Source organism: Idiotropiscis lumnitzeri, chromosome 8 (assembly GCF_059441095.1).
Source record: "Idiotropiscis lumnitzeri isolate Australia: NSW breed Sydney's pygmy pipehorse chromosome 8, RoL_Ilum_1.0, whole genome shotgun sequence".
In the NCBI taxonomy this organism is placed as follows: Eukaryota; Metazoa; Chordata; class Actinopteri; order Syngnathiformes; family Syngnathidae; genus Idiotropiscis; species Idiotropiscis lumnitzeri.
Window position 1 is genome coordinate 11455746 of NC_142398.1, and position 144179 is coordinate 11599924.

A 144179-nucleotide genomic window follows, 5' to 3' on the forward strand; every position below is an offset into this window, starting at 1 on the left:
AAAAGACAAGAAAACAAGTGGAGAACCTGCCAACTCATCACAGAAAGGCCAAGACTCGAAACTCCAACCTCAAAACTGTGAGGCAGATGTACAAACCCCGAGTCTGACATAGTTTGAGTACCGTTTTTTAACTGCACTGTTAGTTTTTTTGTTTAAAAAAAAACAAACTTATGTAACCTTAGTTTTGTTTTTGTTCAAAATACAACTTATATAAAGTGAATGCTGATGTCTAACTATTTTAGTTTGAGGAGAAAAAAAAATCACACTCAAAAATAATGTAAATGTTTCATGATCATGGCTTCATCAGACATTTTTAATCTGTTACAAATCGGATCCATTATCGGCCGGTTGATTTATGAACAGGAAAAGGCATTTCTAGCCAACGGCCTTGTGGATCTGCCTTCAATCAGATGTAAGAAAATAAATGGCAAGTTGCACACACACATAAGTTGAAACCCACATGAAATGTACTTAAAAATACATAATTCACTCATCTTTTCCAAGTAAATTGCAAGTCTGTACATTGAAAAATGTATGAGTAGGGTTAATTGTGAGTGGTACGTTGCGGAAAAGTCTGTCTTTTCAACAGTTTTGCACCAAAGGGCGGGGCTGGGGACATGGCGTGAGAGGCGTCACGGCGCCGTAATTACTGGCGTCTCTCGAGACACTACATACAATATGACATGTTTTTCCTCTGCGATTGCCTCCGAGGCTCGAGCCGATGTTGGTGCAGTTTGCTGCCTGGTATGCATACTTGTTATTTGCATTGTGAACATTTCATAAAAATAGAAAAAATGGACACGTGTGTTTGGGTGTCTGTGCACATTATTTTGCCCATCTGGCATTTCAGACCCACAGCTGCAGGGTTCAGGGTTTGGCTCATATCCGGTGCTGAGCTGGCAGTGGAGGGAGGGCTGTTAAAGGGTCTGAGGGTGTGTGAAGAGTGGCCACGCCGCTCCCTTCCTGCTGTACTATTCCACGACTTCACTTCCACTCCAGAGCTTTATGTCTCCTGGCTTCAGAAAAGGGGTTTGTGTGTCACTACTACGCTGTGTGCTGTTCTTAACCCTTTGCAGTCAGTGGAAAACTTGAAACTTCAGCTCTAGAAATTTGTTTTTTTCAAATAATTTACACAAATTTCTCAAATGGTTCACTGTAGTAATTGCAAGGCTTCACAGCAATCAATTTCACAAAGTAAATTTTAAATATAAGGTCAGATACAGTTAGCAGCATTAGCCATTTTACAGCAGTCAAATTACCCATTCAATTTTGGTGAATATGTGGGAAAAGGGGCAGATATTTAAAACTAAAAAAAAAGTAAAAAAGAAAAGAAAAGAAAAAAATCAATCTATCCTTCATCCTCTATGATAGTAAACAAATATACCACTCAACATGATGTATGCTTTTCTTTAATTCTGTAAAAGGTCAGCCTTGGCGTAGGGTTGCGCTCTACTGAGTGACATTCTAGATACTGTATATAGCATTACTGTAACAACAATTTAAAATTCAAATTGTAGCTTTTGCACTGTACTGTATATTTATCTGACGATAATTCATTATAAAGATATTTTTCCAAAGCCACTGCTCATAGCTTTTGTCCGCAAGAACCCAAGATCACATTCAAATTGTATGTTTTTATAACATCACTGGAGAGCTCAACATAAGCAAAATATCTTTCGGTTTTAACGTATTTATTATCAGTAAATATCCGTAGCTACCCCTTTAGGTAGAGCATCTGTTTTTCATCTACTTGTGGACTGAAAAACACAAGACAAATATTCATCTGATGTCCTTTAGGATAGAGTGGAAAAAAAGTATTGTATTGTCTGTTTTTATTTCATGTAGCAGGTGTCAGCGTGGTGCCCGCTAGAACCAGGTAGCCCCCAAGAATCACTCCAAGAGCCCACGGGTCTGTTCTAAGACTAGTCCACAAGTGATATGCATCATGTGTTACTATTTTAGATATCAATAAATAAAATAAAAAATACTCAACTCCACTCCACTTCCAAGTGAGTTGTATCAAATGTTTGTTGTTGCTATTGCTTTTTAAATCATTTGAGTCAACCACACGTCTGTGATATATCTGGACATGTTTAGATGTTAGTTCAGTACTATTAAGAAACACGTTTATGAAATTGCCTATATATCCTACTTTGGATATCGGTCGATTGTTATAGTGTTCTTATATTGAACCAAAATACACATCAGAAATGTTAAAAGATAAAGATAAAGATGTCCGTTATTAGTCCCACAATGGGGAAATTTGAGGTGTTTCAATACTTACATGGAAGCTGCCTCCCACTATGCTAACTGCTATGTAGCTTTTAAGCTAATTTTAAGAACTGTCAATTCTGTTTTAGCTGCAAATGTAAACTATTACAGGTCATTTTGTTTGTTCCTCCACTGTCAAAACGATACCTCTGATATTACCACATTTTAGAAGATTAACTGTTACATAGAAAAAACACAAACAACAAAAAACATCTCAAACTGGAAAGAATGGAGGACAAGTAATACTATCATGTTATCTGAAACAACAGTATAGAGGGATAGTGTGCAGTTACTGTTGCTCCAAGGTGCTCCTGCCTGCAAAAATACACTCACAAAAAAAAAAAAAGGCCCCAGACAGGTGGCGTCCCCCGGGCCCCACATCAGGTAATTAGCCCCAGGTCCTATGTACACGTGAGTGAATACACACGTGTGTTTATAACAAGCAGTGCTGCCAGCGAGGGGTAATCCAGACATGTTAGAATCAGTGTCACCTTCAGAACTTGACTTCAAACACTTTGCTGGTGCACAACAAGCATTGTCCACAGCAGCAGGAGAGATCCACGTTCTTGACAAATGTTTTCACAGCGAAAAGCAATAGACAAAACTACGCTTATGGTACGCATGCCTCGTAAAGATAAGCGGATAAGATAATGGATGGATGGCTTTAGTTTTTTTTCTACCGTTGTGAAAATGAAAGAAGAATCATCCTTGTTATTACGAACATGTGCATGTTGAACCCATTTGTGGCACACATTGGAGCGGAAAGACTTCATGCCAGGGGAGCAGTTCAGGATCACAATGTTTTGCTCGACAACTACACAAAAAGATAGATGGAAAACATTGTTGTATGGGTTGTGCATTTGGGAGCTGGGTCTTCAAAAGGAATTACCGACTTAAACTATCTCCTAATACCATGCTTGAATTATAGAAAACATCAATACTATACAAAAATGCAATATATGTGCGCACTAGTGTCATGTACATAATCTGGAGCAGTTCAAAATCAATATTTATTTAATAGCCTGCCCAACACATCCATAAATTCATCCTTTATGTAAGCGCTTTACCCTGACGAGGGTCACAGGCAGGCTGGAGCCTATCCCAGCTATCTTCGGGCAGTAGGCGGAGTACGCCCTGAACTGGTTGCCAGACAATCGCAGAGGACACGTAGACGAACAACCATCCATGCTCACATTCACACCTAGGGATAGTTGGGAGTGTTCAATCAACCGACCATGCATGTTTTTGGAATGTGGGAGCACCGGAGACAACTTTCACAGGCACGGAGTGAACTTGTAAACTCCACACAGGTAGGCCGGAATCAAACCCTTAACCTCTGCACTCTGAGGCGGATGTGCTAACTAGTCGACCAGCACATATAGGATGAAATCTGATTGGACAAAAAAAACAACAACAAATCTTTTGGGTCTTAAATCATCTGCCGCTGTTGAAATGGATGGAAATACCATGAATCCATTCAAAAAACTTACAGCAATGACATAATTGGAGGCTCAGGTCCTCTCTCACATTCATGAGTAATGTTGGCTATTCTTTGCAGAGGATAAATAATCTACACCCATGACTATTATATTCTCATCTATATCTGTTGCTAGTAGGGTATCAACTCCGCCATATAGATGCTAATTCTTAGCCCGTGTGCCTATCACGGTTCTCATTGTACGTTAGCATCATGTGATTGTTTTGAATAATAATAATAATAATAATACATTTTATTTGTGGGCGGCTTTCTAATCACTCAAGGACACCTTATAACATTCTGTTAAAAAAAAAACATGTATTCTAGCTGTTTTATGTTCAGTTTGAGTGTAACCCTGCAGCCTCTATTGTGACTTTATTCATTATATCTGCCGAACTGCTGCTTGTTGTGACGTGAGTTCAGTCACCTGCTACCATCTCGAATTTGCGCTGGCAAGTCAAAACCCCCAAAAATCTGCCAACATATGTCTCGTTTCTTGAAAAAACTTCTAAATCTGGTTACTCCTACTGTTGTATTAAAATTTAGGTTGTAAATGTAGGTCAGCACGTTGTTAGTGTTTACGCCAGCGCGAAAGGCCTCGCTGGCCCTGACGGTTCACCACTGGATGATGCACAATACGATTTTATTAGCGCGGGAGTGCTGTGCATGACTCATGAGATTTGTTTGCACACAGAACTGAAGTGGTAACACCCGCCTCCACCATATTCCACCGATTCAACACATGAGTGTGGTGAAGTTGCTCCATTCTGCCCACAGATGCTTGCCGGCCTTACACACACAGCTGTTTCTAATCGGTAACTCAGCACTGATGGTTGACCTACATTCTGGTGGTGCGTGCGCGTCTTTGAACCCATGGCCCTGCTACATGCAGCCATGGGGGAAGGTAGAGGGGACCAGGAAGAAAAACAAGAGGGAGGATTGGTGATGAAAAGGATGCCAAAGTCAAGTATGGAGTAAACAGAAGAAAAATCTCATAAAAAACATCCTGACCATCAATTTTTTGTCCTTGTTACACTTGGAAAGCCCCCCCTTTATTTTCTTCCAAAATTGCTTTTTTTTTTTGGTCAACACCCGTCCCTGGCATCCATCAAAATTTCATAAAGTTGTGTGCTGTCTGTATTAAAATGAGCCTCCCTTTTTCAGTAATGCTCAAAGTGCGTGTCAGCAGCATTCCTGGCATGCAGGGGACGGGTACTGCCAAGTACTTGGGGTCTCCCAAGTAATGACTTGTGGCAAAGATCCTTATCCTTTTCCCACTCTCAAATAACTTGCCTGGGTCATGGACGGTAGAAAGACAAATGGATGGGGTGGAGTGCGTGTATGTGTTGGGGGACGGGGGTTTGTGTCCTTTTTGAAAATCCTGAAAAACAAGCGGTGTTAGTTGTTTGCATTGACATTCGCTCACCCTGCTTTGCAGAGTGGGCTGAACACAAAGTGGGTCACTCACTGCGGGGTATAAAAGAAGAGTGAAACATACAGGAAACGGCGGAGAGAGGAGTTCAACTTGGCACCAGATTATTAGACATATTTTATTGAAGCGGAATAATTGCAAAATGCGAGAGACCCCTGCTCATACAGTGTGCAGTGTTATGCAACGACTAACATAGCACATCTGCTGCTCAGTCAGAAAATCACTCCAGATATACATTCAATAACTATGCCAATGCAGCCTCCTATCAAAAATGGGGACAATTCTCCAATTTTTCCGAATTGTTTGTGTGGTACTGCTTTATATGCCTTTTCCACTGGATTTTATCAACTCAGCATTTTACGGCTCAACTCGCTATTGACACAGTTCTGTTGCACTTACTGCCAGGCACGAGTGGACCTAAATCAAATACCTGGTCAGTTGCCAAGTATGTTGAGCTGGTTATCGAAAACTAACAAAATTAAAAAAAAAAATACAATTGAAAAAATAAACATGTTAATGAAATGAAATAAATGCGAGTGCTTAAAAAAACTGAACATTCACTGCTGGCCCCAACAGTAAGCATGGACATTTGAGTGTGAACGATATAACTCTAAGCTTGTTTTCGTACTCACTGACCCGCGCATCTGTACGGTGTTTCCTTTTTGCTTTTGAGGAATGCCAAAAACGTATTAGCGATTCGTAACTTCAGGCCTGAAATGTCTTTACAGGCGAGTAAAGTCCACATGTCTACTAGCTGAATATCTGGGCCAACACAAGGACAATATTGGCCTTGTCTGTTCCTGTACTTTAGCTCTCGACACTGAAATATTAAACTTCACGGACTCCACTTGGCTGCAGCCGTCTGTATATCTGATAACCTGACCTTGGATTCAAATCATGCAAAGAAGTAAATACAGGAGAGCCTTGTTCTCCTTTGTGGTTGATTGTGAGCGTTTCTCAATGGGTCTGATGTGTTCAATTTTATGTTTTTTTTCGCTGTTACTTTCTCCTGTATGCTGATCTGAAATACTTTTGATTGTGAGATGCTATATTTGTATTGTTTTGGGCCAGCTCACGTTCATTGCCCCAAAACACTGCACAACATTATTAGTGCTTAAGTCGAGTTCAGTTGTATTTAACTTTTTTTAAAACATTAATTTTAGGATAAATTTAAATTTCATTTTTAGGTGCAATGCATTTTGATTGAATGATTTTTTTTAGGCCACAGGTCTCAAACTCAAGGAACGGGGGGCCATATCCGGTACCCCACAACATCATATTTCTTGCCAAAATACCAAAATTGCAAATTCATTTCATTTTTAAGAGCCTTATTTCACAAGCATTTTTTTGTTACCAATTATGCTTTTAGAATAAATTGAATAGCATAAAATGTTCTGGATTGTGCTTTTAAAAACGAGTTATCAACCAATTTGTTGTGTATATTTAACAATATGAGGTAATTATATGTCCGTATGGGTTCACAGTCACGACGCTTCTCGGAGGGAAACCAAAACCACATTGTGGCCCGCGAGAAAAAATGACTTGGGGACCTCTGATCTAGGGAGTTTCAGTTTTACTGTATTTAAGCGCTGTGTTATATGAAAAAAAATGTCAGCCTTGTTTTGATGAACAATGCTACTGTATTTCAATGTTGGTCACGGGTTTTACTTTGTCAACTCAGTTGTTTTTTAGTAAAGGCTTTTTTTTTGGTAAAAGTTTGAGAACCACTGCCCTCAAGCATGCATGACATGCATAAGTGCAAGTATGGAGAATGTTTCCGTTTTTTCCCATTGTTCTCTTTTCACGCGGTGACAGATTTCTCTGCCCTATCTCTCTTCATTTTATTAGGAAACAAAACATATGTTTGCATTGTCATGTGTTTTGCATAGGGTGGCTTTACATAAACAACGAGAGAGAGCCAGCCACAACTTATGAGGCTTTGAATCCAAGCATTCACTTTTAAAAGCGAGTCACTAAACTCAAACAAGAAAGCAATGAGGAAATGGATCGCAGACACGATGGTCAGCTTTTTTCTGCTAGTGCCTGAATGTCTTCAGTAATGGGGAACTCACAAAAGAAGCATTGCGCATCCTTGCTAGGACTGCGCTCCATCTCCTGGTTTACTTTTTTATTTTTTATTTTTTTTTACAACCACATGTCGCTACAGTAATGTCTGAAAAAGACACGGCCTTTGTGCATCATGTTGCATGTTGTGCCTTTGTGACGCCTTCACAGATGTGCACACAGGCATGAGCGGGTCCAAACACCCCCTCCAGACGACCACAAGTGCTGACTCCCAGGTTGCCTTTGACCTGATATCAGCCAGAATGACTTCAGGAAACCACAACGCCAGTTATAGCATTTAAAACTTTTATAGTAGGCGAGTGAGTCAAAGTTCCAAGAGTGGCATTTTGGTTTACTGCTTTATCATATGACTTGCATGTAACGCAGAATAAAACCGTTTTTTATGAGGTTGAATATGAATCAAACAATCCTTGACGTGACCCTGTTTGACTTCGGAGTTGATTTGATTTCAAAACCATCTCCGCATTAGGGCTATAAAGTAATTCAGCTCGAACCGTCCCTATCGTTAAAACGTCATTAACTGCGCTGCTCAGTTGAAGCAACTCCTTATAATTCCACCAAACAAAACATAAATTAAAATAAAAATATAAATGACGGCTCTCCGTTCCAGTCTGTAATGTATGACGTTGAGAAACTCATGCGGGGGTTGCGCAGTCACAATCAATGGTGAGAAGACATTGTTTTCGTTTTCATTTATAGAGTAACAGAATGATGGAACAAAATTTTATATGAAACAGCTGTGAAAAGAAGTGTGGGGAGCGGGCTGGGGCCATTTAGGCATGGTGGGTGCAAGAAGTATTATTATACGCTATTATATAATCTTTATCAGCAGTGGCACCCTTCTGCCCTGCCATCATAATTCTATCTAACGTAAAATCCCGTGAATGACACTCGCCCGTGTTTGAGCACAACGTCACCTTTAAAAAGCAGATTTTCTCTGTTCTTGCAAATACAACTGCATGCATGAGGAGAACTTGCAAACTCCATGCAGGAAGGCCTGAGCCAAAATCGAACGCTGCACCTCAGCACTGCGAGGCCATCGTGCTAACCAGTCGTCCACTGTGCCGCAACTTGAAATATAGTACTTAAAAAATCATTTCAACCAGTTATCCCAAACACCAACCTGCCACAGAAAACTATTCATTTCCGCTTAGTTGGTCCCGAAATTAGATACTACGAATATCTCATTTATGATAGTGACACACAGTGCATATAAAAAGTTTACACACCCCTGGTCAAATGCCAGGTTTTTGTGATATTAAAAAAGTTAGCCCAAGATCACTTCATCACTTCATCAATCACCTCAAACATGTTCCACCATTACAGTGACCTATAACTTATACATCTCAATATTTTTTTTAGAATCTTTTTGAGAGGGAAAGTGTCCAAAACTGAGATAATAATAAGATAATAATAAACTCTTAAAACTGCAATGTGGTTGTGGTCAGAATGAACCAATTACTTTCTGATTCATGTTAAATGGGAAATAGCTAAATAAAATCAAATAATACACGACTACGAAAAAAATTCCCGAGTGAAATAGAAAACCACAAATTTGATAAACTCACATAAGCAATAATGTCGAGCACAGTCTCCATATATTCAGTTCTTTTAATCACTAGACAAGCAGCAGAAATGTGGACACAGCTGCCAACATTCAAGCGATTAACCAAACTGTAAAGAAAGTTCAGATGTTTCCTGGCAATTTTTACTTTTTAACAGAATTTTTTGAACAAACGATGCCTGTTCACAATTCCATCCACTCAGTTCCAACTGAAGAAACTATAGCATGATGCTGCCTCGACCATTCTTCACTCCTTCCTGACACATGTAAATCGGCAACGTGGTAGTAAATGACACCTTCTCAGCATTGGACAATGACTCACCTTCTGCTCGGCATTTGGAAATTTTAGGGAAGTTCGGTCGCACTTTCCAGATGACGTCACTTATTGAGGCGTGTGACTGTAATTTTGACAGGCAGGTTTCAAAATACATGCAGACATTCCTTGTGTTTTGACAGCGCCGTCAAAGTACGAGCTCTTTCCCGTCTAATCTTTCAGCAAACTACCAGTGTTTCGTCATGCCACACGCGGTCCTAAGAGCACTTCATCAGCTATGAATATGGATGGACGGATGATCGAATGAGCTGTATTTTGCAAGCTGTGCATCTCCTGTTATACCAACAACGCTGCACAATTAAAAGTCCATTACGGGTTCCAAAAACCTTCTATTTAGCCCATAAAACAAAAGTTAGCGTTTGTATCAAGAACCTCATCACGTAACTGTTTCCTTTTTTTTTTTTTTGCTCAATTTAAAAACAGTTCTCACTATTAGATTTAATATTATCTAATTATCAAGTGCCCTGAAAAATGTATTCATTCAGCTGCCGTCCCCCATACATAATTGTTTTTTTCACTGATTCACACTACTCATATGTTGCATTGAGGGTCAGATTGACACATGTTAAAGCATTTAATTTGTGGAATAATATTTTTAAAATGTGAAAGAAAGAATGAGAGAAAAGCACATACCTTTACAGAGAGCTTCTACAGTGACAGACAGATTTAATTGTTGGGACAAAACCAATTTTCAGTATATTAAATGTAAGATGCACGGCAGTGAAGACAGCCATTATGAAGTGGAGGAAATGTGTCCCATTAACATTATCGAGAACTGGGCGAAAGTGGATGAAAATATGAGAAGAAAATTGGTCACGGAGGCTGCCAAGAGGCCAACAGCAACATTGGAGGAGATGCAGGAATTTATGGCAAGTAATGGCAGTTGAATACATCAATCTCCCATCTTCTTCATTTGTCTGGGCTATTGGATAGCTTACAAAGGAAATTGGTACCAGAATTGGCCATAAGATGTAGAGGTAACGACATTCTGGGGTGTTCTTGCCAGTATGAGTCGTAGTGGCACCCCCCAGGACCCCCCTCCCCACTTGGGGTGAAACAGCAGCACATTTTTAAAACCACGCGTGCGGGTGCGCAAGAGTGTGAAGGCAAACTGCTTGCAACACTAACGCGTGACGTGCGCGCGGGCGTCGCCCTTCGGAGTACAAAGAGGCATTTAGAGTTAGCACAAAACCTTAAGGCAAAATAATCAGTAAAAAAATATATTTAGAGCTGTATTGATTTGTGTCAGTTTTGAAAACAAATAGTGCCCAAATATTTGGCCACCCCTCCAGGCGGCAACAGCATGTTTCTTTATTTGACTGAGCATATTTTGTTCTTATGAAACAACTCCAAACATCAAAATGACTTTACTATGAGCACTATTTTTGTATCGTATGCTTTGTGTGAAGACACACACGTTTGAGTGTGTTGCGTCGATGAGTCAGAGGAAGTTTTGACATATTGTGTCATTTAGGAGAGTGAGCAAACAAGCTTTTGGGGAAATTTACAGAAAATCTGATCATGGCATCACTGGGGGCACGCCTTAAATGGAAATTTTTGAGCCACATATGAACGTTAAGGCTTTTACCAATTCCTGTATAGTGGGCTGGCCCGAGACTCTACACAATTATTCCATAGTGCACCCTTATAGGGCGGGAAACCACATTTGGTAACGTAAACTTAAGTTGAAATAGACGCTGTATGTGTATTTCGATAAGCCTACAGTAATTTCTTCCAACCAATCAACATGGAAAGGTATTAATAAAGATGGGCAAAGTATATGGATGCATCATCTTTATTAAATTTTTTAATAAGTGATTAAAGTTATTTCAGTTAGTGTTAAATATCAATAAGAACTGAAAGTTTCAGGCCAAACATTTATAAATAAACGGCATTATAGTCGGAAAAAAATAAATATATAAAAATTTATATAGGATGTGTAAATATACAAAAGTGCACACAACACACTTGACAAACATGAAAGGTGATGGGGACAGGCAAGAATGCCGTGCAGAAAACATGCTTTTTCATGCAAGCATCCCAGGAGATAGGAATAAGATTAATCAGAAATGGACAAATCTAACACTAAATGAAGGTCTCCATCACAATTACGTTGAATGCATGATAACTTGATCGTAATCAACTATATGGCGTATTCTCTGCTGTGTCGGGACAAGCGGCTTCATCCAAGGCCTGTATTGTGCTGCCCTCTTGTGAACACGGCCACAATATTATGTACACCCAGAAGCAAATGCTATCCATCCTTACACGATGCTTTGAAAACTCGCAGGGCGCTCGCATGCACACATTGACATATTCGTCGCTTATTCGCCTGCGGACATTCTTTTCAGTCAGGCTCTTATATAGTGATTAGGCTGAGGTCAGACCTGATGTAAGTTGTTAAGTCACCTGCATTAAAAAGCCGACTCCAAGCAAGCTGACGTGCGTTCATATATTCATTAATATCTCAAGATATGACCGCGGCCGTGATTGGCTGTTGCAGATAAGACTGGACGGCAATCAATACAAAATGGCATCATTGTTTCTTTATATTTTGAATATTTTTAGTGATAAGCAACTCAACATAAGTATTTCACAACACAAAAATAGTTACATTGATCAAATTAAATAATAATGAAGGGTCGCTAGAAGGTTCTCCCAGCATGCTTTGCGCCCTTGAGGATGTAAATAGCATTTAAAATGGTGTCAATTATATTCCTTTGTTTCTAATTTCTTTTTTAGTTGTTGCATTATTATATAGTATGCTATTCAGTTTGCTGTTATGTGATCATTTTAGCTTTGATGTGACACCGCGATCGTACATGACGTGATAACTAAACAAATCGGTCCTCTCACGTGCGCAGAAGAAAGGAGGCTTGATTGGCGCTGGTAATTCTTCGCACCTGATAGTTGTCAGACTACAAATTATACATGTTCTCTGCCTACGCGCAGTAAAATATACAAATATTTAATTGCGCGATTTTAACCCCAGGTCTCATCGTAACCCAGCTACAGTTAAGTGTCAGTATGACCCAGAGAAAGATATTGATGTTATTCACACCAATTTTAGTTTTTGAAAGAACTTGAATGGAACTTGAGATCAGCGCAGAAGCAATTAGGTATGTCAACTGAGTAACTCTTTAAAACTATACTAAATACACTTCGGCCCTATTTTGATTATTTTAAGCGTCATGTAAAATGCGCATGCGCAATTTGGCCTAGGAAAAAAACTTCTCCACACTCGTTGTAGAAAAAAAAACATTCTGGTTTTGATGACCACTTTTACATACTATGCTAGAATGGTGGTCATGTTGGTGCATGGTACTTAAAGACCTAAGTATGTTTTTACTTGATCTAAAAAGGAAAGCCCCGCCACTTTTGCCCAGATAAAGTTGGTTTAGAAGTTGTCATGTGGTCATTTTTCAACAGGTGATGTTACCACATGTCCAAGTACATATACCTGAAAATTCCAGTTGCTTCCCACCTCTACGCTTGGAATTTTAAGGTGAACGATACAAGGATCAAGTGTGTTGGACTGTTGCTGGGAGCTCAGGCCAATCAAGTCGATCGTGGGGATGGAAAGGAGGAGGGGTAGCTGGATGCATTCGCTCTGTGGAGGGGTTGCGAGAAGCATGACGTCACCCGCAGCATCCGCGACCCTCTCTACCAAAACAAAGGGGGACCAAAACACACACATTTGCATCGCCACATGAAACGTCAGGCGACGACAGCCTCGTCTTGCGCACCGATTAAATCGAGGTCACACAACCCTGTTTTGCTTGGCGTGGGGTGGTGATGGGAGTGGGGCTATTTCAATACCCTCTGTGTTTGGAGAGACACTGAGAGAGAAGAGGTCCGGGAGGGGCGTCCTTCCGTCTGTCTGTCCGTGTGAATGGCGGATGGGGAAGCCGCGGTGTCTGTGGCGAGGGGGGCGGCCGCTGTGATGGAGCGCTAAGCCCGAAGGAAGAGATCACACCTCGGCCTACGTTTTGTGCACGTTGTCACTCCGATCGGACGTCCGCTTCTTCTTAACATGGATCCCGAGAAGACGTTGACGTTCTGTCTCGGGCTCAAGGCTGAGGAGGTACACACACACACACACGCACACGCGACCACACACTCGCTCGCGCACACGCAAAAACACGCACGCACGCACGCACACACTGCTGTCAAAGCGCAGGCATGGATTGCTGCAGAGCATCATGCTTCCATGTTGACAAACACTGCAGCTTCTACTCCTATGCACTCGCCTTTCTCTCCTGGCTTCTTAATTATTTCCAAATTCTGAATCAGATATTAATTTGTGTGTCCCCTAATTATCATTCAGGTGAATGCTTTTTAGCGGATAAGCAGCAAACAGTCAAGATTTAAGAGTGTAATGTAAAAATATGGATGCTGTGTTCTTTTAGCTGTTACCTTTCACCTGTGTAAAGTGTAGTGTACGTATACATTGATTTGTTTCCAGCGATGCTTTATGCATGACGAATAGTTGTAGAAGTGACTAAATTGCTGATTCAGGATGCTGACAGCTCCACATTGTGGATGACCTTTCATGTTTGTATGCTGATTAAAGCTTCTCACCACTAATCAAGTTGTTCTGTGTTGCACAAGCATTTGGATGATGACATAAAAAAAAGAAACATTTTTGCCTTTGCATGCCACCGCTAGAAATTTGAAGTTGTAAAACAATCAACTTGTGATTGATGAGTCACATTATAAAATTGAAAGCCAAAGGTCCCAATCACGTTGATCATTTCATCATTTCCCAAATACGTCTGCTCGATGGGTGACTTCTTTGCACTGATTTTCCCTTTTGCTCACGCAACATTTTTGTGTTCTAGTCTACTTTTATGACACATAAAAAGCACAAAACAAATTCTTCAGACAAACCGTCTCAAAGAGACAGTCCAGCATCATCAACAGACCTTTTCGACTTCAGTGTCTGTCTTAACATCCTGAACAAGAAATGATTTCATTTTTTTTAGCCAAATTTGAAATTAAGCATAACATTCTATTAGTCTTCTTTATTTTTGCACAAGATATCTTCAAGTGTTACCAAAGTTGACAATATTGAATATTTCAGCTTTATTTGTGTTGTCATTGACCTGTTGTTATAGTTGTCACAACATACACATCAAACCTACAAACCAGCTTTCCCGGTTTGGGCATGTGATATTCTGCAAATAGTGGATTATATTTTAGAATCAAAATCGTAATTTGGGATAAATTGCTTTGACATATTGATGCATTAACCATTTAAGAAATGTAAAAAAAAGAATATTTCAGGAACTAACCATACTGTTCACCATTCGTCGATGAGGATTTTCTTGTTTTGAATATCATTAGATGGTGTCTGTGTACAATGTTGCTGTGACATTTGGGGCTCTTTGCTCGTTGGATTTTGTCTTATCATCATTTCGTGGGTGGTCGAGGTCTTTGTGTGCGTTGCTTTGTACACACACTGCAGTCGAGTGCATACATTGTTCCCCCATACGGACAACATATCCATCAGGCGGTTCACAAAAGAGTACCAAATCCAACCACAGTTGTTTGTGCATCGTGGCCTCTCACTTTCACTCGCAATTTGACACTTTCCTCACTGCGCTCCTCCTTGACATTTATACGGGCAGAACTGATTTTTTTTATTTTGTGCACACGCTGACAAGACAACATTCGGATGAAAGTATCATACACTGACTGCGGACATTTGGGGACTGTTCTGTATTATTTATTCAGCATTCATTACCTGTATTATTCTGTATGACATGCCCAGTGGCTGCTACGGCATTATAACATGAAAGTTATTGAGCAGTGAAGTGGAAATATGAGTCTACACAGTATAAACATGTAAGTAAATTCATGTGATGGAGAAGTACATAGAAAGTAGGAAGGAGCTGCATTGTTTCTTTTTGTATCACATCTAGAGAAATCCAACCAGGAACTGCGGTGCTCTATGAGAAAGTCCGGAGTGGCAGCATGTTAGCATAATACAGGACATTTCTGAGAACAGTACAACAGTAGTGAGGTGTACTGGAGGTCTAAGAGTGAAGATTAAGTGGAGGTAGGACTGCATCAGGGATCCATTCTGAGCCCCTTTCTTTTTGCAATCGGGATGTATAGGCTGATAAATGACAATGACGTAACTAGAAGAAATTGTAATTTGCAGTGAAAGCAGCGAGCTAATAATGGAGGACCATTTAGAATGGTGGAAGCATGCATTGGAAAGGAAATGAGCGATGTTTAGCCAAAGTAAGACAGAATATGTGTGTATGACTGATGATGGAGGTAGTGAGAGTGGATGAATTGTAATACTTATGCTCAGGATTCCAGAGAAATGGAAGAAAGTATCAGGTGAGTTATGGGATCAAACAATCTCTGCTAGGATGAAAAGGAAGATCATTAAGACAAAGGTGAGGCCAGCGATGATGTGACGAATGGCTCAAAGACAGTGGCGCTAAAGGAGGTGGAAGAAATGAAGATATTGAGTTTCTCGTTAGAAGTGACCAGGTTGGGAAGAATTAAAATGAGCTCATCAGTGAGACAGTGAAGGTTAGATGTTTTGGAGACTGCAAATGTATAATGGCATGAATCCCATGTGAGATTATTGAACGTTCACAATGAGGTGTTTCCTGTAATCGTCTGTTTTTCTTTAACCAGATGACGATGTCCTTGAGATACTTGGATGGGACCACCGAGGCTTCCACGGTGAGCAGTTCGACCTTCACTATTCATTTCAGAGCACTATGAAAATCAAGCCCCCGAGCATAACCAGAGTGGTCGCCATGGCGACGCACTTTGTCGGTACCGCTCGTGCGGTTACCATGTGCGCGGCAGATATCATTGCAGCTCACTTCGGGCTTTCCTGCTCTGATGTGGTCACAGTGAAATAATTCCACATTTTCTCTAGATTTTTAAAATGTTGTTTATTTCACAGACTTCAACATTTTTTTTTTTTTTTTTAATTGCAGGTGGCTGTTACCCAGAAGCAATCGGACCAACCTGCGATCAACAAGGTGTCTATATGTCTGGCTCTCTATCGCTCTATTAGGAATGGGCACAATAACCGATTCATTGCTTGTTAAGAATTTGATTGATTGTGTGAAATTGATTGTTCATGAATCACATCTTGAACTAAGCAGCCATCCATCTGTTCATTTTCTACACCGCTTATCCTCACTAGGGTTGCAGGTGAGCTTGAGCCAATTGACTTTGGGTGAGAGGAGGGGGTTACACCCTGAACTGGTTGCCAATCGCAAACGCGCGAGAGTTGTTAATCAGTTGACCCCAAATGAAGTCCACTTGGCTGCAGAAGTTCTTTTGATTCACTCTGAACTAGTTTGCTGGGTAATGAAGGAAATCAAGATTCCATAAAATATACTCAAGTCATCCTGGTGATTTGAAAGATTCTAAACACAATTTAGTTTTTCTAATGCAATATAACTAAAGCGGCATGGTGTTTGACCGGTCAGCACGTCCACCTCACAGTTCAGAGGTGCAGGGTTCGATTCCCGCTCCGAACTTTCTGAGAGGGGAATTTGTATGTTCTCCCTGTACCTGCGTGGGTTTTCTCTGGGTACTCAGATTTCCTCCCACATTCCAAGACATGCATGGTACAATAATATACAATACAACTTTATTTATTTCACAACAGCTGGAGCAGAATCAAAGCACTTTCCACATGGTTTAATACAAATTAGCAGGAAATTAGAACACAAATTAAAACACATAAATGGCACACTCTAAATTGCCCGTAGGTGTGATTGCGATTGTGATTGTGACTGGTTGTTTGTCTGTGTAACCAGTTCAGGGTGTACCCCGCCTACTGCCCGAAGACAACTGGGATAGGCTCCAGCACCCCCGTGACCCTCGTGAGAATAACCGGCTTAGATAATGGAGATATAAATAAGTTGAGTCTTTGATTAATGAGATGAAAGTTGCATGAATATCTACCCTACATTCTTTTCATAGACAAAAACTGCTTGTTTCTGAAACAACTTGTAACCAGCACGCCTGGAATTTGCCAAAGGCATGCAGGCAAGCCGCAAGCATCTGGGAGAAAGTCCATAGTGGAGCAAAACTGGAGATATTTGGTCACAAGCCACATCGTGGAAACTAAACAGATACAAAAATGACACAAAAGAAAATAACACAAGTGGTCGTGTTACTGTATGTTCTGCAATAAACCTGCGGGAGCAGGAGAAGCCAAAATATCTGCTGACACGTGCAGACGTGCAAATGTAGAGTTCAATTGGCGACCATTGTTAATTTGTTTCTTAATAGTAAGGCTACACGCGTTTATTCAAATAGTTTTGCTTGGCAAGGAATACTAATATGAAATGATTCTCGAGTCCAGCCTTGTGACATTTGCATTTTCCACTATCACTTTTCTCAGAGCACCATGGCTTCCTCCTGCATTCCCAAAACATACAGCTTAGGTTCCCTGACGACTCTAAATATCTCGTTGGTGTCAATGTGACTGTGAATGGTTACTGTATTTGTCAAGATGTGCCTTCAGACCTGGTCAAAGTCAGCGAGGCGAGGCTCCAGCCCGCCAGCCCGCCTGCGTCCCTAATGGTGACAAGCTATAAAAAAATGGAGGGATGGATGGAGATGGCGTCCATATGGACTTAAATGGTTTATCAGTGAAGTGCGCTATGAAAATAAAGTTGTATTGTATTCAATTGTTTTGTGTTTGTCAGTCAGGCTTTGAAATTCATTGGCAATTCAACGGTCCATACAAAGTTTACAACTCGGACTTGTTGCTCTTATTGGAGTTGTTATTTCCGCATAAACATAAAATCATCTATCAAAGGAAACAAAACCCAAATGCCACAGCAAAGCAATGTCCCGGAATAACTGGCATTGTGGCAATAACACGGTGTGTTGTTTTGTCCACCAGGTGGTGAATCAACATGAGGGTTCTGGTAGCCAGCCTGTAGTCAGTCCCAAGTACTGTCCTGGTATAAACAACAATCCAGGTTACCTCTGTGAGACAGGACACTGCTGCGGCGAGACGGGCTGCTGTACCTACTATTACGAACTCTGGTGTGAGTCACCAAGCCGACCTTTGACAGTTTGCATTATTCTAGACATTTGAATGCAAAGATCTCAAGGTTGGATGTTAAACTCAGTTAATATTTGCCAGCAATGACAATTTTCTATGTATAAGAGGGCATTTGTTAGTATTTCTCTATCAACGACTTCTTCCATTTTGTTAAAGTCGTGTTGTCTTTTTGGGTTAAAGATTGGGCTTTGTTCTTTCTTTCTGGCAGGGTTCTGGCTGTTGTGGACTGTGCTGATCCTCTTCAGCTGTTTCTGTGCTTACCGCCATCGCCGTGCCAAGATGAGGATCCAGCAGCAACAAAGGCAGAGGGAGATAAATCTTATTGCCTATAACGGAGCCTGCAACTACCCGTCCTCCATGCTGGATCTAAGTATGTTTATTTAAGGATATTTCTTTGTTGTGAAGTAGCAGTTCCACTTTTTAAAGAGAAAGATGTTTGTATGTTTGTTAAACCTCCTTCAGATTGTTCGACCGAATGGGCAAACTTATGTGATTTTCATTGACTGATTACATGAAAATACAAGTTAAATTGTACACTTTTATTCTAATGTTTGCAGTCAGTTGGAAATTTAAAATGAAGATATGCGAAAAGATTATTAATTGGATCAATGAGGATAGTAAACAGAAACTACAGTCTAGACCCCCCTCACCCTCCAAAAAAATATTATTATCGCTTTAAATTAGCTAAAAAAGCGGTGACAACATATAATCACTGATCAGATTTAGATTTTTACATGCTATTTATAATTTAATAAACCAATCATTGAATGATAATTTAAAAAAATATATATATTGTTAATATCACCCGTATATTTATTAGTGGTTTAGACAGCCATGTCTAACTGGCTGCAAAAGTGAGTAAGCCCCTCAATGAAAATGTCCAAATTCGTCCCAATTAGCCGTTTTCCCACTCGAGTGTCATGTGACTTGTTTAGTGTGATAACCTCTCAGGTGTTAATGGCAAGCAGGCGTGTGAAATTTGGTGTTATTTTCACACCCTCTCAAACTCATCACTGCAAGTGGAGTAATGCACCGAAGATAAATTGATTAGTTTCATAATAAAATATGTCATTCGTTTTCAAATTTGAATAATTTAAAAAAATGTGAACTGTTTATGTCATTTTTTTATAATTTTACTCATTTTCAGAGGTTATTATTTGTATCGAGCCACATTTGCATTGTGGAATGTTGCGGCCACTATATGGTGAGCTAAAGTTAAAGATTGCCGTTGATTGAGCATCGGCGAGCCTGAAAATATGCGTGCGTTCTTCTTTCAGGTTTTCTGGCCACCTTCAAGTTACCCACTTACGATGAGGTGGCAGCGCACCCCGCCACACCGCCTCCACCTTACAGCTCCGTCTTTGCCCTGCAGGGTGGCGCCATGCTCGAGCCAAGCTCCTCCTACCCCCATCACCACCTTCACAGTCACCCCTGCCCCTCTTACCTGGGCCCGGGTCCCAGCGGCTTCACCTCGTCCCAGAGCTCTGACAACTACACCAGCTGCTCCTGTGAGTCCTGCTCCCTCACCTCGCCCTGCAGCACTTCCTTCTCCGTCCAGGTGACGGACGAGACGTACGAAAGCAGTCGCATGTCCACGCCGAGTGAGACGGCGGGCGACGGTGCCCTCTTGACGAAGGTGGGGGGCAGCCGCTTCTCATCCCCATCTACGTCGCCACCGTCGTCGCAGGTTCCACCGGATGTTATACCGGTGCTCGCTCCGGATGTCGTTCCCAGTCATTCCTATCATGGCAATGAGGGGATCTCACACCCGGCTGCCCCGCTTTCACTTCCCCTTCACCCCTTTAATAGCTATCGCCCCTCACCCCACCCTCACTTGCCGCTATCACCCCTGATTCTACTACCTTCCCTGACCTCCGGGCAAGTCCAGCATCTCGTCTACTCAGACCCCCTGCACGGCACTCTCAACGAAAGAGCAGAAGACGGCTTACCTCGCTCCACCCCGTCCCCTTCTCAACGGGCTGTCCTCGCCGCCATGCGCCCCGAAGACGAGGACGAGGATGAAGAGGAGGACGAGGAGGATCACTTCCGCCACCGGCGCCTGACGGGTGATTCCGGCATCGAGGTGTGTCGCTGCCAGGTGAAACGCAGAGACCGAGAAGAGGAAGTGGGCCTCAAGGAGAGGGAGCGGCACGACAACGTGGACTGCTCCTTCCGAGCCATGCAGGGGGTCCTCTCGCCCCTGCTGGACGACCAACAGCATGGCGATGCCGTTGTCATCGTGGGGGCCTCGCTGGTCTAATGAGCAGACAAGGAAGGAAAAAGTGAGGTGTTTATGGTTAGCGTCATCCTCGTTGAGCAAGACGAGTAAGTGATGTAAATTGTGTCACTGAAGTTAAAAGTCTTGGAGGTGAGTGGGAGGACAGGAGGCGTTCACCTCAGAGAGAGGTGTTACTTGCGCCTTGATGATTGTTACCTCTGCAAAGTCAAAAGGTGCAAAAGTGTGAGGTATCATTTTAATTGATGTCGATTGCTTTATTGGTTTGGATTACATACACACACACAAAAACAACACACTTACAACAAACCATCGTTGTGGTGCACTTAATGAAGAGTCTATGAAAGGTGAATTTTAGTATTTTTTGAGTCACCCCTGCTACATCGTGAGTAAGTGGTATGATGGCACCATCCTATGCTTAGCAGCAGCGACATGATGCCTCAAGAGTGCGACGAGTTGTTTAAATTGACATCAATCGGTTTGTTGGTTTGTAGGCTTACGCAGAAACTGCTCATCTGATTCCCAAAAAACATTGTTGTGGCACACTTCCCAAAACGTGCTACATTTGGCTGGGAATCTAGAAAAGTGCATTTACAGGAATTTATTTGGGTGTTTTGCTTTTTGAGTAACCTCCTACTCCACAGTTAAAGGTGGTGAAGTCCCCTCCATTGTGCAAAAATGGGGATAAGAAAGTACACATAGGAATCCACTTTTATAGTTTGAGCCACGATGGCAGCTATAACTGCCAAGAAAAATAACACCATCGTACTCCTGTAAGTAACCTGCTATTACAGTTGAATAAACAACCACAAGAAAATCTATGGAAGAAAAAAAACAGTTTGCCCTTGTTGGCCATTCTACTTTGACCTCTTCCTCCGCATTGATGAAAACAATAATAACCCACCGTATTCACATATATAAATCTGTATGCATCATTTAACACGTCATATCATTTAATGCTAACCTATGCTATACAATCAAGTTTAGTGGACATCACATTTTGCCTTGACCACCACTAAACATCCAAATCAGTTGGATGAAAATCCTGGAATGAATCAATTATAAAGGGCATAGAAAATAATCACGTTAAGCAGGAAGAAATTATCACCAATTGTGTTTTTTATTGCTATTTTTTAATTGGAAATGAGAAGCTCACTGAATGTTCTGAACCCCTGTTTTCACCCCAGTACTTTGTTGTTCTTGTTGCAAAGTAGTTGAGAGTCACTCATCAGTGCTCCTACTGGTTGCAGGCCAGTAGTGCACTCAGTTTTGACTCCATTGCTTCAAGATGTAATTGATCCATTCCATTGTAATATAATAATTACAGGATGACCATCCCTAATGTAAAGAAAATTCATTGAGTTGATTTTTTTGTTTTTGTAATATTTTCTTTCAAAGAGCAGCTCCTCTGTAGAAGTGACTCATACACTAAACCAGCGGTGGGCAAACCTTTTGATTGGCAGGTCTCAATGGGTTCTAAAATTTGACAGAGGGCCCTGACCAGAAGCAGATGGATGGGGTATTTTGGTAACCTCACATCATCGGAGAAAAAAAAAATACATTTAATTTGAAATGAAAGTGAAAGTGAACAAAAGCACTACAACAATATATATGTCCACAGTATTTATTCATTTAATTTTTCTCAGGTTCGGCGGGCCGGATTTAAACGTTTAACGGGCCCCCGGGCCGTAATTTGCCCACGCCTGCACGAAGGTGTCCTCTCACCAGCTTCATGTTATATCCATGGTGTTCAAAGCTTTATATGGTTAGTATGGTGCAACTCTGTTGTATAATTGGAAACCATACGTTACTGTTAAATACACTAGCTCTTAAGTGTGTATCATGGCTGTTACTGTTCAAAGGCAAAGTGATCACCTGACTCTCACACACTGATAATGAATGTAAAAAGCACTGTAATGAGCTGGAGTGCTTCTACAAGTCATCTGGACATTTTTAAAGTGGGAAGAAAAAAAAAACACAGGGAAATGTATGCAGCAAGGCAATACGATCTTTGATGAGACGTGTTTTGCTTTTCAGCGTTCACAAATATTTGTAGTCAGTTTAAATGTAAGGTTTAGTCAGACTGTTGTTTTGTACTTCAAAGTCATTAGTTGTACAGTAGAGTGCCCGCCTCGGTGGGTGGGTGACTAAGGAGCTCTTGACTGAAGTATCACCTGGGATTGAGGGAGGTTACCTAGTCCTGGTCGAATCTCCATTTTATGGAAATAGCACACACACACGCACACACACATACACAAACTGTGTTTGAGCATAAAACTAATGCGCATTCTTGTGCCCCTGTTGTTACCATGAGGGACACGGTTGATCGACAAGTGACCACGTTTTGATTTTATTGCGGCAGATTTGATCCTTTTATGTGTGAAAGTGATGCTGACTGTTGGCTAAGATACAGGAAAACATTAATACAAATGTGACTTTGCAATTGCTTGATTTTGAAAGGCCAATATGACAGGCTGTGTGTTTCACAAGGAGTGAGTGTTTTGACGGATACACTAAGATAATTTGGACACTTAAACAGTTTGCATGGTTTTTCCTTTATACATCACCGCTGTAAATTGGACAAAAAATCATCAACATATGATTGAAGTTTAGATTTTGATATGGCATTTTCCATTTTGGGAATCCAAGCCATTTTATGCCACCGTGTTTAACACATGATGGTGGTGTGCTTTGAGGTTTACCTTAAAATTTCACCAAAAAGCCAAACACCGTGACTGCTGTGGTGCCTTGAAATATAAGTGACCAGACTTGTGTGTTTTTTTAAGATACAAGCTGTCATGTATTTTGTGAATTTTATTTAATTTGATATATTTTTGCTTTGCAAGTATAATCTTCAGATATGAGTGCCGTACGGTGGCAGTAAACTCAACTCCACAGGAAGCGGCACTATGGCAAATAGTGAAAGATTCTTCAAAAAGATGCTTTAAGGTATTTAATGGCGCTCCCTGTTTTTCTTTCAAAGTAAACATGAAATTAGACAAAAACAGCCAAACTGCATTGCTAAATGCTAACTAAAATGGAAAATAGCATTGGCATGTTGTTGCATTTCCATTCATTTCAATGAGATAAGATGATTTGAGATTCTAATGTGTGATGTTGCTAGCATGGTCATGGAATTAATTAAACTTGTATCTCAAGGTGCCACTATGTTTGTAAGTCGACTAGCGACCAGTCCGGAGTGTAGACTCCCTCTCACACAAAGTCAGCTGGCATTGTTTCCTGGTCACTGATGACCCTTATGATAGCAAACACGATTGAAAATTGAGCTGAAAGTTGACACTTCAAAACCATTACGGTGGTGTGTAAAGGCGAAGTCATACAAACTGTAAAACCTTGTATCAAGACGTATCGTACATTTCCACCTTCCTTTAAATAATGTTGTTGATTACCACTATCGGATGTGTGATTTAAAACAGCCTGTGGTGCCTCGACTCTCTTTAGGCATCATATATTTTCTTGCTGCTACATGAGCGAGTGCGTGCGAGCGAGCGTGTTTTTGTATGTTGTGTGTCGTACATGAAATGGGTTTTAGCTGTGCTTTTAAGTGGTCTCTTTCTAAAAAGACAACGCACACGCGAGACTCGCGAAAGTAGTATTTAGCAATAGTGTTCACACTGTGTTTCCTGACTCTGGTGAAGGCTGGTTGATGGGAAACACATTGTTGTGAAAAAAAAAAAAAAAGACTTTTACCTCTTTCGTACTGAGCCGTGAGCTGTGCTGGGCTGAGGCCCTCGATTGTACATATGCAGTATATATATACTGTAAGCATTTGAATTGCCTTTGGCTTAAATGCTTCTCCCAAGTGCAAAACAAGAAAGTGGCTTCATTTAGGCTCACTTCGTGGCCTTCGTGTGTTACCAATACTCATGAAATATCTTAAATGATAAGGTTCCTAAATTTTCTTCTGAAGGTCCAGTTAGGTGTTCCCAAGATTTTTTTTTTGTTCATTTTAATGTTTCCTTCAAGACTCTCCTATCCATTATCTCTCTGATATTTTTTAAAGACATAAATCTATGAAGTCAAAATAATTTGACAAAATTATTAGGCCACCAGAAATAATCATATCATGACTGACGAAAAACAGCCAAAATATTTGCCCACCGAACACTCTCCTCCAAATGTATTGGGACAGTGAGGCCAATTCCTTTTATTTTTTCCGTCGACTGAAAACAATTGGGAATACAAGAGTTGAACATTTCAGGTTTTATTTACATCTCTGATGCACAGCTTTGACATAAAATCGACCAGCCCCTTTTCATAGAAGCAAAGTAGATTGTTAGCCCAAACCCTGCCACGAATAGTGTAAATCTGTGAGCAGCTGATACCCTTCCCAACAGCTTTAGCAATGTCTATAAGTCCCACAAAATGTTGTCAAAGCTCTTTATTGATTCATTGATTTATTGGTTTGTTGATTTATTGATTTGTTGATTTATTGATTTATTGATTTATTGATTTATTGATAAAAAGGCTATGGCCTAGCTACTTTTAGCTTCGCTCCTTAAAGCAACAAAATTCTCGGCAACAAGATAGCACCAAAGCAATATTTTTAGACGAGGCCTGGCTAAATTAAGCTTCTTCATTCACTCACTCTGTTCCTTGGCAACAAGCTAGGACAAGATGGTGACAAAGTAATATTTTCATATTGCACATGACTTTGGCCTGAGCACCAAAACAGTAAATAGGTGTGCACAATATGAATTTTACCAGGTGTTGTAATTCTTAGCTACGGCATTTTAGAAAAAAAATCCTACTGTTACTGAGTGTAACCCTTAGTTCGTATATATTACTAAATATATTACTATATTACATATTATATTATTATTATGAAAAAAAAAACAAGGACAGATTCTGAATTCGCCCCCCAAAAAATTATTCAGAAAAATTTACTTTCATCTCTGATTCAAAAAAATTAAGTATAAACACTTTTGACCAGTGAATCTTCAAAGTTGTTTGAATGCAACTTTATGGCAGACAATATTTGATGATGACTGATAATTGCTTTTACATTTTTTAAATTTTGATTGAAAAATAAGTATCTTAAATTGTGGCTCCAAGCAATACTAGTGACTGGTTGAATAAATGAATACGGAAGCAATGACTGATGCCATTTTAAATGTCTTTTTTAATCCTGTAATTTCCAATGTATATTTTTTACATTATGATTATCAAGATGTGGGACATAATGAAACGTTCTCAGCCCCACAAAATGCTGAAAAAAATAAAGCTGACAGACTATGTCCACGCTGAATGGAATTCCAGGTATTTTTGGACTACAGTTTGCCCCTTGACTCAACATAATGGTAATTGGTAACACATGAGCACCACCGAGCGTTGATTTCACACTGAAGCCGAGCTGTTGTGTGTTCCTTCACTGTACATAGAGAACACGCTTTTTATTTTGCCTTCTGAGCAACTGTTTTAGATTAAACAGGGCCACACTCTGGCCTCAATGAAGGCCACGGGCCACTTTAAGACTGTTACTGAGTTTTGACTGCAAAGGACTGTTCATTGTCTCCTTATCAAGAGAGCATTTCCTCTATATTTTTTACTCGAGTGAAGCAGGGAATTGATAGGGCAACATGCCAGGAATACAAAAACACATGACTGGTCACCCACGACTGTTGATCCTTTGAGAAACATTTATTCTTGCGTATAGAAACAAACAGGATTTATAGAAGTACACGTGACTCTATGTGAACTAGTTCAGATGAATATTACTACAAGTTGTGGTGTTCTTTTAAAGCTATCTACTATCTGTGCTGCTCTTCCGTGTTGTAAGCATGTGTGAGAGACTTAACTGTTGTCGTGCAGCTGAAAAAACAAAACACTGTCGCTTATCATGAGGCCAAAGTTGATTGTCATGATATTGGTCTATATGAACATCCAGGCATGTTTATTATGTCTGGCAATGATTCAAAATCTCAGTGTGTATAGCATAGACACCTGTGGTGCATACTCTGATGTGAAATGAGATTCTCTTAACATTTTCATATATTTGTATATTTATTGAGTGCTGTTTTCCAGGAGGTTGGTTTGGATATTGTCCTCTCCTGATGTTTTTTTTCTTCATTGCTGCTTCTGGAAGTCTATCATGTTGGATACAGTCACCTACGCTACTTTAAATCAAAGACAACTGTGGATTTGGTGACAAAATAAAGTGAATTAAAAAAGCAAAAGTGTGTATTCTCTTGTTTAAGTTGTTTTTGGACATCATTCTGTTATAAAATAAAACAATTTTAAGAAAACAAGAAACTAAAGCGAAGTCAAAATGGATTTGGCTGAACCCAGAAGGTGTGTCCTATAATTGTTCCTTGTCGAAAAGACCAACACATTTACCTTATATTCACCATGCTCTGGTTATTTGTCTTGTGTCATCCACGTAAAGAAATGCTGCATAAATATGATATTTGTATTTTAATAAATAATTTACGGTATTTCATTTAGGCAGCATGGTGGTGTTGTAATTAAGCCAATTTGCCTCATAGCTTAAAGGTCCTCGGTATGAATCTACGTTCAGGCTTTCTAAATCAAGTCTGTATGCTTGTTTATGGGTTTCCTCAGAGTACCGCGTATCCCGACTACTGCCCGAAGACAGCTGGGATAGGCTCCAGCATGCCCGTGACCCTGGTGAGGGGAATCAGTTCAAAAAATGGAAATTTTTTTATTTGAAATAAATCAACAACCAATTGTTTCCTGAGATAAATGTATTCATACATTTTAATATACAGATTTTAGTGCGAAACAGCCACATTTGTTAATATATCCAAATGCTCTTTGGACCGTATAAAAGAACGGGAATGTGGGCCACGAGCCATACTTTGACCCCCGGCACAATCTCCAACAACACGACGTAAATTGGTTTCACGCTGCCACCTGCTGGTGAGAAGTCGAACCACAACAACACGTCACGGACGTGCTTTACCGTCATCTCGCACGTGTTAAAGGCCACTTTAAATTGCCACCCTTTTGTGTGTGTGTGTGCGCGCGCGCGTGCGTGTGTGAATTTAAATAGCGTATTTCCAAATCGCCAGATCTGCTATCGTGCAATAGTGTTACACGTACAGTACTCAAAACGAAACAGGTAGTAAAAGTGATACATAGTGCGTTCTTTTCGACAGAGCACCCCCCCCCTCCCGCTTGTGATTGGTCGGAAAGGCCCAGCCCCCACCCTCCGCGCGCCTACGTGACCGCGCTCGCTGCTCTCCAAGTTAAAAACAGACTTTGTTTATCTTGCTGCACAAACGTGCTCGGCTGCAAGAGTCCACCTGCTCGTCTTTTCGTACCGTTCTCGCCACAGCCACTGCTAAACTCTAAGCTAGTTCCGCCTCCCCGATTTTGAGTTATTTTTCTTTCTCTCCTGGCGGAACTAAGGAAGAAAGATAGACTACAGAACCCGCGTGGGGGGATTGTTATCCCGCTAATCAAGCCGAGTCTCGCCATGGCGACCGAAGTGGACGCTCGGTCTTCGGCTCAACAAGCAGACGGTGAGTCTGTGCTTGTGTCGGGGGTTCGACCTCCACTTCTTGGGGAATGCTGGTATGCTCTGGGCGCCCCCCACTATTGTCCATGCACGGGATGGGCTGCACGGCTAGCATGCTGCACCATGTGCTCCATAGACACCCACCACCACAAGCACTTTTCCACTCATCGCTGTAGGATGACGTAATATTAAACGTTTTACATGCCAAAATAAGTTTGCAATCCTACTGACTCGCTTCACGCACATTGTTTGGCTATTTTCCCAGTATTTAATACTCCTCGCCTCCTGATTGGCTAATTTCGGAGCACTCACTTCCGCCTTGACAAACATGTCCGCCTGCGTTCGCGCAACGGTGTTCCAAAATCCAAAACAAGAGTTAATGTACATTTTACGTTATGCAAGGACCCGTCCGAGCTTCGTTACGTGCTCTTGACGTCAGACGTGTAGCCTTACGATAGTATCCAAAGGGAATGCTTATATAATTTGCGCGTTTCAGTGCGTTGAAATGTTATGTAAACTGCAGGAATGTGTTATTAGCAGCATAACCAGCAGGTTGTTCGGTTAATCAGACACGGATTAATCATGTTCCGAGGCACACGTCCAGCCTTTTATCCTCTCCTGGGCTAAAGGGGGACTTGACTGACACGTTGGCGTTGCGAAAATGATGTTAAAAATATATTTTAGGATGGATGAACATCAAATGAAATTGCTGGATGGTCTGAATTGTGGCTACACCGATTTTTGGGACTGTAGCGCTTCCTTACCTGTGTAATACCATCCGTGCATGTTCCAATGAATATCCTGACCAATATCGAATTTAGGGGCACACAATATGCAGCAGTGAGTCAAACTGATGTACAAGATGAACAAAAACATCCTCTTGCTCACTAAGGGAGAAAGGGGCAAAAAATAATTCAATTGGTCAAATTAAACTTTAAAATGTCAACCCCAGTAACATGACTTGGTTGCTGTCTTATATTGAAATATTTTATTGGATGCTGTATTTGATCACTGGGTGCAGTTGTCTACTTGAACAAAAAACACAGCATCTCAGAGAAGAACATATTGTAATAGTGCCACAAGGGTCAGTTGTAATTAAATGCCAGACCTAAAATAGACACTTAAAGGATCAAGAATCTAAACATAAATAACAGTTGATGCCAGTAGGAGTTGATGGAAAATGACATTTTAATATTATTCTAATCATGGAGAAATCAGATATCAAAATTGTTTAGCCTTAATACATGCATGCATTAAAACACCTTTCTAGTAATCCTCCCACATATAACAGTTTGATTGTGGTCAGTCAATAGTGACCACTTTTCCTTCTGCATGATAAAGGCCTTTGCATCCGGGCCACGTCGTGTGTGTGCTGAAGGTGTCGAGTTTGCATACCAGTTGTGTCATTAGCTCACTTGACTGTACAAATCCAAACTGTAGGGCAAATGTCACGTTTAAAGCAGCTCCACAAAAATGTGTGACGTACAGTCGAGTCGATTTGTAGTATGTTATTTGAAAGGGGAGCTGTGTGTACCTTCTGCTCCTTTCCCTAGCGCGGCTCCTGTAAACGCTGTATAAAAGCAAATCCGTAAACGGTGCCGCTCTATCTCCCTGGCTGCCATGCAGCAAGTGAATGTGACGTGGTCACGTCTGTTACAAATTGCAATCGTGTTGTGTGCATGTGTAGCGGTACGTAAAGTAACATTTTTCTCAATCAATTCATTGTAGATCTGAACTGGCATCATTTCAGTCAGTCGCTAGGCTTTATTTGTAATATTTATGGTTTATGTCTAGATAAGTTCAGTGCTAAAGAAATGAAGTCCACATTTACATATCATTGTTTGATAAAACATGAAAAGTTAAAGCGATAAAGCGCTGAATTTTTTTTTACATTATTTTTCTAATCTAATTTATGATTTGTTGCGAGTCAAGGTGTACCAACTCTTAACTGAAGTCGATAAACTCTTTCTTATTTATTCTTGCTTCATTTGGCGTTTTATTTTAGTGAACACCTAACCTAACAACTCATAACATTTTAGATAATAAATCTGATATTGTTTATTGTCATGCAGAGTAATTTATTGGGTGATTGTTAAAAAGTACGTGTGAGGCAGACCTTGTAAAAAAAAAAATCGCATATTTAATCGCCATATTGAAGAAAATTTCCATATATTAATAAAGAAAACTTACACCATTTAAATTTGAACCCACAGATTCTAGTTTTCCACATTTCATTGACTTAATTCCACAGCCCTTCCATTCATGCTTCCACTTGTAATTTCGACAAAGTTGCTTTTGTTTTAGTATTGTGTGACCTAATCAAACGTTCTTGGTCCACGTGCTGCCGGTTGCCTACTCCCGTTTTAGGCTCTTTATGTTTAAGTGCAACAGCAACGTTTTCAACAGCTGCAGAAGTTGTCTGACTTGAACACTTGTTGCGCAGCTCTCATTTCGGCAAAACTTTTTCTTCTTCCTCCCCCGCAGCTCTCCACTGAACCCTGATTGTGGTTGGCCATGTGTTTTGGGACAGGGCCGTTGGTCGAGTCCTAATTTACAGCCAGTGACAGGCCGCGTGACCTACATATGGGAGGGAAGGAACAAGCGAAGGGGAATGTGCTTGTTTATGCTCTTCGGAGACATTGGGTGTGGCTGTAAAGAGTTAAACGTGCTATGTCGTCGGTTCGGCAATGTTGCTTTCTTTTGCATTTGTTCTTTGGACTACAATTCAGTGAAATCCACCGTTGGCCTTCTATGAAATTTCATTTGGGAAGAGTTAAGAGTCTGGATTTATTTTTATTGTGCTTTGGACTTCTTCCCAGCCTCCAGTAATATATAGCGCAGTGAAGGCTCACACTATCATTTGGGGCTCTGCAGAAGTATTCATTACCCCCTCTAGGCGCGCCCGAGTCAGTCACGTGACCCACTATCATGCCAAATGTAGTCAGGTCGGCCGCTACGAGCCGACGGTGCAAGGACGAGAGCGACATAAGAGAAAAACAGGCGTCAGCATTTCTTGACCATGTGTTCTCCCTTTGCTCTGCCCCTCCTCCCACGCCTGCAGGAACACACCAGTCCTGCCTGTTGTTGTAACTCACTTATAGAATAGAATAGAATAGAAATCCCTTTATTGTCATTGTACTCAAGTGTGCAACGAGATTAGAGGGCTCCCCTCTCCAGTGCAATACAACAATATTGCACTGGAGAGGGGAGCCCTCTATAGAGTCTTTCCTCAAAATTTTGAAGTCCCTGATAAGTGAAAACAAAACAATACTGTTAAAATTTGATGCACCACAGACAACAGTGACTTTCTTTTCTTGCACTCAAAAAATGCTCCACGTATACAGTAGGTTAAAAAATTGAAAACAGATAAAAACTTAACTAAAACGAAGAATTTTTAAAATGCAATGAAAATAATGTATAAAAACTGTTACAACCTTGATACAAGAGCCATATGTTGACAGTAAATTCATATCAACTCACGTCACCATGAGCAGCAGTTTGGAAAATAATCAACATTTCATCACGAAAAAAAGGTTTAACAACTCTAAGAACTAGGACCTGGTCGATTACTGGGTTGACTGATATAATCGGCCCATAGTAGCCCTTTTAAAATTGGCACATATCAGCCTAATTATATTTTTTATTTTAACACAACAAATAGCATAAGTTAAATACATTCACCCCCTCAAAAAATGGCAGTTTTTTTCCTTACTCTTTTTTTGAAAATGTTCTCTTAGTTGTGACCTTTAAACTGTTGTAAAACAGTCAACAAATGTTTTGCCTGTATTATTGTAAACACGTATTTTTAAATGATTTGGGCAGTTAATAGGTTGTCTTAATTTCATCCTACCATATTGGAATCTGAATCAAAACATCCACATTGGCTTGTTATTACTCTGTTTTCATATTATAAAGTACAACATTATTGAGTACTATTTTTTTCCTTATTAAAAATGAAAATGTTATTTTTTAAAAAAAATTTTTGGGATAGGGGGGCTCATTAATTGGGTGTAAATGACTTTTTTTTCTGTCCCGTGAGATTTTCTCACGTAAAATACATGCCCCAGCTAAATAAAAGTTTGAGAAATGTGCTTTGAACGTCTACTGCAACACATGATGTAATCAAACATTGCAGAGGTGTTTATGCAAACTTGTTTTTTTTTTTTTTTGTGGAGGGTGGGGCAGTATTTTGATTGAAGGAGCTGTCAATTTGAGCTGAAGTGATTATTGGCGTGGCTCCCAGTGGTTAAATGAGCAACAGCCTCAATTGGAGCAGTGGTTATTTGAGGCAGTGCAGTATGAAGCTGGACAAGCGAGAATCATTATCGGTAGCATCTGCACGCTCCATAGTTTAACTGAAATGTGGCAGTTGGACTCCTCCCTGCCGCCATACATGCAACTTCATTAACATTCTCACTGACTTGACAACTTGTAGGGACGTTTCCTCGCGACAAGCCAGAAGAGGCGGAGCGTCACTACATCGTCGACGATGAAGATGAGTTGAACGAGGCGGAGGTGAACGGCAACTGGACGCCTCAGGAGAAGGCCCTGCACGAGGCCAGGCTCAAGGCCAAGGCCAAGCGGCGGCTGCGCAAATCGTCATCCCGCAATTCCACCAGCGAATCCCTCTCGGAGTCGGGGGACACCGTCGCCGCGGACCCCAACAGTCCAAAAGGCAAAGTCGCCACCAATGACCGCAAATCCAGAACGGGCAAAGGCAGAGGCCTGCCGAAAAAAGGTACTTTTCAGAGCCGCTAAGTTGGTTGCAGTATGACAGTTTCTTTCTTTCTTTTTTAAGTAAGTAAGTTTATGCCCCAAAAATTCATCATCTATGCCTAATGTGATGCTATACGGTTCATACAAAAATTCTACACACCCCAGTTTAAGTGACTTTTTTTCATCATTTAAAAAAAAAAAGATAAATCTTATGCCCCAAAAATTCATCATCTATGCCTAATGTGATGCTATACGGTTCATACAAAAATTCTACACACCCCAGTTTAAGTGACTTTTTTTCATGATTTAAAAAAAAAAAAAGATAAATCCTTTCAAAACTTTTTTTTTTTTGCCATTAATGTAACCCAATATCTGTAAAATTGGAAAAAATCTATTATCAATGAAGTCAAAATGAACTACTGAAATAAAACATTATTAATAAACACAAGCGGCACTGTGGCCGACTGGTTAGCGCGATGGCATCCCAGTGTGTGACAGCATCGGGCGTGGGTTCAATCCTGGCTCCGGGCATCCTGTGTGGAGTTTGCATGTTCTCCATGTTCCTCCGTGGGTTTCCTCCGGGTACTCCGGTTTCCTCCCACATTCCAAAAACATGCATGGCAGGTTGATTGGACACTCTAAATTGTCCCTTGGTATGAATGTGAGCGAGGATGGTTGTTCGTCTCTATGTGCCCTGCGATTGGCTGGCATCCAGTTCAGGGTGTCTCCCGCCTACTGCCCGAAGATAGCTGGGATAGGCTCCAGCGCCCCCCGTGACTCTAGTGAGGAGAAGCGGTATAGATCATGGATGGATGGATAATAAACACAAACTAATAAATTAGTACCTAAGTTTTATTATAGTATAAAATTAGTTGTTTGTCAAATTATGCAGAAAATCTATGAGAACGTAGATTCCTCTCGTAAATTACAGTCCGAGGTGAATAGCATAGTCAAAATTGTACTTAAGATCACTTTGCTTTAGATTCATCAAGTGAAACTAAAAATGAGTCCTACAGATAATGAAATGAGGAAGTAAGAAGCCTTGAGTGGAGAAAAAAAAAAGAAATAATGAACTAGTCATTAACTTCGTATTTATTTATTTATTTTTTTTAATTAGAACACAAACGTCAAACACCCAACAATATTACTTAAGCTACAACGTATTCAATTAAAATAACATAAATTGAGGTAAAGTCAGGCAGAAATGGTCGTTAATTAACTTTGTGCTCACTTGCGAAACTCTAGTGTGCACAATTAGCTCTCTCGGCAGCGATTGCTCAGAAAAACAGGAACAAGGCATCTCAATGTGTCCGTAAAGTGTGTTCATGTGTGTGGGCGTGTTCGCATGTTGTTTTAAGTAATCATAGACTGAATGTGAAGCCAGGTGTTGTTGTGCCTCTTCTGGCTGCAAACCACACACTGTTCCTCTGTTCTTTCTGCCACACTCCCCACAAATGAGTCACTTTGAAAATTTGGCTTCTGTGTGGGGCGGCCAAGACTGCGTGCGGTGATGTGACTGTTTGATTGGTGAAATAAAGTCAAATATCGCCAGTGGTTATGTTGGATTGGTAAAACAGGCAGAAATTTGAGACTGGTCAATCATTAAATCTGAACAACAAAACCAGTAAATAACAAATAAATGAATAAAAAAAACCGAAAAGATGACAATAATGCACAATGAAGAAATAAACCACATTTCCATATGTTGAACGTAAGACATTAGATCCTGCAAATAACCTTGATCCGGACAATCACTTCTATCAGAATAACTCTGTTTGCAAACATTATAACAATGAGCAATTTAACGTCATTATAAAAACGGAAGATCAATTATCAATCATACACTTTAACAGCAGAAGTCTCCATGGATAAATGAAATTAAATTTCTTGGCGTTGTTGGCTCTAAAAATGTCTAAAACTATAGGTATCCTTTATAAAACCAAAGATCTCCTAAAAAAAAACACATAAAATAAAAATCATCATACACATTATATTGTTCATCACATCCTAACCTGACCTATTGCGTGGAGATATGGATTAATGCATATAAAACAAATCCACAGCCTATCTATAAACTTCATAAAAGGACTATACGATTTATTAATCAATTATTTATCAAGTTAAAGATTTTTAAATTTCAAGACTTAGATCAATTTAAAACGTCTCAAATATTGTACAAAGCAGATAATAACCAACTTTGCCTCAGTATTCAGAAATGGTTTGAAACTAAAGACGGTGCATAATTATTTGTGGATAAATAATCAACCAGTGTAATCATTTGATATGTGAGAAAAGGGTTAGCACTAGATAAGTATTGGACTTAATCAATCATGTGACCCCTGAGACACAAGTCTTCGCGAGGAACCGAAACAAATCGATTGCACAAAGCAATACAACAGAGATGTCAATAAAATGCCACTCTCTGCTAAATTTACTGTCAAACTAAACATAAAACTAGGAGAATTACATGTTGGGTATTTCCAACAAATACGTGGGTCAGCTTTTTGTCTGCTAGCTTCATACTAATGTTAACACATAATGGAAAACACCCATGTTACCCTTAATGCAACCGATATTTAAAAACAAACAGTGCGAGACAAGATGTACTGTAATTATACTCAAATCACGTATTCTTTATCCTCTGCACTGAGAAAAGGTGCGACTCTATATTATACTGCCGTCAATGTTTTGTTTATCTTATACTGCCCCCTGGTGGCCAAAACAGGCAGAAACACAATGGCCATTCTATTGACGCAAAGTGAGACAACATTTATTTGTTGTATTTATTTTAATTGCATCATTACTGTATGTTTTATGAAGTGCATTATGATAGAGTGCTATTTTTTCTCATTTTCTTAGAGGCTGAAATAGATTAATGGCATTTTTATTCATTTCGACAGGTAAAAATGATTTGCGATATGAGTGATTTAGTTAGGATTGTGGCCACGGAATGTATCTCAAGGCACCGTTGTGCAATTTATCCAAAAGCTTACTAATTGTGGTGCATTACCACCCACCTCTGCCTGCAATGTTCCAAACACTCAATTCTATTCCTGTAGATGACCACCGTTTGTTGGTTGTTTTTGTTTTTTCTCAGGTGGAGCAGGCGGTAAAGGTGTCTGGGGTGCTGCTGGGATGGTTTATGAGGACGAGGAACCTGATGTGCAGGACCCCAACTACGATGAATCTGCTCAGGTTAGCATAAATGAATGCATTTAGGCTACAGCATATCTGCAGAAGTCTTGGGATTCTTACACCCCAGTTGCAAAAGGAGAACTTGGGATTCTAATGACTAGGTGTCCCAATATTTTCGTCTATGTAGTATAAATCTGTTGGTCAAATGAATGGAATTAAGATAATGAACGACTGTCACTCTGGATTGTTAGATCAAAGTATGCCACGAGAATTGCTCCAAGCTAGGGTCGTTGAGTTCTCTTAAAAAAAAAAATAGTCACTTCAAGCTTTATATTGCCATCCCTAGTTGAAGTTTACAGTAAATGTAACACAAAATGAAGAGAATTACACCCACACGTTGCAACAAACCGGAAGCATTGTGGTTTTTTTTATCTGTGGGGAGAATCTTGCTAACAGTTGCATGAAGCCAGTGCATCTGCAGGGCCATCTTGAGATGAAACATGGATATTACGTTGGTAACAAGAGGAAACAATCGAGATCAAGTTAAAATATGATGCCGAAGCCTCTTATGTGGTGTCGTTGCTCGTACCTAAAGCCAAAAAGCAATTTACTAACGCTGAAGACCTGATAACAGATCTCTTTTATGATCCACAAAGGACACTTTGTTGATTATTTTTTTGTGGACCAATACAAATTAAGTTTGAACGGTAATAAAGTTTAAAAAATCAGTCACTGATTGCATCTTTAGTTTTTTTTTTTTTTTTTTTTTTTTTTTTAACCCAAAAATGCTTTGCGCTGGTTCAGGAGTACTTGGCTGAAAAAATATATTTCACAGGGGGTACATCACTGAAAAAAGGTTGAGAACCACTGACATAGACCATATTGTTCTGAACATTTTTTTTTACTTGAATTCTCCTCTACATAACAAATATTATTCCCCAAACGACATGGAAACATACACAGCAATAGTTATGTTTATATTTACTCATGATTGGCTGAGAATAAAATGCATTATACACACTAAATACGTACAAAATTGCTGGATAGAATGGCATTATCAAGTATCAGTTTCTTGTATTGGCAAATACTGAAAGCTAAGTACTTGTACTCGCACTTGGTCTGAAAAAAATGGTGTAAATATATCCTTAGTCCCCGCCATTACGTCACATGATCTGTAATCCAGGTGGCTTTGTCACATGTCAATCAGCAGAACCTTTCAATCTTTAACCTCCTTATCAAGCAAGGGGTCAATTTGGTGGTAAAAGAATGTAGAGTGGGAATGGGGCGTCTGCATCAAAGTAAAAAAAAAATGTTGATAACAGTGTAATTTCGGCCTTGATGTTGGAACATAGTGGAACCGGAGCAGTGTCAATAGGGAATTGGGACACACTGGTACTGACAAATAAATGGCCTGGGTGTTGATCAAGGGGATTGCCTGAAACACAAGGTCACTGTGTCCTTGGGAGGATTCCAAGTTGTAAAGATAAACGTCAGGGTTAAATTTGGAAGAGTTCAGACAGTTCAGCACAAAGTATGAAGGTTAGGCAGTTCTAATAAGCTTATATCGTAATCACTTTATTTATTATTTATCTTTTTATTTATTCTTTTTTTTTTGAAGAAAACGACTCCCTCTATATTATTGTACTTTATCAAAACATGGGGTAATAGGAGACATAGATTGAATTTGAAGTATTAAACAATTAGTGCATCATGATTTAATGCTGCAATCCATGTCATTGTGCTGCTCCTTCGTGTGTACCAGCCTTGTACTGGTGCAGCCAGTACTGTATAATAGACTTTGTCCAATCCAGAATTGAAACTGGCGGGCATACAGTAGAGGTTGACGTTCGGAGTGGTGATGTCGAACATGACACGAACTGGACGACACCTCCGTTCTGATGATGTTGCTATAGCAACCTGTCAGATGGGTTAATAATGATTGACTCAGCAATTTGCTGTAATGTTAGTCATTGTTCACAGAGGATAAAGAATACTTGCTTTTGAGTACATGATCCACCATCTGCTGCTTAAAAAGGGTTTTAAAACCGTAACTCTCAATGCTAACCATTTGCATGTCGATGGGATTTTCAATTATATGTTAGCATCAAGCTAGCAGACGCAGTTCTTAAGCCAATACATGTTGGTTATTTTCAATATATGTGTAAGTCTCTTTCTTTAGTTTTACAGTACATTTAAACTGGGAATGGCATTCAACTGCTTAAAGGCTCAATTTAGATGAATTGTTCAGATAATGGAAAAACTGCTGCTTCTCATAAACTGAGTTGAATTGGTTTTAGTAACGCCATAAATCGCTTGCATCTTAAGTTAGTGTTTGCAAGTCAAAACAAAAAAATCAATCGAATGATGGCTCATATGTAAGTCGGATCACTCTGTTCTCAAAGCACCACTGTATACCATTTTATTGTTCAAGTACTTGCATTTAAAAACATTAGATTACAGCTGCAGATTCATTTATTTATTTATTTTTAAATGTGAAGTGTCTCTAAAAATGTCAAATACTTAGAAATGTTTGTTTTATTCATTTTTATTTATTCCGGTTTTCTGATTTCTTACGTGTTCAAGAAATATAGGATTGATTTTTTTGGGGTCTCTTTTCTTCATCGCCGTAAAAGTCACCTCTGCTTTTGCCAGTCCCAAACAAGTTTTTTTCTTTCACTCCAAACTTTCTCTCTGCTGCTCCAGATGGTTTTCAGCTGCAAATTTCACTACTTGCAGCTGTAGTCTCCAGAATATGATTATCTTGAGAGACATTTGTGTTCAATCGTTCACAGTTGTCTTTGTGAGGACTAGGAGATATCGGTGCACTTGTTTAGAGTGCCCTCTCGTGGCTGTCTGTGAAATTACATTTGATGTAGAAATCGCTCCAGAGTGTAAGTTGCAGGACCAGCCACCCCATGAAGAAAACGTGTGACTTATAGTCTGGAAAATACAGTATTTTTTTGTTTGACTTTTCTTTTGACTTAATCATATTATTCTTTATACATCTTTCCCTTTTAAATTTGCCCTTAACGCTTCCCGCTGAAGCCTGCATTGAAAAACGAAGATGACCATGTGATTGAGTTTTGTTGCGTGTAGTTGTCTTTTAGATTTGTATCAAAACATTCACCCCTTTGTTGTTTAAAGGGAGACACAGTCTATGCAAAAGTTGTTCCAGAGGTGGACGAGAGGGACTTGGGGAAAATGGTCAACCCCATCGTCCAGGAATACTTTGAACATGGTGACACAAAAGAGGTAGAGGTTAGTGAAAACATAATTTGAGTGATCATTTGAACCTTTTATGCATGTTGCTGGTATAAATAAATAAGCAAATATATTTGTAATGAACAAATAATTGGAATAATGATAATATATTGTATTTTATTAAGTTGCTGTAAACATACTCCACTACCTGTGTTTGTGTACGGATTTAAAAAAAAAAAAAAAATCATTTGGTAGATTTATACTGCATACAATACAATAATTGATTAAAACGTTATCTTGTGGGTCTTGGGGGGGGGGGGAAACAATAAAAATGATCTAAACTGGCTGGCAGTGAACGATAAGAATACCTCTCAGATCTATTATGTTTGTATCGGCCCAATTCTTGACGCAGTGCCTCCAGGTGTACCTAATGTTGCGTCCAAGTGTATCGCTAACACAGTGATGCTTGTTCACTAAGATGCTGCTGAAGGAACTCAACTTGGGCCCCCACAAGTACGAGTTCTCCTCGGTGGCCGTCTCGCTGTCCCTGGAAGGCAAAGCCAGCCACCGAGAGCTCACCTCCCGCCTGCTGTCCGACCTGTCCGTCAAGGTGCTGACACAAAGCGACATGGCACGGGCCTTCGATAAAATGCTCAAAGAGCTGCCCGACCTCATACTGGACACGCCTGACGCTCCGCAGGTACATGCTGCATCCATAAATTGAGCCTTGAGTTGGTTGTGTTTTATTGTATTGTATTGTGTGTGTGTGTGTGTGTGTGTGTGTGTGTGTGTGTGAAAAACACAACTACTGGTGTAGTACTAGACTGTACTGACCTGTGAAAGGCAGTGTGGTCCCACAAGGGCATCAAGACTGTCGGAAAATACTAAGAAGACAGAGTAGTTGTTGTTGTTGTTGTTGCAGGTTTTTTTCTAGTATTCAGAGTTCACATTTGAACCACATGAAGGCACAATTTCCTTACTCACGCCACAAGAGACATATTTTGGATTTATTGTATTTAATAATATAAATTACAATTTAAATATGCATTTTTAAAAACTGATTTTAATCTTGCAGAAATATGCTGGAGCTTGTCTCAAATTATTTGTTTTCTTAATTCCACATAATTTACAAATTATGTTGCATTTCATATAAATGTGAGGAGGAAGTGCATTAAAAGGTTTCATAAGTTTAATTGTGCGATATCCCCCCCAAACAAATTATTGTATTTCAAAATTGTATTTGACTGCCTGTGCATTTGCTTTAATGTCATTTGACTTATTTTATTTTTTTCTCTTGCGTATGCCAGATGTTGGGCCAGTTTATAGCCAGAGCCATAGCGGATCATGTCCTTCCCATGTCATTTCTGGACTGCTACAAAGGCAAAGTGGACTGTGACCATGCCAGGTGAACATTCTGCTCTTTAAATTATTATTAGTTGATATGAAGAACGTGTGTGTGTTTTTTTTTTTTTTTTTTGCAGCTGCTACAGTGGGGTTTTCTATTAAAAAAAAAAAAAAGCACGTGTTTTTTTTTTTTATGTTGTTGGTGCTATTTTTCTGCTCTAATTCTATTTTTGGTTGTGGTCAGAGTGGCTTTGGACCGCGCCGCCGTGCTGCTGTCCCTGAAGAGCGCCATGGTGCGTCTGGACAATGTGTGGGGTGTCGGCGGCGGCCTCAGACCTGTCAAACATCTCATTAAAGAGGTACGATTGTCCCACTGACCTGTTGCCATGCCGCTGCATCCTCGGTGACACTCGAGTGTGTGTACGAACTGCCACGGTCTGATGTGGACATTTTGCAACACAAACAGAAGTCGTTTTGGCCTCTGCTTTGTTGCTTTGTCAGCAGCAGAGTGCCTCCCCCCGCAGGGATGTGTGCCTTTTAAATGCAGGGGCGCGCACACACACCTGCACATCAGAGCCATTTTTTCAGCGATTACTGCTTGAGCTGTCTTATTTGAATTGAATTTCCGGTGCTGCGAATTTGGGTGTCGCCGCGTGAAGTCGGTGGTAAGTTACGCAAGAGTGAGTGATGTTTGTGAAACGGAAAGCACTGCATTCAATCATTGCAGCATTGCACAAACCTCTCCGGTTTCTGGCATCCTTGCCTCTTGCTTTAACTTCCATATAATTATTCAATCATTGGCATGTCTTGGAATTCTCTGGACTGTCTTTTGTTTTTTTTTTCTTTTCTTGTTGTATCATTCCCCACATTGGTCATAGGGCTCCATTTAGATTTTTTTTCTTCATTTGATACGTCTTTATTGTTACCTCTAAATAAGAAAATAATGTTATTGGTTTATTAGATTTTGGTAGGTAAAAAATAAAACAAATTAGGTGCAATACGCCACATGAAGTTATACCTGATTGATGGCCCAGTTGAGGATTTTCCAGAGCTGTAATTAATAAAACACTTGATATAGAAGGTCATTGTGTAACAAAACTCAAGTCTTGTCATATTAAAGCTCCTGATGTCGGTTTTCACGATCTATTCATATTTCTATCACTATGCCCACATATTAAAACACAATGACCAGAAAACATGTTTTGGGGGACTTGAAAATGTCACCAAATTAAATGATTTGCTCAGTGGATTCATTGCAGCTTTTTGCCGGTCAAAGCATGGTGGACATGTATTAGCGCTTTGTTACAGCTGCAGCTGTTGTGAAATGCACTATATAAATTGTATTTTATTGTATTGTACTGTATAACAGCTCACTTAATTTTTTTTGAATGGCGATCTGGCCTGTAGAGGGAAGTCAGGGGTTCAAGTTTACTCGTGACAAAAAAAGCCACTTAAAAGAAAATCAATGCGCAACAATTCATATCAAGTCATACCTCATATAAAACCTTGTGGGTTGCCAGATCTCTAATTTGTTTGTCAGTATATCCCCATATTGAGACAGTGACCCAAAATAATGTTTTTTTCTTATTTGCATGAAAATATCGCCAAACCAATTGAACATAAAACCACTTGATACTCGCTGTTTGGGTTATTTGAAATCGTTTTTTTTACAGGTCAAAGTCAGGTGGACATTGACTTTGACCTGTTTCGGTTGCAATGAGGGCATAACTCACTCTCAAGTTCAAAAAGTACATTTTGCAAAAAACCTCAAATGACACATTAACGCCCCAGGTGAGGCGTGTCCTCAGTTGTAATTATCTTGTCTTGTGATGATCCAATGGCCAAAAATACATTTTTGCTTGAAAATGTCAGCGATAAACATACTTCTGGCACCAGGGTTGACATATTTAATTTGCTCTCAGCAAATATGTGTCCACTTTCCTGTATCTTGAACAGCATTTGACCAAAGACATGCTGCCCTTTGTGAGATTTTAATTTTGAAGTATTCAAAGGAGAATGCCAAAGGAAATTGCTGCAAATTCCTCTCGAAAGATCACACAGACTTAGAAGTTCTTCAACTCTGACCAAGGATGTCTTTTTGTTCCAGATGAACCTTCTTCTGAAGGAGTACCTGACCTCAGGCGACGTGTCGGAGGCTGAGCGCTGCCTGCGAGAACTGGAGGTCCCCCATTTCCACCATGAGCTCGTCTATGAGGTATCAAATATACGACCTCCGTTTGACAAAATACACTTGTACATAGTGTGTGGAAGCCTGTATTTGCTAGCTGAAAAAAATGCGGCCGATATTGGATCTGATTAGTTCATACAGGGGCACCTGGAAATATCCCCTTGCATTCTGCCAAGTGCATAAGAAAAATTGGAATAAAATATCCTTTGATTTTGTTCTATGCCAAGGACTGTTTGTTGTTTTTGGCAGGGACTACACTCTCATTTGTCAAGTATGAGTCCTAACTGATCAATCCAAATAGAACATTGGGTGGCAGAGCGTCTATAGAAATAAATGTCCCTGCCTCCTCCGGTCTTGGAACAGTCCGTTTGTGGCTGGCCGTTCCTGAATATTAATTTGTAAAATGTTGAAGTGAAATGTTTCACAATGCACAAGCTACTCTTGCAAAGTTAATTATTGTCTTGTTTAAAAACAACCAGAAAATATTTTAAATATCAAAACTGGATAAAATGTGTTTAATTAATGCAAGTGATTCACAACCCGAGTGGGACATTATTTCACTGAGAGATTACATGTGCCATGGGGAAGTAATCAATTTGGCGTAGTTTGTCAGAAAATTTCAAATTATTACAAATAAAGTATTTAATTCATCTGTCTATGCCAGCATAACAATGAAATGCTTTTCCATGAGATGGCGGAATGTACATAATGGGTTAGTTATGTGTGTTCATTATTTATTTATTTTTTGGACATTTTTAGTTTGGTAAGGTGCGTTAGGTTATTTTCTCAGCGGAAAAAAAAAAACTTTGCATCTCAGATTAAAAAAGAAAAAATTTGCAAAAATGGGTTAACTTCTGTAATCGATTTAATCGAGTAGTGTCTAATATGTTTCCTGATAATCAATATATTCGCTGATATAATCAAAGAAAGTTGATTTCCAGTTTGCTGTCTTTGAGTACAAATTCAAATACCCTCTATATGATTGATTCAAAGCAAAGAAGCAGAGCACTACTGAACTGAACTTTTTTTTATCTGAATAATTACAATATCTCATCGACTACAAATGTCCTGGCCTCTCTGTCGATTTCAAGAATCAAATGTGACCATAGATCATGCACGTTTGTGTTGTATTTTTCAGGCTGTTGTAATGGTGCTTGAATCCAAAGGGGACACAGCCAGCCCCATGATCATCAAGCTGCTGCAATCCCTATTGAAAACTGGCCACCTCACTGTGGATCAGATGAACAGGGTCAGCCTCTTTGTCTTCTCTGAAGATGATCAGAACGATCATTGACCACTACCCATTAGCTAAGACATGTCTGTTAACCTTTTCCTCTGCAGGGCTTCCAGCGGGTCTACGACGAGCTCCCCGAAATAAATCTCGACGTGCCGCACGCCCACACCATCATGGAGACGTTTGTGGACCTCTGCTACCAGGAATCGGTCATCAACAAGCAGCTAAGAGATGCATGTCCCTCCAGGTTGGTTTAGTAGATATATAAACCCTACCTTCAATTTTAAGTTGCGCGATGGACCTCCTGAACTTGAGCGGCAGGAGAACGAGTCAGAATAAGCGCTAAAATTTCTAGGCGATATGGTTTTTTATTTATCTATATATATATATATATATATATATATATATATATATATATATATATTTATTTATTTATTTATTTATTTATTTTTTATTTATTTTTTTTTTATTTTATTTTATTTTTTTTATTTCAGTATAGGTAAAATTGAGGATCCATCGTCTATGGTGGCTCTGTCATTTTATTTTCATTCAACCAACATGTCTTTATTTTTCCTCCGTTAGAGGGCGCAAGCGTATGGTAAGTGAAGGCGATGGTGGCACGATTAAAAACTAAATATGACCGATGAAGAGGATCTACAGGAGGAGGCAGCTGCTCTTGTTGTGTGTCCACGTTTCATCAGGACATGTTGGCAGTTTTCAGTTCCTCTCCCTGGTTACATCATCACATCAGCATCTTCACACACAGCAGCCTTCGTGAAAGTGAAGCCAGTTCCCTTCATCTTGGTCACCGCTGTTGATGTTTTTGTAAGAATGTTCATTGTTTCTCCGGTTGACACCTCTTGTCTCAGCTTTTGTATTTTTTTTCACACCAAAAAAATAACTCATTGCTGCAAAAATAAGGGAAGTGGACCTGCTATTTGGGTGTTTAGCCTCTTGTCGTTTCAGTTTATGGACATTTCTATTCAGTTGTTCCTGAGATGGTTTCGTACAACATTGACACTTCACTGCTTTTCCATCTGTTTTACATGTTGACCAAAGTTTGAATATGTATAAAAAAATATTTCGTTCATTAAAAAAGGCAACATGATATTTGTTGGTGTTTTTCTGGTTGTTTTTTTCTTACCAGCAGTATATAATTAGAAGCTGTGCACCAAAACATTTACCATACATTAATAACATTTGTTGCATATTTCTCATCACCAGCCTCCTCTGTTAGTCTAATAAATGGTCTAAGGGGGTGGGAAAGATAAGGTGTTTTCCCTTGAATGTCTTTTCTTTTTTTTTTAATGTTGGGGCAATTCAGTTTCTTGTAAAGTCTTCCGAGTGCCACATTAAATCTAAAAGCAAAATGTAAAAATTTTTTCTCTGAAGTCAAATGGTTTTACATTATGACTATTATGACCCAACCTTGAAATGGATGTATTTTCTGTTGCCCAAATTAAGTTAATAGCAATTAAATCAGTTAAGCACGTATTAAATTTTTTTTCAATGCGATAAACAGTTTATGTACTTAATCTCATGAAAACTGTGTTTTTATTCAAATAAAGAAATAAAGGGACAAAAGGCGTGAACGCTGTAAACGTCATATTCAAGCGCGTAAAACGTCATCGAACGAGGACGTGAACGCGGAAGTAGCGAGCCGAGCGGGCGTTGTATCATGAATAGCTGAGACTGAGCATTATTTGAACAGGTGCGTAACTGTCTTTTCAATGAACATTTTCTCACGCGATCTTTATATTGTCTTTGAATAATTCAACAACATAGTTTTATGGTTGCTAACCGTACGATACATGTTACCTTCGTCAGGACTAGCGGGAGGCGTGGATGCAATGTTGCATTAGCGGAATGACGTGTGCGACGAGATTAGAGTAGTTCAAGTGCGAGTTATTTTTAATCGAGGCACTTTTCTCCTAGCGAATACAAATTTGATTATCGTCTTTAAAACGCCAAGAAGCCACATCTGGTCGAGAACTAAGTATTTGCAACTTGAAGCAGTAAAACGTGTCAACTGTTCAATACGTGAAATGTGTGAAATAGTGAAGTATATTTCTTTTGGTGTTTAATAGTTTCATTGTATTAGTGCATCGCTGCATAGTGTGCAGTTTTGGTTCCATTTTAAAATGCACTAAACAATTACAGCCAAAAATTTCAATTTAAGATGCACCATAAATTATAAACAATCAGAACTGCTGGTACAAGCTGCAAAGTTGAATTAAAGTTAAAGAAAATAAATATAAATATAGTATCATCTTATTAATGTCTACATAAAGAAATGAAGCTGTAAACTAATTATAGTTATAAAAGAGCAGCTGCTTGCTGTTGCGACATGCCGCAATTTACATATGATCTGATTAGGCGACTACTGTCTGTGATTAGTCGACTACCAAAATAATTGTTTGTGGCAGCCCTAATAAAAATGCACTTTTGGTAACTACATAGATAGTAGATTACCCTGTTTGATCCATGCCATTGAGCTCCAGACTTTCTACTCGTGCACAGGTTGACAAGGGCAGGATGGGCAGGCAGAGAAAGAGGGTGGTGACCGGAGATGCCGTCCCCCTTCTTCCAAGAAAAGATGAGAAGCTCCCTGCATTTCACCGCAAGGGGAAAAAGAAAGTGGACATTGGCAAACTCTTCATCAACATCTCCATTGGGCTCTGCGTGATCAGCCTCATCTGGTTCTTCTATGCCCTATACATGCGCTCCAGTCTGGCCAAGCGTGTGGTGACATTGCACCCGTCACCTCACGTCCTGGATGCCAATTCCAGCAGCGCCCAGGTCTCTCCGGACAGGTTCTGGGGTTCCTACAGGCCTCAGGTCTACTTTGGCATGAAAACAAGGAGTCCGAGGTCAATTGTGACAGGTAGGCAGACGTGCGCCAGTAGATAATGGTTTATGAAATAGACAACATTTTAGGTTCATATGGGCTGCTGTTTGGCTGTGACAGTGGCAATATTTGTCATCATTAATTGAAATACACATGTAAACAGGTTGATGTAAACTAAAGGAAACTACTGAACTCTAAACAACTGAAAAAAAAAATCAAAACTCACTTGGAGTGAGTTAAACAATAAGTTCTGTGGGTGGGCAAATGTTTGCATTCTCAGTTGTTTAGAGATAAGGTAATTTTATTTAAATTTTATTGTAAATGTATTTTTCTTTAATATGCATGTAAAATAATGTTGCCGTTGGGCTGAAACTTCATACATCCAAATTGGATTAATTTATGTATTGCTTTAATGGTTGAACAAGCATCCCTCCTGTTTTTGGGTTCCCTGTGACGGTTGTCTGTCAAATAATTTGAAAAATGATTATAAAATTGTTTTAAAATTTATATTGTTTCACATTGTTAGAATAATATTTGGAGGTTATTATACATTTGCCATGACGCAACTTTATTTCAATACATGGTGCACATATCATGTTGAAAAGAAGGGCGGTGGCACTTCTTCAGAAGTGAGTCTGAAGCAAGCAACATCGTGCTAGGTCCTGATAAGAGATGCTGACGTCAAAGTCAGCTGCGACCCACGACGACACACCAATGATGAACCGGACCAAACCAGCTTTTGAGAAGACGAACTGTACCACCCTTGAGTGTAATCTGATTCCCCGATGTTATAAAAGGGAATGTGTGAAAAGCATCGAGGAACAGAAGGAAGATGAAGTTGCCAAATAAACTTTGTTAACCTTTCTGTCTCCACTCAAGCTGTCTGTCTCTCCTTTTAGCTTTCGAACACGATATGTCAAATTGGCGAACCTGACATAAAATTGGTCCTTCAGAGCCGTGAACCCAACATACTGGAGGCGTCCAGGAGCGAAGCCGACGACCGGGGACAATCGTGGCCACGACAAGATGAGGATTCTTTCTTTTTTTGGACCTGGTCCTCGACTTTGCTACTGGATGCTGAAAGTTGAAGGGAGGCTGCGGAGAGAGACGTTCAGCTCATCTTGGGTGAGTGTGTGAAGTCCGAATGTGATGAATGAGTGTGATAAATGTGGGCATTTGAAGGGGTACGTAGTTAAATTCTGCGTTAACAGGAGGGCGGACTCCTCTGCAAGTAAGTAGTTAAATTCCGTGGGGATATTGTGGGGACTAGACAGAGTAAGTCTTTAAAACTGTGTAAAACCGTAAGAATACTAGTCAATGTTACGTGAAGAGACAGAGATAGTCTATAACACTGATAGGGGATAACAGGGGTATATCCTCCACGCGCGTTTGAAAGGGGAAAAAAGAGAAATAAGGGGAAAAAAGACGAGGGGAAAAAAAAAATAAATAAAAAGGGAAAAATAGTGTGAATGTAAAAGTGTGTATGGAGGCTTGCAACCTCATTTTGGAACAGGAAATTTAACCGACAACTGTCTGGGAAGCAGAAGCTTGGGAATTACCTAAAACAAAGTAATTGTCAGCCTGTTCAGGGATTGGAGAACAGTTTAGGAAAACATGGGGAAATCAAACAGTAAAAAAGCTAGCAAAAAGGATCCGAAACAACAATTGACGTGTAAGGACTAGAAATTTATAGAAAGCCAATGTCCGGAAAAAGTAAAACATTTAAACTCATGGATAACAAAATATGAATTCACTGGTCAGCTTAGTACACAAAAATACTTACAAAATAAAACGAAGAGAAGAGAGAGAAAAAAAAAAAAAAAAAAAAAGGTGGAGAAGCAGCTACCAAGCCATTCATAGGTGTGGCTGTGTGTGCGCTGATAGATAACGTTCTGCGAGGCAACATCATTGCAGACATACAACAACAAAGTCTTATGCAAGAGAAAATCTATGGCTAGAAAAAGGAGCTACTTTGACTAATGGCATATATGTCAGTTCAGAGGAAAAAAAAAAAAAAAAAAAAAAAACAATTCTTCCAAAAAATATTTTTCGCAATATTGACACATGTTGACACACATGTCAAACAGGAGGGATGGTATGGTAAGACAAACCAAACAAATTTTATACAACATATGGGTTTTAATTTTTTCTCAAAAGATTTTTTGAAGAGCCTGTATGATCTGTGCTCGACACAATTGTCAGGGAAACATAAGCCCAAAACGAGGACAGTTTCCCCAAGCAACATACACCTTGTGCATTGTAAAAAGTCATCTCAACCCTACCCTATTAGGGGTCTCTCGGTTGACATGATTTTCGCGTGGATAAAGAATTGAGATTTTGTGTTGTGTAGTTTTGGTTGCACTAAAAGCTGTGTTTCATGCATGTGTCCGAGACCATTACTATGAGTAATTCCAACAGCTCTTCCATCAACATGCCTTTTAGAAGTAATGATGAAATTAACACCTAATGCGGACTGCATTGCTTGGAATGATGTGTACGCTGCGATTAAGGCAACGAAAGATAAGCCTATCTTTTCTACCGATGTGGCAGTGGCTAACTTTACTTGTGTTAATCTCACAGGAACACAAGTGGTGTAAGACAACTGTACTCCAAGCAGGTACACTACTGCCACGCAGCGATGTGTGGTGGTGGTGCGGGGTACTAAATTATTTGATTCATTAAAGGACGCAGTTGGAACTTGTGCATTGGTGTCACTTCTCTTACCAGTGTCTATTTTTCCATCCACAGCAAGGGATATTCAAAGGGCAGTTGAAGCCGACGAATACCCCTATTATTACGCCAGGAAAAGACGAAGTGCTTCCTGGAGGGATGGTGATATGACTTATTTGGATGCAATTGGCCAACCAAGGGGCGTACCAGATGAGTATAAATTGGTAAATCAAATCGCAGCGGGGTTCGAGTCCATTCTTCTTTGGATTACACCGAATAAGAATGTGGACCGAATAAATTACATACACTATAACGTGCAAAGATTGGGGAACTTCATTGAAGAAGGATTTATAGCTATTAAAGAACAATTGGTCCTACGTCGTCCTTCCATCTGGGGTGACGTAAAATTGGTCCAAAAGAACAATTGGCAGCAACATCACTCATGGCATTTCAAAACCGCATCGCGGTGGACATGCTGTTGGCAGAGAGAGGAGGGGTTTGCGCCATGATTGGGGATCAATGGTTGTACTTTCATTCCTAACAACACTTCTCCGGAAGGGTCCCTCACAAGAGCCATTGCAGGCTTGCGCACCCTGAAGCATAAGCTGAAGGAACACTCAGGTGTGACTACCTCTGCATGGGATGAGTGGTGGAACAAAACGTTTGGTAAATATAAAAATATGGTATTTTCTGTAATGATTTCTATAACAATGTTCACCTCAATCCTTGTACTGTATGGATGTTGTTGTATTCCCTGCATTCGCGTTTTGCTTTTCCGACTTATCTCAACAGCTCTCGCTCCAACAAATTCCAAACGACAGGAAATATATCCTTTGATTAATTACAGAAGTGCTGGTGATGGAGGAGACAGTGATGACCAAGTTGATGACGACGACTGAATTTACCTGGGAGATCCTATTCGTTAATCCAAAACGCTCAAATACATTAAAGTTAAACAAAGAAAAATAGAGGGGTTTACATTTGCTATCAAGCTAATGATTTGATGGAATTAAATCTTTGGAAATTCCATTGATGATAATATTTGGGGCAAATGTAGAATAAACAGGGGGGAATGTTAGAATAATATTTGGAGGTTATTATACATTTGCCATGACGCAACTTTATTTCAATACATGGTGCACATATCATGTTGAAAAGAAGGGCGGTGGCACTTCTTCAGAAGTGAGTCTGAAGCAAGCAACATCGTGCTAGGTCCTGATAAGAGATGCTGACGTCAAAGTCAGCTGCGACCCACGACGACACACCAATGATGAACCGGACCAAACCAGCTTTTGAGAAGACGAACTGTACCACCCTTGAGTGTAATCTGATTCCCCGATGTTATAAAAGGGAATGTGTGAAAAGCATCGAGGAACAGAAGGAAGATGAAGTTGCCAAATAAACTTTGTTAACCTTTCTGTCTCCACTTGAGCTGTCTGTCTCTCCTTTTAGCTTTCGAACACGATATGTCAAATTGGCGAACCTGACACACATTCATTAAATCAACGTAACTGTTAATTTTGATATGAAGCAGCGTAGTTCACGCCTTTGATAAGATAAGAAATAACAGCAAGGGTTTTTATTTACGCGGTGTGTTCATTTTCTGTCTGCGCCGTCAGGAATGATGTGGATGAGTCAATTTTCCAACATGGACGTGAACCTGAGGCACACCTGCGAGCAGGGTGATCGCTTGCAAGGTTACGGCTGGCTTATGCACGATGGGCTCACCTTCGGTGTCCAGGAGATCCGAGACAACAATTTCACACTGACCACCGAGTTTGTCAAGAGGGTGGGAGGCGATCACGGTGGAGACTGGACCTGGAGGGTCACTGCTAAGCAACACGTGAATAGAAAACCTTCTTTGTGTGACAGTGTTTCCATAGCAACTGCTACGAATGAACTGATCATTGTCTTTTTGTTTTTTACCCATCAGAGCTCTTCCCCCAAGGCGCCAGTCATCTCCCTGATGTTCTATGCTGCGGCAGATACCCAAGGCTCACTGGAGCCTCACGTGGAGGAGAAAAAACGCCTCGCCTCCATCACGGGTGTCTCCGAAGAGCTTGGCAATTTCAAGATCTCGTTCCGAAAACCTGTTACCGGGGATTTGACGACTCCTAAATATGCCAGGTAAGTGCATGAATTGACAAAGTAGCGTCAGTGGTAATTACAAAGAATTCATCGCATGAATAGCACAAAATACGTGTTTATCTGTCTGTCTGTCTGTCAGATGCCCTGCAACCTATTGATTGGTTGCCAAGAGACTGATCACTTGTGTGTTACAATGGCAGTGGAATGGGAGTGTATGCGCAAGCTCCAAGTACAATATGATGAGCTGTTAAAACAGAGCCCTCCCATGATACTGCATGAAGTAACGTTTCATAGTTCCAACCACTTGATGGCAGTACACAGCAGGTATTTCAGCATTTGTTTGTGTAAGTACTCAGACTTGTTTCATATAGCCAACAGTATATACTAGGCCCAAGAAACTGACCCTGAATGGTGCAAGTGGTACCAGATGGATGGAAAAGACCTATTTTTAAAAAGAGTCTTTGTACGCCGCAAGCATCTTTGACAAATAGCGACATCTGTTCACTATTTAATGAAGTCCACAAAGGAGCATCATAGCATAATCTAAAGCAGGGATGGGCAATTTAAATGATGGAGGGGAGCGCAATTTTTCATCAGTCCTAGTGGTGAGCCCATATTGGAACATGTACTTCCCATACAGATGTCTGACAAAAATGTCATTTTAAACGGACAAAATATACACTGTGACTCTTTTTTTTTCCAGTGTAGAGGGTTCTCATATGTTAAAATATCCATTCAAGAATGGAACATTAAGTGCAAGCACTCGTTTTGTGCAAGAACTATTTTTTTTTTTTCACAAAAATCACCTAACTCAAAATGTGAATATTCCTCAAGTACGAAATTGGTCCTGTATGTCATTAAAAATCCCCAAATGATTAGGGCTGTTCATGTTGTAGTGTACGGCAGTTTCATACTCGGGAAAGTGTGCAAGTGTAACTACGTGATATCTGCCATCTAGTGATGAATGGTGATATTACAACTTAAGTCACCAAGCATTTCCCCCCCCTTTTTTTTCTTATGTGGAGTGATGGACAACTGTGGCTAAAATCATGTCGTTACGAACAACTCGTTCATTAGATCCGTTACACATTGAACAGTTGCACAGAAAAAAGTCAACTGTCATTTAGTCTTATTTCAAATGTTTTCCACCTTTAAAAAAAGATCAGCAGTAATGGGAAAGTGATGTTACGAACACATGCACACTCATCTGTGATAGAGCACCACACAAAGTCAGCATAATAGCCAGCTACCTAACATTGTGAGCAAACTTATCTTCAAAATTGCAGAGGTATGATCATATGTGGAACTTGAAATGAACAAATGGCAATTCCAGCACACACTGCGATGCAATGCAATTTTACGTATATAGCGCATTTCACAGTGAGTGAACTTTGTAGCTCATGACTCAACCGGAGATTGACATGCCACAAGGAACGTCAAAGTGGTGAGTGGATAGAGCCTAAGCTGCATTATTGACGAGCAGACACAATTTTTTTACGTACTGATTAAATGTAACTATAATTAATGGTGGCAGGTGGTATTTATTCCGACTATTGCTGAATTCTCTTGAGCCATCGTTTGATCAGTGACTACACTAAGCACTGGGCCACGACAAATCATCAGGTTTGTCACAGGAGCTCTAATTTCACTCAATTTATTTATTTTCTTCAAAATGTCTTTGTTCAGCTATCTTTGTTAGCAACGTATAGTGAGAAGCAGAACAAAATAAATGTTCCTCCACTAGATGGCAGAATTAACAATGAATGCACTGTATTCAACTAAGAACGATTAAGATTTTACATTGTTAATTATTGAGCAAATTGGGGCAAGATCATTTATATATCAGCGTGTAATATATTATGTGTGTTCTATTTTGGTTTTCTTCCGAAATGAATTGTGTGCCTTGGCTCAATCAAGGTTGGAAAACACTATTGTACGCAGAGTAAACTCAAGGATCTAATCAATAGTTTCCTGCCGTTTCAGTTACAACTACCTTCAGACTCGTGCTCCGGGCTTGGAGAAGCTGACTGACATTGTGAAGCACAGTCTGAACCACAGGTTTGTCTTCAGCCCGCCATCCGGGGAGAAGAGGCATTACATTGCGGTGGATGCCTACAAACCCCCATATCACCCTAACCAACAGAAGAACCCCCCCGACACTAGGAAAGAGGGTGACTTTGTGGTGCACCAGGTCACTGTTCAGACGCCCTTTCAAATGGAAGTGCTCTTCGAGTCAGCGAGCGTTCGCGGCCGCCACGACCAACTGGTGGGTCCGATTATGACTCAGGAGCTGGAGAAGAGGAAGGCCGAGTTCGATGCCAAGTTTGAGAAGACGTTTGGGCTCGAGAGTAAAGGTTACAGTCGGGCGTACGTCAAATTTGGCAAGGCTGCGCTCAGCAACATGTTGGGCGGAATGGGCTACTTCTCCGGCCAGTCGGTGGTTCAGTCCGTCTACAACGAATACCCGCTCCTGTACCCCGAGGGGGCATTATTTACTGCCGTCCCATCGCGCTCTTTCTTTCCCCGAGGCTTTCTTTGGGATGAGGGCTTCCATCAGCTGCTGCTGAGTAAGTGGGACCCCCAGGTGACGAGAGAAGCTGTCTCCTACTGGATAGACTTGATGAACATAGAGGGCTGGATCCCCCGTGAGCAGATCCTCGGAGATGAGGCTCACAGTAAGGTCCCTGCTGAGTTTGTAGTTCAGCGAAATGAGAACGCAAACCCACCCACTCTCTTTTTAGCTCTTCAGGAACTAATTGAGCAGTTGTCATCAAATCCTGACAGCATGGCGTCGCAGCCAACTCTGCCTTTCCTCAGACGACTGTACCCCAGACTCAAGACGTGGTTTGAGTGGTACAACACCACTCAGTCGGGATCGCTGCCCAACTCATACCGCTGGCGTGGGCGTGACAAGGACTCCAATCTGTTCCTCAATCCCAAGACGCTGACCTCTGGTCTGGATGACTACCCGCGGGCCTCCCACCCGTCGCTGCAAGAGCGCCACGTGGACCTCCACTGCTGGATGGCCCTGTCCTCGGGTATCATGTCCCGGATTGCTCAGCTTTTAGGTGAACCTCACCAGGACTACGAATTCACTCACCGAGTGCTGACAGACAATAATCTGCTGAGCGAGCTCCACTGGTCCGAGCAACTTCACGCTTTCAGTGACTACGGCAACCACACTCAGGACGTATCCTTGCAGCAGGAGAAGGTGTACATCCCCCCTGGACAGCATCGCCACCAGTTCCCTGTCACGCGACTTGTTCGCTCTGTTCGTAAGGCTCCCAAGCTCCAGTATGTCAACGCTCTGGGTTATGTCAGCTTGTTCCCCTTCTTACTGCACATTCTTCAGCCAGACTCGCCCAAAATGGAGCACATCCTCAGAGACATTAAAGATCCCAATAAGCTGTGGACACCTTACGGCCTGCGCTCTCTGTCCAAAGCCGATCCGTTGTACATGAAGCGAAACACGGAACACGACGCTCCCTACTGGAGAGGACCGGTGTGGATCAATATCAACTACCTGGCGGTGAGAGCCCTCCACCACTATAGCAACACGCATGGACCATATCAAGAACAAGCAGCTGCTCTCTATGAGCAACTCAGAACTAATATTATCAGTAATGTATACAGGCAGTATACTGAAACGGGTTACATCTGGGAACAGTACAATGACGCCACTGGTAGAGGTCAAGGAAGCCATCCCTTCACTGGCTGGTCAGCCTTAACTTTATTAATGATGGCTGAACAGTACTAATATCATCTCGTCAGAAAATTACGGCCACCCAGACTTGGCATTGAAAAAAAAAAATCAGCATTCAATTCATTTGATGTAATAGTATTTTCAGTGGTGGGCCGTGCATTTCACACATAGGCCTTCAGTGAAGTCGTACTTAGTCCAACTTGAATGAATCCCCTTCATAGTGCCATCAAAATTAATGACACCATAGCTGGAGAAATAATATACAGAAAAACACTTACGCACTACTTAGTGTTGGACGACCTAGCTTCTCTTGAAAAGTCCGTCTTGAAAACGGCCTTGCAAGTGTATCTGCAATCAAATCCACACTTTTCCCTCCTTCGGCCATTGTGGTTTAAAAAAGCAAGAATATACCGTTTTTTTACGGCCAAAAGGCTCGCTGTATTAATGGGCGCAGCAGTGGGTTGAGGGTGCTATTTCTGTATTCAATAGTTATACTGGGCGCGCCACACTACGAGGCGCATGCTAGCTCGCGCATGCTAGCACTCATGTGAATAAGGGATCGCTGTCAGTAGCGGCACCTCAGACCAATGAGCGATGTCATGGCAACACATCTAATCAACAACGTCAGGGGTGGGATTTCACTGGTCACCACACTCCTTAGAGTCATGGTTTCAAATCAAAACCACAAATATCTCAGCATACAAGCAAACAATGAAACAAAGAAATAAAATCAACACAAAACATGCATAGTGCTGCCCCCTCACGAGTGAGTATCCAATCACAAGCCCTGTTCATCACCTTCAGCGTAAGGCCAGCGAGAAGGCTCACCGTGACCAATTCGTGATCTGATTGGCTATCGCTAGGGATGTAAAGATTCATCTAAAATCAATTTAATATCGATATAAACTGCTCAAAATATGCATCGATATAAAAAAATAAAAGAATCGATTCGCCACGCCATGTTAACCAGAGCCTATCTCTCATGTCTCTGCTGGGAAAAAACTGCATCACTACGCACAACTACTTAATACGTTGTAAACTTCCCTTACATGGCAACACAGCAGCGACAAACAAGCATTTATAAAGGAAAGACGTCGCGGCTGACGCCCGATTTTATTTACGACAAGGACTGTCGTGTCTGAAAGCTAACTTTAGTTAGCACGCACAGGCTACCGTGTGCGTCTGATGGAACTTCGCACGCGATGTCCTGTTTTGGTACGCTAACATAATGTAGCGTCTACTGTGGATTGTGGCGGCGTTAGTCAGCGAACTCGCATGTTTTAAAAACCAAACATAGTTTTTATATCCGCGTGATTGACACAAGTGCTAACTTGCGACTACGCGCCACTTGTTTCGTTTTTGAAGTTGGAAATTTAAGCACCCAAAGTACAACATGACACATTTGCCTTTAATGGCGACACCCAACAATAAAACATAACATACCTAGGTCGTGAAAATACAACACTAGATATATGACATCAAGAAGAAAATGATCATGATTTCTTGATTATGTTCGGCCAGCAGAGAAGGCCTTGACGGCCCACCACTGAGTATTTTGTATGTACAACCTGTGTTTTTGATGTTTTGACTGGTGGGAATCACAAGAAACTTTGGTAATTGATCATGTCATGTTTCAAAATAAATGATTTGACTGTTTTTAACAAATGCTGGTATAGGTCGTGTGAACCTGGGACATGTATTTGACCCTTTTTGGGAGGCTTGAAAGTCCAGCAATACTGTGTACGTATGTGTTGATTTTAGATTTGAACTTGAGAGAAACTCCATCATACTCGGTTGTTTTGAGTTGTAAAAGAAAAGCACACACAGGGTAGGGCAGGGGTGACTTATCAATGTTTGACTCGATACGATCACCATTCCAGTTTCTCACACCTCCCAAGGGAATATTTCATTTTAATAATATAAATAATTAGAACATTATAAATGTGTTTTTATTGACCTTGTCTGCAAACTCCTCACCTGCTATATGCCAACTTATCTTCTATTGGAGCCCACGGCCACCTGATCATCTCTCTTGTCATTTTAATTCATTCCAAGGCCTCTGGCGGATATCAGTGTTTTTCCCAAGTGATTTTAGTCCCTTATTTTTTTTTGCATGGATGGTTTCCATGGAGCCTGGGTGTTGAGAGGGTTCACCTCTTAATTAGCTGACATCAAAAGACATCAAAATTGACTTGTGTGCATTCCTTGCCACATCATGACATACATTCACACTGGGGCAAATCCAGTGGCAACGTTCTTATTAATACTTTGACCCCACATACAAAAGCCAGGTAAGTCATCGCGGCGATGCTGGCCGTCGACGTGTGCGTGACTCCAACCTCATGACTTGTATGAATCCGTTGAATGGGCTGAATGCGGTTGTTAAGTTGGAGGCTTGGAGCGGTGCAGCGAGGTTGCATGCCTATAAATAGTGGCTTCTATCGAGGAGCACAACAGCGTGCAGACTGTGAAAAGTGCAGATCTGCAGTTTCAACACGTTTTGCAAAAAGATGACGCTTTTTATGGCAGTCTTAACAATTTTTGAATCCCCCAGCAGTCATACTATTTGGAATTCAACCACAATTTCCAGGGAAAATATGCCTTAGAAGTATGCATGCCAAGAATTAACTCATTGACGGCTAAAGACGTCAAAATTTTTTTTTTTTTTTCAATTGGCTGGAAGTGAATGAGTTAAGGAGCATTTTGTGTGTTAATCACTGTTGGAACTCCGAATTGAACTTCCTCTGCCACGCAATTGTGATATACGGCCTCAGCTCTATTGACTATTTCTGTTCCGACTTATTTTCAAGCAAAATGAACGCGTACTTTGCACAAATTGAGTGTGAGCTCGTGAGATATTCATAATGACGTGATAATTTCAGTGTGTAGTTGTGGTAAATTGTCACACGGATCACATTCAGCTTCACTGAAAGCGCAATGCTAGCAATAACAAGTTAGCATTGGCGCAGCAAACAAGCCAATTAACATTTAACTGTGGCGTCGTTGCTGCATGAGTAACTTATCCCGAATGAAATTTTACAATTAAACTCAATGTTTCTGGTTTGAAGTTTTTTTTTATTATTTAAAAATGTACAATTTATGATAAATGTACCCAGTCAAGTAGAAATGTTGGGTATTTGGCATCTCTTCAGAATCTACAGCTGCCTTTGCCCCATCCACCACTTTAGGTAACACATTTTCACCGTCGCAGATCCTTCTTTTTATGCCTCTATTTGCTTATTTTAGGAGTAGTTGTTGGAAAACGAGGCATATGATTGGCACCTCAGTCAAACCTTTCTTTTCAAATTGGTTGTTTTTCCTCATGTGCTGTGATTCCTTGAATGTCAAATTACAGATACAACATGGGCCAGAGAAGGCCTCCTTTTTTTTTTTTAAATTTTTTTTTTCTCATGTTCTACTGTGAGGTTTATATCGACAGTTAACAGAGGATGTTTAGTTTTAATCGCAAATTCTCCCTTTAAGTTTTTTTTTTTTTATTGAACCAATCAGACATCAACCTGTGTCCCTGAAAGGCATCTGTTCCAATTTATTCAACTATAATAAATTCTTTTGAATATTTCCAATACACTCAGCAGATTTCATTGTGAGACTTGTCAAATGACTTTGTCGATGTCCGATATTTGTCAGTGGGACCAATCGCGCTGGCTATCATTTGACCTTTGAGCGATGAAGGCAAAACATGGAAGTAAAGCATTTAACACAGATGAGCCATATCCTGTGCCTTTTGCAGTGCGTCTCTCAGAGGAAATGGATTCCACGTTCCCTTTTATGCGGCTCCAAAATGCATGTATTTCTTTGAGGGTGTAGACAATGTGTGTGACTAAGGCACTCAGTGTGCCATCCATCCCCCTCACCCAAGACCCTTTTTTCTCAGTGCGATGATGGGATAATAGGCAAACGGCATCAGAGCTAACTAATGTGACTGCATAATAAACGGATGAGTCAGAATGTAGTCATTTGAATTTAATTCCAACATTATCATTGTCTATAGGCAATATTAATAACGATTGATGATCATTCACTACTCATCAACAAGTGTAGTGCATGTAGTTATGTCATTGGAGAATACGGTGGCCTAATTGGTTGATGTCAATAATGAACATCAATTTTTGTTTATTTACAATTGTAAATATGCCTCATTATTGGAAATTAACTTATGGTAATTATTACTAGCAAATGAATGATTTTAATGTTGAAAGTTATTTTTTTTATGTTCCATTTGTGCATTTATCCATTTTATTATTTTTCATTTAATTTAACTTCAGATTCAAATGATTACTATTTGGTTTACTATTCCTTTTGAAGTTGGTTAATTGATTTCCGTTTTTACATTTTAAATTGGAGGACGGCAGTACTAAATAAAAAAAATATTTAAAATAACTTGTATTTCAAATTTTATTCAAACAAATGAATAGTAGGCGGCACGGTGAACAACTGGTTAGCACGATGGCCTCACAGTTAAGAGGTCCGGAGTTCAATTCCGGCTTCGGCCTTCCTGTGAGGAGTTTGCATGTTCTCCCCGTGCCTGTGTGGGTTTTCTCCGGGTACTCCGGTTTCCTCCCACATTCCATAAATTTTACATGGCTAGGTTAACTGAACACTAAATTGTCCTTTGGTGTGATTGTGAGCGTGTAAGGTTGTTCACATTTGTGTGCGCTGCGATTGGCTGGCAATCAGTTCAGGGTGTACCTCGCCTACTGCCCGAAGACAGCCGTCATAGGCTCCAGCCTGTGACCCTTGTGAGGAGAAGCGGCTTAGACGATGGATCCATGGAAATTAATAGTAGTCATGCTAGTAACATTGTACATTTTTGTTTTTGGTAACATACTTGCAGTAACAAATACAAATGATTTGATATCAATGTATGGTAATTATTTTTGTCAATTGCTTCATTTAAAAAATTTTTTTGAATGAAGTTATTTGATTTTTGATTTCAATCTTATTTAATTTTGAATAACACAGGATGTTTACACAATGATTTTCAATATACACTGCTGATGTACATTAAATATATTTATGAAATAAACAATTGGAGCAAAGTGATGATAATTTTGAATGTATTTACTCAAACCATTTGCTAGAGGGAGCTACTGTAATTAGAGGCTTTTTCTGATTCTCCTATAAGCTTCCCATATTTTGTATTATTTTGTGCTTGTAAAGTGCAAATTACAACAATTTTCATGACATTGTAGAAATTGAACAATTTTCCTTTTCAGTTATGGTTTACTGTGCTATACTTTGATTCATGCAGCACTGTGCAAATGTCTGACTGCATGCTAGAGGGAGACAATTAATAAGGCATTCACCAGAAGAGGCTTTTTGAATACAGTACAGCCTGGCTATCGTTTTACTTTACAATGGAGAGCTACTTAGAATTAAAACAGTGTAAGTGGATAATTATGCTAATGATCAATTTACATTGAAGACCTGGTGACAGGCTGTAATTTTCAGGGGGGGGGCGTTTTTTGCGGGATGGGGACGTCTCTCATGGGCTTTTCAGGCCTATGTGTTGATACGATGTGAAGCTGCAGCCACCCAATGTTCTGCAGGCAAACAAACACGAGGCTTCTTGTATTTTATGCAATTTTTATCTGCGCTTAATGGTTGGAGCTGGCGGCCATGAGCGCTTTCTGAATCAGACAACATAACAGTGCATGTTCCTTGGCATCAAAAATGAGCAAGCCTTCCTGCCTCCATTTGTTGCATTAGCCATCGTCGTGCATGCCGCTCCATGTCTTTCGATTTTTATTTTTTTTATTTTTTTCTGCTTTCTATGAAATCTTTGCCCCACAGAGGTTTTGCTGTTGAGCGGCAAACTTGCCTGAGCCAACATAGGTCTATGTATGTTATGTAAGCTCCACTATAAATAGGTTCACCCGGGATCTTTTGTCTTTACCTGATTCGCTCTTGGCCCAACAGTTTTTTATTTCTGGAGAGAGCTGTGGATGCTAGTGCCATGTAGAGCTGCCCGTTTCCATAGTTACTTTTGTTAGCTGCGAGCTCTTAACATTCTTCATCTGTTTCCTCGCGTGTCTGCCGCGTCGGGCTATTTGTTTGGACCTGTTTGCATTGCACCGTCCCCGCTAATGACTGTGTCGACAGTGGCGCGGTTGATGAAGATGAAGGCGTTCTCTAATTATCGGCAGTCATGTTTTCGCATACTCGTCGCTGCATGGGAGAAAGAGCAACAAATAGAAATCAGTGTGGGTGCGGATGAGTCAGAGACCACAACACGGAGACCTATTAACTTATGCCGGTCAACAGCACATGCAATTAGCCCCACATTGCACGATAATGATTGCGTGCGGTTATTGATCCTTTTGTCCAGGGGAACTTTTGGAGCATCTGGAGAAAACAGAGCATGCCCTGGGGCTGTCTAGACTTTTGCCACCAATGACTGCTTACAGGTTTAGGGGACAGATGCAGAGACCACTTTGAGGCGTTCCAGTCTCGAGCAGTGTTTCTCAAGTTTTATAGGGCCAAAGGACACATTTTACCGACAAAAAAAGTAAAAGTCACGTGACGAGAAGTTTGACCCATACTTACTAAAGTTGTGAAACATTCGGCCTTAGGATAAAACTAAACTCCATCATAATCCTGATAGATTTAATTTAAGCAACATTAGATTTTTTTAATTCATGTGTGATGCACGAATGCAGTACTTTTTTGGCCGCCATTTTAGTTGTAGTGTTAGTTTTAATTTTATTGTCATTTCTATATTTGATTTTTTTTCGATAAACTCATTAAGGTTTTTGTCTTGTTTTAGTAAAGTAAATAAAAGTATTAGTCTTTCAAAAAATGCACATCATCATGTAGGTCAAGTTCAACATGTCTTTTCGGAAAAAAAAAATTAGAATGGCCTCAACTGTCAAACATGCAAAACGAAAATATGCATTGATGGGCGGCACGGTGGACGACTTGTCTCACAGTGCAGAGGTCGTGGGATTAATCCGGCCTTCCTGTGTGGAGTTTGCGTGTTCTCCTCGTGCCTGCGTGGGTTACCTGCTCATTTTTACGGCGTAAGGTGATCAAACATTTATATGGGTTCACAGTCGTAACGGCCCTCTGCGGGAAACCGTAACTACGATGTGGCCCATCCACAAAAATGAGTTTCACACACTTGTTCTAAATCGTCCCTCGGTGCGACTGTGAGACCGGATGATTGTTCGTCTCTGTGTGCCCTGCAATTGGCTGGCATCCAGTTCAGGGTGTCCCCCGCCTACTGCCCGAAGACACCTGGGATCGGCTCCCACGACCATTTGTAAGGAGAAGCGGCTCAGATAATGGTTGGATCTAAGCTTTGATATCTTATCAACAACATAACTGACAACCACCTCATTATTTATGAGCAATGGCCCGAATAATAATGCATCTGTATAAAGAACAACGGCTGGTCTAAAATGTTTAACTTCTCGCCATATTTCCGAGAGTGGCTCAATATGCTTGCTGCCATAACTGTAATATTCACGTACGCTAATTTATTTTTATTTAACCGTTATTTAACCAGGAAAGTCCCGATGGGATTAAAAAGCTCTTTTCCAAGGGGGTCCTGGCTAATGAAGTACCATTAGCACAAAAATGTTAACTCTCGTCTGAAGCTATCTTGCACCTCATTCGCAGCAGGTGTTATGTGGAAAACTGTAGGCTTGGTATGAAATACAGCAGATTGTCGACTAACTTTACATAACATGTATAAGATATGTTCAGAGGAATAGAATGAACATGGGCCTGCATTTTAAACATCTAACGGACCAGCCACTTGCAATTTCAGTCCGTCTTGTCAACGAAAACGCACACGCGTGCGGTTTTGTTTTAGTCAAGTCTCATATGTCTTTATGTGACTCTTTCATTCTTCTTTTGTCTTTGTGGAAACTCTCTGAGGACACTGTGTGACCCCGTTCATCAGCATGATGCAGATTGGTTGTTTAAAGACCAATTTTAATTGAACTAGGAAATCAAAAGGTCATTTCATGGATTAAACACCTGTTGTCAATTTGCCAAACGCAAACACCAAATTTAGTGGGGTTGTCTAATGGTTCCCGAAATGGTGGTATTATGAACTTTTTTGACTGAGTCTAAAAGTGTTACTTTAAAGGAGATGTATCATGTTGTTTTAAGATTCCTAGGCATATACATGATGGTATATTCCCTTTCACACAATGGTAATCAAATTCATGATGAAATGTGAGTAATTAAGGCACCTGGTTCACCAAAACCACATCTCACCCCAGGGTGGCTGCAGCGCCTCTTTCATGACGGCATCCCAGAGCCCACCAAAAACAAACTGATGGCTTCTGGAGAAAGTGGGCGTGTGTGCGGTACGGGGGTCATACTTGAGCTAACTCCTCCAAGGGAAGTCAGCAAAATGAGCTCAGGGATACTAATGCTGATAATGATAATGCCTTGATTAATTATGAAGGACAAAAAAAAAACATTGGCACAAAAGTCAGTAGATATGCCATTAGGACAGGGCACACGAACAATTCTCAAGGACCTATGCCTGAAATTATTTTTTTAAGGTAATTCGAGGGAATCTCCTACGAAGGAAATTTGCCCCAAGGAGCCCCAATTGCAAGCAGTTATCCAAGATAATTGAGCCACACTATATTATCAAGTTTTTTAATAAGCTGTTTTGATAATCAGCAGCAATTTTTCAATTAAGGGTCTTGCATTAATTTCATTCCAGGGGAATTAGCCTTTGACACCAGTTTCCAATGATCAACACGAGTTCCAATGGACATGCCCATCAGGACAGGACATACAATTAAGTGATGAGGAATTGTACAAAAAGTTGCTTATTTTGGTTCGATGCAACCATTTTTTTATGGATTTATGGGGTTGCGCTTTGATCAACTCCAACTCAGGACTTAACTGAGACCAAATCTGAAGCAAGTTTCAAAGATAATCGGTTCGTAAGCTTTTTCAGTTTCGCCATCGAATGTGAGCAGAGCATGACGTCAAAGTTTAATTGTCATCATCGGCACTTCAGCCTCTTGATTGACCACTTGGGATTTTACTTTTGTTTAAGATCTAATTCTGCGGCCCACAGACCCAAGGTTACGCACCCCTTTTGTTTTTTTTTCTACTCCAGCACAAAGTGAGCTATATTGTGCTGCCATTAACCGAATTAAGACAAGCAGCGAGTTGTGTGTCATGGAATTGCAGCCTCGCAGTTAGGTAACAGCAGGTGCAGGCTCTGGATCAGGTCCAAAAGAGCTGCTGCTGCTGCTGCTGCTGCTAGGAAAATGGATCCAGTAAAGAAGAGGGCAAGGTGCGAGCCATGCGTGGAGGAGTCTGGGGGCATGTTTAAAGAAACACCAGGGGCATTCCGTAATCATGATCGGAGCGCTCAGTGTGTCCTATCATCACCCATCCCCGTTGCAGAAACCACAGAGAACAGGCAGCTGGGGACCGTAGTGGGCGAGCGGGAAAGTATTTTTGGAAGCAGCGGGAAACCTGCCGCACTGACTGTAGCACCAACAGCAGCATTGGGGCCCGGTACCGGGCTTCCCTAACCCACTCCCACTCTCCGAGGAAATGCAGGATGTGAGAATACTTTCAAAAGAAGCACCACGCTTCCGTTGCTGTTATTTTTCTTATTTCTGCCCAACATTTGAATGATGATGTAGTATATGTAACTGTGCGGAGCCCGTCACACACATCGGAGAGAGAGCGGGAGTATGTATATGTGTGAGAGAGAAGATCTGGCAGCTGAGGCGAATAGCATGTATTTATAGAAAGTCGTGTTTCCGGCAAAGGTTTCTGTGGTTTTTAAACTCTCCCAATCCATTTTGTGCGGTGTCTTACAGGCCCCATTGTATCCAGGTTTAGACTGAAGATGTTCCCTCAGCTAACGCCTCAGGGGTGAGATTTCTATGTGAGACATGTCACAATGTGGTTCAGAGGAGGCGGATGAAATTCACCGGCTCTTGTGCAATCCTAGCGAGATGCGTGTATGCGTGTGTGTTTTTATTTTATTTCATTTGTAGGATTGATCCCAAAAATATCAGCTTTGCATCCATAAACCTAAAAAGGGTTTCCTCAAAAACACTTAAGGCTGAATGTTAATGTGTTTGTCGGCTGATATGGAGGTATTTGACTGATCTTTGGATCCAGGCAATGTTGTTCCTGAAAAGAATTTCCTGAAACCTTCCCAAATGATTTTTAGAAAGGGATTTTTTAAAATAATTATTTTAAGTGGTATAAGGTCAGAATTTGGGGATTTATTTTATTTTGTGATGGTTGTCAGAAATGCATTGGTGTATGAGTGAAAATATACAAAGATGACTTGAAGTATATATATATATTGATATATATATATATATATATATATATATTTTTTTTTTTACTGCCTGGATTTTCTCCAGGCAATTGATGAACCACTATTCTAAGAACTACAATACTGGTGTAGTCGTTATACTACGTGTTGAAATTGCCCCAAAAAAATTAATGGTTAAGCAGTCATGTTTGGAAGTATGTATCGGCTTTTAGCCTAATGGCTGAAAAATAAAAATCTTCCATGTGTACAGAATTCACTTATGACATCTTCCCCTCTGAATTAATGGACACTCCTGATTATGCTAAGAGCGTTGCTTGACTTTATTCTGATTAGAGAAGAGTCAGATTTCACAAAGCACACGTCCACCAAAAAATAGAAGTCAGAGCAGCGAGTTGGTGTGGAACCAAAAATAGATGAGTTATGATTCATTATTATGCCTCGTGTCAGTATAGTTTGGTCGCTGCCCACCGTCGTACAACACCATCAACATATCACCGCTCGGGCACTTCGTCTTTTAATTTTTGGGACTTTCATGTCAGCCCGAAGGTTGAACTCTGCTCAATGCCAAGCTGTCTTTCTCATGTTGCTTCAAGTCTCAAACATCAACGATTCTTTTTTCTATTGGAAGCCAAAACAACAACAAAAAAGCTAATATTGCAAGGCTGTATTCCCATCTAATGTACTTCATCTCACAGGCAGAGATCCCTGAGGGAAGTCACTCCTCACTGCCTCTTCAAGTGTAAAGCAGGCACCCACCTGCAAGCGCAACTCCCACACCCTGTCCAGGAGAGAGCCTTAAAATAACATGGGTCTACATTTACAGTGCACAGAATAAAAAAAAATATATTTACCTTCCTCTGTCGCACAAAGCAAACCACTCCAAGTTCTGAAAATATTATGGAACATCGTGCCAATCATCTACAAAACAATGGTTGCGTAATCAGAAATCATGACAAAGGTGTGTTTAATATGCGATTTGCAGAATTGTATTCAAGATGCGCCAGAGAAATTCCATGGCTGGTGTCAAAAAACATACTCGAGGACCCCCCTCCAATGTCGGCGGGTCACATTCCAGACCATCACCGTAATAAGCAAAATCTGCAATATAGAAATACCCAATTTAAATAATCGGCACTTAATCTTTTCAATGTCTGTTACATGCATTTAGAATCATACAATTTTTTTATTGACAGCAAACAAGAGCAATGGATAACATAAAAATATTGTAAAAACAGTAGCGAGCCTTCTATGCGTTTAGAGCAAACAAGTCTGTTTTTTCCAAACTAACAAACATCATCTCACACTTTACACCAATAATCATGCCAAATGAAGCACATTGTAATATGAACCTGCACCTATTGCTTTCCGTAGCATTTCAAATCAGGATTAAAGCTCATGATGTTAAATAATTTTCAGCCAAAACTACTTTGTGCTGAAATACAGTACAGTAGTTCCTGTGTCATTTTTCTTCTTTGAAATGTACAGCCTCAAATTTTAGTGTGTTGCCATCGAGTGGTCCAAAGTGGAATTACACCCTATTTATTGGCGAGTTACACCGAAATGGAATTATTGACTGTACCCCCAGAAAAATCTGTGAATCAGCACGACCGCGAACATGGAAGCCATGATCAAGTTGGGGTCATTCTATTTCAAATCCAAATTCCAAATGTACCACATTAAAATAATCCCCTTGGTGTCTAACACACCATCTCTGCCAATTTCTGCCATGCTATTATGCACTCCTGGCCGGGTTCTTCCGGGATCTTCTGCACCTCGTCATCATAGTTATCTTGATGTCGTCATAACAAGTTCTCTTGATGAACCCTTTGAGCTTTGGAAAGAGAAAATATAACATGGAGTCAAATCAAGTGAGATAGGAGGGTTGCTCAGCACATTGATGTTCCTCTTGGCCAGGAAGTGTCAGATGCTCACAGCATTGTCAGCAGTCACTTTGCCATCTTAAAACAGCCTTGACTCGTACCACCGCAACTCTCACGGCTTAAATTTCTCATAAAGATTTATTTGGCACACTTTTACCTCTCTAGATTCATTTATTGTTATTATTATTATTGTTATTATTTGTTTATTTGTTTATTTATTTTGATCTTATGTTGTTTAGTCCATTTAGTTTGACACAAAAAAGTAATACATCTATTTCAGAGGTGTGGAGAGTAGCCTAAAGTTGTCCTCAAGTCAGAGCACCATCACTTTTAAACAATATGACTCTCATGAAAGCAAAAAGTAGTCCTTTAAATATTTCTCAGGTCAGACTCACAGTTTTAAGTAAATGTAATGGAGTAAATATATTTTACTTTAACTACCAATCTCTGGCCTATTTGGACAAAGTAAGGCATAGCAAATACAGATACCAGTTAGTAAATCAGAAAATATAATACGCAATTAAAGTACAGACACCTGAAAGTCTGTTTCTTTCCACCAGAGCAGATGTGAGTTTTTAAGTTTTTTTTTTTCCTCAGCTCATCAGTTTGCTGTTTTATTTTGGGAACCCTCCTCATACAAGACAATTTACACCGAGACTTTGCTTTCTGAGATGTCCCCTTTTAGTCAAAGTGCCATGAGTCGCTTTCATTAAATAAGTGTTTCATCCTGGCTTGTACATTTTGAACTTTTTTTTTTCTTCTCCTTGTCCTTCTTGTTAAAACGCAAAAGCAGCCTTAAGGAAAGTGAACATTTGGTTGAACAGATGCCAGCGGATTAATAAACAAAAGGCTTCCATTTATCATTAATGCACAGGTATGGAGTCAAGCCTGGCGCTTTATTGTAATGTCAGTAAGTGCGAACATTACATAAATCCATTACTCCGTCCCTCCGCCGCGGCATTTTGATGCAGTTGAGCGAGGTTAGCCACACTGCAGTTCTGGTGGCAGCCCTCGTGTGATCTGAACTCTTGAGTGATCAGATTGGTTTTAATAGACTTGGGATGACTTGGAACCTCTCGCTCCAAGCCAGACATCTTGCAGGCCTCTGGAATGAGAGTGCACATCCGAGGGTGAAAGCCATTTGTTCCGGAGAATGTCAGTGCTGCAGCGAAAGAGCTTATAGCCTATTATCATACGCCACCTTCAAAAAAGATGACAGCATTGTGCCACTCGTACACTTTGATACCTCGTCCACCTCTCAGCGTTAAGGGAAATGACACAATTTGAGTGAATGTCTATTATTGTGTGTATTGTGTTTGATTCCGCGTGACTCACGCGCTTCATTTTTTCCTTCTGTCAATCCGTTTCGACAAAGACATTGCATTGCTGATTACATCTTTCTGTGGTTTTTTCCCCCCCTCAAAAGCAGTAGTTTAAGGCCATTTAGCTTTTGTTCTGATTCAGCACCTCTATGTGAATTATTCTCATTGAAATGATTCATAATTTAATATATTTCAGCCCGAGAGGAATACAACATTTTTTTCCCAGTAAATTTCGCTAGGAAGCATAGTCGAGAAGTTACGGGTTTGAATATATAGTGGGATTAAAAAACAAATATTTTTAATTTTGTTTTTTTCTTGTCAGGTCGCCCCCTCCACACTTTCAATGTACTGAATATTTATCAGTGGTTTGGGGAGAATTTTCAAGGTTTAATAGTTGTTCTTCAAAAATTAATTTGCATATCTTGCAAAGCCAAATTCAAACACTGTACCATATTAGCTGTACAAGAAAAGACCCCGCTTAAGTTGCGACTTGGCCTTGCAAACTAACACCGCTGGAGTGTGTTGTATTGTGTAAGTTTTGAGAATTGATTCTGAGAAAAATTCCTGCAAAGATGACTCCATTTAGATCGTATTCAAAGATCAAAGAAAGCTATTAGAGAAGTCTTTGATTTAAAATACACATCACATTTGATGATGATTTTCACAGTAATTATAAGATATTATTGAAGTAAATACCTGTTAAAGCTTCACAAAAAATCGTAGTAGAAAAAATTGTCATTAATTACAGAATTTCTTGCGATTAATTATTGAGAAAAAATTTAATCGATTGACAGCACTAATATATATATATATATATATATATTTATATATATATGTATAAATAACTGGGTCATTTTGTTACATTATGCTCTGTGTGTGGTGATTACTACTCAACATCGTCCTCTGAGGTGTAATTGAATTGATTTCCTTACTAGAGAGCGTTCCGTTCCTATCAATACAGACTTTAATTAAACATTTTCTTCTGCGTGGAGTAAAGAGTAAACGACCGTTCTATGTGTTTGTATCTGCACGGCCGCTCTCCGCCATCCTGATGCGGCAATCTGAGCGAGAGGTCCGCTGCACACCGCGGCGCCCTATCAAAGAGTATCGACTTTGTGTAGTAGGAAGCGTGACCGCCGAGTTCAGCTGGCAACAGATGCCGAAAGAGAGAAGGAAATAAAATAAAAATAAAAACGCTTTGGGGGTTGAAATGTCACGTGAACGGTTGGGTTCAACCACTGAACACATCAGGGGTGTTATCGACTCCCTCCGATGCTTTCAAAGGCCAAGGGTTCGTTTTCGGATGAGGCCTCGCCGCTATGGTGTGAGCGACCCGCAATTTACTGCAAACGCACTAGAGGGAAGAAGGATTTGCCAGGGAGAGTCGATCACTGTAGCTGCTGAAAATGTGCAGTCTGGCCTCAGCTATGAAACGATCAAAACACATTCTTCAAAATAGATTAGATGGTTTGAATAGGCAACAGACTTCTGGCAGAATACTGTCTTCTCTATCTGGACTTTGGTCACCTTTGTAGAATATAGGCACTGATCATCATACTTCATTAAAGACCAAATGTGAAGTAAGCCTGACCCACCGTATTTTGAGTAATAAATCTATTTTAAGAATACTCACGTTAGTTTTTTTAGCGCAAACATCCTAGATTCATAGTTAGATCCGTAGCAACGCCTTAACAATGATAATGCTTTTGTTCTGCAATCTTCTGTATTTTACGGGAAATGTCATTCGCAGGATGACAAGCTGCCAGTCGCCATTGCTCTGTTTATCGTATGGCGAGCTGCTCAACTGATGTTGTTGCATTATTCTGCGAAGTGCCTCGGCTCTGTGTGGCGATGCATTGTTTGCTTTCTGGGAAGCATCTTTTTGAGTGGCCAAAACAAAAAAAAAATAGAGCATGTTAATGGACCAATTTCGTTCCGGCAAAGAGAGGGAATTTCAAGACAGTGTCGACGAGTTCAGGCACAATATTTTTGTTCTCCTGAGCCAGGTATTTTTGAGATTTCGCTTTCTGAGTCAATTTCTGACTAGCTTGTTACACGTTCTATGTTGAGCTCTGCCATAAATCCCTTGAAATGACGTCACACTTCCGGGTTTGTCGCTTGGCAGAATCTAACTTCGGGAAAACTATTATTTTGCAAAATATACCAAATAAAAAAAAAGTCGCGTTGTTATTTGTATTACGTGTAATTAATTTGCTTGTGACACGCACAAAAAAAATTATTTAACATTTTCTGAACTTACTTCACACTAGGTCTTTAAGTACACCCACCACATCCAATCGGACCGATCCATCTATCCAATCGTGATCCAAGATGTGCTGTGAATGTTTTCATTTCATTGTTTTATGCAACATGACATGTTGAAGTAATAAACATAGGGATTTGTTTGCAATGTTTGACACACTTCTTTGCTCAAATTTTGAAAAGTTGTCATAGTGGAAGCTTAAAAGAATGAAAGACAAAATGTTTTGTAAATTAACAACTTTAATAGATAAAAATTAACAAACAGTTTTTCATCTTAATCCATGCTTCATCAGAATCTGAATCATCTTTATTGGCCAAGTATGTTAATAAATTTAGTAATTTATCTCCAGTAGTTTTAACCAATCTAGTATTACAGCAACGAGTAGCTATTACAAAATAAGCGTTTAGGACGTTTATTTTATTAAGCCTAACCTATAAATCCAAATATTTTTTGTGCAATACCCTAAATATAATATTGCCACAGATTAATTTGTTGTTAAAAATGCATGGGAAGGGGACCATGAAAAATAATCACTCTGGCAATTGCAAGGAAAATTGCACTTTGATTATTTTTAAAAATGGTTTCAGCCTATTAAAAGTGTTTTTGTTGTTTGAAAAAAATGCAGGCCTACATTTAAACGTGTGTGGGTAAAACATGGCGGGTCCGTCTCGCGATAACCCGGGGTTCATTGTCCTATTTTTATTTATTTTATTTTTTCAATTATTATTATTATCGGCTATAGGTGGCATCATCTCTCGCTTTTCCTGGAGGAATTCCCATCGCCGCTTTTCAGCATGTCAGCCATATGTTAGGGATGATAAACGCAAGGCTGCTCCCCTCCCAGGCTGCACGGGTGGCCACTTGTTGCAACGTCAGTCTCCATCCTTGCTCGTACAGGCGAAGAAGGGGAGGGCCAGGATGGGAGGAGAGGACGAGGACAGCCTCGTCACATCCTCTGTCCATATATGGGCATGAAGTTTACACGCAGCGGGGAATCCTCTCACTGGAGCTGATGAATGGGGAGGAGGGCTGTGGAGCCGCCAAAGTGTATATAAGGGGAGCGACGTGAGAGCCACAGCAAGCAAATGACCGCGGAGCAGCAGACGAGAAGGAATATATTGAATTTCTTTCTTTTTTATTATTATTATTATTTAAATCAAGTACATTTGGGGATCATTTGTCGAACACCATCCAAATAAAAAAAAAGAGCAAGGGGGTTGAAGGAAAACAAGACACCCCGATTTCCCTACATATATCTATTCTCGAGGCGGACCTTTTAATTGCACCATTATGTTGAACAACATGGATTTGAACGCGAAAGATTCTTTTTACCCTCAGTTTGACAACTGCAGTGGCTCTTCTCTGGGCATGGACGCCGGAGCGAGGAAGGACAACCGAGATGCGTTCGGCGGCGCGGAGCGCTCGGTGCCCGCGCAGTTTGGCCACGGTGAGTGAGTCCCGCTGCACGGGGAGGAAATTTTGCATGCAAGGGAATGTCGAAAGCGAACGATAGTGTGCGGAAAAAACGGCGACACTTGCCGCGCAGTGTCGACGAGGCTGCGCGCCGGACGTGCATCCATGTTTATGTAACGTCGCGTTTTCCCCCTTGAAAAGCAAAACAGTCGGGTTTGACAAAGTTTTCTCCGTTTCTAATTCAACAGAAGGCGCCCCCGCGACCCTCAAAACCGAAGCTTCCAACTCGGAATACGCGTTTAGCCCTTGCGAGGGCCCCAAAGACGCCTACACCCCCTCCTCGCTCGCCTACTCCGGCAGCTTTTACGTGGAAGCTTCTCAGGGGGCTGCGTGCACCACCGAGACCCTCCTCAACATGATCACCGAGATCGTGGGCATATCCACGATGCAGCTCTCCGAGGCCCAGCAGCAGAGCGCCAACAGCCGGGGGGCTTCATACACCCCCCCTGTGGACAGCGCACATTTTGGAGACGTGAAGAGGCAACCCTTCACCCCGTCAGCGTACCCCTCTTCCTCTTCAGAGCACCAGACGGGGTTCACCCAGGACCAAGCCGACCCCCCTGCGCCGGAGCCGTCCACCTCCCAGCTGGGCTTCGCCAAAACTGAGCCCAAGTCCGAGGCGGCTTCCTTCCCCGTGGTGGTCAAGAATGAGTTTGAGAGCTACGAATGGGGGTCGTTCTGCAAATCGGATTGCTTGGAGAGTAGCTTCCACACGGAGACGTTCCCCATGTCTAACGACTTCCCACCCGAGCAGCAAATGGACGTGAAGGAACTTTTGGACACCTTCCCTGCCATGTGCCCCAACCCGGACGTGGAGTTCAAAGTGGAGGGGGGCATCAAGCAGGAGCAGTGTTTCTCCGACACGTGCTCCCAGGGCTACACGTACAACGGTTACCTCCCCCCGCCGATGGGCCTCAAGCCATATCCCGAAGCCCCCCCTGCATCCAATCAGTGCGACTCAATTTACGCTTCCCCTGCTTTGCCCAGCACGATAGACTCAATCCTTTACTCATCCTTGCTGCCCGACTCCTTCGCCCAAAGTTACACCACGCGTGCCGCCGCCACTTCCACCTCCAGTGCCACCCCATCTAAGCCCCCCAGGGTCCGGAAGAGCACAGCCGCCTCGTCCTCGCACGGCCCGCCCAAGGAGAAACCTTTCACCTGCCCCATGGAGAGCTGCGACCGGCGCTTCTCACGCTCGGACGAGCTCAACCGCCACATACGCATCCACACGGGCCACAAGCCCTTCCAGTGCCGCATCTGCCTGCGCAGCTTCAGCCGGAGCGACCACCTGACGACGCACACCCGGACTCACACGGGCGAGAAGCCGTTCTCATGCGACGTGTGCGGCAAGCGCTTCGCCCGCAGCGACGAGCGCAAGCGGCACGGGCGCGTGCACCAGAAGCAGAAGGAGAAAATGGAGTTGAAGCCCCAAGTGACTCCCAACGCGTGGCCCTTCACTCTGCCCGAGGGCATTTGAAGGCGAGGCCCTCCCGCATATCGCACGCACACACGCACACGCACGACATTTTAGGATCTTTCCGTCTCGGAAGACACGACTCCAAGTCAGTTTGAATTGGAGGGCGTAACAGGCTGAACAAATGGAGGACGAGGGTCCTGCTGCGCCGATTTGACCCACGGGTCGATAAGACGTCAGGTGAACATTGACGTTTCGCCGTCACTCGTGGAGGCAAGCCTGACTGTTCGGTGCATGACTGCTGTTCAGCACCTCTGCACCCGGACAGCTCCTCACTCCCATCCCACCTCTCATCGCCCACGGGTGGATTGCACTTGCAGATTTCTATCGAGATTTTCAACTCAGAATGTTCTATTTTTTCCTCTTTTTCCAGTTATTGGACTATGTTGCTCAATGCATGTTTGATTCCCCCCCCCCTCTTTGAATACCTGAAATAGCACCCCCTCCTCCAATCACGCTACAGTGGAGGGGGGTTATTCAAATGAATGTAAGCTAATATATTTATGGTTTCTGCCATAAAGTTGTCCATTTGGATCAAACTTCGTGTTTGTTTATACTTCCTATCATTTAGCCGTCAGTGTTTTTGTCATTGGACTTTGTGTTGTTCAAATTGTGAAAGATATATAATTAATGGCAAATAAATATATTTGTATGACTGTACTTCCTTGTATTTTTATAGCTGAGTGTATATTTTACATTTATGACATTTGAGCCTCATTTTTGGGGGTATTCTGAAATCCTTAATAATGTATTGGTTTTCGAGGGCTATATTGTTCAGTAACTCAGTAATTGAAATGTCACAGTTTGATATCTGAAACTTTTTTCGCACTTCATCCGACGAGCGTTGTTACACTGAATGAGTTTGCAAACGGGGGCTGGATGTGCACTTATTGAAAAAGAAAATGGTTTTACATGTACAGAAGTGTGTTGAATCAAGCCAGGACAGACTAACACAACTTTTGAGTAATCAGGTAGCACACATTGCTGCAAGGTTGGGATCAGCGATGAAGGACTTTTGACGTGATGTGTCTTTTGCTTCGAAGATGCTGAAACTTGAGAAAAAAAAAAGACAGTTTGGTGAAATTGTCGCCAACAGGGTATTGCAAAAAAAAAAAAAAGTAATTTAACTCGCCTTAAGTTATATTAACTGTTCAAATTTGTACATACAATTTCTACAATTTATGAACTTGATATTGATGTTGTTATTTTTATGAAGATGATGAACAAAATAAACTTTTTCTGCCAGATACCATTTTTTTTCACTCGTGCATCTTTTGAAATAACCACAATGTGGCCCTCATATTCTGCAACATTGAATCCCTTACTGCGGGGGGATGAATATGTTCCTTCAGTTGAATATACTATACACACTCCCAAAGAGGATTTTTTTATTTATTCTTTTTAAGCTGATGCTGATTCCGATATTTGACAGAATAAAATTCTGATAACCGATTAATCTGCTGATGAATACAAAAAAATCTAAATGAATAAAATGCGTTCCTTTGCTCACTTAATACCCATAACAATAAAGATATGAATTACAGGCAGAACTTTTGACTGTTGTCCTTTAGTATTTATCTATACCCATGAGGAAAATATGCAAAAAATGGCTGATGTAATTTTTTGCCCTTTTTTAATGGGGGTGTTTTAATGTCAAAATGTATACATGCGCAAAAAAACAAACAAACAACAAAAACAAATGAAAAAAATCGTCAAAAATCTTGAAAAAAATTGGCTGACTTTAGTCATTTTCAAAATTGGCATATAAACCACACACACACACACACACACACACGTAGACACCTGTGGCGCCACACTTTAACCCCAAATGCACCCCGTGTGACAGCACAAGGCCTCTGACTCAAACACAATAAAGCGAACTTCAGTTAGTGCTGCCATTCCAACTGTCCTCAATTTCAGCCATGACATTTCTTCTCTCCTCAGGAAAATCAAAATCTGGAGTACATTTTCTTTCCTTTTTTTTTTTTTTATGTGAAACGCCAATGCAATAATTTGATCCTCTCTTGCTATTCTTTGCTTTGCACTTCCAGTCAAACAGAAAAGGATATTCATTTCCACTTAACTACAGGCTGCGGTGATTATTGGTCTGTTATCTTTTTTTTTTTTTTTTTTTTTGTACGAAGAATTATTACAGATGTCATGCTTCCTCGGAAATGGCGGTAATGCGCCGTGTGGAAGATAACATGGAAGACACAGTGATGGAAATGTAATATTAAAATCATTTAATCTAAGAATTTATTCCCCAAATACATGCAAAAGAATTCAATTTCACATTTGCATGCAACCTTTTTTCTATCAGCAGTCATGTCCATACTAAATTGAGATCAAAAATATGATTTTTACTATGATACAATACAATTACAATACAACTGGTTATCATGAATGCCTCGCAGTTCAGAGGTCTCAAGTTCGAATGCTGGCTTCGGCCTTCCCGCGTGAAGGCTTATTTTTTCTGTCCTGTATGCCTACGCGTCAATCTATGCTTGGGGTAGGGGGGGTGCTTGGGGCACCTACAACGTTCCACTCCACCCTGGTTGATAAATCAGTTAATCATTTTTTCCCCGATAGGTTAAGTATCCGTCAGCATTCCCCAAGCCAAACCTTCGTTCCCTTTGACCAGGGTCGCAGGGGGCCCTCCCAGTCTAGTATACCTAAAATTGGGCGTGGAGACCATACGGCTGGTGGGCCATGAAACCACAAATGTGTAATGTGTCATCTTCAACACCGCTTATCCTGTACAGAGTCACAGGAGGGTGCTGGAGCCTATCCCAGCTGACCTTAGGCAAAAGGTGGACTACACCCAGAATTGGTCGCCAGCCAGTTGCAGGGTACACACAGACACCATCACTGAGGAGTAACCGATCCCATGCTACCCGCACACAAGTCAGACGAATGTACCACTCCTCCAACAGCAACCCGAAACCACGAAAAGTAGGGTCGCTATTGTGTTGGAGCCGATCCCAGCTCGATTTGGGGCCAATCAATCACCGGGCAAATATAGAAAACAACACAACGTAAGTGTCAAACATACTGTAGCTGTGTTAAAATGCAGCCTGCCAGTTGGACAGAGGTGAAAAAAGAGAGTTTGGTAAAAGTGCTGATTCTGCTCTAGTAAAAATAAAGGAACTTGCCAACCAAGATGGGCCATTTTTCACTCACAAGCTCATTTTTTGATCAGGAAACTGAAATGAGTTGTCATAATTTTTTTTTTTTATCCATTCATTCAACCTTCCAGGATGCTGGCTGCCTGCTGCCCGCCGCGCCTCCTGAGAGTTGACACAACTTTAGCGTAGCTAAATGTCCGAAATATAACCAGCCGTAGTTGGTGTGCGCATTCATGCTGTTGTCCACTTCAGCATGTGTAAATGGAGATCGGCACGGTATTTCGGATTTTGTGGAGGTGATCACGTGATCGCACGTTTGATGTCAATAAATGCAAACTATTGTGCAGAACGCTTTTATACTTTCACAGGGTGAAGCGGATAAGAGTAGTCACGTGCATTTGCATTAAATATAACCAGCCGTAGTTGGTGTGCGCATTCATGCTGTTGTCCACTTCAGCATGTGTAAATGGAGATCGGCACGGTATTTCGGATTTTGTGGAGGTGATCACATGATCGCACGTTTGATGTCAATAAATGCAAACTATTGTGCAGAACGCTTTTATACTTTCACAGGGTGAAGCGGATAAGAGTAGTCACGTGCATTTGCATTTTGCTGATGATCGGCTTTAGACAACAGGACTGGCAATTTGAGCAATATTACCTCGCTTGCCTCCCTGGTGTGACGTAGACGCTGAAACGGGAAAAAAAATAACAAACTAAGCTCCAAAAGGGGTTGTGCCATTTTGTCGTAAATCTCATCACAAAAAAAAAAAAAAAACTCACTACAGAGTCTTTTAGGTGGGTGAATTTTAGAACTAATGTCATCTTTACAAACCTATCATATAACTACCAATGTTAAGATCATCCATGTGTCTCTTTAATTCAGAGATTTGTGCCCAAATACACTGAGGGTTCTAAAATTTGACAGAGGGGCCGGACCAGGAGCAGATGGATGGAATGATTTGGTAATTTCACCTCATCGGAGAAAAAAAATAAATTTAATTTTAAAAGAAAAGGAACAAAAGCATTACAACAATATTTATGTCTTTGAAAAAACACAGTCTTTAGAAAATAAAACATTAACAAGGTTCATTCATTTCATTTTTTTCAAGTTCGGCGGGCCGGATTAAAACGTTTAACGGTCCGCATGTGGCCCCCGGGCCGTAGTTTGCCCACGCCTGCTCTAAAAGAACCCCCTGTCACATCCTCTATCAAGCAGCATATGCTGACAGTTTTAACATGACAAAAAAGTGATGTTTTCTAAAGCCGCTTTAAATACACACTAACAGGGTATTTATACTTGGTTTCTTCCCACCGCGGCAAATGAAGCACCATGAATTGAACGTTCCATCGTCTGCTGTCTATCAACACTTAGAGCAACACACACACACACACACATCACACAATAGCACACACACGCACACTCATTTATGCGTGTTGTTTTAGTGGCAAAAGCTGTCCAGCGATGGATAGTGGAGGTTTTTGAATTGCAGCAATGTGCAGTCACTGTGACCATTATCCCAACACTTGAAGACTGAAGAGTTGTTGAACTCTTGCCACGGATGAAATTTCTGCATTTGGGCGCTCACATTCCCATTTGCATATTGTAAATGGTGCTCAATATAGCCCCGTGGCGTGTATCGCCAATGTCGTCTTTATCGAATGGCGTGTCCCAGCTTAGAAGGGGGAAAAAAAAAGGAAAAAGACATAAATCAGTTCTTTCCTTGCCACTGACATTTATGTTGCCAGCTCCCGTAGACATGCATAATTGCAGAGGCCATTAAGTAATCGTGCAAGAAGGGCATATGTCTGCCGCTGAGATTTCTCACGACGCGGACCTCCACTGTGAATGGTAGCACATCAAGTCCATTAAATCTTTGCCAGGTGTTACAAATGCAAACATGTTAACATTAGGCCCGGAGGAGGAGGGAGAAGGCAAGGAGGGTTATTCAAGGTTGTACGTCTTGTGCTGCTAATGTATTCCGAATGTAAGCATGTACAGATGTGTTCTGACTTCTTCATTGTCTCATCCAATTAATCGCTTGATGCAGGATTGCTCCTGGATAAATCAATATAGAGCATTTATCTGCCGCACCAAATGAGCACTTTGGCTCCAGATTAAGAAAAGCCTTCGAATTGACAGTGAGGGATTAGATTGGCTCAGATTCCAAAGGATATGTGTCACTGCACAATGCTTTGTACTTAATCAGTGTTCTCGCTACACCGTGTGGACAAATGTATTGGGACACCTTGGCCATGACACCTTCAGGGAATTTTGGAGGTGGTAGAATATTGAGAGCTGACTAAAACTATAGGAGTCTTTAACAAAGCACTACATGACACTACGTTGTCTCTGAGTTCAGCAAAAAAAAATAAAATAAAATAAAAATTAAAAAAAAAAAAAAAATATATATATATATATATATATATATATATATATATATATGTTTTGCAACAGACTTCCCTAAAGCAAAGCTATGTTTGTTTTAAATACATATTTTCTTTTTAGTTTGATCGTAAACCTCAACTGAGCGTGGCAATAAACAGTTTAAAGCCTCTTTGTTGAAGAATTGTTCACTATCAACTGAGTTGAGTTGCGTTCACTGCCACGAGGAACAAGTAAATAATTATTAGTATCTACAAAATATTTTTAAAAAATTGGTTCGCTACTGTCTTTTTTAAAAGCAATCCACTTAATGCCATTGACGGCTAAAGACGTCCAAGATTCATTTTATTTACTCGGCTGGTAGGGAATGAGTTAAACCTGTCACCTGAAGTCTATGCACACCAAAAAAATCTCTGCGACGAACAAAAGACCATGAATTCCTAGTATCCCCCAATGACACAATTATTGATTAAGATGTCAGTGTATTCTTTTTCTAACATTAACAATCAGTCAAGTGTGAACAGGCCTTCTCAGCCAAAGGTAGTTGAGTGGCCCATCTTCAAGTCAAAGCCTTTCTCATCCTCGGGACCATTCAGCATCTTAAGCCCACTTTGAGAGCCGCCTGTCATCCCTCAAGAGCCCAACATTCCGGTTATCCATGCTTGAACTCCAAACAAATCTCCCTCTACAATAATAATCCAATAATGACTTTGAATGAGACTGAATTCATTTGCCTGTGCGATCGGATCGGAGGAACTTGCTGTGTTTGGAGCTCCGGATATCAGGTCAGCTCAAGTGCCAATTAATAATCACAGTCCTACTTGAGACAGTGTATACGGTCTCAGGGCGCTTCTGGATGGATCTGTTGCGGGGCAATCACATAATGTTATGCGCACCTTTTCGAAATGTGCACCGGGGGCCCCGTCATGGTCCTCGGGCTGGGCACAGTAATCAAGGTGTATAATCGCACCCGCTAATGGCAATCAGGCTCGGCGAATTAATTTGCCTCGGATCGCGCATCAGGCCGCCGGTCCCGCTTCGGACCATGAAGAAGGATGTAGGTGGTCTGGAGAGCGCAGGTGATTAAAACCCAGAGAAGGCGCTGCATGGCAAAGGAGCTCGTTATGCAAACAGTTTCAAAGTGCTTAAATCCTCATCTCTCGTTGTTCTGCTTTTGTGTTTGTGATGAGGCCGAGCTCAACAAAGAGGAATACTACTTTTTCTACTTTGCTTTCCTTCCAAGTCAACCCTGGGGTCAAGGAGTCCATCGCTATGGCAACCACGTCAAAGGATTCACGGTATATGCCGCATCCCAACTGAATGCGAAGCTGTGTACCTCTTGCTCGCTGAATGACTTCTTTGGCATCTAATTACTCCGGACAATTTACAGCTGCCCTTGAAACATCCACATTCAGCCTTAAAATGGGGATGAAGTTGTGTATGGACATCTTCTTTCTTTTTTAAGTGATGCGTACAAGAGCCAGCCAGCAATGTAACATGTGCTTCTGCCGAAAGTGACTAATCAAACTGTAATGAAACACAAAGTCATCGAATGTTCCGTTCCATGTAGCGTTAGCATCTTCTTCCCTTGCTTCAGCTCGAGAAAAACATCAGAACTTGAAAATCAGGCACGCGCACTGACATTGTGCTCAAGCCAAAAAAAGGGGCACTTGTTGCCAACACTATGCACACAATTTGAAAATAACATTAGTAGATATTAAGGATAGGTGATTTTAGGCAAAATAATAATTCCGACTATTTTAATTAATATTGACATCCTGATTAGCAAACGATTTATTGATTTCAAAATGTTGGATTTATTCAACTACCACAACTCTGCTAAATAACTGAAGAGTATATTGAAATAGCTGTTACAGCCAAACAGACATTATAATAATATTCACAGTCATTTATTTTTTTATCCATCAAGCAAAAACTCCCAATATTACTGCAGCTTACTGAGTCACTTACAGTAGTTGTGAAAGTCTTCAATTGTCTCGGCATGACAGCATTATATTGCCTCTCGGTGGATCATACACACCATAACGAGGTGTGTATTCATTCATAATAACGCACAAGCTCTTAAATTCATTACGATCTCTTTATGTCATTAATTTAAATTGGGAATATTACTTTTTTCCCCGCAGATAACAATGTATAACTTGACACTGGCAGAATATTTTCATAGCTGAAGTCTGCTGTGTCCAAAAATTCATGTCAATTGGTTGTTTAGAGTCGAAATATAAGCCATTTCAATGAAGTTTCCCCCCACAGCTTTAACATATAATGAGGGGAACTACTTTGGGTGCATACGTCACACAGCACACTCGGTGACACGCGGCTAAAAGCGTCCTGGATTGACAGTAATGACTCTGAAGGAAGTTGGCTCCAAAAACCTGTTGCCTGCTGTCACACGAGCACGCGGCCATCCCGCACGCTGCCTTTACACCAAAGACGACTGAAAGGGCCGCCTTTCTCCGCGCACCGTTGTTAACCCTCTCCCTGTAAAAACACGTGGCGGCGTGACCGCGTGTCCGGCCTAGCGGTGAGTGATTACTTTAGTGCTTTGACATTTGCGGCGGCGGTAATGAGGCGCACGTCTGTGACAGCCGTGTCACTGGCAGCAGCAGCCGCCGCCTGTGTCTCACTGCTTGCTCACTCCGGCATCGGGAAGGGAGGCTTGCTGTGGCCAAACACAGCCACACTCTTTCTCACTCTCGCGCTCTCTCGCTCTCTCCGTAATGACGGCTCACCTGTAGCAAGGCAGCCAAGTCTGAGGGAAATGTGCATCTCTGTTTTAGTGCTCGGAAAGGAGTGAGGTTGCTTTTTTTTTTTTTTTTTTTTTATTATTTATTAGTTATTTTGTACTGTAAACGTCCATATTGTATACAAAAAGTCTGCACACCCCTCTTCAAATGCTAGCTCTTTGTCATAATGGATGCTACGAAGTCTAGCATCTTTTTTATGTCCTCACTTTATACACTGAAAGCTTCTGTTTGCTTCAATATACACGACCAGATCATTGCGGGGCTTTTTCAACAACAACGAGGCGCTCCAAGCGGCCACGTCGGTGCAAAGTCCCGCTCCATGTCAGACTGTTTACCTCTCTTTTATGCTTCTCTTTCTCTCCGTTATCTGCGTGCACTCATGGCTGACAATGTGGCGCTCTAAAGAAGCCACACCAAAGAAGGCTAGTAACATTTTTTTCCCCCTCCCTCACTCTTCCGCCTTTTGCCCCATGAAAAGCACCCACTGCCGGCAAGGCTGCTGAAAAGCGGTAATGTACACACGCTTCAAACATAGGTCAATGCGTTCTATAAATTCACCACTAGATGGCACTAAATTCTAGACACTGTCCCTTTAAGTACTTCATATTGCTAAGATGTAGCAGACAACTATTTAGTTGATGATAAACATTCATATTCATTCAAATTTTGCATGCATAAATCTTTGCCATACATTGGAGTTAGCCCCCCCCCCCACCCCCTACATACCTGTGGATTCACATATACTCAGATTAAAAATAATAATAATAATTGCAGTAAAAAAGAAACACGCAATTTAAAGTATCTTTGACCAGCTTTTGGAATAATAATAGTCATTACATTTTTTTTTTTTTTTTAGAAATCTCAAAATCCTAAAGAGTTGGACCTGCGGGGCGTTTGACTTTAGAGGTTCCGTTATCGTACCGAAGTGAGTGGGCTTGCACACATCCAGCTCACAGAGTGCGCCAGGCCAGCCATTTGCATGCGCTCAACCAGCTTCATGCAAATGGCGAATCTAAATTAAGCATCGAAATCAAGTACAGCCGCGCCATGAAATGTATGCAAAATGAGGCCACTTGAATATTAGCGCCTCGCATGAATTCTCATTTGAAAAAGCGACGGAATGCTAACAGTTGTGTCTGTAACAGGTTAATGGACACACACAGTCGCCTCAAAAATGGCTACTCTTATGTACTGCATGCATGTTCTGTGTTGCTCTATTGCTCTTTTCTTGGTTTGCCTGGGGGGGTGGAGAAACATTTTTCACTTCTTCGGTGGTGAAAGGAACATTTTAAAAGAGACGGGCTTCATAAATGCGCCACTATAATTAAAGCGCATTCGTATTAAGGGCAAAAAAAATGTATATGGGGTGACCAGCTTTAACCCTGACATTCTGCTGAATGGCCCTTGTTAGACGTTTGGCGCGTCAAGAGTGCGCTGTTACATCTTGACATTTTGTTGGGTCTTCTGATAAGTTCGTCACAGCAAAATCAGATGAAAATGAAAGAAACAAAATAAAAACTCAAACTGGTTCCAAACGTATGACTTAAATGGTCAAATGTTTTTTATTGTGGATTTACTTGTAAGTGAGACTATTGCTTGTAGTTGAGATAAAAATGGAGATTTGTTTTCTTATAGCAGTGGCCAGAGATGAGTAGTAACGTGCTACATTTACTACTCAAGTAACTTTTGGGATAAATTGGACTAGAGTAGTTTTAATGCAGCATCATTTTTACTTTTATTTGAGTACAGTATACATCAAATTTTATTGCTCACGTGATTAATTAATTTTTAAGTGTGTTTGTTTGGAGAGTGGGCTGCGAGACCTCCTGCTCAGGCGCTGTTCACCAATCAAACGTAATCACTTGTGACATTAAACTCAGTTTCACCAATCAAACTGAGCCAAGTAGCCATATGTTTGGAGTCCTACTATTCTGAAATGAGAACATACAGCACAAGAACAACATTTCGGGGTGATTTTCTGCATTTCAAAGCATTTATACTTGGGGCTGACTGGTGACAACTTATTCCAATTGCATGCAGCATAACGGCTAAATGCTGCTTCACCATGTTTGCTTTGAACTCAAGCCTTACTACTGGGTTTTTATTCAATTTGTATTTCTTTAATGTAATCAAAACCCAAACCATTTGGTTATTTTACAGATCATATTGAAAACGATTCGACAGCTGACCATGTGCCAGTGAAAAACCTATAGGAATGGAGGAATGTCTTCTGATCTCTTGTTCTGGCTAAAACCCAAACGGCAGTCCTCGGAATGAGCTGCAGCTGTTTGTCGCTCCTTTTAAGGATGAGTGTAAAGCTATATTTTTCAACCCAAAAAGTCGGATTACGAGATCAATATACCCTTTTTTATGTGATTTTCATAAAAAGTGGTTTTCCACAGATGTTGAGATATTTCTTTTCGTTTCCGTGTGAGCCTAATACTTCCCAGTCACTGCACCCTCACACTCAGCTAAAAGTATTTCTAAGATTGGATAATTGATTCATACATCTACACATACAAAAAAAAAAGATAGTTATATTCTCTCGAGCTCTTTTGGCGGACCAACATGTCCTCCTGTCACTGTCACCGTGGGGACCGCGCCGAAAGAGACGCCCCCCCCCCCCCCCTTGTCGAGTGTATGGAAGCCATGCTGTGGTCAGGCTAGGATGTTTAGCAGCAAATCCGCTCCGCAGGTCTAAAAGCTCAGCTCGTCGATCAGACGAGGCCTGCCTCTGATCTCAAACCTGTAGAGTGTTGGAAACCTAAAGAGATCTGTCTCAAACCCCCCACCGGCCCCCTTTTTAAATGGGCCTTTCATATGCATGAGTCACATCAGCAGCACACATTTAAAAATCAAAACACTTTCTCTAGGCGGCCTAAATCCCTTGTCTTGGCAGCGCTGTATGAAATAACATTTAAACGTGTTTTTTTTTTTTTTTTGCGTGTGTGTGCGCATGTATTTGTGCGTGTGGTGTTTTTTGTCACTTTTTGGGAAGTTAAATCAAAAAGTGTTGTTAGGACCTAGCTCCAGGCAATACAAATTTCCTCTTGTAATCACTGCTGTTTATCATTATTATTATGTGACGATGACGATGACGATGACGATGATGATGATGATAATTGCCTTTCAGGGGGAATCACCATGAAAACTCATCGGTCTATGCAAGCCTGTATATGTTTCATCCTTGGTTTCAGTGGACCATGCGAAAATGTATTTTACGAATTTTGCCTCAAAAACGTTATATTTGGTGCAAACCAAACACAACACTGCTCATCATAAGAATACCATACCTGTAGAGAAACATGCTGTTTTTTTATAACTGGAACTGCAACTTTACACGAGGTGGAAGGTCTTATGAACGGTGCAGAAATAACTCTGAGGGTTAGCTCAAAAGCCCCAGGCTTTGGCTAGAAAAAAAATAATGTCATGGAAAGCCTACTAGAACATCTGAAATAGACTTGAGGTCAAAATTGAGAGAGGGGTGTGCTGACTTATGTTTAACATGAGTTTAAATGTGATTGGCTAATTCTGAGCACAAAACCATCACAGTCGTTAGGGGGTGTGCACACTTGTGCTACATGAACAAAACTCACCAACGTTTGCACACACATCAGGCCTGGCGAAAAATTTGATGTTTTAAAGTTGTCATACACAAACAAGTATAAAATATGGAAGCCTTCCCTACAGATTGAAATAATATTCTCATTTTTACTCTTTATGAATTCATGCTAAATTGTAGTTAATTGGAATAAATCCTGGGAAAGAATTTTTTTTGGTTTACTGGTTATGCTATCTGAAATCTGATTGAAATTGAAAGCGTGTGCATTAAAGCACAACACGATGCCGAATGCTCACTGAGACAAATAGGAACAGGTGGTCTTGCAAAATGTGTTAAGCACTGTGTGTATTTCAGCTTGGAAGAGAGAGCAGTACACTTGCTTATTCAGGGGTGCGAAAAAAAAGACAATTTAGTGCCGATTTAGAGAGACGCTTGGGCTTGTCAGTCAAGGCGGCGGCGACGGCGGTGGCATAGGGTCCGCTTCCTGTTAACAAGACATGTTTACAGCATCAGCGTTGGCCTCCCGCCGTTTGCGTATTTGTGCATTGGTGCTCCCTGTCGCCCCTCGGGATGGATGGCGACAGCGTTCGGACACTGAGGCAAGGCCTTCCTTTGTCAGCTAGCCAAAATGGCATCTGAGTGGCAGGATGCTGCGTGTAACCATTAACGACTAGAGCCGTGCCACTGGTGGCTCACTAGCGGAAACCCTGCCTTCCATGGTTTCAGGCTGGGGAAATATTAACCCCATCCCAGCTGGGGCTCTTCCTCTTATCGTCCCACGGATAAATGAAGAGCTGCTGATCCTTCCATCACTGGGCGCTCATCCTTCCTCCTACTCATCCATCCGCTCTGTTTGTGTCTCTCTTGGCACCGCTGACGCTGGCGACTTGTAAAAAGGAGGAGAGAGATTGATATGATGAGTGGAAGATGCGATGCTTCCTGCCCCTGGCCGGAAAAAAAAAGAGAATTTATGGACTCGTTGATTTGTCGTGTATGGTCACAGTTGAGATTGTCAATACAAAAGAAGATGAAGAGTCACTAAAAGAGTAGGAGACCTGCGACAGAGACCTGCAGAAGAATCTAAGGTGGAATACAGTTTTTAGGCATCATGTTGTAGTTTTGAGTCTTTTTTTTTTAAAGCACGCTAATTTTAATTCGATGTCAGTAATAAAAACATTTTTTTTTCAATTTCAGTAGTGCTGTCAAGTGATTGAATTTTAAACTAATTAATCACCAAAAAAACTCCATGATTAATTGCGATTAATCACATTTTTTAACTTTTTTTTTCTATGATTTTTTTTGGGAAGCTTGCAACAGATATTTACTTGAATATCTTGGAATTAATGCAAAATCACCCAATACGAAGTATATTTAATTCAAAGACTGTTCTAATAGCTTTCTTTGATCCTTGAATATGATCTAAGAGATCTTTATAGGCATTTTTCTTTTTCTTAACGTCCCACAAGAACCACACTCCAGCAATGTAGGCCCAGTGGTAACTTGAGCAAGGTGTTTTGTTCTGAGATGATATGCTAAAGATGTATAGCTAATATGGTCCAATATTTGCAAAGGATGCACTTTTTTTTTTTTTAGTTTACAGAGTTAAACTATTTAACTGAGTTGAATATTTTTAGATTAATCTAGAGTTAATGCGTTCATTTTGAGAGCCCAAAATTTCTGATTTAGTTATTTCATTTGTTCTCCTCAACTATAATAACCTTGGCTAGCACTGAGAAAAAAAATATATATATTTGGGATACATATATATATATATATACACATACACACATTTGTTTCCGGGTTCATGTAGCAATAGCGAGAAAGCACAGTCGGGAGCGTCTCTTCCACTGAAATGTGTTAGTGAGGTCAGTAAAAGCAGCTATCAGTCATTGCCAACAGCCTGAAAAGTCATCCACACTCTTTCCTTTATCATCGCCTGTTTAATATTTTTGTGTCAATCAGATTACTTCTTGGCAATCGCACCATGTTTTTATGGTTCAATAAAAAATAGCATAGTTCAGTGTATTCAATGCTGAGCCGCAAAAGTCTTGGGGGGCATTTTTCATGGGATTATGAACTGCGATTAATTGTCAGCCAGTCCGGGGCGTACTCGGCCTCAAGTTCACCCGCAACCCTAATGAAGGGATAGAAAATAAATGGATGTATGGTTGCAGTATTTATCTGTTGCTTCCTTCATTAAATGGCCTGCGCAGCCCCCCCACGGCGTCCAGGCCCAAATGCGCTGAAGAGCTTTCATGTGTCCTGGATGGTCTACTCCTCTCGTTTGGGCACACGGTGGCCTCACATCAAACGGCGTCATTAATTCCAACAAGAGCGTACGAGCAAGCCAGTCAGCGAGCACATAAACAAGTCGCAGCCACAAAGTGATGACCAAGTTGAAATAAAATCCTGCACTTTGCTGATAGCTCATTCTAACGAAACGTTGCATTTGCAGAATGATCTGCATCTTTCCTCTAATAGGTGCTAATTATCTCCAGGTGTGTCAGCCGCGTTTTAGTGAAGCCACACTTCAAATAGATGCCCCCCATCTAAAAAAACTGTGTGATTTGACTTTTACCATGACTGATAGCACCACGTGTTGCTGTAGATGCATTTAAATAAAGTTAGAAAGGAGTTGAACATTTATAATAATTAAAAAAATAAATAAAAATTAAATAATAATAACAACAATAATAATAATAATACTAATAATAATAATAATAATAATAATAATAATAATAATAATAATAATAATAATAATAATATCAGCTTTCTGCAAATATTTTATTCTTTTATATTTTATTTTGTAAATATTTTGTATAAAGGATAAATATTTGTATAACAAAATGGGCTTTAGAAAAAGTGAAATGAGGGCAATGCATGGTGCACTCATGATGGCACCCACTGAAACACATCATGTATATTTTTTTAAATTTATTCCGAACATATAAAATAAAAGTAAAATGAAAAAAAAAATGTTCAAAGTACAAGAAAAGCAACAACAACAAAAAATTCCGAAAAACACACAAACAGAACTACGTAATCATCAAATGAGAGCTACAAGCGAAAGAGACATTGGTTGACCCATTGGGAGTATTTTTGACATACATTCATTACATGTTTGAAAGGGAGTAGGAAGAAGTATAAACTTCTAAACTTCTAAAGTATAAACGGTTAACATCTGCTTGTACATTAAATATAGTTATACCGCAAACAAACGACTATCATGGAAAACATTATTTCTATTGTTTGTAATTCTGAAAGTGAAATTCTGGTTACAGTGGGACCTTGAGAGAAAGAAAATATGCGTGGGAGTATTGACATATTGTCTGTCTACATTTGCTCCACCGTTTGTATTCAAATTTCCGTTGGTTGAAAAGGGTACCTTTCAGTTAACGAAAATGCAAAATATGTAATCCCGACAAATTATAATATTACTTTTAAATATCAATATTAAATTGATATTGGCCTTCAGAGCATTTTTTTCCCATGTGATTAATTAATCTGCCGTCAACTTTTATCCAATATTCAAATGAATTGCATGCACCAGGATACAAAACAAAATCCATATAATTGCCTATAATGATGTTTTTCTCATTCAGCATCAAATTGTCTGTATGCTCCATGATACAAAGTATATGGCTTCATCATCATATAAACGCTCATCTTCAAGGCTATTTATAGATTATAGAAAGCCAGGGCTTCCAGGCTAATTTAACATGAGCTAATAGCGGCGTGACGGGGTGGGTTCAAAGGTTAAGGCAACGCACGAAGGCTGCGAGCACCATTAAACATGGAAATGAATGCAACAGCTCCACGGCCTGTGTTGTCATACCTACAGTGAACAGTGGGGAAAAAAAATCACGAGGGCTGTACTTGATAAGACATACTTGTGTTACTATGGCAACATCCGTGGCTCCAGCTAAGAATGCAGAGAGAAATGTTGTCATGTTTGTATTTATTATTTTTTTTTAAACGTGGGTTTCGCTAACAGACGTGCATGTTATTATTGTACTACACTGTCACATTAATGGCTCCATTCAGTGGTAATCTCAACATGAGCTTTGAATCCATATGCTGAGTAGCATGCGATACAAAAGGTTTCTATCCATCCATCCATTACTTTACAATGCAACCTGTGCGCATGATAAAAAGTAAAAAAAAAAAAGAAGATTTTTTTGCACTCATTATTGTGATATTTAAAAAAAAAACATTATTTGCCCCGGGATGCACTGGCATCAAACGAAACACGTTTTTGCTTTTGTTATTGCATTTTATTTTCACAAGTACAGAAAAAAAAAGGCACAGCCAACACAACATCTACTTCCAACTGTGCTGCTCGAGTGAAAATAAAAGCTGGCGCGTTCAGTCAGCAGCGCTTGGACCAAACTGAGAAAAAAACTGCACACATGCAATTCTCTCCACTGGGTTAAATAATAATACAATTAATCTCTTGTAACACTGGCAAGTGCCATAATGACACAAATGCTTTTATAGATTTTGGAATGTTTGGAGTGTCAGCGCACATGCTCGCTTGAATTTGTAGTGATGTACAATTCATGATGATTTTTAAGAATAATTGTCACTGGAGATGACATTTTGTCGTTTTTTTTTTTTTTGTTATCGTGTGGTGGTTGCCAATTGGACTTTTTATTTTTTTAGGATTTCTGCAATTTACATCTATTGATCAGTGAAAATACCTGACCTGACTTAATAACTACTTTGTGCAAAATCATTCAAATGTCATTTGCCAAAACTGTCCTTTCTGAAAAGGAAATATGCGGTTACAGTTATTTTCAATGCTATACAAGCTGCAGAAAATATAATTTTTGATTAAAAGAAACATTTCTCTGCCAGACTTTTTCCTTGTTTGGTCATCTCATCCTTGCATTATTCTAGTGCCCCCTGCTGTTAATAGCCACCACTGCTTTTCCATCTCGACTAATGTTGATGCAGTACAGTACAGGAACGAAAGTACATTTCGAGAAACTCATGCTTGGGATGGTTTTCTGCAGGTACTCTGGCTTCCACACTCTAAAAACAGGTGGGTCAAAAGTAACCCAAATATGGGCTTTAAAATGGAAAAAAACTAAAAACTGGGTGGACTGAATATGCCACAACAGAAACAACCCATATTTAATGGTTGTTTTGTGAGTTATTCATTTTAATTTTTAAGATTTTTTTCTTCTGAAGTTTTGAATATTCCTGTAAAATTACATATTTCTTATATTTTGACTTTATTGTCATATATGAGAAAACATTTTCATGTAATGTAATGTTTTTTTTGTTTCTTATTGTATATAGTTATTTATTTTTAATTTCTTGTAGTGTTCCGTCTTTATTCTTGGATTGAAAAAAAACGTTTCTCTGAATATTTCCTCCTAATTTTTAGAGTACTGTTTTCACCAACTTTATCATATGATTTTTTTCTTTTCCCCTTGTGATCATGACTTTATATATGTAAGATTTAAAATGTCCTTTTTTTGTAATTAAAAAAAAAAAAAAAAAAAAACTCTTTCTGGTTTTGAAAACTATTTTGGCCTAAATGGCTTATGTTTTTCATTGTTGGTCATTATGGTGGTTATTTGGAAAGCCAATATTTTTGGGGGTGGTACTGCTTTGGTAAATTAATTGCTTTTACAATTATGATTTAATTGTTTGAAAAGATAAAAAAAAAATCCTCCTTCTGAGTAAAGAGGGAAAAGTTCAGGTTTTATGATGTATAGAGTGCATCACATGTACAGTATATTGTAGTCTAGCACGCAAGCATGAACAATAATATCTGCATGGAAGCAAGAGGTTTGCACAAGTGCAGCAAAGCAAAGCACAGCATGTCTCAGTCTCCACCAATCGAAAGACAATGAAGGTTCACCACACTGTAATTAGCCAACAATGACTTTGCCAGTCACCGCTCATAAATATGAATGAGGAGGGAGGGGTGGAGGGAAGGTGTTGGGTCTAAATTTGCTACTTTTTTTTTTTCTTTTTTGACATGGCCCGCGTCATATTCATCCTATCAAAACCTCCTGAGGGAAAGAGTTTTTAAAGCTTTTGTGTGTCAGTCTTGTGCTGTCACTACTGCATGAGTGCAGCTTGCGGAGGGCGGCGACTGAGTGCACGTTGATGGAGAAACTTTGTATTTTTTTTTTATTTTTTTTTTTATTATTTCAAGATGGATAAAGCTTTTTTTTTTAGCTCCTTTCGTGTCAGCTGTTACTGTGAAATAATGGAAATAATCGGAGAATATGCTTGGGTTTAAAGTGATTAAAAAGATTCATTAGCATCCATCAAAAGTCCTTTCAGTGTCAACCAAGTTAATTTTTTTTGTACCCTTGGACAAATTGAATTGTAAAACGGTGATATGGCCAGCCTTTGCAGTGAATCTGTTTACATAATTGATTTGATTGTTGGATGCCAAAATTGTCTCAGTCACACATGGCATCTGTAAAGCTGAAGAAAGATAGTGAGGAAAAGTTTTAGACAGGATATATTTTTGATTTTGATGTAATTGTTTTAAGTAGTGTTTGCTTGCTCCCAAGGAGAGGGGGGGCATACGGCAAAGTAAGGGTGTGACAAATATTATTAATGATAAAAAAAAAACTTTATGAAACTGATTTATTCCACTTTGAGATATATCGAGCCATACTGTGTCGAATCAAATCGGAATCCCACTAAATCGAACTCGATTTAGTCGTTCCACTTTGAACTGAACCATCGTCGAATCGTCTCACACTACAATTATCAAAATATTTTTCAAATCATCTTTCTTTTGCACATCCCTAGTAGAAAGTGTAAAAGCAACACTTTAGAGTCAACTGCGAATCCCACTTGAGTATTTTACTGCCACCAAATTTGCTGAGCCCATTTAAACTCTGCTGCTAACCAAAACAGTAGCAACTACAGAAGCACTTAAACCTTCTCTCAATTAATTTACCCCCAAATTGAGTTTCCTGATGATCTCCAACTAGTGCAACTGAATATTAGGACACGTTTTTCTCATCACAGTGTCCTCATATAATCACATTACAATGTACATTTTACTGCATGAAATTCCTTGATTGTCCCACAGTAGAACAAAATATTTGCATGAAGGAAGCAAAGAGCAAATAATACCACAACAGACCAAATGAGTCTGCTTGCTAATTTCCTCCAATAGTAGCTTTCGCTCTATTAGACGCCGTGCTCCAATTAACCCCCTGGGGGGAGTCATCCACTTTAATAGATACCACATCTCGAATAGAACAAACGGCAGGTGGTAATCATCATCAATCTAGGACTGATACCTACATGTGACGCCGTAGACGAGGAAATAGCAACAACCAATGCCTGCACAACAGACGTGGCATCTGTAAAGCTGAAGTCGACAGTCGGGAGGAAAGAGAATGAACGTTCTCGACAAGATGATTCCCATTTCAACATTGGCTGTTTGGCAAGAAAAAGGCAACATTTCACAAGTAGTTGGAAACAAAGTGTTAAGGTTCCCTGCACAGTGATGCAGTGATGCCATCTTTAATGTTTCAAGAGACTGACATGTGATTACTCCACATTGTTGCACACGTTCATGTTCATATTCGGCCTGTTCATCGATGCTCCACAGGGTTTTTTTCTTTTTATTAAATCACTAAATCTTCTATACAGTACAGTACATTGTTTACAATTGTATTTGTGGAAACGTAAATAAACACGTCAGGGCAATTTTTGCAAAAAAAAAAACAAAAAACTGTATCAGTATTTGTTGGTGAAAAAAAAGTTAAAAAAAACAAAAAAGAAAACTCTTCAAGTAATAATGTTTTTTTTTCATACAAATAAAGACCTTCTATCTAATACATTATGTGTTTTACGCATAAAATGGCAATTCTTAAAGTGTGGCTCCCTCTAGTGATGCACAAAACAATCACTGAATCAAATTAAGAACAATGTACAAGGCAAGGCAGGGCAGCTATATTTATTTTGCACATTTCATACGCAAGGTAACTCAATGTGCTTCACATAGTTTACAAAACAATATTTAAAGGCAAAGGAATTGAAGGCAAACAAGAACGGGAGAATTTAAGAATTAAAGCGTGGAAGAGAAATAAGAAGTAGTTTACTAAAATTACAATTAAAAGAAATTAAATTAAGATTGAGCAGTGTAAGAACATAATTTTCTTCTTCTTGGGTCTAATTTGAGTTCTGTTGAAGCTCATTCCATTTGCACGCAGCATAACAACTAAATACTGATCCGCCATCTTTGCGATGACCTCTGAACTCAATTGACTTGGCCGACCTCACAACCCTACTTGGTTTACTGTATAATCCACAAGCATTCTGTTAATAAACTGTATACAGGACCCAAACCATTTCATGTTTTACAGACCGGGAGCAGAATTTTAAAATCCATTCTGCAGCTTACTGGGAGCAAGTGTAAATTCTTTAGGACTGGAGTAAAATGTTCTGATCTTTTTGGAGTGGTAAAAACCTGATCTGCAGCTGTTTGATGCTCTTCTGGTGAGTCCTTGCAGAAGATCATTAATGGCTTCAGTTTTGTTTGAAAACGTTTTTTTCGGTACCACCTTTAACTTTTACGTGCAATACATTTTAATTGACTCATTATTAATTCTTTTGTTTCTTTACCTGTATTCAAGCTCAGTTGAGCACTTGTCATGCCACCCGTTTTGGTTTTAAAGAACACGTTTTACCTGGAAAATTAGGAAGGGGGTTATGGCAATAGGAAAGGGAGCGAGGGGAATGTTGACATTTTGGCATGAATAATTTGACAGTCGCTGCGGCGTGATGAATTAGGGCCCGTTTGACACCTTAATGCTCTGTACAGCTGCTCGCAATCACTTGAACTGGAGAAAGGTGGAACTGAATTGCTTAAAATTTCAAGAGAATTGGGGGGGGGGAGTGTTGGACACTGAAAGTGCGTTTGAATATTAACAGGAGTGAAGTGTAACAACATGCTGCTATCTATCATCCATCCTGTGTAGTCTGCCGTCTGTTCATGTGTCCACCCATCCATACATTTACATTTACTCATCGACTCATTTACTCATCTTTCTATTGATCAATCACTCTCTCTCTCTCTCTCTACCTGTCTGTCTGTTTCTGCACATACCCTCCAATCCATTTATCTATCGATGTATGCATCGTTTGAGTTTAAATCGCTGAGACATGTTCAAGGTGATTTAACACGTGCTGCCATTTTTTCTAAATCACGCATAACAAACGGCGCTGTCGCCCCCTGCTGGCCATTTTTATACAATCTTAGGAGGAACTGTTCATTTGGAGTCGTTCTTTGCTTCGTCTGAACCTAAGTTTCTGCTTAGCAATGAGACTAGAGGACAGTTGAACTGAATTGAGTTTCCGTTCTTCCTTTTGCATGATTTATAAATTCCCTTTTAATTGGAATTTGCACGTTCAGCAGCCCAGCCACAACCTGAGCCGTCTACATCAGGGGTGTCAAACTCATTTTTGTCAACGGGCCACATGGTTTCCCTCAGAGGGCTGTTATGACGTTACCACATACACACAACAAAAGAAATCAGAAATCAGAAGCCAGGAAGTCATTGTTTGTTAAACAATTTCTCCATTTATTTTAAAGTGGGAGGATTGTTAACAAATAAATGGCAATATCTCATATGTCAATGTTGTTAAAAGTGAAGTAAATGTGCTGGAAACAGGAGGTTGACATACATGATTTGCCCTTCACGGCCACATAAAATGAGGTCGCGAGGCAGATCTGGGCCCGGGTCCTTCATTTTGACACCGATGAACCACATAATATCCAGTACATGAATTCTAACTTTACAGTGATATGAATGCTTGCTTATATTATAGTATAGCATAGTAGAGTTTCAGTAAAATAAACAATTTAATAAGCACATAAAAAAGGTTGGATTAGAAATAGTTGCTCATTCGATAAATTGGCCTCCTAAAACTACAACAATAAGCGAACCCAGTTACAATATACCTTAACTTAGCATAGGATTGCATAGAATACTATAAGGCACAATATAGCAGAGCATAACATCTTTGTGCATAATAGAGTATAGAGCGTAGTATAATATCACTTGACAGCATAATTCCTTACCAAAATATTGCCGAATAAAACACAGAATAGTATAACATTACGTGAAACAACATAATTTACATTTTGCAAATCATATTTGACATTTACCACAGTAAGTGCATTTCTCAAAAGAATTCATGCAAATAACCAACAATAGCAGCATAACCAATAAATAAACGCCATGGGTTGCCTGTAAAAGCCGGTTTTGTGTTTAAAATCTTTAGTTTGTCTCCTTAAAGTAAATTTTTATCTCATTGTTATGCAGAAATGAAAATGCAACGCTGCATTGCATAAAATGTGGAAATGTGAGCATAGGGCAAAGTCTACATGCAGTGCTGTAGGAACGACACTGAAGTCTTCCTCCATCTAAACGCATGATTGAGGCTCTTATCTCATCAAGAATGAACATTTGTACTCAGCCTCTTGTGATCCTTCCTCTGTTTTGCTTCCCAACTCCCTCACCATGCAGCTTCATTCCTCTTCCTCCTCTTTTCTGTGGCTCTTGACCCCGTCCAATTCCATATTTATTTTATTATCAGACAATCTAAAATGGTGTTCTGCTCTTGCTATTTAGCCAATTGCCAGATGATGGTTATGTAAAGATCAAAACAACAACAAAAATGAGTTATCAACTGCTTAAGCGTGTGTACATTTTATGGGACACTCACTGTCTTGAATAAAAGCAAATAAAAAGTGTCAAAAACTGGTTTGATTATTTACATTTTTCATTACGTTATTACTAATTGTTTTATAAAGAATTATATTATTGAGGGCTTATTTTTCTTCTTAAAAACATACCACACAATAAAAAAAAACGTTGTTGGGATGCTGGCAGGGATGAACGTCATTGACATTACCAGCCACTTCAATACGGAAAAAGGAAAAAAAAATCTAAATGTCATACATAATTTATTTTACAGACTACCAAACTAGGATGTGTGGACCCCCAGGAGTCCGCAGACCCCAGTTTGAGAACACGTGTGCTAAGCAGTGTGCACCTGGTTTTACACGCTATAGGAGGACGGAAGCAGGAGTTGTATTTATTTATTTATTTATTTAGCATCTGTTCTCTCTTTTCTCGATTCAGTCCCCCCTTCTCTCTCTCTCTCTCTCTCTCTCTCTCTCTCTCGCTGTGCTGCAGCCTTGTGACGTCAAGGAGGGCTGGAGCGCTTCCTCCTTGCTCCGTAGCGTCAAAGGGAGGGAAAATGAGCAAGAGAAGATTGACAATGCGAGGTGAGTCTTTTCATTCTTTAAAATAACACCCACCCCCCCCACCCCCCAAAAAAAATAAAATGAAAAAAAAACCTTTACGTATTTGTGCATGCGTGTTCGCGCGGCCAATCCATCGCGTCATGGGCGCTTCCCGTGCAGCTAATTGACGTCTCCAGATTAGCGGTGGGAAGCTAAAAGGAGGGAGATGGGGGGTGTTGAACTAAGGGTGGCCCTTTTCTGCAGCTGCACCTCAAGTCCGCGCACCTTCGCACAGCAGGGCCCTCGACCGTTTACGCTACAAGAAATGTCATGTGCTGCTAGTTCGGGCCGGTCCACGCCCACATGATGTTATGCAGCTTGTGCCGACCTGCCATGTGTGATGGTGATCAATGGGGCAGCCTGTGCTTGGCCTGCATGGAAGGCTGGTACAGGAGATGGAATGGTCAATGTGTGCACACACATATTTACATTTTTGAGTTTGTGCATGTGGCATGCAAATTTCAAACAGAATTGAATTATGTCACAGAATAATGTAAACTTCCGTTGCAAATGGGTGGGGAAGTGGAAAGTTTCTGGTAAATTTCCATAAGAAGTCAAGATGTTTTTTTTTTTTGTTTGTTTTTTTAATATTTGAAATAGGTTAAGTACCCATGGATATTCCTGAAAATAAATTGGAAAGGTATCATTAGAGCTGCCGGGTGGTGCATAGATGCTTGCTGTAGATGCATGAAATCTATTCCCCTTAACAGCTTTCATTTGTGAAAATTTAAAATGAAATTTTGCAAGCACACTGACACTCACTATTAAAAATGTCGCTGCTCACAGACTGAGGCAAGAAGAGTGCAAGAGTTTGGCAAACTCGTGTGACTACAACGCGTGACAAATTGGACCGGTGCTCTCATGTGCATGCTGTGCTGCTGCTGTTGTAGAAAACAGAATAACAACAAAAAGATGCTGTCAGCACACCGCAATGGGATGCAACATACTCCAGTGTGCTTGTGTGAACACATTAGAGAGTTGCTTTATCTGCAATGCTGCATTATAACTTATACGTGCACAGCATGGTAATTGTTTTGGAAATTAGGGCGCGACTGATATGGATAGTTTAAGGCCGATTCCAATTCCAATATTTGGCAAAAAAAAAAAAAAAATCCCAGTAATCGGCCGATTATCTAAAAAATATATAAATAATGAATAAAATGATTTTCTTCCCCTTATTGCTTACAACAACAATAAATGAATGAATTACAGGGATCCTTTGATTGTTTCACAATACTTTGCCCTTTAGCGTTTAACTTTACCTCGGAGAGTAATTTTCAAGTACAAAACATAAAAAAACAAAGCATAAACTAATTAAGTTTGTTTTGGATTTTGACTATACATAGATGTAGTACATCAGCAACATTAAAGATAAAGATAAAGATGTCCTTTATTAGTCCCACAATGGGGAAATTTGAGGTGTTACAGCAGCAAAGATATAGATCACACAGAGTCGGCGGCGTAATGTAGCCGTTAATGTATAACATTAGCAGCAGACATTCATAAAAAGCATGCAAATATACACAGTATAAACGTATCTAAGTGTAAGGAAACACTCCTAATGCCTGTCCATTATACAGAGGGGGAAACGCTGTAATGATAAAAACTACTTGAATGATTGAAAATACTGCAATGATAAAAGTACTGTAATGGTAAAAAGTACTGCAATGATAAAATATACTGCAATGGTAAAAGTACTGTAATAGTAAAAGTACTGCAACAATAGAAGAATACTGCAATGACAAAAGTACTGTCATAGTAAAAGTACCGCAATGATAGGAAGTACTGGAATGATAAAAGTACTGTAATAGTGAACGTCCTGCAATGGTAGAAATACTGCAGTGATAGAAGTACTGTAATAAGAATATTATAATGGTAAACAAAATACATCATTGGTCGATGTTTAAGTACACCATTGGCTGAAAGTACAGTAGTAGTGTATATTGCATCCTAGGACTGCACAATTGCACTAATGCCCTCCCGTTTGTAGGCCTGACCCAATGTTCTTGTTAAAAAGTCTGACAGCAGTTGGCAGGAAGGAGCGGCAAAATCTCTCTTTGGTACAGCGAGGGTGTAACAGTCTATCACTGAAGTGTGAGTGTTCTCAGAGTGTCATCGAGTGGGTGGGCTGGGTTGTCCAGCATTGATGACAGTTTTGCCGTCATCCTCCTGCCCCCCACAGAGTCTAGGGAGCAGCCCAGGACAGAGCTGGCCCTCCTCACTAGTTTGTCCAGTCTCTTTTTGTCCCGGCCCGAGATGCCTCCTGCCCAGGAGACCACTCCATAGAAGATGACTGATGAAACCACCGAGTCATAGAAGTTCCTTAGGAGTGTTCCCCGAACGCCAAATGACCTCAGCCTCCTGAGTAGGAAGAGTCTGCTCTGACCCTTCCTATAGAGAGCGTTATGATGATGTCATTGGCAAAAAAAAAACAACAAAAAAACGTGACTTATGCGTGATCACATTTCTTCTACTCCATGAAGATGTTAAAAATCCAGAGACGCCTTTCTCACACATCAAAACATGTTAATCTCTGACATTCATCTGTGGAGGAAAATATTCCATCCATCCACCTGACACTCCATCACTCACTTCTTGACTGACATCCGTTGTTTTTCCATGTGACTAGAGTTGAATCTGTATTCCAACTTTACCGGAGGTGTTTAATTTGAGTAAAGTAGCCCTTCATTACACTAGCCCAAAACCAGCATTTTGAGTATTGTTATATTATCTTTCTACATGTGCTGCTACACCATTTGTCTTCAAATATCAGTTGCTTAATGAGTTGTATGACTACACTATTGATGATAAGCATTAACACGTCGATGGTAATTTCCATGATATGTTCGCAGTAAGCTAATGGGGGCTAGTCTTTAACTCATTCACTACCAGCTGAGTAAAAAAAATGGATTTTGACGTATTTAGCCGTCAATGGTATTGAATGAGTTAAGTAATGTTTGGTTGTTGTAACATAACATTTAATGTTTACTCAGTGTATTTAAATCAGGAGTGGTAATACATATCTTAATGCCTCTATTTTGACGATCTGTTCAGTTTTGACCATTTTGTCAAGTCACTCGTTTCTCAAGGTACCACTATATGATATAACGATATGACACATGATAATAAGAGTGGGTGGCACGGTGGACGACTGGTTAGCACGATGGCCTTACACTGCAGAGGTTGTGGATTCGATTCCGGCTTCGCTCTTTCCTTGCTGTAATATGCTCATTGAGTGTGTGTGTGTGTTTGGCTTGGGAGACTCCATTAAGTCGCGTGTGTATATGTGTGTGATAATAAACTCAACGGGATGAGGAGGCCATCATTTTTACAGCTTGACAGTGAAGGACCCCAACAGAGATACACAGTAGACGTACATAAACACAACATTGTTTAGCCGGATGGATGGTTTGCCGTCTTCAATGTTTCATGAGAGTTGTTTTAATAGGCAAAATATGACCTACTGATTCTTGCCATGTCATAATAATCTAAGTTTAATTGTAATATTCTTTGACACTATCTATTTATAGATTGTCTCACAACAACAAAGACTGCGTGTGAGTCCATGCACATGTTGTCTCATAGCTGTTGAGATATTGTTGGGGCTGCCTGTGCAATGGTGTTCATTCAAGCGTCCCTTATAGATCAAAGATGTGGCTCATGATTCTGGCCTTTGGGCGTGTCAACTTTTCTCACCGTCCAAAACTCTCTGCGCCGAGAAGAATGCTGACGCTAATATGGAAATGTCACTTATGTAACGTATTAACTAGCCTTCTCTTTTGTAAAGCAGGAGGGGAAAAAATGACCTACAACTGGCATCTTGTGTTTGCTTCCTGGATGTCTCCTGTTCTTGTTCCAAAGTGTTCCATGGCCATATATGGCTCATTCTACTCAAATGATAGAGTCATCAGAAACACATTTTCCTCAAAATGATTTATGTACAGTGGGGACTGAGGATTGACAAACATACATTTTTAATATATATATTTTTTTACGCGCTGGTTTTTATCCATCCATCCATCTATCTATCTATCTTTCATTCAGAGATTGCATCTTTCAGTTAAATATATTATAATATATTATATATTACAATATTTTTAAAATATGATATTATATTATTACATTTATTAAAATATTATTGAGTGCTATTTTCCGCAATAAAAAAAACAAACAAAACATAAACAACAAAACTATCACAAGACTCTTCATGTCGGAATCTGATGGTCAAGATAGGTGATCCGATGCAGGCCGTATGTGGTCTGTGGACTGTATAAGTATGCCCTATGTATAAATATTCAATTTACATCCAGTTCACATAAAAGCGACCTTTGACCTCCGTCTTTTACGCATGTCTTGTTGATGTCTACATACGAGGGTATAATTGTTTTGTTGAAGCCTTTTCTGGATCGATAGTAGACAGTGGCAGACGGGGTGGGGGTGGGCGCTTGTCAGTTGTTATGAGCGTGGCCGTCAACTCTCATTGGACAAAGTCATTCAGTCTCACTGCCCCATCCTCTCCCTGACCTCGCTGCCAATAATGATTTAGTAGAGCCGCAGTGAGAGCTGCTTTAGCATTCTTGCTCTGTTGTACAAAAGTTACAGAGTTCTAGAGGCCCCGGTAGCAAGTTTTTAAACAATTGCTCACTGTCAAAACAAATGTAGAAGAGGAAGAAAGTGTTCCTGTTGTGTATGGACTAAGAATGCTAAATTTAAGAACAAAGCTAAGAGCCAAGCAATGCACTTCTCTTAACTTCACGTCTTAATCTGTACCGAAAATTCAAACAGATGCAAATAGTAGACTTGTTTTGAAGAACAATGCACCGAGTTATGTCAAAAATAATCTAATCATACTGGTTGCATGGCAGATCATTAAAACACAAGAGTCGGTGAGAGTTATGTTGCAATATAGGCTAAATGTGAAATCATGTTTAACTGTTTGAGGTATATTTGAAACTCCACCTCCACACATTTTAAACTATGAATGGAGGCAATTAATGTAAACATTTTTTAGGGGTGTATCAATTACTCGATTCAATCCAGCGCAACCCTAATGAGAACAAGCGCTAGAGAAAATGGATGACAATAGAGCAGGCGTGGGCAAACTACGGCCCCGGGGCCACAGGCCGCCGAACTTGAAAAAAATTAAATCAATAAACCTTGTAAATGTTTTATTTTCTAAATACTACAATGCGTCAAAGAAATGTGTATTGTTGTGATGCTTTTGCTCAATTTCATTTAAAATTTAATGTATTTTTTTTTCTCAGATGAGGTGAGGTGACCAAAACACTCCCATCCATCTGCTCCTGGTCCGGCCCCTCTGTCAAATCTTAGAACCCATTGTGGCCCGCCAATCAAAAAGTTTGCCCCCCCCCCCTGCAATAGAACATTGCTAAATTAACCAGCATGTTGAGTGGTTGACACATCAGTCCTGTACTGGGAAAATCTCCTCAAGCATTATTTGTGGCATCTTATAGTGTTTTTGTGCCAAAAATGATGTTAGAAAGTGGAGTCACAGGCTCTGTGTAATGAAATTTATCACAAGTGCTTTTCCTGTGCCCTTGGCTGTCAGTTGAGGAGCCTCAGGTAGTGAACTTGTCCTGTCACGGGAGTCCCGTTGCGTTCAGCGGGGCTAAAACACTTTGACATGCTCACGCAGGAGCCCACAGGCCTCATGGAGCTCTTAGCTTACCTCCTGTGTAGCTTACACTTTGTCTCTATATTTGAGTGTGGCAATGTGTCAAAGGATTGTGCTGTCAAATTGCTTTGAAGTGACTTGTTATTGTTTACTTGCACGCATTTCAATGTCTACCTGGATTGTGAATATACGGCGGGATCACGGTGGAAAAAAAGCTCCATTTCTTAAGTGTGGGCTGATGCTCGTGTCACACTTCCTACAACACAAGTCTTGGCACCTTTTATTTCTGTGCATGGTAGCACGCTGCTTGTTTGACCATGATGTAGCAATACCGCTGGCTAAGAAAAAAATGGTTTGCAAAGGGCAGGCGTGATTCGCTCTCCTTTTCACACATTCAAGCAAAGCAAATGTGCACTAAACAGCCGAGACACAAATGCACAAATGATTGCTTTTCTTGACTTAAAGGAGAAGTCAAGTGAAAAAGTGTATTGACAATCATAGTTGGCATTTTGTCAAAGGGACGGAACGATCTGTCCATTTTGTGAACATTTTTATGGCTAAATTCAGCTACTGTGGCTTTTAGTCTGGTGTGTTTTGTAGTCGGGAAGTTACGGTCAGTGGATTTGAATAAGAAATAGGCTTTGTAATTAGCTTTCCATAATGTTTATATATGAATTATGAAACTCCGCTCAATTATATTTATAAAGCATTTTTCGACAACCACCGCTGTATGCAAAGTGTTGTACATGGAGCAAAACAAACACATGCAACAACAAACAATAAAACAAATTAATAATGAAGACAGTACAATTCACAAAAACAGTCAAACCAAAAACCAAGTCTCCTGCTGCATCAAAAGCCAAAGAATGAAACAAAGTTTTCAGACCGGTTTTAAATGTGGGAAGTGAGGGGTCTTGCCTAACATTTAGTGGGCGGTCATTCCAAAGAGAGGGACCGGAAAAAGCTTGATTCCCTCTGAGGCGTCCGAACAGCCCAATGAGTAAAAGGGTTGATGGTCGCGAGTGATGCTTAGTCCATATAATGGGCGCGTAAGGCGCTTTGTTTGTTTTTGGGGAAGATTAGGGACTTTAAAGAGCGCCCTATGGCCCGGAAAATACGGTATATATATATATATATATATATATATATGTATATATATATATATATATATATACATATATAATAAATAAATAAATAAACACCTTCAAACTTCAAAATACAAAGTACTTCCTTGATACCACTTTCTACAGCGTCATCTGTCATCTATTTTAGTGCAAGAACAGGTGAGTTTATCTCTATAACTGGCAGATGATAGCTTCCAGAGGAAAAAAAAAACAAGTGTTAGTTAAATTTGTGAATGTCAAATGGCTGTACTGTTAAAGGCTGGTGGTTTCTATCATCATCAGCACTTACCATTTCATGACATCTAGTTTGAAAGTTGCTGACTGACATGTTGTTTTTCCTGTCCAATGAATGCAGGGATTCACTCTTTATTTTTTTTTTTGGTGTGAAACATGTCGCAATCCCGCAGTGAGAGCTGAATCTTCCCCTGCAGGAAGCTCCTCTCAGGCGTTCAAACTCGGAACGCTTCCATGCTTTTACTGTTTATTCGTGCTTGATGAAGGTGACACTTGCTGGCGCACACTGGCTGCCTTTGCAAAAGGAAACTTAATGCCGTGGCTGAGAAAAAGATGTTTATTCATTTGTTCTAGTTATAAGTAGTTAGTTCGTTATGGACTTTCCTTTAATGATCATGTGGTTCATGGGTCGTGGAGGAGAGGAATGTCATGTTATAGGACTCGATTAGAATGGTTCCTTATTGTCTGCATTAAGTCAGGCATGTGCAGCAGGTGGGTGTTTACTTTGGTGCTGATTTCAATCGAGATTGTTTAGCTTTGCGCTCTTCTTTCCTTGTTTTGGCAGATATCAGTCTATCACAAAGTGACGGTGTATGATTAAAGCGACAAGCAGCAATAAACAGGCTCTAACAACCCATTTTTCAAAGCAAATCCTGAAAGTCATCATTGAATTTTGATGCCTGGCTCTTCTTCATGATGTTGGCGAAATAGATTCTCAAGTTAGTTTCATCCACTTTCACTGACTTTTTGTTATCCTATGAAACTGATGTGTGAATGTTTTTTTTTCATAATTAGACATGTTGTGGCACCCCAAAACACAATTACAGCAATTCCAAGGGGGCCTTTTTATAAAATGAAATTGAATTGACAGGACATTTAAAATCAACTCGTGGCTAAACGGCCATCCTCATCATCCTCCATTTTCCCGCCTCATTGGATTGTGCCATGAAGCAAACGGGGATGCCAACTGCCTGCACAAATTGTTGTCTTGCGTGTGGAAAAACTCTTTCATGAGTGGGCACAGCTTGCCCATACACTCCCTTTTATTTCATTATTTTCTGCAGCCTCACCAGGCTTGTAAATAGATCTGAGAGGCTTCTGGGCACTTGGTGAGAAGATCTCACAATGGTAACATATGGTGGCCCTCTCATCTTTAATGCTTGGAATTGTTGTAATCTGAAAACACGGGCTGCCATTGTTCATCAAATGGTCGCCATCCCACGAATAGAAACATTGTTTCCTATCAAGTGTCATTATCTAATTTTAGAGAAGGGACATACATTGAAAAAAAAAGTCTATGCAGCCCATTTGAACATTGTTGCAAACTACGACAGTGGCGCCCACCACAGCTGGGTCTCAGATGAGGAAGTGGGGGAAATAACATCCCTATGCAGTATTGGAGATAATCTTGTGTTATGTGGAGATGGTTGTCATATAAAAGTAACGCTTTGGCGCCTCGGAGTGGCGCTTTATTTAGCCAGGCCATAGCTTTGTCCAACAGCAAAATATTACGACTTTGCTGCCATCTTGTTGCATCTGTTGGTAATTACAAAACTTTATGGGTCAATAACTTCGAAATGTTCGCTATTTACGGCAGTGGTGTATTGCACTGGCAACTATTTTAAAATTGCTGTAAAATGAAATAGATGTGTGTCTAAAGTACGAAGGGTAGGCAAGTACTGATAACCGGTTGGGTACTCATGGAGGCTGCCAATATCAGCCACCGATACTACATGCAAAAAAAAATAAAAATCACAAATTGACTTAGACCTCCTCTGCAGTAGTTGATGGGAATCATCATCAGAAAGAAAGGTCTTTGCCCACAATTTTTGAGAATTGTCCATCCATGATCCTTTCCACTTTTCCTCACAAGGGTCGCGGCCATGCTGGAGCCTATCCAAGCTGTCTCAGAGCAGTAGGCGGGGTACACCCTGAACTGGTTGCCAGCCAATCGCAGGGCACACATAGACAAACAACACATGCTCACAATCACGTTAGAGCGTTCAATCAACCTAACTATGCATGTCAATATTGTCAAGTGCCACCTCCTGCATAAGTTGAGCTTTGGTTGAGGTCTGAGCTCTAATAGTTTGGTTTTGCTTATCTGGCATCATTGAGTATTCATATTGAAGGAAAAACAACGCCAGCATTTCGGGTTGGGGAACACAGAGCTGCTAATTCTATAAACAATCTTTTTGAGTACCTTGGCATCCAAGACTGACTTTGGCCTATTAATCAACACAGTGCTTGATTAAAGGATTGTATTTTGATTATAGAGAGCCCGTAAGTCTTTCAAGACAAGGAAGGCTTCTTGGTGTTCATGAGCACTCTCAGTAATGGATCCATTTCCTGTTGCTTCCCTTGGTTGTCCTTTGAGTACTTTAGCATACGTGACAGACGATAATGGCAAGGAAGGGTTAGTGAAACACAGGTTTCATGTTTCTCGACATCTTTACTGACCAATCAACAGTTCCACACAGAGGGTAGACATGCTGCAGTTGGGAAGCTTTTACGAATTTAAGTTAAGTGTTACAATTTAATATTGATTAATTTCAGTAATACCACCTCCATATATATATATATATATATATATATATATATAATATAATTTTGGGCACTTTTTAAACACTTTAAACACAATAAAAATATACATTGACATTGTATACTAGCGGTTCAAGCACTCACATGTTTGCGGAATTTAAAAACCTTTTTTTCAATATTTTTTAATTGTGTTTTGGGGGTTGGATTTTTCCGGGTGCTCTCACTCATTCGACTGTCAACACATAATATATTGCGAGCATCAAGAGCGATGGACAACACAAAAATAGTGTACAAAGTGTGACTGCGTACTGATCCCTCTTTGTATTGACTGTAAGAAAATCCGGTTATTTCCAACATATTCTCACAATATATATCAATAAGCATGTCCAAAGATGTTTATTATAAAATTAATTTATCGGCATCACTTTCTGTAGGCATAAAAAGCAGGATTATCAAATGATTAAAATAGTTCCTGTTTTCCGATTTCTTTCATCTCGTGGTCGTCAATGAAAATGCACCCAAAATAGAAAAGTGTTAAAACAAAGTAGTTGTTAACTGTACAGAAAAAAATATGGTTGAATATGCAAATGGGGGGGTTTACTGAAGTTTGTATTCTGTTCTAGGCCCTGACGATGGCAAGAAGAGATCAAGTGAGAGTTGCCACGATGTGAACTTCTAAGATCCGTCATCACTCTGCCTGATCGACTTCCACTGTTGTCACCATGAGAGCATCCGATGGGTTCTTAACCCACCGGTGCCACCGTCCGGTTGCGTGAGCGCCGTCCAACTCTCCCCACAGATCCCGCACGGCATGGCCTCTCTGGACCTGCCGTACCGCTGTCCTCGCTGTGGGGAGCACAAGCGCTTCCGAAGCCTGTCGTCCCTGCGTGCCCACCTGGAGTACAACCACACATACGAGACTCTGTACGTGCTCTCCAAGTCAAACAGCGTTTGTGACGCCGCCGCCCTGCTGCCCCTCGTGACGGAGGGAGCCCTCCTGCCGCCTCCCAACAATAACGACGCCTTTGAGCCGCTCCAGCCATCGGCTTTGAAAGAGCGCCGCTTCCCCTGCCGCGAGCTTCCGTGCGTGGACGACCTGAGTTTGACGCCGGCGAGCTCCTACACTTCGGCCAGGTACATCCCCAATGTGGAGTTTCCTCTGGGGGAGATTTTGATGAAGACGGCCATGACATCCACAGACCCCGGCCCTTATGGGAACCCCAGTACAGCCGTGGCCGTAGCAGCTAACGTCGCCGCCAGCGCAGTGGAGGCGGCTTATGAAGAAGGCCTGGCCAGGTTGAAGGCGCGAGCGTTTGAGCGTCTTGAGCTGGATGAGAGGATGGAGAAGCTTTCTGAAGAGGTAAATAGGATCAGTGTTCATTTTCATTCCAGCAAGGCCATTTTGAGGATGATGGGCCCAACGCATTCATGGCTCCCACAAGCCTTGACATTAGTGTACTGCAAACATCTTGAATTTTATTGTTTAGCATCAACAAGATAAATAATGCTGCAGGAGTATTATCTAACAAGCGAATCGTTCCAAGTCTTTTATACTGTAATGGAGAAGAACATAAATCAACATTTCATATTGTTGACTGTTCTGATTGCTTCAATTATCAAATGTTCGGGATGAAGAGCATCATTTGCATTCTTCTCCACTTCATCTCCATTGCAACCTTGTCCGCTGATTCTGTCAGCAGTGCTACTGGTTTTCAGTGGGAAGGCCGCTAAAATGATCCAAATAGAATAATCACTCTGTTGTGTTTTTAAGCCTGTAAATTTAAGAGAGAAACAATAATAAATGCTTTAAATTAAAAAAAAAGAAAAACGCTACGAAAAACTTTGCCAATCAGTTTTTCCTGAGTTGTGTGAGGGCTTCTATGATTGAAGTCTCAGTCAGATCTTATTCAATGCCAGTACATTTTCCTTCAGTGACATACATGCCCTTCCAAATCTATTGGAAAAGTGTAGCCAATTAATTTCATTTTGCTGTAGGCCTAGACCAAGAAAAAACGAGTTTGACATGAACTGATGTCTGAGATAAGAAATTAACATTTGCTCTCCTGGCATTTACATCTGAATGTGATACACAATTTAGAGCATTCCTTAGGAAGAAACATTTTCCAACTGCGTAAAGCCTGTGTCCTGAAGACATCCCCAAACTATAACTATATACCCGAACATATCGACGCTGTAGCGACCAGTGACCGGGAAAAGCTCATTGCTTGACTGCCGTATTAACTTTCCACCAATAGAAGCTGCTAATAGACTTTAAAGGTTTGAATACAATACAATACAGTTTTACATGAACTAGAAATATAACGTGTAACATCGTGCCATTGAAGCTTTCGGCTCCAAATTTTGCGGTCGATGTTTCTGACTTAGTCATCTTTCTTTTCCCGGCCCTATAAAAAGAGGTTGCGTTAAAAGCCTGAAAATGCTTTGAAAATTTTGGTGACAATAATGTTCTGAACTCCTGTTTTTGTGCCGGTGCCGTATTTAACACACTAATGCCGTCCTGAGAAGTCGTTGGGCAAGTTAACTGCCAAAATGCAACAGATGAAAATGTCATTCACGGACAGTTATTTGAATGTACGTAACTTTAACTAAATGCATGACTAAATCATTTTGAGGTATGATTTTTAAAGGACAGAAATTTTTAGCAAGGCAAGAAATTCAAAGCAACATATTAGTACTGATAATCTTAATCGGTCAACCCTACTTTTATACTTCGCCACAGGTGCCACAATAGCATAGGAAGGACTACTTTCTACTTTTGTCTACGTAAAAGATTTCCTGCTCACGTCAACCATTCCTTGGCACCAGGATAGCCCCAGATGGAACCAGTGAATAACGGAGCATAAGTCTCCCCCCCGACCCCACAAAAAAAATCTGTGAATTAGCAAAAGTCAAACTGCAATGTGCATGTGTTCACTGAATATCAATTATCACGACCACTGTTTTGCTATAATGACTGACAGATGGTCTACGTCATTCAGTGATGTAGCAACAATCATGGAAAACCAACCAATGACGGAAGAGTTTTGCTTAACTGGAAACCCAAGTCACAAAGTGACTGGTAATATGTGCTGACTCAGTGAATATATATTTTTTTATTTTAAAAAGCCATCAGTTATACAATTATGGAAACAGTTTCATGTCTTATTGTAAGATGGTCCGTACTTACAATAATTCTCTTTCTTTTGTAATTCCAAATGCTATGGTTTCACATACAAGAGTGCGACTTAAACGTCTGTTGTCTTGTAGGTGGAGCAGAAAATAGCGGCCCGCGTAGGCCGTCTCCAGGCCGAGCTGGAGAGAAAGAGCTCCGAGCTGGAGCGGGCCAAGCATGAGAGCGAGCGGCTCAGCCAGGAGAAACAAGAGCTGGAGGACAAGGCCTTGGAGCTCTCTCGGCAGGTGGACGTCTCGGTGGAAATGCTGGCCAATCTAAAACAGGACCTGGTGAACAAGGAGGCAGAGCTCAACCACAAGCAGCAGTAAGTGGCGAGATTGGTCATAAACAGTAAAACACCCGGAATCCGTCAACACTTTTGTTTGTTGTCGTAACCCAACCGCCTCAATTATAGGCTACATAAACCCCCATTTAACATTCACAGTCTCATCGTCTTACTCAAAGAATCTCAATTGTTCAACCCTTTAAAATGTCATTGCTTGGTGTTGTGAACATATCACAGAGGGGTTTTACGCAAAATAAAAATTCATCTCGGGATAATGTGCACAGTGCTGCTTCTTGTCCCAATCCTTTTCTATCAGCCTTCATTAGCAGATTGATTTTCTGCAGCCCTAGACTGTGTCCTCTTTCATCGTGGGAAATGAGAAACCGTCAAAAATCCCATTTGCAGACTAAAGTATTGGAAGAGTGCGGCCAATTCCTTTATTTTTTGCTGTAGAATGAAAACAAAGACAATATTACTGGTAATAAAATATTGCAATTGTAGGTTAGTAGGTGTAACGATAGCCATCTTGCAAAGTAGCCTTCCAACCCAACGACTGCTGTTTAAGCGGGACAGGAAAGGACTACTAACATATTCTCACGTAGCTAAACTAGCTGATATACTTTACGTGGGGAACACATTTACAATACTGTACAGTGGTGCCTTACATACAAGTGACCCGACTTATTTTTTTAGGTATGAGTTGTCCTTGACCTAGTTTTTCTTTTTTTTTTTTTTGCTTGGACCTGCAATGGCAATCTTGGGAAAATTTCAAATGTCAAAATTCAGAAGTTGACTATTAAAGTAAATGACATGTCTGTTCAAAACAACCTAACAACTGCCTATAAAAAAACGCCGAGCTAACCGAATGCTAATATACAATGTAAATCGTCATTGACATGCTAACAGCTAGCATCTATATTAACCTTAATAATCCATTAAACTACGGATGTTTGAATACAAATGTTGAAGCAACACATATGCACAGACAATAACACAATACTAACAGGCGTATATTCTTTATCCTCTGTGAAAACAAGGTCATTGCGAATAGTGGCAATGTGAACGTAGACAAACACAAGGAGATCGTCTTTGTTTGTCTGTATGATGATTATACTGCCCCCAGTGGCCAAGGTGGGCACAGCAGAAGAAGCAGCAGAATGAATTGAAACATTAAAACTTCATGCACATCAGTTTATTTCTTCTACATTCTATTTGACTGTTATTACTCAATATTTTTATAAAGCATATTTTTATTTTTTTATTTTTTTATTTTTTACGTGAAACTGGAATGGATTAATGTCAAGGAAACGTTTGCATCTGAGCCAATCTCCAAACTTCAACACTACAGAGTGTGCATTTTACCCCTAAAAAAAAAAAGAAAAAAAAAAAAGCTGCATTTGTCTGGTTGTCCTTGTCACTGGGCTGCTTCATGAGCTGGCTCATTTTTCAAGTTCTGTAAATAGAAGGCTTGGTTGGACATAAATCGGCCCATGTGGTGCTGCGTGTCATTTCTGGACATGAATCTGACGAACAAATTCTCCCACAGAATGACCAGAATTATTTTTAAGATTTTTTTCATACTGAATTAGATCCAAAGAAGCATTTACTATGTTGCCCATAAAGAGAACAAACTCGTGTTCAGTGGCTCATTTAATACACTAAAAAATACAAATTTATTATGCTGGCATTGATTGAAATGTAAATTACGCTACCATATTATGCTGAGAGCATCTTGCGGTCGTATCATACCATTTTAATCAATGTTGGCATCATAAATTATTGTTTTTTTTTTAAAGAAATAAACCTTTAGTATATTTCACTGGGCAGCCAAGACAGAAATTTGTGTACCGTTTTCCCACGTTACAATATTTGTTAATGCTTACTGGACTGAAGATACATAAGCTATGCCGATGACATCCCATCCAAGTTTGTTTGCAAAGATTTGTATATTTTTAATCCAAAGTTTGGGTTCTGTTAAAAAATTGTCGAACATTAGGCTTGAATGTTAGTGTGCCTCTTTGTTTATGTCTGAAAAGTACAATAGAAAAGAGATAAACATATTCTGCTGCTTAATGTGACCCTACAGTGGGCTCATTTTCAAATTTTATTCTCCCTGAACAGTTTATTAGGTACACCTTTATACTCCTAATGAGTGCCAAAGCAAGGATTCCTCCCTTTTCAATGATAACCCACGCCTGTGCAGAGCTGGCGATTTTCTTTCTCTCTCGTTCTGCCTCTCTCTGTGCAAACAGTTTCTGCGTCTGGTTCTCTCCGGGGAGGAGCTGGCAGTCAAACAGCCAGATCATTCACACTCTAAAGTACAGAACAGCTAAGCAAAGATGGAAAAAGAGCATCACCGTCAGTGCGCGTCCGACGGAGTCCATGACTAAGCATTCCTTAACGGACGCTCAGCTTTTTAAAAGTCTGTGCATGTCATGGCGCTTTAACAGAATCACGTTGGACCATCAGAAGTGAGAAGTACGAAAAATGTGAGTTGCTAAGCGACAACAGGATACTTGTGCAAAATCCACCGAGTGGCGGTATTTACAAGTGTGAGAAATAAACTAAAGGCTGATGAATTATTTTCTGCCTGCTGGTAGTGTAAATAAACGAATGGTCGTATCCAATTATGCATTTTAGCTTGCAGTGTATGCAAAACGTTTTTGCTCAGTCCAGGCAAATCCATCAGATGCATGCAGTTTACCATTTCACTGTAGTTCATTGGTTAGTCCTCCGTTGATATTTACCAGTGACCTGACTTATCTTGCCATCACTCTGCAGATTAAGTGAGCAAAGATTGATGGTAAGAGCACTAAATGGTAGCAGTGAAATTTACTACAAGCAACAGATTATGATCAAATCCTCAAAAATAAAAATTGGCCACTGTCTCGCTTCCTATTGCCATTTCCAGTTAAATGTTAAACATAAATCAAAATTACACACGGTGGAGAATATTTAACCAGCACACGCAGGTTACAAAAATCAGCTAGCTTGATGCTAACACACAATGAGAAAAGCCATTTTCAATTAATCTTCCCCTTAATCGATTATTGGAATTGTATTTTTCAGCATTAAAAAAACCTATATGGGTCGGTCCCAACGGATTAGCACAGTAAGCGTTACCGTTTTTGCCTTGTCGCTTGTTACATGCGCGAGGTTCAATTGCCAGGTGTGTGGGTACGAGTCGCCATTGTTCAGTCGCGTTTGGCCGCATTGTGCGGCGGGCGTTAGTGTTGCTGCACTTTAAGCTCCTTTTCAAACAGCTTCATCTCTCATTCAGGTGCTTTCAGTCAATCATCGACACTCGTTAAATATTAATGAAGCGCCGTTGTGAATTTGCGCCAAGTGTCTGCAGCACCTGTGAAAGGATCTTAGCATTTAAAGAGAATCCCGCCTTCAGAAGATCATACATGCCTGATTATTCAGGCCTGTTACTGCGAGGTGTCTGACTGTCGCGGACGAGCTTGATCTGACAAGGGGACAGCGAACGAAGCGCTAGTTAGCGATGCTATAAATAACGCGGGAAAACTGGCTGCTTTTCATCATTCAATATGGATTCAAATCTCATGACGGGAATATTGAATTGAAAATTAAGGCCTCTTGCCACTTACAGTTATATAAATATAAATTTTATATACTTCTTTTTGCAAACTATTTCTAATAATCTTGCAAGAGGAATTAATTGAAATAAATTAATGTCTTTCAGGGTCAAGCTACCACCAATATAAACACATTTTTAATTTTCAGGCACAGTTTTACGAAACAATTTGACTTGCTCAATTGATATTAAACTTTAAAGTTCAGTTTGAAAAAAATAGTCAATCTTTTTGGACATTTTTGCGTTGGAAACTGACATTTTACCTTTATTATTGTTTTATTAATTGTTATTTATTATATTTTTACAAGCTAGCACATAATATAATAATGGTCATCTTGTTTTATCATGAACAGTTTATTTTGTGCAGCATTTGTCGTAAAAGAATTTAAGAACCAGATTGTCATACTGTGAGTCTCCACCTGGACCCAGTAACTGATGCTCTTGTCGCTATCACAAAGAAACAAGAAATTGTGGAAATTCGCTGTCAACAAGCTGAAATGTTAAAATGCACTTTTAAAACATCACTGAATATCATAGCAATGTGTGTATACCATGCAAGCATGCCCACGAGGGATGGATGAATGCTTGACGCTCTCAAGACTCCCGCTGCTAATGACGTACGAATTACCTTGAAGTTGCATGTTTGCAATACATTTGAGAATGTCAGTCAAAGCTTGACAGAAAACGACAGAATTTGTGATACGGATCTTGTTATAGTGTGCAAGTGTGCCTAATATTTCGCCAGTCTATTTTCAAAACTGTTTGAGAGAGCTCTGAATCAGAGTGTGAACGGCACACAGCAGATGGGGAGAGAGTTGAGATGGATAAAATGGTCTTTGTTTTACAAAGACACGCAGGCAGTCGCGTCGGTACAGACAGAATCGGAAAATCAATTGTTGCCATGTCAGAAAATTCAAAATAGAAATGAATCATGTTGTTCTCCCATTGGGAACAAATAGCTGACATAATCTCTGATTTTATTGCTTAATGCAGTTGAATTTGAGCCAATAGAGCAGTTACTGACAGATTCACGTGTTGCTTCCTTCACTTCTGCGGATCCCCAGTACTCATTTTAGAGCGACAATAGAGAAGTTATCCAACACCGATGGCACATTATTTTTAGCCCATAGCGCCCCAATTACAAGAAATATTAGTACGACTCTTGCATAAACGCAGCCTCCAATGAGGTTGGGCCATTCTTGGAGGCTGATTTTTGAACCAATGAGGAAGAGGGAGGAATAAAGCATAAACTTTTTGTGTGTCTGTACCAGAGGACGGTTGTAAATACATGTAACGAGAGTCAAGGTCGCATTCGGTCCTCAATGTGTTTTTACGGCGTTGTTCAATGACAAAGTACCAATAGTACCTTTTTCCACATTTTGTCCATACTAATATTTGCATACTCACCAATACAGAGCACATCTTGCAAATGTGATGAAAATGTGTTTTTGTCATTTCAAAAGTGATCAAATGCAAACAGACTTCGGACCACGTGAAAGGAGGTCTAAGTTGTGGTGCAGGCGGTGTAATTTTGGTCGATTTGATCGATTACCTTGAGTTCGCCAATATCGTCAAGGTAACGACCAATCGCATTTCACCTGTTTTCTGGGTTTGGTCATGTGACATTCGCAAGCTCACCCCTGTGATGTCATTTTCAGTCGACAGCAAGTGGCAAAATGGCTTCCTTCTGAGCTGGATAAAAATGGATCCATCTTGCTGCTTGATTCATATTCCATAAATGCACTATTAATCTGACTCCTGTGTTTTGACTAGTGGGGCTGCATAGAACATATAATTGTCATAAAAATGTTGGACTTGACTTCCCCTTTAAAACCAATATGAAATGATCTGCTTTGTCAGACCTCAATTGCAACTGCCTCCACTTCCTGCTTGTTCTTGGGGAAATTCCCTTCAGTTTTGTCTTCAGCAAGCGCTCAATCGGCTTCAGGTCAGGTGACTGAAATGGCTATTGTATAACCAGTTTGCCTTACAATTAAGATACATTGGAGGTCAAAAACGATAGTTTGTCATGTCATGTGTCAGTACAAAATGTGTTCAATGTACTATTCCTCTCTCGTCCGCTCTCAGGGAGGTGGCCCAGATCGACCAGTTCCTGCAGGAGACTGCGGCACGAGAGGCCAACGCCAAAGTTCGCCTGCAGCAGTTCATCGAGGAGCTACTGGACCGTGCCGACCGCGCCGAGAAGCAGCTGCAAATCATCAGCAGCTGCGGCACCACGCCCAACGGAAGCTTGGGTCGCTGCAGTCTCCAGGGCAAGGGCAACGGACGCCAGGTAAGGAAAGATTAGCGCGATGTGGTTGTGGTTACCTGGTCTGACTCACAGAGTTTGAATCGGTGTAATTATTGTGCCGTGCGATTGACTGACCTTCGCCAGGTGTAGTACAACTCAAGGCTAAAGTCATTTTAAGTTCTCCTGTGTGGTATTATGGGATGTAATTTAGCTCAACACAATTGGATGTATTTTTCATTCCTTGTTTTATTTGTCTATGGTACTGGACAGAATATGCCATCCATTATCACACTAATAATAAAATTTAATTTCTCAGTACTAGACTGTATTTACTAGAATAAAGGCTAAATGCACTCAATGATATTTTTGGATGGTGAAGATGTGAAGACAAGGGAAAAAAAGTTTAGCTTTTACACCAATCCAAAAATAAGGCAAAAAACTTTTACCTTAAATAGGTTGAAATATTACACCAATACGATCTTACAAATGTGACATTTAAAAAAAAAAGCTACTTCAATCACGTATATCATTTTACCAGAATGCACTCGTAATGACAAAAGTCAAGATTGTATTTGTCTAAATTGAAGAAGTAACACTTAAGTTAATTAAGTAAAAGATCAGAATTTTACAAGAATGAAGACATAATACACCCATCGATTTATAAAATAGCCTTGTTTATCTCATTCCACATTGATTAAAATGGAACAGCCGAGCATGTCACTTATTTAGTTAATCATCGAGATTCTCCGAAGAGAGGGCTCGAGAGACAGAGAGTGAGGCCACCTGCTCCATTGCACAGATGGATGCGTTTCCGTGGAAACCAGTTCTTATTTCTCATTCAAGGTTGTGATAGGATTTTCGATGTGATGTAACATGCTACAGATCTGCCATACACTAAACGGCGTGTCCATCTTGAGCCCGTTTCACACAGAGATTCCACATTAATTGTCACATCAAAGGAGTCATACAAAAATCCGGATTTATCCACAGGGGTAAAATATTAGAAAGCATTCCGAGATTCACCACCTTATCAAGTACATTGATGGAGTCAAAAAAGAAATATATATCTGCCAAATTTCTTTTATTAACTTTGTTAATACTCCCTGAACACACTCTGACAACGATAGTGCCACTGCCACCTACTGTAGTGGATGTGCAATTACATTTCACTCCAAAATGCATTAAAAAAAAAATCCTCACCAAAATAAAATAAACAGATCTTACCACTTTCAAAAGTGGGTATATTCCGCTATCAACTTTTTACCCCCGTTATATTTTAGAGCTGTTTTTACAGAAAAAACAAACACGGAAAGGCGTCTACACACCATTCCGACCTCGGTTGTCAGAAGGTCGGTACACGCCATCTGTTTGGTGCAGTGAGCAATGTTGTAAAGTCTAAGCCGTTGTTGTGGTGTCTGGGGGGCGGGCGTGTTCAGCCAAGTCAACATGTACAATTGTGTTGGGCTGTTGGGACAAGGCAGCACTGTGATTGGCTGTCAGCTAGCGAATCAGTGCCCTGGACCAGACGGGAAGTGACGACAGCAGAAAAATTTTAAAAATTGACGCTATTTCTCAGGAACGGAATCAACTTGACTCATTTTGATATCTTTTTTGTGGATATAACATCTGGCTAGACAGAAGAGCGCAAAGGCGAAGTTATCACTCTCATTCCAAGATCGCCATTATGCGACATCACCATAAAAGGCTACACATTGACGGTGTGGGTTCTACTCCTCTTGCAGACGCTGAAGGTCCGGAATATTTGACGCCTCTCTCTGCTTTTGCGGTGTGTTCTTTGGTCATTTTCCGGTCACACGTGCCGACTTCTCTGCCGACACGACGGTTGGCCATGACAGCCATCGTGGATTGGTGTGGAGAGGCCTTTACAGGCAGTGTTAACTGACTTCTGATACGACCTCAGAAGGCAGATTTCTGATCTAAACTCAAAACATCCAAAATTGCCTACATTTTAATGTCCATTTCATGTGAGTGATGTTTATATAAGAACATGGAAGAGGCAGTAAAAAGCCGGCTTTTACAGGGAGTATCAAACGAACTCAGGTGAGTCACAGAAAACGAAGTGATTCTACGGAGCCCCTTAGGGGACACGGAAGAGAAAAAAAAACTTTGCGTTCCCTCGCAAAATCTTTGCGTTCCCTTGCAAAGTTTGCGTTCCCTCGCAAAGTTTGCGAGGGAACGCTAAGTTGTTTTGTTTTGTTTTCGAGTGAATGTTTATTTTTTTTAATGCGCGTTTATGTACTTCCGGGTCATCTCCCGCGTAAACAAACGCAGCAAAGATGGAGTGTGTTCACCCGTGGGCGAGTTTAATTGAATTTTACTTTGAAATTGTCTTGAAATACAAAGAAATAAAATCAGTTCTGGATATTAAGCACAGTTTTCAAATAAGTGAAAGACAGTTCCAAGCCCTCCTCCATGATTAGTGCCGCCTCCAACGTACTGTCGTCTCTTGAACAGCAGCGCATTCGAGGCAAGGGTAGTCAAACTGACCCGGAAGTACATAAACGCGCATTAAAAAAATAAATAAATATTCATTCACTCGAAAAAAAAACAACTTTGCGTTCCCTCGCAAACTTTGCAAGGGAACGCAAAGATTTTGCGAGGGAACGCAAATTTTATTTTTTTCTCTTCCATGTCCCATAAGGGGCTCCGTACGATTCTTCTTATGTAATTCCAAACGTGAGCTGTTAAGGTTTGACTGCCTAAAGAGCACTCGTCTCTCGTCCAAGCTTAGATGTACCTCAGGTGTTACATCCTAAATTTAGACACTCGATGTAAAGTCAAAGACTTGAGTCATAGCATGGTTGGCACCTTGGCGCTGTGTGAAGGAAAGCCCAGAGAAGCCACCCACCCACACACAGCTGACTCGCAAACTGTCGTGGCATAACCAACAGCGCCCACTATCGCCTTGGAGACTAAATGGCAAACACAAAAAATATTTTTTTAAATACATTTTTAATTTTATGAGGAGAAACCCACATTTTTAATGACGTAAAACCTGCTACAACAACACCGCAAAAAATGCCATTTTAATAGCATGAAGTTGTAATTTTACAAGATTAAAGTGGGAAAATAATAAGTAAGTTTTCAGCTTAAAAGTTTGTATATATTCACGTGAAATAGTTAAAAAAAAAATTTTTAGAGTGCGTTCAAAGTGAAGCAGCGCGCAAGCGATATATGACAGATGGCGAAAACAGCTTTACTAAGACTGGAAGTCAGTGCTTTTTATTACAATGTGTCTTATGGTCGTGAAAATGCGGTCATTGTAATTGTATACGAATATTTGTACGAATAAAGTTTTAATCTTACAAGAAATAATCAGAGTGTTACAAAAATAAAACAGTAATTTTGACGTGGACTCAAGTGTACAGACAAAAAAATCTCAACATGTAAACCAGTGGTTCGCAAAGTTACGTATTCAGGCTCCCTCTTGTGGTCCACAAAAGAATCACGAAATTAAATTTTCAAACTGCATAAAACACATTTTTTGCAGTCCACTACAGTACATTTATTGGTGCAGTTCAAATGTATTTAACTTTTAAATACAATACATTTGCATTCAATTTCTTAAACTGGTTTGTTTTCAAACATTTATGTGAAATATAATTTAATTCAATCATTATTTAAGTATTGTTTTGAGGACAGGTTTAATTTTTAAACTTTGCAAAATATTGCCTACCAAATATGCTACTTTATTATCATACGACTCATTATCGTGGTTGGAAAACAAACTATTTTTAGATGTAGTAATTAATGTAAGAATTTCGAGAATCTCTGGTGTGCATTTGTTTTCCTTCATGCACTTAGAAAACATTTTGCTGTTGGCTGATGTCATTTAAATGATGCACTTAAACATATATATGCATACCTTTCAACCTTCATGTGAGGGGGGCTCTCAGTATGCTGCATTGCAGGTCAAAGATGATAAACATATTGGTGAATTATTACCGCAACCAAAAGTGAATGAACATTTTTGCGCAGACAGACTTTTTCTTCCATGAAATGGTGCAGGTGGACTACGGGAGAGCTTGAAGTGTGACTTAATTATTTCAGAAAATCCTGCATGTAAGCCACCTAATAAAAGCTTTGACCTGCTCTGCTGTGACTGCGAGCTGACCTAGAGTCAGCCTCGCGGATCTTGCACTGTGTTTGAGGCCACCGGCAGGCTGCATTTTACATTCCACAGAGGGCTTTTTTTTTCTTTTTTTTTTTTTTTAATGCTCGCACGTTGTAGCAGTTGGCAGCGGTTCACATTCACATAGTGTACAGTAGATCCGAATCCAAAAACTCCGGTAGCACACAAACAGCTTCAGGCAAGCAAGAGTGAAGGTCAGATAGCGCTCACACTGTAACAATAGTCTTCATGATGAAGCCTTCCTCATGCTGCACACATGCGCCTGTAGCGCCATCTTCAGGTCTGTTCTAATCTAAGAAATCAATTTCACAATTAAGTAGCAGCTATTATGCAGTTGTATATTTTTGTTTGTAATACAGGACATAAGCTATCACAGCCTACATTATGTTACGTAATAAAACTGCAAATCAGGCTACTCTTCATGTTATCATGCAGCGGTATGATTTTATGTTTAGTTGTATTTAATGCTTTATAGCCACTGGGGAAGCAATTAAAGACACAGCTGGAGCATAAAAGGTGTCTCCCGCCCACACACAGTCCGGCATGCATGAGCATAGGTTGCGGCAAAATACACTTTACCGCATTATTAATATTACTTGTTTCTTCCCACTTTGATGTTTTTCTGAATAATGGACGCCTTGATGTTTGTCTGCAGAGAAACTCCAGCATCTCTGGAAGCACAAGAGGCATCTACCAAGCATCTGAAAGACGCTCCTCCCCCAGTACAGGGTAAGCTGCAGCTGTTTTATTTTAAGGGGGCGTTTGTAACTTTAAAATAAAAAAATAAAACTGTGATTGATATGTTTGTTATTATGACAGTAGTACATGATAAGTATGACCACCATGTTTGAGGAAAAACTACCAATCAGAGAAAGAAGGCGGTAGCTAATTACTTACATAATTACAAGGGGGCATTCATATTAATATCAATATCAATATTAATATCAATATTAATATTAATATTAATATCAATATCAATATCAACATCAACATCAACATCAACATCAACAGCAACATCAACATCAACATTAATATAAATATAATATAAATATAAATATAAATATAAATATAAATATAAATATAATATCAATATCAATATCACTATTAATATTAATATTAACTTGCACTGAACTTGTATTTGGACTTGGTACTTATATGTCCGTTTAAAGAACTTGTTTTTTTTTTCAGTAGCTTATTAGCTTCTTCCAAGTTTTAAGTAAACAGCAGAACAAAATGTAACATGGCTAAAATGGCTCGGGCTCAACGTCAGCTTTTTTCCTGGAGAAAACGTGACGTCAGACTGAGTGCACGTCACTTTGTCCTGGTGAAACCCAATCTGTCATTTACGAAGACATGCTACGCTCGATCTGTCTCAATAACACTTGTCTTCTTCTGTTAGCTGAGTGCGAATGTACAAACGGATATCTTGGGAATATACTGTGTGAGGTCCGACTGAGCCGCCAGTTGGGATGCTAATGTTTCCTGTTGGGACGTCACACGCTTCCCGGTTACGATTTTAGTCACGGCGACACACGGTTGGTCCGACAGCCTTCTGTCTCAGTGATGAGCTCCTCGTCTTGGACCAACTGTGCAACTGTTCTGTGACCTCAGCAGCTTTTTATGCAACCACCATAAGCCTGTCTTGCGTCAATTTAACACCACAAGTGATTGCTATTTTTTTATTTCTGTTCCCCATCAATTATCCTTGTCACCAAGCTGTTTTAATCAGAGATAGCTTTTGTGTCCCTAGATTAATTTTTTTTATACATTATTTTTTTCCCCTGTAAATCAAGTTTTTCAGCTATTTTCTTTTTTTTTTTTTTTTTTTAAGTTTGCCATGATATTTAGTGCAATTCGGATTTTGCCATGCATTGTAATATATAGCTATGACATTTCAGAAAATTAAATGCACCTGTTGCTGAACCTACCCCTTAATACATGAATATTGTCATTTGTCATTATAGTGCATCGGGTCGGATCAAGTCGGTCTCGCAAGGTTCCGGCGGATACGACAGCGACAGTGTGGAGATGCACCCCATGGAGGAGTGCCCCGAGGCTCAGTACTACCACATGCAATGCCGCCTGAACGAGGTGGCGTACGAGCGCTCCCCTGGGTGCGCCGGAGGCTCGAGGAACTGGGGTCTCCGCAAACAGGCCATCCAGAACTGGCAGCGGCGGCCTTACAGGAACAGCACCGAGGGCGAGGAGGGAGACGTGTCCGACGTGGGCTCTCGGACAACCGAGTCTGAAGTGGACATGTGGGAGCAGGAGAGGAGAGCGGTGGCGGAAGTGCAGCAATCAGGCGCCCCCTATCCTTACCACGGCAGGGCTGGATATCGACCTCATGCGGGTAACAATGTTATTGTAGTTAACAAAACTAACAAACTAACTCAAATTGAAAAACCACTTTTGTTAACAAACTAAAATAAATATGAAAATGCTTATAAAAAAAAAAACATCTTACATTCATTAAGATATTCTTCATTTTCGCCAACTGCTTTCAGGGTTGACTTATATATTATACATATCTATTTCAATGTATGAGCAATATATCTGTGCAGAAAAGAGAAAGTCAAACGGTCATTTGAGAATTGTGGTTTACATTATTACAGAATACTTTTTTAAATCTAAAACTTCATTAAAAAAGTGAACAGAACAGGAACAAAATGGAAAATAGCAACAGCAAGATAAAAAAAATGCGAGACACTACTCGGCATTATTAAAATGTGACATATAAGACATATTTTTCTTGACTTATTTGGTCCTTTGTTATTTATTAATTCATATTACAGTATTAATCATTAGTAAGGCCTGAGCAAGAGATAGGCCAAATGTTTTTTTTCAATTTTAATGACCATTTCATCTCAGCGTTCCCAGTTCAAGTCTCGCTTTAAGCATTCCTGTTTCTCTTTGCATTTTCTCCTGTTATTCGTGTTTCCTCTAACTTCCCCACAACATCCAAAGCGTGTTAAATGAATTCAATCCAGGAAATACCTTTCAGCAAATTCCTCAATCTCGGCTAATTGTTTTTTTTTTTAAATGACTTCCTGTTTAGAGTGGGAATTAATTGGTATCAGTCAGGTTGGGTTGAGTTTCGATGCGATATCATGACTGAAAATGTGCAAATATATGGAAAGGAACCGTATACGACAAACTTTTATGACACCATGTCATACTCAACTGGCTCTGACGTAGCTCCTTTCTAAGAGATGACTTTATCATCTGTTACCTATTCATATGCACACGTTTCTTTCCTCAGCATATAACATACAGATGATTTTTTTTTTAGTTCGTTTGGCAGTTGTAAGTGTAGGCGGTACGTATGTGTGTGCGTGTGTGTCTAGGTGAGGAAGCGAGAGTGTCAGTGGTGGTTCACAGGCCTGATGGTTTGGAGCAGACGGCCTTGAACGGCAAAGATGAAGATGAGTCACCTCCGAGCGATCTCCCATCAACGCCGATGCTTATTTTCGCTCTGCTCCTCGCAAGCGACACACACGCGTAGCTTTTTCCAATCACTCGGCAAATGAATACCTTCACACATATATACATCTACAGTGTCTGTACATCCGTTACAAATGGAGCTCAATCTGGTGCAAGCAACACTGCGGCCAATTATGTGACTCAAATAAAATATGTCAACTGTATGATTTTAGGCCGGGACTAAATATATGAGGTGTGTCAGAAAAGTTACAGGACTAGCATTGCAAAACATATTTTGAACCCAAACTATGAGTACTCCCTTTCGATTTATGAGCGCTGGAGGCGTTTACGTCATTCAATGAGCAAAACAAGTGAGACTTGTGGCAGGTTAGGTTGCTCCGTGAACTGGTACCAAATGAGTACTGTGATATTGTGCTGTCAAAATCGGAACTATGACATGTTTGTAGTACTAGTATCTTTATTTCGCAAAAATTTGCTCCAATGTTACGGTAATTATAAATCTTCAAACGGCGCAGGCCCTAGCGTTGTACTGTGGTCTTTTTTTCTGGTATAATTATTCAAACTAAAACTCACGAAAAGATATTGTTACTCAATTTAAAATATGTTTGTCCTGCATGATATTAAAAAAATATATATATATCCTTTTGTTTGGAGGACTCAAATTTAGCAACTTCTCATGTAGTTCAAACGAACTGTCAACGGTTCTTGTGGACAACGTAATTGCTGCTGGTTATGTACTTTTGAGATTGGTGTTGTCATGGCGACTACAGTTAAAATCTTGTATGGGTGATAGCATCTCTAAACAACACCTCTAATCATTTCCCCCCACCGTTTGTGTCCATAGGTCGATGTGAAGGCGTCTACAGCAAACCATGTCGCCACGAGAAGAGCCCTTCCAAATCCAACGAGGTCATCAGTCCGGAGATACTAAAGATGCGCGCCGGTTTGTTTTGTATCTTCACCTACTTGGATACCAAAACGCTACTGAGAGCTGCGGAGGTCTCCCGTGATTGGAAGTTTGTGGCCCGCCACCCGGCTGTATGGACCAGAGTCTTGCTGGAGAATGCACGCATTTCCTCCAAGGTGAAGAACATTTCTTTTTCAATTTAACCCTTGAGACTTCCTATAGTGAGTTTGGTGACATTCTGTTATTTTATCCTGCAGTCATTTTGGCTGTCTTGAATCAATATAGTTTGAATTTGACTTTTACCATTACATATATATTGACGATTTAAGGCTATATCTGATTGTTGCAAAAGAAAGCACTCCTTTTGCTCATTTTAAGGAGGAGGAGGAGGAGATGAGCAGCAAAAAAACAAAAAAAAAAGGAATGGTGCATCCTTCACTAATGGCTTGGCGAGAACTTGGAGAGTTTCAGCAGGTTCTTATTAAATATGTCACTGAATGTCATCTCTCATGTGTCCCAAAGATAAGGACACTGAGACATCGCATATTAACGGTTCCTCCATTGTTGTCATGCCGTTACCTATAAATAAGTCTGCCAAAATAGATCACCCTGCCAACTCCGCTCCTATTGGGGCTGCTTGTCTGATGTCACGCCAAGGCGCTCTCCAATAGAACATTTTTTTAGTTGGAGGCCACCCCACATTTTCCTGAAATGCTCCATTCTGTGGTAAAATACACAAAGAACGGGTTTGCCGATGGAACGCTACGTCCCACTAAGTGCAGTGTGAAAAGGGCTTAAAAGGTGTTTGTTTTTCAGCATGCTTTGAACGGGGAAAGTTTGTTACTCTGAAAGCCGGTAGTCAATAATGAAAAAAAAAAATTAACGTAAAGCATAGTGTGACACACCTCAATGGATTATTAAAGGGTTAAAACCCCCCAAAAAGAATAAATTTTTGATCTATATATTTCAGGGTGAATATATATGAAAGATTGTTTATCTTTACTGCATTTGAAGAACGTGTGTCTTTTGTGGTGGTTGGGGACACATTAAGGACTGCTTACGGGTAAAAGGGTCCTCCTGTCCGGTGAGTCACCAAGATCCCAAATCATTGCTGTCTTTCTCCGTTTGTTAGTTGCTGGGAACGTTGTCTCAGTGGTGCACTCAGACGCACTCGCTCATCCTGCAGAACCTCAAACCGCGACAGCGCGGAAAGAAGGAAACCAAAGAGGAGTACCTCAAAAGCACACGGTGAGCTGCAGAAAAACAAAGAAGGTTTTTGTGCTTGTTTTCACACTCGACACATTGCAAGAACATTTACCATCCAGATTTATCCTGGAATGCAAATTGTGAGCGTCTGCTAACCTGATGCCCTCATGTCAGTGGATGTCTGGAGGAGGGTCTGGAGGCACTGCTGAAGGCCACGGGAAGTAATCTTCTCATCCTCAAGATCTCGCATTGTCCCAATCTGCTGACCGACCGCTCCCTCTGGCTGGCCAGCTGCTACTGTCGCGCTCTGCAAGCTGTCACTTACAGGTACTTTCTAACATGTTTTTGACGCGCAAAGAAATCCGACAAATCTGCAGCTTTCACGGAATGCCTTCGCTTACATTTGCCGTACCCTTCAAATGGTGGATGATGACGTTGTGAGCTGATTACACATGAAGAAGGTTTGGTGTGTTTCAGTCAGTCGTCAATGAAATCTCCTTCATTAGTTAACCCTCTCGCTGTGCGTAAAAAAAAATACATAAATAAAAAATTCCCATGCATGACTAGAGGCTAACAGCTGAAGTCTTTTAATTAAATAGAAAACACCTGATGAACAGCCACAATAACTAAATTTAGCCCTAGAATAAAGGAATAGCCGCAGGTCTCCATGTTATTACATGGAGGTATTAACTATATTGTCGCGCTCACGAGGCGTGAGAGACAGTTGCACCTTTATTATTGTAAGCAATAGAATAAGCTGGCAGCTATTTATATTCAGACAATGACGACGTGTATGGTAGTCACTTGTCAACACGCCATCGAAGATGACGGTGTCACATCAAAACTAAATATTATTTTTTTTTTTTTTTAATTGTAGTTGTTTGTTGCTGTAATACAGAGTGGCAGGAGACAGACCTTGTGTTTTTTTTTGCATACTTGGCCAATAAAGAGGATTTTGATTCTGATTAAGTCTGATTAAGTCCTTGAGGGCCGCTATCTTGCATGTCTTAGATGTGTCCCTCCTCCAACACACCTCTCTCAAAAGATTAGACTTGTTACCAGGCACCTTAACTCATTCAGTACCAGCCGAGTAAAAAAAAAAAAAAAAGGATTTTTGACGTCTTTAGCCGTCAATGGCAGTAAATGAGTTAATGCGCTTGCTGATGTAAATACATGCGCTTCCAAGCCTCTTTGGGGTCAGAGGTCATTGCGAGGAATAGAGCCTGTTTCATACAATGCAATCCTGACCGGATCACATTTTCCTTAAAAGGTTGTAAAATGTGTATTTCAGGAGTGCCACAGACCCAGTTGGCCAGGAGGTTATCTGGGCCCTCGGAGCCGGCTGTAGAGACATTATCTCCCTGCAGGTGGCACCACTACACCCATGGTATTTATGGCACTAAGAAACAGGGGGGCACTGTAACAAGGTTGTTACGGAATGACCCCCAAATGACATTGTTGCCGTTTTGTCACTTTCAGCCAACAGCCGGCTCGTTTTAGCAACAGATGCCTGCAGACCATCGGGAGGTGCTGGCCACATCTCCGTGCGCTCGGCGTGGGGGGAGCAGGATGTGGAATTCAGGGCCTGGCTTCACTGGGTAAGTGTTACTGTAGCAATTTCAGCGACTGCACACGTGTCAAACTCAAGGCCAGATGTGCACTGGAGCAATGGATGGGAAATGTTTTCTCCAAATCTGTTTTGTCATCATCATTATCGCTTGCCGGCTCACTTTCCTGCCCTGTTGCTGCCCTCCCGTATTCTTCCAATTTTCACAAAGCAAGACACGAATCTGTACTCAAATGTAGGTCATAACTTGTATTGGAATTTCAACAGCTTCTCCAAAGCAAAATAAAATGTTATTATGAGTCACTTTGTAGCAGACTAACTCACACTGCTTCTTCTGTTACTGTTGCACTTGTCTGCATCTTTCATTTCCTAAAAAGATAATTACACATTTTTGTGGTTTCGCCTACATAACCAGCCCCTGTGGGCATACACAAATACAATCTTGCCCATGATGAAAACAAATTTGTCTCCACTGAGCCAAAGTATGGAACCACACTTAATCATTCCAATATGCGTCAACGGGAGTGAAAATTGATGATGCACGACGTACAAATTGATGTTCCCTTCTTTCTGCAGCAAGGAACTGCATGCGTCTTCAAGTGCTGGAGTTGGACCACGTGAGTGAAATCAACCAGGAGGTGGCAGCAGAGGTCTGCAGGGAGGGTCTGAAGGGCCTGGAGATGCTGGTGCTCACCTCCACACCAGTCACCCCCAAAGCTCTGCTCCATTTCAACAGTGAGTTGCAAAGCACCTGCGATATAATAACAATATTGCAAAGAAATCTTTATTTGATGGTTACAATGCAAGTCAAACATACATACAAGTTTGCAGTTGATGACAGTCTCTGTAGCGCTCATTAGGGTCCTGGGTAAGCGGCAACATATCCCAGATGGTGACCAGGTGTGATATTGTTCAAGACAACATTTGAAGGACTTGTTCTTTAGGTCTACTCCATGATTCAACATGCTGGAACCTTTTAATTGTTCCCAGAGGGGAAGCGTTCTCAGCCATAGCAAAGACTTGGATTTGTCAATTCAATCTTCTTGATTCAATTAAATTGCATTTAATGCCTCACAAAAATCCAATTCCGTTGTATATGGTCTCTTGATGGCTAAGAATGGTCGATATGAAGAAGCCTTGAAATTGCAGGTTTAACCATCGAATTAGACAATAGCAACATAAGAATAACATCAAAGTATAAAATCTCCATGTGCGTAGGTACGACAGTAAGCCAGGAGACTGTGCAGACTAAGCAGCAGCTTTGTAATTGGCAATTGTTCATGTAGTAAATAATAAATACTGATTGTGCAGAAGTGAATGGCTAAGTGTACTTGCTTAACCACAATATTTTTTGCCTAATAGTATAATCGCCCAAATAGATTTTAAATCACAATATCAATAAAAATAAAAATGTTTTTTTCTATAAAAATATTCGTTTTTGTGTAGTATATTCTCAGTCATCCAGGTCGTGGTAATCCACAAAAGCTGAATTGGGGCAACCGCACTCTTTTTTTTGTTGTTGTTGACTTTGTTGTGCTTTTTTGTTGTATTCTGAACACATTCAAATATGACGTCTGTAGCTATGCTATTGGGCGAATTATATACTTTTACATAGAAACGGCATCAACAGTAGTCAGCAGAATAATATAAAGAAAAACAGCTTTAATGTACATCTATCGAGAGTCCATAAATAATAAATTGCCATTTTATTCTTATTATTATTATCAGTTTTCATTTCATTAACATTCTTACCGTTGCGTGCAGGTGTGTGCCGCAACCTGAAGTCCATCGTGGTGCAAATTGGTATCGAAGACTACTTTGAGGACCCCAACAGCCCCGAAGCCAGGAAGCTGTTTGATGAGATGGTTAACAAGCTCCAGGTAACAATCAATGGAATCACGTGTGTGTGTGTGTGTTTTTTTGTTTTTTTTGTTTTGTTTTTTAATGTTCTGGAAAATTCTGCAGTTGTGTGGGAAACGGGTACATTCTGGTTATCTTTGACTATGCTGTCCGAGTTTTAAATTGAACCGTAGGCATATTAGCCCATTCAACGGAAACAAATTTGGAAGCTTTCGCAGTTCAAAACTGAGTCGTTTTATTTACACGGCAAAAAGAAAAACAGTGTAACTGGAACCTGGATTTAATGAACTCTGAACCAGGATCCCAGTTTCAACAGGCAGAAAATAGTGTCCAGTCAACGCAAAACGCCCTCTCGAAAGTTGCTGCTTGATCTGTTTGTTCCAATTGGCTGTATTTGTGAGACTGGTCACGTGCTTCCCAAGTATGCTGCTCTTGTCTTCGAGAAACAGACTTACAGTAGACGATGTTTGCAGTGGCAATATTCCCATGAAAGGCAATGCTTAGACATATGTGGCAGCCATGTTAGCAGGAACAACCGTCCCATCAAAGATGATGGAAAGCATGAGGTTTAGTTTAGCATCTTTATATGGCTGTTTTATAATCAGGTGCCAAACGTGTACACGTCTCCAAAACATTATATTTTTGGGAGAGTACAGTGTATTTTTTTTTTGTAAAGCCCTTATCTACGACATCTAATTGTAACGCAGGTGAAAAGAATGAAGCGCTAACATCGTGGCTCATGAAGCAATCAGCTACACGCCATTTATATTATTTATTAATTTAGAATTTATTCATTTACAAATGTTTACTGAAATGAGAATTTTTAAAAACTACATAACAATTACTTGGTAGTGTTTTGGATGTTTTTAGACCACAAAAAAAAAAAAAGTACTTTGATGTTACAGACACGTTAAATCGAGATTTCACTGGAGTGACATTTGGCTGTTTTTTTTTTTCTTTCACAACACTCTTCTGCAGGGGTGGGCAAACTTTTTGATTGGCGGGCCACAATGGGTTCTAAAATTTGACAGAGGGGCCAGACCAGAAGCAGATGGATGGAGTGTTTTGGTAACCTCACCTCATCGGAGAAGAAAAATACATTAAATTTTAAATGAAAGTGAACAAAAGCATTACAACATTATATATGTCTTTGAAAAACCACAGTATTTAGAAAATAAAACATTAACAAGGTTTATTCAGTTCATTTTTTTCAAGTTCGGCGGGCCGGATTAAAACGTTTAACGGGCCGCATGTGGCCCCCGGGCTGTAGTTTGCCTACGCCTGCTCTTCTGTGTGGTGCGTCAAATTTAGACCATACTTATTTTCACTCTAGAGGGACTTTAAATCTTCCATTTATTGACTGTGGTCAGCATTCACCTGCACAACGGTGCACACACGATGACTAACAGTTGAGTTGCATCTATTTTTACTCCCGACTACACACTGGCCAAAGTGCGATGCGCTCCCCGTCGTCATCTTAACGCGCTGGGTGTTAACTTGCTCGACAATTCAACAAGCTAATTCAGTTATTCCTGGTGCTGCACTCCAGAAATATATATATATATATTTTTTTTTAATTCTCCTTCTCCCTTGTAGGCATTGAAGAAACGACCCGGCTTCTCCAAAATCCTCCACGTGAAAGCGGACAGTCTGTGCTAACATCATTTCATGCTGATTGTGTTGAGATACGCCTCCGCCACCCACCATGCTGGCGCCATTCAAGTCAAAAAGACGCTGCTCCGAGTGTGTGCGTGTGTGAGTGTGTGTGTAAGTAAGCGAAGATGTCCCGGCTGCAACAGATGTAACAGTGGGCCGCCTTGATGAACTCATACTGAGGCTCAATGTGCACATTCATGCGTAAGGAGACACTTGTTGCTTGTTGCGGGGGGAGTCATCTGCTGCACTTCTGTGATGGCTGGGACTTGATGTGGTCTCATGGCGGGCTCCTGATGACACAAAAAAAAAAGAAAAACAATGATTCCTTGCTTTTCGGATCACGTTGCCTCTTGGAGTCGGATCTCATTGTCGAAACGCTCGGAGACGGGTCACCGGACCACCTGCACACTGCTTGATGTGGACCTGAGGGTCACATTAAATAATCCTCTTGTGGCAACATTTTAGGCCCGAGCCTTGTGACTGAATTGAAACTTCATGTTTCAACTTGCTGCACAAGAAGCGTGCTGCGCCGACTTCCTGGTTTGGCACTCATGCGTTTCCTCTGCTTTCACGATGGATAGCGTTCATTTTTTTGAAGGTAAAAAAAAAAAAAAAGTATCAGGCAAACGAAGAGAACAAGCACGCAGGATTCATTTTAATCTCCAAAGCGGTGCCATTCGTGTCTGCTCTCATTCCGGTGAGATTTTTTTTTTTTAATCCAATGTGCCATTGATGTGGGAATATTTCATGTCTTTCTAATCACACGTCAGAGTTTGATCGGCTCCTCCTGGCGGTCTCGATGCGTCACGGTATTAATTCCTCCTTGTGGCGCCTTCTGCTGTATTTTTCAACGGCGTTCACAGTTCAATGGCAGGATTCAAATCTGTTGAGCAAGAATGCAGAAGGTCTTCAGTTTACATACGAGATTTACAGGTTACGAAAGACACATCGCGTAAGAATATGTGATCATGAACGAACGTTCACTTAGGGCCGTCCTTACCATTTTATCGGCTTGTTTTATATTTATAGCCCAGAAGGGTTTTTCATACAAATATTGACCTTAACTACAACTTTACTACTGCGCTTGCATTGGTTTGTGATAGACTACGACGAATTCCGACTTGTGTACAAATTTGCGTTACGTCACAGCAGTAGAAACAGAACTGCGTTAAAAATGTAGGAGCCCCTGGTTGCAAGAAATTGCGTGAATGCTGAGAGATGCCAAAGAAACGGGGACGTAAATGCAGTTTAATGCATTACAGCAGACCGTAGCAATGACTTATACGGAAGGGCATTTGATTTATTTATTTATTTTTTTGATCTACTTAAAAGTTAATGATCAATTGAAGAGAAGTTTGTAATTGAAAAAAAAATCACTTTAATATTTGTTAAAGCACATGAATGAAATACGGTCGCTGATGAGTGAATTATTCCGTGGAAAGGAAATCAACCATCTCTGGCCTCATCTTGTTGTTTTTTTCAAACACAGCGCCCGAAGAAAAACAACCAATCAGAGACAAAATGTGTGATTTACTCGTGGGTAAACCTGTTCAACATAACATCCTGTGATTGGCAAGTAGCCTCGTACCTCACCTCTCACCCTAAGTCAGCTAATGATGACAAGCGGAATGAAAAATTAATGGATGGATATAATCGTAGGGAAATATTGAATGTGTGAATGTTTGTCTCTCAGCATTCACACAAAAAGCACCTTTTTTAAATGTATTTCTTTTTCTCTGATACGGCGCATAGTTCAATACTGCACAGCGCTAGCTGCGCTATGCTCTACCTAACTCCGTTTGAAAATGTTTGTTTGTCTCTGCATACTGGGAAAATCACAACACATTGAATCTAGTAGTGGCAATGCAAAGAAACAACAGAGGAGGACAAAAGTCTTCTGTATTGATTTCTCAGCATTACGTGCCACATTTTACCAAAGTGGAGTCTGTGTAGTCTAAAACTAAAACTAAGCTAACATTAGCCCATGGTCATTTTCCCTGTATGTAAGTTTCACCCGTTTGTGAGCAAAAACACATAAAATAGTGTGAGGGCGTTTTTGTCATGTATATAAGAGGTAATCTGGAATTGAGCTACTGACACTTAGAATTTGAATTATCTTTTATCGTTAATGTAGGTAGAGCACTCTCTTACAGCTCCACTGATAGTGCAGTGGTGTATAAATAAAGTCGAGTTTTAAGTAAATTATATATGACATTCAAATTAAGATTTATTTTATTTTTTGGGCAGTAACTCCAGTTGGGGCTCAAACTCCTACCAGAAAAAAAAATCATCACACTTCACTGACAAAGCCATAGAAACTAGTCACGCCGCCATAATCATGCTATCCGATATCAAGCCAACGTCTTTTTTTAAGACAGCTGGCAAATGCAACAAGTGTAGCCTGTCTGTAATTTTGTTGCGAATTCCACCACACCTGTTCTTGTACTGCTCCGTGTTCTACTCGAAGTGATTTCACTGAATTTAATATAAAGATAAAATCGCTACGTTGACGTGGTGGTCATCGTGTGGATGTGGCGGCCATATTGGATGGGGCAAGCCACTCAGATCATCCAGATATATTATAAACATAAATATACACACATACTATTGACGAGTCGGCACTGGTTGTATTGATGAATCGGGCTAAGTGCAATAATGGACTGCTGCCCGTATGTAAAAAATGCTTTTAAAAAATATTTCAGTTTATCCCTTTCTTCACTTAACCTCAAAATAAGAAATGGAGTTGGACCACTCTAGTTTTCAGTGGCTCAATTATGTGCTTAAGGCCGCTCATATCGTCATCCTCTTAAAATGATGGTCTGAAGTCATATTTTGATGAAAATTCTATATTTCTTAGGCCTTATTAAACATGATGAACATCTGTGTTAAAATCTGTTACATCATGAAACAGATTATTCAATTCTACCCCTAAAACTGAATTCTCAATACATAAGAATAGCATAACCTGTATTTGGTTCAGTTTTTGGTGTCTTCTGGAAAAACTGAAAAAAAAAGACTTATTGGCCAATCTTTTTGATGGTTGACCATATTGAAGCCTGGTCATACCTGCTTTTGCCAATGGAAAAGCAGCAACAGCTGTGTTGAGCCAAGTGGGTACCATACAGTGGGAAAGTGGCAATAGAAGGTGGTTAAGCACATAGGTTAGCAATACTTAAATCTATCTATACTGCAAATCAAAGGGAGGACTCTGGATTTAGAATCAGGTGACTGTGGACGCAACTCTTCTTGTAGAGTCCAGTTGCGTTGATTCCAGGATGTGAATTTTAAAGGAAGAAGTACATCGTAACGGCATTTGTGGAGTCTAGTAAGGACCAAAAGTGAAAAGTAAATTTCTCTTCTGCTGCTACATCCGTCGTACTCCTTAGATTTGCTCAAAGAGCAATATGAAGTCAGAGAAGCTTGCCTTGGAACAAAAGCTTCTGACAGCAACTCACATTCGCTTTTAGGCACTTGCGTTTGACGCGGGATGTCTAAGGAGGGAATGTCTAATCGCAGGTGGCACATTTAGTGCATGCAACTTTTTGTTTTTAACTCGCACGCCCGCTTTGTTACACGCAGAGGGGAACACATTAAATCACGTGTTTCTTTCAGTGCGTTTAAGTCATCTTCAAACGTTCAGGGATTTTTTTTTCCAGGGAGTTTTTTTCCTGCTAGGTTCAATATTAAGTGGATTAGAAGATCCATTGTTTTATTTCCTCAAATAGTAGGCCAGGATGTTTATTGACCAAATGTACCGATTACCAGCCGGTTAGTCTCAACTGTCTAAGCAGCCTTGTACAAATTAATTGGTGGGTTTTTTAAGTTACAAATCATTTAATAAATAGCGTATTTACTTATATATAATATTTTACATGTTATCACTCCTCACGAGGGTCGCGGGCATGCTGGAGCCTATCCCAGCTGTCTTCAGGCCGAAGGCAGGGTACACCCTGGACTGGTTGCTAGCCAATCGCACAATTTAGAGTGTCCAATCAACCTACCATGCATGTTATTGGAATGTGGGAGGAAACCAGAGTGCCCGGAGAAAACCCACTCAGGCACAGGGAGAACATGCAAACTTCACCGTCCATCGTCCACCGTGGCGCGCTGTTACCATTTGATCGGAATGATTTTGTTAATATGCCGCTATTTTACTGCTATGTAGTGCTAATGTGATATTGCAATGAAATAAAATGTATTGTCCTGCATCCGGCGGGTGAACAGTGCAGGGTGTATAGTCAACAGGGATAGGCCCACCCGTGACCCTAAAGAACACACATTCTTAAAATCAAATGATTTTGTAATTTAAGAAAATATTTTAACTTGTATACTTTTTTTAAATATATATTTACCAGTACCATCAAAGTAATGGGATTTGTACCAATCTGCCAGAACAAAAACGTTTTATTTGCGAGGTCACGCATCTGTTTGACCAGAGGTCACTATTTGAGGAAATACAGCAGTATTCTTGAGTGCCCAACTGATTAATCTGCTGGGAAATTGAATTTTTGTATTTTAATTGAGCTTTTAAAATGGGCAAAAAATAAGCCCCTGTCAATTTTTGTGGAACACACTACAACATTAGACAAAAAGCCCCCGCCCACTTTGTTGTAAAAGAAGGAAATACTAAAGGACAAAGTATTGTAAATCAGTCAGTGTTCTGTGAGTAAATCACATCTTAATTGTTGTAAGCATTAAAGGACCAAAAAAATAAGTTATTTTATTCATTTTGTATGTTTTAAATTAATTGTCCGATTAATCGGTTATGGAAAATCAAAAGTCATTATATTGGTTGGGCCCTAGTGTGTGTGTGTGTGCGTATATATATATATATATATATATATATATATATATATATATATTATATATATATACTTGTTTTTACATTTTTGACAATCCTGCCTTTGTTGTCAGCTACGTTACATAAAGTCGATTTCAAGAAACGAAAATCAGAGGGTAAAAAGAGAAGAGCAGCAACATTTGATCACTAGGTGTTGGAAGATGCTGATGTTTACATAGTGTGAGCATTCTCAAGTTGAGCGAAAGACAGAATTATATGATGTATATCAGTTGTATTTGAACTGTTTCTTAGATACTTTATATTAAATGTGCTCCATTCACATAGAGAAGGAAATTATTTCGAGTAGAAAAAGATGATATTGTTGCTATTTATTTCTATATATGTATATATATATATCTATATTAAAAAAAAAAGCGACACATGTATAATGTTGGCATGTTTGTGTTGAAGCATCATTAAGTTGCCTTTTAAATGTTCTGCTACTGTGGCAAGAAATGTGATGTTCAACCGCTTCAATTGCCTGCAGTTTGATAACATTTCTCTTTCGTTGACTTTCGTCTGTTGTTGCACTAGTAAGAGAAAAAAAATATAGAGACATATAGTATATATATATGTATGTATACAAATATATTCCAGATGTTTATGAAGAGTGTTGTTTTTAAATGTTGGGCAGGTTCTTCGTATTTGACTCAATAAAATGCACTTTTGTTTTAACGATCATCAGCCCACTGAGAAGCGAACCATAGTATGTGTTTTGTTCCGTTGATCGCCAAGTGCTTTTTCAGTTCATTGCCAATACGACCTTATGCACACCGATATAAAACATGATCTTTCCAGTATATAGAATACAGCGAGAATACGACAGTGTGAGTCCTGCTGAAGATGCTCTGCAAAAAAAGCAGAAGACAGGTGCCAAATAAATCCGCTTGTTCTGCGTCTGCAAATGTCATCCAGGTTGTTTTTTTTTTTTATTTGTTTAACTGATGAAACAAATGTCACCATCACACAACAAGATTATTGTCAAATTGTACAAACTGTACATACAGTACTTGTATTTCACGTATGAACGATTGTACTCAACCAGTTTATCTGAATCGTATTTTGCATATTACCTCAACACTTATCCAGGTGATTAAGTGTACCATTTTTCTTTATGTTTTTTTGTTTTTTTTTATGTGTGTTTCAAATGCTAGCAGCATCCATGAAGATCATCAATGACAGCATAAAAAAAAAATGTTGAAGGTTCCAAAACTGATGATGACTGCAATCGATGGTTTTATGTCTCATTTGTCGTCATCAATAAAATTGTTTAAAATATGTTTTTCTCCGGCCTTCATTTGAGTTTGCCTTGATGGTAGAAAGCCAAAATTATAAACAGCAGTCACTACTCAGGCCCTAATAATAATGAGAATTTCTACAAAAGCAATAGGGACCTGCTCGAGCCCTAATTATGTTCTCAGGCTCACTGCATATCGCCTGGGAGAGAAAAATCTTAAAGCCGTGCATGACAAATGAAAGATTTACATCCTTTCGTCATTTCTTTTTAGTCCAAAAGAAAACGAAAACTAAATTACGCTAAAACGTTTGAGTGTAGAAAATTTAAATAGGTGCTAAACGCCACATGAGAAGTGTCCTGGCTGCTCCACCAACAAAGGCGACTAAAGTAGATCATCTTGTGTTGCCTCGGCGATGACAAAACATCTGTTCTCCTCAGCATGGTTTTGAAGCAGCTTTCACGGCAATTATTACAAACAGTAGCTTTCACAGAAAGCGACAATTTTCTACTGAACTGACTCAATTCTGTTTATCGAGCACTTTTAAAGGAATATAGCTCCACACAAAGGGTTGTACATGAAGTAAAAATCACAGCCACATCAACAAAAACCCGTTGATTTAACAAAGTAACTAATATATCGCTACATTTCAAGAAGGATGGAAATTGTTATTCATAAATGTACAAATTAATTCCCATTTTAATTCATTTATTTTACTTTATGATTAAATGTATGTACAAATAAAATATTGAGGCCTTAAAATCACGGCAACGGGGACAGCTCCGGGATTTTTTTTCTCTCCTGGGCCTAAAGGCGAGCTCAACCGATACATGGGGGGACTGAGAATACAATTTGTAAAGTATATTTTTGAATATCAATTGAAAAGCTGGAGCAGCTTAACTGGGGCTACATAGTAGCTACAATAATACTTTTGCCAGCCCTGGATGGACTTTGAAAAATTCAAAGCACCAGAGCTGCAGCCAGTGAGCCGAATCTCTGGCCGAATTTTGAGTGAAAAATGGGGAGGCAAAAGAGTTCCTTTAAGCAGAAAAATCCACCCGTTTTAATCCACCTCTGCCATTTTGTCATTATCACCACCTGCTGTTCACAAAATCAACGTCACGGTGCCCATGGGATCAGCTAGTCGACATCACGGGTACCATTCTTTCGTTTTCTGGTTTTATTTTATTCATTTTTTTTCATGTTAACAAAGTAAGTAACGTTAACGTAAACTGAACAAAAAAATAATAATCAAACTCTAAGATCTAAGACTTCTACTTTCTATGTTAACCAGAGGCCTTTTTCTCTCAAACAGTGTTCATAAATGTGTTGGTGTGTATTTTTACTTTTTCAAGACACGGTTAGCGTCAATCACCATCGACACCAAGTTTAGCTGTCTGCTTTTTGTCTTCCATTTCCTCTCCACATTGATTCATCACCCAAAAAAGTGCACGACAATGACGACAGAATGGTCTTGTGAGATGACAATAGAACCTTTTAATTTGTTAAAAAGCTCTTAATTCTTATATATATATATATATTTTAAAACAACATTAGATACAGAAGGCACTTACAGTACATTTAAAAACAGGTTAAATCACAGTTTCTGTGTTATTAAAGACAACAAATGATGTTTTTGTATCAAAAAGCATCATTTTTGAGTGGTAAAGACAAGAAATGACATAGCACCATTGGCAACCTTTGACCATTTCACTTGACATAAAATGTGGCATGATTTGTATCTACAGTACATTAAAAACATTACAAAAAGTAATAATGCCCACCATATATATATATATATATATGTGAATATAAATTTAGCCGTAAGATTTATATTAGGGGTTTTCTCACAAGTCAAAGGTGTTTTTGTTTTCCAGCTCATTTTCCATATTAGGCTTTGTGGTTTTCAGCAGTGTGCCAGCCCTGGTACATCTCCACCAGCCTGTAGGCCTCTCGCTGTCCAGACAACAATGCACCATGCGTAGTGGAATAGTATTTGCGGTGGGTGGCCTCGCCTGCGAACAGGACCTGCAGGTCCTGAGGAAAGAAAACGAGAGAGCGATTTAGAGCTGATATGACGTCTGTGTCATTGTGACATATTTTGGGGTCATTTGTTTTGGAGATTGGATAGTCTGCTGGCACTTTACTGTTTGTTTATACCAGTTAACATGACAAAAAAGTTGCGCCACAAAATCTAGTCATCATTTCAGCATCCACTTGTTCATTAAAAAAAAAAAAAAAGGACAGCCAATATGTCAAGCAACTGTTACCGGAGCCTTGGTGCTGTTGCCGTAAGGCAGAGGCATGGCCAGCCTCTCAAAGTCTCCGCCACTGGAGCCCACCCTGGTATAGGAGTAGGACCCTCGAAAGTATTTGTTGCTACCCCAGGAGGAGCGCAGGATGCGCCGGGGCTTTGGAATGTCAGGGTTCCCTGTGGATAAAAAGACAATTCGCAGTGTCGTCATGAAGCATGATGTGCAGTGGCTGTAAACTCGAATCGCGTATTCTACGGATTTGATTTAAATGCCTCGTATTTTGCTGGCTTGAGGCTTTTTATTGCGCTACGATCGTCAGAGTTCACGTTTCTAGTGGCTGGTTGCTTCAAGGGGTAACTGTTTCACTTCCTGTTCATTTCAGAGACCAAATCTGACAATTTGAGTTCCCCACTTGATTTTGCTTCATCCAACATTTAAAAGTGATTTGTGATTTTTCATTTGCACCCATTTATTTTTTTTAAATTGTTACTTTCCTTTACAACCTTTTGTACAAGAGCCAAAGATTTATTGTATTGTATTGGTGCATGCTTGACAAGCATGAAAGGTTCAACAAACTTATATTTGCTTGTTAATGACAATGGGGGTGGCGGTGTAGTGTAGCTTCTCAGCCTCTGTCTTCAGCCGAGCAGAACGCTTGTTACTTCATAGTCACCACCTGCCTTTGTCAACTCTGAGTTGGGTATTTTTCCCGCAATATCGAAAGATAGCGCACCGTATGAGAAAGAATGCTTTCCTGAACCTTTGGTCTTAACTTTAATTCATCTGATAAGCGAGTTCAGATTTTTTATGGTTCAGAACTTTGAAGAGACTAAATGTGCTTTCAGTCAATTAAAGGGATTAAGAAATGTGTTTTCAAAACGTTTTAGCCACAAGGTATGAAACTAGTGAAAAAAGGTCTTTTATCCTTTTCAAATCTATCAGAAGAAATCTACACTGAAAAGAGGACATCGCCTGAAAAGTAACTTTAAGGCTGAGAAGTAGTGCCGTCAGAGTGGAAAATGGACCTTCAGTGTGTTCTTCTGTGCCCCAAGACAAAAGTGAGCACGACCATCAAACAAAATTACAAGATGCGTAACATTGCTTGTTTCAAACGGGTTAACAAAGATGTGTTTTGTTATGTCTGAGAAGAGCATGAGAGCTCCAGTGAGCATCAAGGTTTTTGCTCATCTGCAGTGTAAACATATATATCGAAAAAGTCAGAGTCTGTAAAAAAAGGTTATTTTCGTGAATGAAAACGGATGAAATTCATACTAAAATTGAAAAAAAAAACATTCACAAAGTAAATAGAAACAAAAATGCTTTTTAAATGAAAATTAACTCAAACTACATCTTACGATTGAGAAACTAAATAAGACCAACTCTAATTACAGTGAAAGTCTATTTTTGTCAAACAATTACATGAGTTTACTCATTTCTCGTCTATTACTGTGTGTCTGTACAGAAGAAGGAAGGTCAAATTGTATTACATAATACTTAAGTGACCTTTTTTTATTTTATCATGCACTCGACAAATGTTCCATATATATTTTAAGCTAAATCTAAAACTAATAAAAACTATACGATTAAACCAATTTTTTGAAAAAATGAGAATCAAAAAAACTTGCTTGAAAAAAAGCTTGTGAGCGAGCTACTTGAAGTGACATTTTTATTGTGAACCAAATCTTTTTGTCCAAATCAATTTCGTGGAGAGTAGAGTTCTTTGCAAACATGGTGAAGTGGCATTGAGCTGTTGTGCTGCACGCAAATGGAATAAGCTGCCAACAGAATTGAAGTCAGTCCCAAGTGTAAATGTGACCTGTATCTATTTTTTTTTTAATTAATTATTTATTTATTCTTTTAACTCACAGCCTGAAGGGCCCAATTAGATTTTTTTCAAATCCGACTTGGGTCACTTTCAAATATGATCCTAGATTGGCTACGTATGGGATTTCTTGTAAAATAACCGCATCCGAACAACCATGTCACATGTATCCCTCGTAGACGTCATCCGGAGGCCAAAATGTGCTCCTCGTGGGCGGAGGGAGAGTGTTGGCAGTTGGGAAATTGAATCTGCAAAGTTGTTTTGCGTAAAAGTATTGACTTTATATTTTACTTTATTTGAATCCCATGAGTAACATGAACCACAAAGTGGACATTTAATTAATGGTGATAGTAATAATTCAGACGCTATTTTTTTAAATTTTTTTTTAGATGCACGCCAATGAGATCAAAAAGCCCCGCCTCATTATTAATACACCCAGAAAATTTATTTCTACCTCCTATCAAATTGCGCCATTGTAGAAATTCCCCGACACGCTGGACCACATTTACGTCCGTAATCCCTACGTCAAGAGTGACGTCTCTTCTGCGAGACACTTTGGAGATGCAATATTTTGACACAGCAGAAAGATCAAGGTCGCATTTATAATCTAATGTGAACGCTTACACAAAAACTCTTTTCACGTGGTGGCCCCACTCCTCAGCAGTTGGTAAGAACACTATCTTTTTTTATTAATTTAACTCATTTTATTCATTCAGAAGGCGGCAGGGTGGACAACTGGCTAAGCACGTCTGCCTCACAGTACAGAGGGGCAGGGTTCGATTCCGGCTGCGGCCTTCTTGTGTGGAGAGTGTATGTTCTCCCCGAGCCTGTGTGGATTTTCTCTGGGTACGCCGGTTTCCTCCCACGTTCCAAAAACACTCGAAAATTGTCCATAGGTGTGAGAGTGAGCACGAGTGGTGGTTTGTCTCTTTGTGCGATTGGATGGCAACCAGTTCAGTGTACCCCCGCCTAGTGCCCGAAGACAGCTGGGATAGCACGTCCGCAACCCTTGTGAGGAGAAGCGGAACTGATAATGGCTGGATGGAGAGATTATTAATATGCAGGATAAATTGTGTACTGGTATTAATTCATTTGTTGCATTTATTGAGACATCCAGGGCGTGTTCCGACTTTACAAGCAAATTCAGGTTAAATCGCCACCGTAGCAACGGAACTCGCTCAGACTTTCTGTATTTTTAAAACTATTTCACAATATGGTCTTTTAGTCATTTTAGAAACCGACTTGTATTTCCTTAATTTACTTTGAAATGCTTTTAGGTGTTGTGTCTTTGTGTGAAGCACAATGACTTGCCTTTCGTATGAGATGTAGTATATAAATAAACACGTTTGTTGCAGAATCACACTGAAGATGCAAATCAGAGAGTGTCACCACAACTCGTGACCTTCTATAGGCGACGCGCCTCTGGGGAGTTGATCGTGTAATAAAACTACTACTGATGGAATTAAATCCGGCTGACAGACTGAGGAGCATGTGTGCAGCTGACAGTCAGCATAATGACTCCCACGGGCCACATGACAGGAAGCGCTTCTTCAGCTCTCGCTCAAAAGTAACCTATTGGTGGTTGCTTACGGAGTGGAAACCACAGTCGTTCTCCATTCCTGAGCATATCCTGGCACAGGTGGCCAGTGTTGTGTACATAGCAGTACAATCAAGCAGTATTCCACAACCTGTATTACTTTGATTATATGCCAAAAGGTTTTAATTTAAAAAAAAAAAAAAAAGAGCGAGAGAAAAAAAATAAAAATCTTCGGAAGACGTTACAATATGATCTTCTGAATCTTTCTTTTTTTTTCCAGGCACATACCACATTTGAATATGCAGATTATATTATGCATACTCGAGAAGCAGAACAAAACGTTTTGTATTCAGGTTAAATAAAAGCTGAATTAAAATCAATTCAAGTGTTTATTTTTGTTTTCTTTAGCACAGTGCATTTCCCCAATTTTATTCATATAATTCCAATCCCTTCTACATTAAAAATAATGGATTGTTGCTGAAGAAAAGTGAAATATGTTTACATGTATTTCTTAGTATTCAACGGTAGTTTCCTAAAAATAGTGCAACTTTGCATAGTTTATAGTTTTTGGTTCCAATTAAAATGCACTTAACATTTACATGCTTGCGCTAAACATCAATGTTTATGCGTTTGTGGATGGCTGTAGCACACAGAGACAAGCGTGGCAGTAATTAATTAAAAAAAATAATCACAATAAAAAAAACTAATTGAAATCTGGAACTGAAAATCAAAAATCTCGAATCGGGCTTGATTTAATAGTTACATCCCTAGCAAGCCTTCTCCTGTCGGCAAAAATATTGCCACAAAACAGCAAATACTCTGATTATGCGCTGTAGGGTTGTTTACTATGTAGCAGTTCTTTTGAATTTCTTGACAGCTGTCACAGTAAATTGAACACATTGTCAGAGCAGTTCAAGGTTCCATGACAGTTGGGCCTCTTGCATTCCTATTTACCTGATTCATAATCTCTCAAACTGCTTGTATTTATGTAGGGAATGAATCAACCATCTCAAAAAGTCAAGGCCGCTCCCTCTGCTCATACTGACATCCCATAATCAGTACACAGCACTGTAGATAGACACTGTAGCCATACTGTTTTGCTACGGTGACCTTGCAAGAAATATCTTTTCACAGCGCATTTGAGCAAATCAATTCAAAATGATGGCACGTAGCAATCTTACCCTTGACCGCAGCTACCTCGTGCATATTTTGGGACACAGGTAAATTATTTCTTAAATGTAAAAGGATTAATAAGTGGCGACATGAAACATGAAACGCTTACCAACATATCTAAGGACTGCGTGCAATAGAAAAAATTATTTACTCAAACATTTTAAAACAATCTGTTTTCTGGCTGTAATTACATTATCATGAAACCACAATATTTTTTTGCTCATGGTTGTACCACCAGAATGCAATAGCGACCTATGCATCGTTTCCAGCAAGTGTGCCACTTCAGTTCAATGTCAATTCATTTATTTATTTCCGTCAAGAATGTAAATTAATCTATCAACTAATCACACAACAACAAACCCCTCATGGTGCAGTGCTGTGAGCTGATAACTGCAAATAAAAATGACTCCGATGTAATCAATACTGTTTTTGAAATGACACCTTTTTTTCCTGCCCTGTTCACATTAAAGTCGCTATTGTCGATAGGCCACTCAAAGACCGGCGGTATGTTCAGCTGCGGCAACTGGTGCCCCATTAAAAAAGTGTGCCGGTCGGTACAGTTCAATGTGTACCAACTGAACTAACCGGTTCTGTTCGCAAATGAGGGATTTTAACGATGGAGACAGCAAGATGACCTACAAGCTTCCATGTGCTCATAAATGCATTTTGTTTGTGGCTGTTCTGACCTGTAAAGTGCCTGAGCAGCTCTGTGCACGTCTCCGCTACAGTTTCATCAT

At 40.1% G+C, this 144179-nt stretch overlaps 6 protein-coding genes across 8 annotated transcripts in view; 5 read left to right on the forward strand and 1 right to left on the reverse strand.

The window, feature by feature from the left end:
- The first annotated feature begins 12673 nt into the window (after positions 1–12673).
- On the forward strand, positions 12674–26646 carry LOC148332154 (uncharacterized). 2 transcript variants are annotated; one of them, XM_088303519.1, is made up of 6 exons: positions 12674–13247; positions 15821–15868; positions 16132–16176; positions 18063–18210; positions 18436–18597; positions 19505–26646. In XM_088303519.1, exons 1-6 carry the CDS (start codon positions 13197–13199, stop codon positions 20485–20487), a joined length of 1437 nt encoding a protein of 478 aa, XP_088159645.1. In that variant the 5' UTR covers positions 12674–13196; the 3' UTR covers positions 20488–26646. The 2 variants fall into 2 exon arrangements, with proteins under 2 accessions (XP_088159645.1, XP_088159646.1); XM_088303520.1 differs by lacking the exons at positions 12674–13247; positions 15821–15868; positions 16132–16176 and having other exon boundaries at positions 18205–18276.
- A 1011-nt stretch (positions 26647–27657) lies between these two features.
- Positions 27658–44892, forward strand: pdcd4a (programmed cell death 4a). Of its 2 annotated transcripts, none has more exons than XM_088301913.1 (11): positions 27658–27968; positions 32400–32702; positions 35778–35875; positions 38960–39067; positions 39495–39716; positions 40324–40421; positions 40605–40719; positions 42468–42575; positions 43687–43797; positions 43890–44029; positions 44365–44892. In XM_088301913.1, the coding sequence occupies exons 1-11, from the start codon at positions 27923–27925 to the stop codon at positions 44414–44416; spliced, it is 1401 nt and encodes a 466-aa protein (XP_088158039.1). In that variant the 5' UTR covers positions 27658–27922; the 3' UTR covers positions 44417–44892. The 2 variants fall into 2 exon arrangements, with proteins under 2 accessions (XP_088158039.1, XP_088158038.1); XM_088301912.1 differs by having other exon boundaries at positions 27660–27968; positions 38960–39073.
- Positions 44893–45406: 514 nt separating this feature from the next.
- On the forward strand, positions 45407–56756 carry mogs (mannosyl-oligosaccharide glucosidase). Its single transcript, XM_088301911.1, has 5 exons — positions 45407–45493; positions 46303–46666; positions 50920–51143; positions 51234–51427; positions 53372–56756. Exons 2-5 carry the CDS (start codon positions 46318–46320, stop codon positions 55143–55145), a joined length of 2541 nt encoding a protein of 846 aa, XP_088158037.1. The 5' UTR covers positions 45407–45493; positions 46303–46317; the 3' UTR covers positions 55146–56756.
- A 15173-nt stretch (positions 56757–71929) lies between these two features.
- LOC148332157 (uncharacterized) lies at positions 71930–75058 on the forward strand. Its single transcript, XM_088301721.1, has 2 exons — positions 71930–72303; positions 72518–75058. Exons 1-2 carry the CDS (start codon positions 72147–72149, stop codon positions 73807–73809), a joined length of 1449 nt encoding a protein of 482 aa, XP_088157847.1. The 5' UTR covers positions 71930–72146; the 3' UTR covers positions 73810–75058.
- Positions 75059–96848: 21790 nt separating this feature from the next.
- Positions 96849–135409, forward strand: fbxo41 (F-box protein 41). The gene is made up of 14 exons (XM_088303095.1): positions 96849–96931; positions 107107–107843; positions 109751–109980; positions 115628–115832; positions 120599–120672; positions 121908–122293; positions 124229–124467; positions 125424–125539; positions 125672–125824; positions 126789–126884; positions 126977–127095; positions 127641–127799; positions 128829–128944; positions 130521–135409. Exons 2-14 carry the CDS (start codon positions 107295–107297, stop codon positions 130581–130583), a joined length of 2505 nt encoding a protein of 834 aa, XP_088159221.1. The 5' UTR covers positions 96849–96931; positions 107107–107294; the 3' UTR covers positions 130584–135409.
- Positions 135410–138129: 2720 nt separating this feature from the next.
- The window catches only part of smox (spermine oxidase), an 18075-nt gene continuing 12025 nt past the window's right edge, over positions 138130–144179 (reverse strand). The window contains 4 exon segments of the mRNA XM_088303653.1: positions 138130–138559; positions 138561–138692; positions 138926–139086; positions 144129–144179. The exon segment at positions 144129–144179 is cut by the window's right edge and continues 685 nt beyond it. Of these exon segments, the coding sequence (XP_088159779.1) occupies positions 138503–138559; positions 138561–138692; positions 138926–139086; positions 144129–144179 (401 nt within the window). The 3' untranslated portion in view covers positions 138130–138502.

Coding starts and splice junctions, on each gene's coding strand:
- LOC148332154 (XM_088303519.1), top strand. CDS start 13,197: ATGGATCCCGAGAAGACGTTGACGTTCTGTCTCGGGCTCAAGGCTGAG. Junction 13,248..15,820: donor TCGGGCTCAAGGCTGAGGAG/GTACACACACAC, acceptor TTCTTTAACCAG/ATGACGATGTCCTTGAGATA. Junction 16,177..18,062: donor ACCAACCTGCGATCAACAAG/GTGTCTATATGT, acceptor TTTGTCCACCAG/GTGGTGAATCAACATGAGGG.
- pdcd4a (XM_088301912.1), top strand. CDS start 27,923: ATGGCGACCGAAGTGGACGCTCGGTCTTCGGCTCAACAAGCAGACG. Junction 27,969..32,399: donor TTCGGCTCAACAAGCAGACG/GTGAGTCTGTGC, acceptor GACAACTTGTAG/GGACGTTTCCTCGCGACAAG. Junction 35,876..38,959: donor ACTACGATGAATCTGCTCAG/GTTAGCATAAAT, acceptor TGTTGTTTAAAG/GGAGACACAGTCTATGCAAA.
- mogs (XM_088301911.1), top strand. CDS start 46,318: ATGGGCAGGCAGAGAAAGAGGGTGGTGACCGGAGATGCCGTCCCCCTT. Junction 46,667..50,919: donor TCCGAGGTCAATTGTGACAG/GTAGGCAGACGT, acceptor CTGCGCCGTCAG/GAATGATGTGGATGAGTCAA. Junction 51,144..51,233: donor GGGTCACTGCTAAGCAACAC/GTGAATAGAAAA, acceptor TTTACCCATCAG/AGCTCTTCCCCCAAGGCGCC.
- LOC148332157 (XM_088301721.1), top strand. CDS start 72,147: ATGTTGAACAACATGGATTTGAACGCGAAAGATTCTTTTTACCCTCAG. Junction 72,304..72,517: donor GCCCGCGCAGTTTGGCCACG/GTGAGTGAGTCC, acceptor CTAATTCAACAG/AAGGCGCCCCCGCGACCCTC.
- fbxo41 (XM_088303095.1), top strand. CDS start 107,295: ATGGCCTCTCTGGACCTGCCGTACCGCTGTCCTCGCTGTGGGGAGCAC. Junction 126,885..126,976: donor GTGGCACCACTACACCCATG/GTATTTATGGCA, acceptor TGTCACTTTCAG/CCAACAGCCGGCTCGTTTTA. Junction 127,800..128,828: donor AGCTCTGCTCCATTTCAACA/GTGAGTTGCAAA, acceptor CGTTGCGTGCAG/GTGTGTGCCGCAACCTGAAG.